General features: G+C 45.4%; 2 protein-coding genes and 1 long non-coding RNA gene across 3 annotated transcripts; 2 read left to right on the forward strand and 1 right to left on the reverse strand.

Moving 5' to 3' along the window:
- Positions 1–10,153: 10,153 nt before the first annotated feature.
- IPO9 (importin 9) lies at positions 10,154–72,838 on the forward strand. Its single transcript, XM_066609343.1, has 24 exons — positions 10,154–10,379; positions 10,498–10,559; positions 12,647–12,733; positions 12,840–13,041; positions 13,727–13,815; positions 18,255–18,341; positions 21,048–21,167; positions 33,163–33,263; positions 33,430–33,488; positions 33,763–33,911; positions 33,983–34,081; positions 34,159–34,265; positions 36,908–37,047; positions 38,864–39,023; positions 39,116–39,342; positions 39,444–39,592; positions 45,681–45,809; positions 47,354–47,629; positions 47,746–47,912; positions 56,332–56,465; positions 59,801–59,926; positions 64,481–64,570; positions 71,040–71,116; positions 71,603–72,838. The coding sequence occupies exons 1-24, from the start codon at positions 10,232–10,234 to the stop codon at positions 71,711–71,713; spliced, it is 3,096 nt and encodes a 1,031-aa protein (XP_066465440.1). The 5' UTR covers positions 10,154–10,231; the 3' UTR covers positions 71,714–72,838.
- Positions 72,839–90,717: 17,879 nt separating this feature from the next.
- LOC136633591 (uncharacterized) lies at positions 90,718–111,305 on the reverse strand. The gene is made up of 3 exons (XR_010793278.1): positions 111,216–111,305; positions 96,672–96,726; positions 90,718–90,890 (listed from the first exon to the last, which is right to left on the reverse strand). It is a non-coding gene; the product is annotated as an uncharacterized lncRNA (long non-coding RNA).
- On the forward strand, positions 110,559–142,299 carry SHISA4 (shisa family member 4). The gene is made up of 5 exons (XM_066609348.1): positions 110,559–110,792; positions 121,327–121,498; positions 128,115–128,248; positions 136,682–136,972; positions 141,807–142,299. Exons 1-5 carry the CDS (start codon positions 110,735–110,737, stop codon positions 141,839–141,841), a joined length of 690 nt encoding a protein of 229 aa, XP_066465445.1. The 5' UTR covers positions 110,559–110,734; the 3' UTR covers positions 141,842–142,299.
- Positions 142,300–144,179: the final 1,880 nt, after the last annotated feature.

Raw genomic sequence — 144,179 nt, forward strand, 5'->3', positions numbered from 1 at the left:
ATTGGTTTCAAGTTTGACAAAATTGCTTTCAGACGGATTACCAACGAAACTAGAGGTTTGATTGTAGTCCTGTTATTCCAGTTCATATAATACACTTTTTGGAATAGATCTCCCGATAGGTACTCCATCTGTGCCTTATGTTCGTAAAGTGGAATATCTACCACAAACTGTGTCTGATCATTCCCCATTCTGTCGTTAATTATGAATTGTAGGATATTTAGTTTGGATAGAGTTTGAAGGTTAAATCTTTATTGGTTGAACCTGATTGATGGTAATACTAGAATGTAGGAGGTGCTTTTGAAATTTATTCATATTAATATTAGCTATTTCTCAATGTCTGTAGTGTGAGATGCTATGAAGGCATTTATACGTGGTCATTAGATACAGAAGATTAGTCTGCAATAAGTTTAGCTCTTGGGATATCATTAGGGCCCTTCAGTGACAAGCTTCAGATGCAGAGCAAGCGTATATATATATATTCTCCTACTGGAAAGAGGCAGTCTCAACTTGCAGATCATCTGGGAAGTGTTGCAAAAAATAAGCGTCTTTTTATGAAGAGGAAGTTCTTTGAGGAAGGGAAAAAAAGGGGGTTGTTCTGGTCTTCAATTATTAAGGCACAGGAATCATCATCTCATGTTGCAGCATTGCGAAGGACTAATAATTCTTTGGCTGAAAAGGAGGATGACATCTTGGAAACATTTTTTCTTTATTTTAAAAACCTATATACTTCTAAGTTAAGTGTGGATTGTGAAAATCTTTATGAATATTTGGCTTGGGTGCAATCGCCAACTTTGATGATCAGAGAGTGATGCTAGAATCAAGAGACACTGAATGAGTTAAGGGAAGAAGTAGCAATGCCTCTTAATGAAAAGACGCCTGGGTTGGATCGTCTTCCAAATTAATTTTTGAACTGTTACCAGGATATGCCTCTGCCACATGTATTGACAGTGTTTAATGAATAATTGCATGAAGGCATACGTCCACCATCAATGGGAGATGGATTTGTCTTCTTGTAATTCCTATTATCCAATGTCTCTGTTAATCACTGATGTTAAAATCTTGACAAAGGTAAAATAGATTACTTTTAGTAATGACTGATTTAATACATGAAGATCCATCCAGCTTCATGCCAAATAAATCAACTGCTATTAATTTAAGGAGGCTACTGTTACGTTTGTGTCGGCTGATAAGCACCAGGCCCACACGAACGTGCCTAAGATGGACAGGAAAAACTAGGAACTAGCACAGATATACACCTTTCCCTATCTACTACTAGGTTTGGTGACACAGACCTACCTAAGCGGGGACATCGCCCCTATAAAGGGCGGCTCAGCGCTCTTCGGTTCAGGGCCCTTGCTGCTCCTAGGAACCATGCACCCAGAATAGGACACATAAACATGCCACCACGACAGAGACAACTGGATAAAGTAAGCTGACACAGAGCCGGAATCATACCATACAGCAGCCAAAATGCAAACACTAGTAGCAGGTGATAAGCTATAAATGCCAGGTATTGGTTGATATTTTGATCAAAATATGGAAGCTAGCGGGCCACGTCGACGCTCCTGGCTATACCGCTAGTCCCTACACTAACCAGGAGTCCAGCAACACCAACCTTTCTTGCAGCCACCACACATGGAACCTGTTCACACCACAAACAGAGACAGAATGAGCACTGAACAGGACTGTCCACGCCTGATGTCTGGCCACCTGCACAGACACTGGACGAGACACTGTTCACACATCTAACACATATACAGGCATGCAAGACTGCAAACCCTAGTGAGAAGGGATACAGACACCTCTTGGAGAGGGGATTGTGAATATATATCCAGCAGACCAGTGGGGATTGTGAATATATATGCAGCAGACCAGTGGGGATTGGCTGGCAGGAGGAACTCCACACCCAGCCAGCTCAATTAGTCCTCACCTGTGAAGGTATGCTTCTGGAACCCTGTAGTACAACAGATCCCAGCAGCACAACATGACAATTACACTTGAATCTTCAGGCAAATCGTAGAGTTTGTGGGAGCAGGGCAGTTTTTTCACTCATCACTGACATTGAATTATATGTGAGCTATTCTGCATAGTTTGGATTTTGGTGAGATATTTGGGTTAAACTGCTCACTTACAGGTGCAAAAATGATGGTAAATGGTCATATTTCGGCATGGATGGTGTTAGAGAGGGGATCAAGGCAGGGCTGTCTCCTGTCCCCTCTTCTCTTTGCCTTGGCAATCAAGCCCCTGGCCGGTTTGATAAGGTAATAATTACCCCTTATAGTTGAATTGCAGTATGGAGAAATTGAGGTGCTTATCTGATTTTATGTAGATAATCTGCTGTTGTATAAGGGGGATGTGAGTAGACTATAAGAAGTCCTATTGTGTCCATTTTTATGTATTTGGTAAGATGTCAGCTCTCCCTTTTAATTGGGTGAAATCTGTAATTCTACCTTTAGATCCCTTGCCAGTGAACTATTTACTGGAGCATATGCAATTACAAATAGTGAAGAAATTCAAATATTTGGGAGTTGTGGTATCTTCTAAGCCTCAAGACTATATTTCTGCCAATCTGTTTCCACTGGTACAAATGTTTGAGGATAAGGTCAAGGTCTGGAATCCTTTCCCATTGTCAATAATTGTCAAAGGAATTTAATTAAAATGGTTTTGATGCCACAATTCCTTTACAGACTCAAAACTCTCCACTTTGACTTTTATCAGGATATTTTTTAAACTCCACACAATCTTTAGGAATTTATTATGGAACGACAAATCTGCTAGAATTAAATTGGAAACCCTTCAAAGGGATAAACAGCCTAAAAGCTTGGCAATTCGAAATGTTTGGATATAAGTTTTGACATCTCCATTGCAGCAGTTAAAGGGATGGCGAGAAAGAAATGGGATGGGGTTGAATGGTAGATTTATTTTTAAAATGACAGGTTATAGCCACCCCTATAATGGTGTGTGAGAGAGGGAAGAAAGGAGGAAAAGAGGGACTATATCCGACAATTTTTTTAAATAATTAAATTATGAAATTTAAGCATCTATTGCAACTAGATGGATTTACTGTATATACCCCTCTCTGGAGGAACCTAAATTGTTTTTTTTAACTTGGAGGGAATTTCACCAAGGGAGAAGAGAGGGATAATCTTTTGGAACAAGTACATTCTGGGGGTCTTTTTTATAGTTTTGAACAATTAAGAGAACTTTATGAGGTCCCCATAGTTACTTTTTCCAGTTGCTCCAGTTACGACATGCATTTGCTGCTCAGGCCCGGTCAGTATCTGTGCTTACTGTTTAATACTCTTTGGTGAATTTGTTTGGGTGTTTTAGAGCTACGAAGAGTGTAATATCTTATTTATATAAATAGATGCTTTCTTACTTTTTACAGCAATTCCCAATAAAGGTAAAAGAAAAATGGGCTATAATTTTGTGTATGATTCCAATGATATCTCTATCTGAAAGTCAACAGGTATCGTAATTGTACTTAGTCTATAGAGTTTATCTTACTCATTAAAGTTGTTTAACATGGGTATTAGATTTAACTCAAACTGTCCGAAATGTTATATGGATAGCGTAGATTTAATGCATATGGTCTGGGATATTGGTTTTAATGCCAGAACTTGTATATTGGGTTTTGTTAGGGAAATTCAATTGTTCCGTCAATATGCTGTGAGGCTCCAAATCAGAGGTGGTTATGGCGGCCGCCGTGAGAAAGCAATGGACATAGACATCATGACCATGTCTTAAAGCAATCTACCTTTATTACAAAACATCTTTCTTTATATAGTATTTTAAAGGAGAGTGGTCTATTGTCAATAAATGTCCATTTCAGCCAGTCATGTGTTTTTACATAGATAGCAGTTAAACATTAAAGGGGTTGTCCCGCGAAACAAAGTGGGGGTATACACTTCTGTATGGCCATATTAATGTACTTTGTAATGTACATTGTGCATTAATTATGAGCCATACAGAAGTTATCAGAAGTTATTCACTTACCTGTTCCGTTGCTAGCGTCCTCGTCTCCATGGTGCCGTCTAATTTTCAGCCTCTAATCGCCGGATTAGACGCGCTTGCGCAGTCCGGTCTTCTTCTTTTCTGAATGGGGCCGCTCGTGCCGGAGAGCGGCTCCTTGTAGCTCCGCCCCGTCACGTGCCGATTCCAGCCAATCAGGAGGCTGGAATCGGCAATGGACCGCACAGAAGCCCTGCGGTCCACCGAGGGTGAAGATCCCGGCGGCCATCTTCACCAGGTAAGTAAGAAGTCACCAGAGCGCGGGGATTCAGGTAAGCACTGCCCGGTTTTCTTTTTTAACCCCTGCATCGGGTTTGTCTCGCGCCGAACGGGGGGGCTATTGAAAAAAAAAAAACCCGTTTCGGCACGGGACAACCCCTTTAAGACATTGTCTTTACTGGACACTACTGCACACTGACCTTTGATCAGTGTAACAGAAGATAAGGAAGAATGTAATATATATATACTTTTGCTAAGTACTATTCTATATTTCTAATTCCTGTAACAATGCAATCTTGCCGTGCAACCAACATATGAATGTACTAGCGTATATCAAAGATGTTCATAGGAGACAGAATTAAATATATGTGTATATGTTTTAGACCCATAACCTCCAGAAGCATATATCAAAGATGTTCATAGGAGACAGGATGAATTATATATATATAAGTTTTATGCTCATAGCCTTCACAGTATTGTTGCTGTGCATACTCTTTTAGGAATTCAGAGAGCATTGTATCGGGCGCAGAAGCTGATTACTGCCCGTTGGATGCAGCCTGCCCCCCAACAGTATGGGATTTTATTGCAAAGACTTCGGATCATTATTGCGGCCCCGGCAGTAATAGCGGCCCCCATTATTGCGGTCCGGCTGTTATAGCGGCTCCCATTATTGCGGCCCCGGCTGTAACAGCGGCTCCCATTATTGCGGCTCCCGCTGTAATAGTGGCCCCCATTATTGCGGCCCCGGTTGTAATAGTGGCCCCCATTATTTTGGCCCAGGCTGTAATAGCAGTCCCCATTATTGCGGCCCCAGCAGTAATAGAGGACTCCATTACTGTGGCACCGTCTGTAATAGCAGCCCTCATTATTGCGGCCCCGGCTGTAATAGCGACCCCCATTATTGTGGCCCCGGCTGTAATAGCGTCTCTCATTATTGCGGCCCTGGCTGTAACAGCGGCCTCCATAATTGCAGCCCCGGCAGTAATAGTGGCCCCCATTATTGCGGCCCCGGCAGTATTAGCGGCCCCCATTATTGCGGCCCCGGCTGTAATAGCAGCCCCCATTATTGCGGCCCCGGCTGTAATAGCGGCCCTGGCTGTAATAGCGACCCCATTATTGCGGCCCTGGCTGTAATGGCAGCCCCCATTATTGCGGCCCTGGCTGTAATAGTGGCCCCCATTATTGCGGCCCCGGCAGTAATAGAGGCCTCCATTATTGTGGCACCGGCTGTAATAGTGGCCCCCATTATTGCGGCCCTGGCTGTATTAGCGATCTCCATTATTGCAGCCCCGGCTGTAATAGCGGCCCCCATTATTGCAGCCCCGGCAGTAATAGCGGCCCCCATTATTGCGGCCCCGGCTGTAATAGCAGCCCCCATTATTGCGGCCCCGGCTGTAATAGCGGCCCTGGCTGTAATAGCGGCCCCATTATTGCGGCCCCGGCTGTAATAGGGGCCCCCATTATTGCGGTCCCGGCTGTAATAGCGGCCCCCATTATTGCGGCCCCGGCTGTAATAGCAGCCCCCATTATTGCAGCCCCGGCTGTCATAGGGGCCTCCATCATTGCAGCCCCGGCTGTAATAGTGGCCCCCATTATTGTGGCCCCGGCAGTAATAGCGGCCCCCCATTATTGTGGCACCGGCTGTAATAGCGGCCCCCATTATTGTGGCCCCGGCAGTAATAGCGGCCCCCATTATTGTGGCACCGGCTGTAATAGCGGCCCCCATTATTGCGGCCCCGGCTGTAATAGCGGCCTCCCTTGTTGCGGCCCCGGCTGTAATAGCGGCCCCAGCTGTGATATTAACCACCACCCCCCCCCCTCTCTGCAGGAATAAAATTAACCCCCTCTCACCCAGTAATAACATTAACCCCCCCCAACCCATATACTTACCGACTCCTTGTAGTCCCGTACTCACTGCGTCCCGGCCGCTGGCTCTTTCAGGCAGGCAAGCGTCTCGGCCACCAGGTCTATCAGGGAGCCAGGTGTCCTGCCCGCCACATCTACGGTCACGCGTCCCTGGCTCTGTGATACCGCCGGCTCTCTGGATTAAACACGCCCCCAGTCAATCAAAAGCTGGGGACGTTAACATTTGACAAAACTGCTGTATTATGCCGCCACCCTAACTTCCGGCGATGACATAATACAACAGTACCCAGCCGTAGAGCCGCGGCACCCCGGTTTGGAATCGCTGCTCCACACAGTAGCATTGTCAAGCAGGTAGATGTGGTACTACCTTGCCACACACCAATTTGACTTTGGGATATCAAACGACACATCACTTGGGGAACAGCAATTTTCACCCATGACTCCACCTAGTAGGAATTGGTCTTTGCTGCAGGGTCCCCAAACCATTTACTCACAGAGATAGTCTCGGCTGTGTGGCTGCTGATACTGTACAGGACTGAGGCACGATACCTGATGGAGTGAACTGAGACTTGTTCATATAACTCGCATTGGTCACGGATGGCAGCACAACTTCAGTATTGATATCTAGACAAAGGACAGGCAGAAGGCAAATAATAAAGTTCAATTGTGTAGCCAAGGTCAGAAGCACAAAGGTTAGGATAGTCAGGAAGCAGACAAGAGTCAAAGACCAGACAGGGTTCATACAAGTTTTTTAAAAAAAATTTCCATGACAAAATCTTGATTTTCAATAAAACTAGCAGGACTTGAAATAGACACAATCATAAAAAAGCTTTAGGCCTGTCTGACATGGGCAAAAAAAATTGTGCGATTTTTCTCACGCTGCGACAGTTCTAGAAATCACATATATTGAAGCCCATGCTTTCCAATGGATTCTTTCAAATTAGTGATGTTTTGTAGGCTGCTACATTGCGAGAATTCAAAATCGTGGCATGCTCTATACAGCCACGATTTGCTATGTTTTGTAACCCATGCGTCCCTATGGACCCTTCCTTTGTGTTGCATTGCACAAAAACGCGGTTTCTGTACGGTGCAAGGCAACTTTTACAGTAGTAAATCCTACTGTAAAAGCCCTAAAATAAGTACTGGCTGCATAAAAAAAAACAATACATCACTAGGCACTGTTGGGTCCGCCGCGTGTCTCCTCAGCAGCTCCAGCAGACTTGCTTGTAGATTTCAGTCAGTACTTCCGGAGGTTCAAAATCTCAATGTTTAGAAAAAAAGACTTATCCCACCTTAGACGGCTTCTAGCTCCTGGTTCCATGCAGCAGGTGCGTCTCCAAGTGCTTGTACAGCCTTGCAGTCACTTTGGCTTTCTTTCACAAGTAAGTTCCATAGAAGGGGAGGCACTGGTGTGAGAAACTTGCTGCTTTATTGTTTAAAAATTGTGCATATTCACATATTCTGTGAATATGCACAATTTTTAAACAATAAAGCAGCAAGTTCAAAATCTCAGTTTGCAGAAATAGCTGGTGGCAACCTACAATCTTATCCCCGGGGGGGGGAGCATACGTGGCCCCCGAACATCAGTCGGTGGATTTAAATACCGCTATCAGAATTGTTGGCGGCATTTAAAGGGTTAACAGCTCTGACGTGCGGTGGGGCTTTTTGAAGCTGTTGCGGGCAGGTGCTGGCTGTAAGAAACAGCCCCCATTGTATGGAGCGGGATCACCCCGCGATCCCCCTTCATACATACCCAGACGCTGCAGGATGTAGCTGTACGCCCTGCAGCGTTAAGTGGTTAATAAGCCAGAGTTGGAGTCTTGCTACCAACTTCACCAAAATGGGCCTCTGACTCCATGACTCCAACTTCACCGCCCTGATAAGTACTATAAACTGCCCCACAAGTATCAAGCCCTTATACAGCTGTGAGAGGGTGAGACAGCCTCCAATATGTGTACATTGTTCTTGTTACTGTATATAGTCCTCTGCGGTGTGTTTTATTATTTGTCCACAAGAGGTCGCTGTTCTACAGAAAAGATTATGGTCAAGCTGTGAGGTGACAGGAACATGGTAGCCTGTGATTGAAGAATCCGTTGCCTTGCTACACTGTGCGCACGGGAGGAAAGAAAATAAAAAGCGTGCATACACTGTGAGGTGACAGTTGGTCCAGGGAGATAACACAGTGGGGCTACGGAAGAGGAAAGGAGGTCGTGTCCTGAGGCAGCAGAGCAGAGCGGATTCATATTTTGACCAGATGCCCGCTGGAGGGGAGAAGACTTGCTGCCGGGGATGTTGCTGTACAACCAGAGGTAGACTGGCTATTGTGTGGACAATACTGGATGTCGCTGAGGAAGTGAGTAACGGCTCTCTGTGGTACTGCACACTTTTCTGGAGGGGCCCCTCATCCGTCTGGACTCTTTGGCTGATCATACAGCAGACCGGGCGAGTAAGAAAACTATGTGCACGCAAGACACCATATTTTGACGCCAAGTTACTTGGAACTGCGTTTGGCCTGTAGTTAGACTACATAGGTTTATGGACCGTGTCAAGCCAAATTCAGCAGGATCTACGTAGTGGCTGGCATGCCACATCCAGCTGTTCTGTTAGAAGCTTCTGGGAACATTCACCTGGCTATGTAGTTGCTGTTCTTTTGATCTTTATAAATTTTCCTTATTGTATTGGGTTTGGGGGGATAGAGTCAGTGTGGTTAAGTTTGTCAGCTGTTGTGCTGCACCGCCGGTACTCAGATCACTCTCCCTTTCCTTTGTTCCAGAGTAGCGGTATTAATAGGTAACAAGGAGCCGGTTTATTGGGGCCTGCCCGTTAGGTAAAAGCATAGTCTATTCTAGTAGCGCCCTTTGGGGAGTACAGCGCTGTACAGCACAAGGGCCTCAGCCATATGGCTGAGTGTATGTGAGCTTTGTTGGGTTACCCATTGTTTGTGGTCACGTGGGCCACAGTGCTTTAGTAAAATTCGGTTTGCATCTGAACTGGTGTCAGAGACGTTTTCCTTGTCCGTGACTTCGCTGTATCCTGGGGAGCCCACCCCGGTACACGGCTTACACAGCTATCCCATTGGATTACGAGAAACGGTCACTCATTGTGGTCTCAGATAAACAAACTACATATTTAGTATATATGGTAATTCCCCCCCAAAAAGAAAAGTGAATCAAGAGATTATGATGTTTAATAATAAACAGGCCTGTGCGTGGCTGCGTCAATCGCAAAATAAAAAAAGTTATTATATCTGTTAGGCCAAATGCACACAAACTGGTCGGATTGCGCATTCAGGATCCCGCAGCGGAATCCGACCCTGTGCCCGGATGGACGGAGAGCCATCGGACATGTGCAGTACAGATTGTTTTTTCAAATTTTTTCCCCCAAACAAACGCTAGGCAATGACGTGAAATCTGCAGCCTTTCTGCAATGTCAATTGCGGGTCGGACAGCTTCCATGGAAGCCATCCGTGTAAAAATAGAACATGCTGCGATTTAATTTCCACGGGTGGAAATCATGATCACTATCTGCTCATAATAGACATGCAAATGTTCTATTTGTTTGAATATGTACGGAATACTGCGGATCGTCTGTGCGGGTGACGATCGTGAATTCTGCAATTCAAACCCAGTTGTGTGAGACCGGCCTTAGAATGCTGCAATTAAAAAACTAAATTCCTGGAGACCTAAAAATGTAATGAAAATATCTGTGCAGTTTGCACTATGCTTTGGATTTATGTTCCAAGGTTCTGTGCGGATCGCTGGGAGCGATGTCCAGCCGCTGCCCAGAAGGAAAGCAGTCACTTCCTTTAGTCAGCCTGAGCCCCAGCCTAGTGGACTGTGCATTATGTATAATGGGCTGATGAGGCCGGGGGGCATACTTGGTACCGGCATCCATCACACATGTATGGCATTCCCCATGGAACGCCGCAGCGTTCCTAGTAGAGCCCAACTCTGCATCCAGGTCCCGGCAGGCGCGTCACCCACAACCCTACCCTTGACCCTGCGTGGCCCCGCCTCCTGTCCCCGGCGTGGCCCCGCCCTCTCCCTGCGTGCTCGGCTTGGCGGGCGGTGTTTGGCGCGCTGCACTGTAAGGCATTGAAGTTTTCCCGGCTGGTGCTTGGCATAGCATCCCTATAATGGCGCAGGGCATGCCGGCCGGTTTCCCTACTGTGCAGGCAGGGCTGCGAGAGGCCTTGTTGGAAACCCTGAGTGGCATCCTGTCCCCGGGGCACGAGGTGCGAGCGGCGGCGGAGGAGCAGCTGAAAGTGCTGGAAGTGACAGAGGGTGAGAACAGCGAGGGCGAGCGGGCTGGGGGTCTGCCCACTGCATGAGGATGCAGCTCCTGCCACCCGGTAACAGGCGGCTTGTAGATGACTGGTTTTCTTGTTTTGTCTTGGAGCAGAATTTGGGGTGCATTTGGCTGAACTGACTGTGGATCCCCAAGGTGCTCTTGCCATAAGACAGGTGAGTGAGTGCAGCAGGGGACTTCCGTCCTGGATACCCCATTCTAGTGTGAAAGTAAAGCATTCGCCCATCACATGCCCATTTCAGAAGTGCCCCCTTCTCCTGCACAGTCGTAGTGTTCTTTCAAGTAGTTTAGTACTCTGCTAGGGGGAACTGACCGCTTCCATTATGGAGCAGTGATGGCTGACACACCCCTAACTGCCCATGTGGTGCCCTGCTGGGTGCATGGTTCCAGCTCCTGCCCGCCAGGCACCACTGTATTCTGTGTTTTCTTTCCAGAGAAGACCTGGGCAGCGCAAACAAGTTCTTGTTCGGTTTCCCTGGCAACGAGCAGTAAACAACTTGAAAGAGCACTGTATCTTTTCAGGAGAAGCGGCTTTTTTGGAACGGGTGCGTAAGGGGTGTTTGGCTTTCGTATTTGCAGCACGCTGGTATGGGGTTCCAATAGGACTATGAATAGCCCTTTTATGCCGCTTGATTGTACGTGGGTGATGACTCCTTTTCTCAGCAGAGTATTAGAGCCTTGGTTCTGAGATGTGCGCAGTGGAGATCAATTACGTCTCATTCACACGGCTGCATGCGTAAACCGCTACGTAGATCTCACAGCGGTTTCCTGGCCTGTGAGCTGGCAATGAGACGGCTATCGCTGCCTATGGCAGTGATGGTGCACTGCGCGGAACTGCGTATCCCGCACTGTCGTGCGCAGTGCCACTTTTGTTTTTTGTTTTTTTACATTCTCAGCTCTGTCTCATAGCAGCGCTGCATATGCAATGTCACCCATACGCAATATATTGCGAATGGACAGTGGTGCATATGCCACCCATAGAAAAGAATAGGGCTGTTCATGCGTGACATGCAGAGAAATAGAGCACGCTGCCATCTTTATTATGAGCATGCAGGGTTTACACGCTAATGTGAATGGATCCTTGAAAATCCATGTACTTTCATTGACTCCATTCCCCACATATCACATGGCCGTGCATCGTGCGTGTAATATAGGCTTCCTTCAAACATGCACTATGCATTTCCATTGTTCAGCTACCATGGCGGAGGATCACACTGACCCACAAGGGATGTGAACAGTGCCTGATTGGAACCATTAACTAGAACGGAGTACGTTGGGCTTCCACCGCGCTACTTAGAAAAGGGCATGGCTTGTGCGTAATTTTTATTAATCTCTGTTGATAGAAATTGCCAGTTGTTAACCTTTTGTTTACATCACATCTGAGGCTTTCGTCCTAGATGTGTGTTCAGATGTTTACTGCAGATCTGACAAGGAATCCGCAGCAAATACACACCAGCTAAGTGTCCCATTCATTTTAAGAAGGGCCATGAGTCCTTCTGCAACGAATCTACAGGCAGCCTAAAGGAAGCCTAAGGCCTCATGTCCACGGTATGGGTGGATTCCAAGTGCGGAACCCAACCGTGCCTGCAGCCATGGCCATTTTCTTACCTGTTTTGGATGCGATGCACGTCTTTTCCGTAACAGATCTTCCTTCTTCTGCACGGCAGGCGTGGTGCATTTAAAAAAAAATAAATTTTTTTTTTTATATCTTCTGCTTTCCCGCGGATCCGTGTTACGTCCGCAGTGTCAGCAATGGGTGTGCCATGGATCAGACGGCTTCCATTGAACTCAGTAGAAGCCGTCCGTGCAGGAATTTGCAGAAATTAAAGCATGCTGCGATTATTTAAATATAAATTATTATTTTTTTTACTTTACTACACATGCGATCTGCAAATCGGGGAAAGAAAACATCTACAGGTATCTAATTACCTGGGGAGACCCAATATTGTCTATGGGCTGATTGAAATTGCGGATCGCGCGTGTCGGTGATGCACATGGATTTCGCAATTCAATTTTTCCCGTGGACATGAGGCCTAAAGCTTTTTTTCTAGAGAAAGGGACACTTTTGCAACAAATGTGATTGGTGAGTGCTTTGGTTTCGTATTTGTATCACATTGGAATGTAATCCCGGAGATGGGAATACCCCTTTAAATCACATACTGTAGGTGCTATTAGCAATCGATGTAGTGACTTATGGAATTCTCAGTACTAGTATTGATCATAGTTACTGTTCACTCCTCAGCTGGCATCAGTGGTTTTGAAGCAGTATGTTGAAAATCATTGGTGTTCCCAATCGGAGAAGTTCAGGTTGCCGGAGACTACCGAAAGGGTAAGTTTTTTTTTCTTACAGACTTTCCTCTAATAGAAAGGAATTTATATAAGTTTGTGTGGAGTTTGACACAGTTATGCTAATGCATTTTTTTTTTTTAAACTAGGCTAAAGCAGCGATCCGCCAACTGCTTCCTCGAGGACTTAGAGAGTCTATAAGTAAAGTGCGCTCCAGTGTAGCATATGCTGTGTCTGCTATTGCACATTGGGATTGGCCTGAAGCTTGGCCACAGCTCTTTAACCTGCTGATGGAGATGCTAGTAAGCGGGGAGGTCAATGCTGTCCATGGTGCCATGAGAGTTTTGACAGGTATATACAGCTGAGCTGCTTTAATGACGCTTGAGTTCTGTGGTCGCCATTAAAAAATAGGAACTTCTTTTCTTACAAGAACCTTTCAAAGCGAGCTGCTATTTAAAAAAAAACATAATTAGTGTCATGAAAGGCCACGTGCATTCCTTTGCCTGCAAGCAATTGAAAAGGTCATTTAGGTAGAACGTTGAAAGTGTCCTTTGTGTGTGAACCCTAATTCATGAGAATTACTGACCAAGTTGAAATCAATGAGAGCCGTGCCTGCAGTTATAAGCGCTAGCCACTACACAGAGGTCGGCACGAAGACTTCCACTCAGACCTCTGTGTATTTGCAGTGCTGCGGCATGCGCCCACTTAGCTGATCAGTCAGGGTCCCGAGCGACGGACCCCAGATGATCAACTGTTGATGACCTTGCCTTAAGGGTAGGTCATCAGTAGTATTCTTCCTGTAAAACCCCTTTATTGTTGATCTTGTAGGGAATGGGAATCTGAACATTGTGAATCTAAAGGATAACATTTGTTCTTTTTGGACCCTCTGCAATGTACTGACAACAGTGTATTTACTTAGTGAAAGCTTTTTACAAATTACTTTGCTTGATATTTTGAATGTGTTGTAAAAATAATTGTTGATAAGCCAATGCATGCAGTAGTAATGCTACCTTTATATTTCTTTATTTTTTTGTAGAGTTCACTCGTGAAGTTACTGATACACAAATGCCTTTGGTAGCACCTGTCATTCTCCCAGAGATGTACAAGATCTTTACCATGAGTGAGGTGTGTTACGTATATTTACTAGATTTTGGTTATTGTTGCTTTATAAACCCGTGTTTGCAGTTTTTAGAAATATCCCACATGTAGCCTTAGTTTGCACCATGATTCACATAGGTCTCAGACATGAAGGATATTGTGGATTTTGGGCCCTCCCTTTTAGTAGGACATTTTTTTTCAGACACCATTTCAGGTTTGCAGAGGTCATGATGTACCAAAACATAAGAAACACCCCCAAAAGACTCCATTTTGGAAACCTCAAACTACATTCTGGGGTTTACTAATTATTTTGACCTGGCAAAATTAGAATTGGGCTTTGAAAACGAAACATTACGATTTTGCCCCCCACAAATTTCATTTACACAAGGGGCAATAGGAGGAGAACAACCTACAACTTCTTACCCAGTTTCTCTCGAGTGTGGTAATTATGTTAAGTATCTATATAGTGAATGCATATTCCGCAGCACTAGACTGTCATCACTCACATTGGGCCCTGTCCCCATTGGGGTCAGCAGTCTACATTTGCCTATTAGTATGATTTTGAACTGTTAAAAAGTCTGAATTACCCAGAGGCAACTCATGCAAACACAGGGAGAACATACAAACTTCATGCAGATATTGGTTTTATTTGGATTTGAAACTAGCACCGGTGCGCTGCAAGATAAGTGTATAGGAGAGATGGCCACAGCGGAATGCAGGCGGAGAAGCTGCTTCAAAACCTGCGCTGAATGGTATTTCTGCCGCGGAAATCTCGCTGTATTTCCGTGCAGTCCCGCTGCTGTCATTTCGCACGATTTACACCCTGTGTGGCCGCAGCCTAATGGTATGTACTTGTGTGGTGGATCTGCTGTGGATTTCACCCCCTTATTTGAAGATGTGGAATCTGCACTGAAAATCGGCATAAGTTGATAAGCCGGGGATTTAAAATGTGCTTTGTACTGCCGATTTAGTGCAGAATTTTTCTCCTCAATGTGTACAAGATTTTATTAAACTCTCATCCACATTATTTGTACAGTAAACAGTGGATTTTCTGTGTAAAAAAAAAAAAAAAAAAAATCTGCAACATTTCCACCCCTTATGAACATGGCCTAATACTGACATTCCCAGACTTAGCATATTGGCTGATATGAGCCCATCAGTTTAGCATACATAGCTCAGAAGAGCTGACACTTTAAAATGATGCTTAAAATCATGCAGTAGAGATAATTAGTTCATTAGGCAGACACAATGAAAACTAAACCCAGTATTTTAAAAGGCCACTCTGGCAAAACCCCCTTTTTTTTTTTTTTTTTTAATCTTTGCGCCCCTCACATGATTGCATGTCACACTGTGAACCTCTGTGTTGTGCAGATACTTCCATGCAATGCAGCCCTGTGCTTTTCAGGCACCATTCTCAGTCTACACTTACACGACATGTGCGATATCGGGCCGAGAAATTAGGCCCAATAAAGTGCTTACCAAGGTGCAATTATCACAGCAATACAAAGTGTTTTTGATTAAAAATCATATTGCTTCTGTGAAACTGTGGTTCTCACACACGTGGGGATCGCAAAGTGTTTCCCATTGACTTCAATGGAAATATCACATTGCGCCCATATGCACATCGCACAGCATTCAAGTGCCATGCGATGTCTAAAATTCCATTGAGAACAGGCGAGGTGTTTCAAGGAAATGCCCAAAGTTAGAACGTACTGCAATTTATTTTTTCCATTCAAAAGAATGGAATTCATATTTGTGCGAGTTTTGTGTGCATTGCACAAAACTCTCGAGTATCACCCATGTAAATAAGCCCTTAGGCCACGGTCACACAGGGCGGATTCCCGACAGAAATGTCGCGGTTTGGCCGCAGCAAAAACCGCGACATTTCCGCCGGGAGAACTGCCGTGGAAAAAGCCGCCGCGGCCTGGCCGCTCTCTCCTCCGCTGCGGCTGGCGCTCCAATAGAGGAGAGTGCGGCCGCAGCGGGAAAAAAAAAATTTAGACATGCTGCGTTCGGCAAATCCGCGCTGCAGCAGCGGTTTCTGCCGGCTTAACCGCTGTGGATTTGCCGTCCCGTGTGGACGAGATTGCTGAGAAATCTCATCCACATGGCTGGCTAATACCGGGATTAGCGGCCGCATGTGGATTTGCCGCGTTGAAATTCCGCACGGAATTACCGCAGCAAATCCGCCCCGTGTGAATCCAGCCTTAGAGTGAGATTTTTTTTTTACCTTCGTCTTCAAATCTATCCCATGATGCATCAGTACAACATTAGTTCAAGACTATACCATACTACTTGCTGGGGGGATAGTGAAGTTATCATTACCTTCTGTATTCACCTAAATAAGCTACAGACGATAAGTATACAGTAAGAAGGATGAGCTGTGATCTCCTGTATTATAACTGTGGGACAGGAGCTGTAGAATCATTAGTAACTGTGATAGGGAGTGTCCGCCTCTAAACAGTTTCTATGGTAGGGTCCATATAACAGCATCTTTCAGACTGAAATTGACTAGTTTCATACAGTATAAACCCAAGGAAATCTGAGCTGGTCAGAATTGAGATCACATGACCATTTGAGGAGAGCGAGGCAAAGCGTTTCAGAAAGAACGAACTAAGGTATTACTAGCTCACTTGTATTGGGGAGAATGGCTAAATCATAAATGGAGACTATCTCCTTTGTGGCTCTTTAATTTACCTTTACATTAGTTCACCATGCTTTGCATTGAATATCAGCATGCTCCAAGTACAGGATTTACATTGCAGGTATTTCTACAGCAGTAATCTAAAATTGGGTTTAAAAAAAAATACATTTAAAAAAACCCCATTCAGATATGTGGAACAAATTTCTGCTGCTAAAATTTCAGAACTCTGCAGTTTCTTCTGTTCTACTTGTCCTGCTTACTGCCATGTTGATGCACAGATTTCTGTGTGATTTTTCAGCAAACTGGGTAGCACCGGACATGTAGATCATATTGTGAGCAATGCATGATCCGTTTCAGTTGTGGAAGGATTCACTGCAAGCTAAAATAAAGAACTGTAGGGCTCTAGCTTTAGGCCCCCTGCACACGGGCAGGTATTCAGCGGCGGGATTTCCCTCAGAATTTCCGCCCCTGCCCGCCTGCAAAGGATTGCATTAGATAACGCAATCCTATGCAGACGGCCGTGATTTGTCTGCGTGAAAACACGCGGAAAACAAAACGCAGCATGTTCTATTCTTGTGCGGGTCTCACAGAGGCCTGCACAGAAATGTCAGTAGAGACCTCCTGGCTCCTCTCTGCGCATGCGCCAGCAGCCGGTACATAGCAGAGCATGAAGACGCCAGGAGCGGATAAGCCGCAGGCCTCTGCAGGGGCACGGGACCGCATCCCGCTGCAGCGGAAACCGACATTTGGCCATCTGCAGGCGGCCATAGTAGTTTGTCATGCAAAATAATATATTACCGAATTTATCCAAAACATGTTAAGTTGGCATGTCAGCTCTCCTGACGTGTCTGCTCTAGTAAATAGTTACATGCCTCATTAAACAAGGCTGCATTTCAGTTCTGCCTGAAAACGTTTATGAATAAACTGACAAGTGGGTGTTTAACACTGTATTTGTGAAGGTGATATGCCCATAAGTGCATCTGACAATATGGGACTGATGAGAACAGTCTTGACAAGCGGAATGGCACCCCACCTGTTTGTCAGGGTTTTTTTTTTGCAGGAAGAATAACAAAGATGGCAATGTTCTTTAAGTAAAGAGACTGCGGATTCATTGTTTTATAGTGAATGCTACTTACTATTCACTGAAGCAGAAATGTCAGGAGAGCTGAAGTCCTCTAAGGGTGTGTTCACACATCAATGATTTCCTGCAGATATTGTTGTGGATATTGGGGCTCATCTGCAATAGCTTTCATCCCTTCAATTTGAATTCAATTGCAAAGGTGAAATCTGCAGATCTACACCAAAATCTGTAGCAAATCAGTGACCTGTGAACGCGAGCCAATTTCTTTCTGTCTTGTAATTAGAGCACAGCCAAAGGCCAGCTTTATATGACTAGGTTGGATTCCACATGCAGGATCCCGCAGAAGGCCGGTGACCTCGCGTATCTGTGGCTTCTGCATTGCATATGACCGCGGTGGTTTGCCATCAGTCATGCACATTACATATATATTTTTTCCAATACTTTTATTTGCTAAGCGATGCTGCGGGTCAGACTGCCCCATTGACTTCAATCCGTGCGGAGTCTGCAGCTAAAGAGCATGCCGCGATTTCTCCTCTGCTCACGAAATACACAATTCGTATCCGCAATTGCGAGTGGAAAACTGGAAGTACGTGCCTTTCAATGCCTTTGTGCAGACGCCAATTGCGGATTCTGTTATAGGAATCCGGTCGTGTGAACCGGCCTTAGCTTCATGTTTTGATAATTGAAGTGCACCTTTTCAAGACTGGTGATTTATTCTCTGCATCTCTTCCATATTTACAGGTGTATGGAATCCGTACCCGGTCTCGAGCTGTAGAGATTTTTACTACATGTGCGCACATGATTTGTACTATGGAGGAGATGGAAAAGGTTGTATGTCTCCCATTCTTATGATATACTTTTGTACATTATCAATTTTATGATAGTGGACCTCTAAATGAGAAGGTAAAGCAGAGTCGTACAGCCAAGATGTGTCTTGAATCCATTTTTTTTCCTCAGCTCCAGTTTTGAATGATTGAATTGTTTCGTTTTTGTTTTTTTGACAATGGCAAATTCTTAGCTATAAGTTGGGAGACCTATTCCTCTTAATGCAGCATGAATTGGTGACAAAGACCCTTTATGAAAATAAAATAAGTGACATGCTGTAGCTCAAGCTTTAGTCCTTGATATTCCTGACTTGTGGTTCGCCTCACACTCCCACCACTGATCCACAGCTTTCTGATGTAGAAGAGGACAGCTGGAAATTATGAACACTGGAGTGTACAGCTCATGGACATCAAAGACCACGGAGCGTGCGCACCGCATTGCACGTATAACATCCTTGGCTTGCGCTGCAGGACCGAAACAGTGATTTTAGAAAAATTACTAAAAGAAAAGTGATCTAATGCCCTTAGAGCAGCATGAACCCGGTGAAACATTTCCCTTAATGTAGTTTGTACACGTTTGGCGTTCCTTCAGGTATCGTGTTAAGGAGTATCTCCGAACATGTCTGTCTTAGCAAGTGCTTGCACTCCCCATGAAAGAACGATGCCTTTTCCATAGAACTGTGTTTCTCTTACTCCTCCCTCCTGTAAATATATTTACAACTGTTACCATTCGCCTTGTTAAATGGGTTTCTCGACAGTTTGGTAGTGTCACTGCTTAACCCCCTAATAGTCATGTAAAATTGAAAGAACGTTCCCAAATATGTCACTTTTTTTATTGTAGATTTTAAATATGTCTCATGTAAATGTATTTGAGCAGAGCTCCGACATATCCTGAAGGCTATACAGTTAGATGTGGCCATATGTCAGATATGGAAATCGAATGCCTTTTTTGATTTGCATGTAACCCCCCCCCCCCCCATATACTTTGCGCTAAAGATAGCGCTATTTCGTTGGGCAGGATACTACAAATTCCACAATGTATAGTGCCTCCTTCTTGCATGGCGTGTGTGTCGCCAAAACAGCTGATTGCAGGAGAAATTTGTTACAAGACTCCCAGGCACTGCTAGTAATTTTCATAGCAGCCAGTAATTTTTCAAGATTTTGCGTCCTGCCAAACATAGCTGGTGCAGATATGCTGACTTAGTATGGCGCAAGAGATACTAAAAAGCGCATGTGGAATGAGTGTTCATGAGAGGCAAAATGAACTGGCACTGTGATGGTTGCAACTTCAGCGCCTGTCCAACCACTAGGACAGCAGCTCTAACGGGTCTGATCCATGGGAGACCGAATGGTTGACATGAGGAGTGGCATGAAAGGAAGGTATAGATTCACAGATGAAAACAAGCACATTTTATAGACAATGTAAATTAGTCTTTATATGTGACAAGGAAAATTACAATTTTTGAGCACCAGAATACCGTTTTAAGTCTCCTTTTTTTAACCCCTTAGTGACATAACCAATTTTCACTTTAACTCTTTAAGGACCAATTGCGGTAAATATACAGAGCTTGGTTCTGGGCTTTAATCCCTGCCGGTGGCAGATGTTTGGCGCAGGATTAAAGCCTCGGCTCCTGCAATCAAGCAGAGGACCCAGAGGAGAAGTGAGAATCTGTTTTTAACCACTTCTACCTTCTCCTTTCCTGGGTACATAGCGCTCAATGAGCGTGCCAATAAAAACTACAGCTCATCATGCAAATAACCAGCCCTTACACAAAGCCCTTTCCTTAAAACTGAAAAATAAAGTTATGGGTCTTTTGAATGCGGTGATTTAGAAAAGCTAAATGCCTAACATCAAGCAGTGGATTGTGAAGTTCTTGTAAGTGAGACCTCTAGTGCATTAAACTTTAAAACCTTTTTGCATTAAACTTTAAAACCTTTAAAAAAACAAGTACATTTAGAAGCTTGATGATACACAGGCTGTTGGATCACTATACATTGTGTGAAAAGTTAATGTCCATTTAAGGCTTAAACAGGATTGATCATTAAGAGGTTAACATTGTTTTAGTGGTAATAGGGGTTGTTTGTCTATTTACATTGCGCTTAGGTAGTGTAAATGTATAATTTCTCTCCTGTAGTATGTGTGGACTGATCATCTATGGCAAAAAAAAAATTAAGGGCACCGTTACAGGATGCAATAATGTTTTATAACTATGTAGTAGTGGTACGGTGTAAGGGCTACTTTACACTGGCGAGGGTGATATTGGTCCATGAATCATGGCCCCATATTGCCCTCACCATCCATGTGAAAGCCTCGGGGTGCGAGGTGTGTTCACATGAAAACGGCTACAGCAGAGGATCGCTACTTCTCCCATTCTTTTTAATGGGGTTGGCGCTGCTGCCGCCGCCCTTATTGAAAATAGTGGGTGATATTGCAGAAAGATAGAACATGCTGCGATGTTTTTTGTTTTTTTTTTCTTACATTTTTTTTTGCCCTGCAAAGAATCGCAATATGGTGTCGTGCAGGAAAACATTGCTAATGTGAATGAACCCATTCAAAAGAATGGATTTCATATTTGTGTGAGATTTGTGCATCTCGCAACGCACAAATCTCTCACGATTTTCTTGCAAGTATGACGGCACCCGAATAGTGACCTTAATGATGAGTGAATTTATTCCTAGTTAGTAATGTCATTTCTGTTCAACTTCACAGGGTGTGGCACATGCACTCATCTTCCCAGTAATACAGCAATTCACGGAGGCATTTGTTCAGGCCCTCCAAATGCCTGATGGTCCAACTTCTGACAGTGGCTTAAAGATGGAGGTGCTAAAGGTATAGTTTTGTATCGCACTCTTAATTTTAGATCAAAGCAATCGGACATTAAAGGCTATGCACACCTTTTTTATTTTATTTTAAATGCATGCAGTTGCAATCTCTTAACCCCTTAAAGGGGTTGTCCCGCGAAAGCAAGTGGGGTTAAGCACTGCTGTATCGACATATTAATGCACTTTGTAATATACATCGTGCATTAAATATTGGCCATACAGAAGTTATACACTTACCCCCTCCTGGTGCTGGCGTCCCCGTCTCCATGGCGATGAGCAAACTGCTTCTCTGGTCGCACAAACAGTCGGGCTTGCGCAGACAGGAATCCCCTTCTGTAAGGTCCTTTCTCATGAGCTGCGTCCTGGCTCCTCCCCCTTCTCGGCCTCATCGCGTAGCTCTGCCCCCGTCACATGGTGCCCATCAGCCAATGAGGTGGCTGGAATTGGCAATGGAGCTCAGACAGCTGAAGAACATCCACAGTGCACCATGGGAGAAGACCCGCAGTGCACCATAGGAGAAAACCGTGGTGCACCTTGGGAAAGGACCGGCGGCCATCTTGAAAGAAGAATTTTTATAAGTTCATAAAACGAGCTAATGGTGAGTAGAAACGCTCTTTAAAAACGCTTTCCACGGGTAGTGTAGTATGTTTGCTTTAGAAGGGGGACTGGGAAGAGAAAAAATTTACATTTCTGCCACGGGACAACCCCTTTAAGGACCAGGCTGTTTTGTACTGAAACGACCGGACACTTTTTAGGGATTTTACCCATGTGGTGGTTTTTCCCGTGACATATAGGGCTATTTTTTAAATATCTTTTTCACTGACTTTTTTTTTCCTTTTTTTTTGTTTTGTTGGGAGTAAAAGGCTAAAAAAAAATTATCTTTTTAAAGTAATTTATGCTAAAATAAAATATTGGAATGAGTTCCAGATATATAATATGTATGCTTTTGAATTACAGGGCGCACATGGCGATGGTTTTGGTTAGTGTCGGCTTTGGGTCATTTTCCTTTTTTATGCATATATTTTTAAATCTGTAATTCTTTTTTTACTTTTTGTAACAATTTTTTTTTTTTACCAACTATGTTCCCCATGACATCATATATGATCTCTGTGGGGTCATTCACATATTTTTTTTTTTTAATGTTTTTTTTTTAATTACACACTTTTTATCTGTAACTGGGACATCCATACGTGACCCAGTGACAGGGAAAACATCCCCATGTAGTGACGATAGTCACTGGCAATGCTGATCAGGGTCTACTAAGACCCTGCAGCTCTGCTGTAACAGTGAGAACTCCACGGTCATGTGATCACCAGGTAGCGTAGTGAAAGAAACATTTCCACTTTCACTTCAAAGTACATAGCAATAAACGCTATGTACCTGGGAAAGGAGAAGGCAGAAGCGATTAAAAACTGCTTCTCACTTCTCCTCCGAGGTCTCAGCTGTGACTAACAGCTGAGAACCCAACCTGCTCATGCTTGATTGCAGGAGCAGAGGCTTTAATCCCCCATTGTATTTTTGCTGTCAGCTGGGATAAAAGGACAGGCGCATCTGCTGCAAATTTACAGCACTGTCTTCAAGGGGTTAAGCTGTTTTTTTGTTTTTTTTTAAAAACTCAATAAATTGTAAACTTTGTTTTGTTTATAAATACTCTTCATCATTTCCTCACCATATTTTTAAAAAAGCTGGACACAATTTGTGGGGGAACAGCATTCTGCAGCTTGCTCTATACTGTTGGATATAGATGCTGTAGGAGCTAATCATGATGCAGGCTACTGAAAAAATATTTTCACTCAAACTATGTGGAAAAAACCCTGCAAAGGTGTCCAGAGCCTTCAAGGGTACACACATAGTGACAAAAACTACATGTACAAAATTAATGTGCAATTACTACATTCACATAAGAATGTAGCGATGTCCAGTCAGTGCACACATGCTGTCTTTGCATTTCAGATTCAAATTCCTGACTGTTGGATGTTATTGGAATTTTACGTTGCTGTCTAACTGCCTATTATACTTTTGTGATATTTAATTAAAAATATTTTTTAGTGAAAAAAGTATTCCTTTAAACAATTTCACCAAGTTATCCCCTCGCATACGAATTACAGAACGACGGCCCTGTGGTTTTGTCCACTGTAGTAGGAGTTGTGATCCGGATGGGGGAAGGGTGGGGGGTTCATGTCAGATGACCTTCCAACGATTCTTTGTGATTCCGGAACTCCTGTCGTATTTCTCAAATTATCTTGCATGGAGGGGAGGGGTAAGGGGGGCAAGGGAGAGGGGGAATGGTAAGGAAGGGAAAAATAGGGGGGGGGGGGGCACAAACTTTGGATCTAATTGGTTGACCCTTTTTAAAAGTACAAATAATAACGATCTAAGTTGACACCCCATATATTACTAGTTTGTTTTCTTGCTTCTCTCTTCTCTTGCATATTCTCAGGTCAGCCCGAGTTATTATTTTCAGTCATGTGTCTCTAGCCAGCACGCGGGTCCTCCCCACAACCCTACAGGTCACATCATATCCCCTGGATCGGGTGGTCCCCGGATATGGATCTTTCACATACCATATGGACTTGTAAATGATTCCTCTATGGCCCTCTTCACTCTGTTTGGTAGGAGGTCTATAAAGCTTTCCCATACCTCAAAGAACCTCTCCACTTGTGACTTCCTCTGGAGGGAGGCCTCCACCCAGTCCATTCGCATAAGGAAGAAGAGTTTCTCCAGAAACAGTCTGAAAGGAGGGAGGGGGCTGCGTCGATCCACGTCTGTAAGATTGTTTTGACCCCGGCCATAGCCACCAAATGTAGGAGCTTTCAACTTCCTTAGTTTGCCCAGGTCTATATATCCAAAAACTGCCCATACTGGATCAAATGAAGCTCCCAAAGTTAGGTTTGTGTTAGTAAAGAGATGCACCCTGGCCCAGAACCTTTGGACCACAGCGCAATCCCACAGACAGTGGCAGAGGCCCGCCCCCACCTCCCAGCAGCGGTCATCGGGATATATTCCAATTTTGTGGCCTTGCTGGGGGGTTATATATGCTCTGTGGTAGAGTTGTAAGTTCATCTCGACATATTTGCTCAAGGGGAGGGAACGCAGGCTATATTTTAGAGCTTTTAGTAGTTGTGGTACTGGCAGCTAAGGAATATCTATGATCCATTTGGTGAGTGCTGTTTTGGAAGCTTCGTAATCTATTTGTATGTTTTAAGAAGTGGTAGACTTTAGTCGTATGTCTGTGTGTGTTGGTAGGATTCTTTTAATTGTGACTGGCTTGACTCCTCGTCAATACTTTGTCCACATAGCTCCTTGCCTGTAGGTACGGGAAAAAAGTAATGGGGTCCTGCGGATATTTGGCTTGTAGTTCTCCTATCAATAGCACCTCATGCGTGTTTTTATGTAGTATGCATCCAATGTTAGTTATTCCCCCCCCGCCCCTTCCGGAGCCGCTCTCTGTGCGTCAGTAAGTGTTGATAGCGGCAGTGATTTTTGCCAGTCCTCAATTCTAGTCATGTCTGTTGGGGGCAATCGATAAAGGTCTTCAAAGTAGTCAACTAGGATATTTTCTGTTTCCTCTTGACCGGAGAACAAACACTAAAACCTTGAGACAAGTATCTATGTGGCCTCTTTTAGATTGCATGCTTGCCAGTTGTGCCAGAAGAGTACCCGGCCTATTGGCTTGTCGGTAAAACTTATTTTGATCCATTTTTGTGAGCCAGAGAGCCTGGCTTTGGACATGAGACTCAAGAATTTGTTTTGTTTGATGGTATATATTTTTGTTCTGTTGGGATGGGGATTGTGCAAAGTTTCTTTGTACCAGTGTTAAGTTATGTTGTAATTTGGAGAACTGCTGTCTTGTTTGTTTTTCGTTTATATGAGGTATACCGTATATACCGGCGTATAAGACGACTTTTGAACCCCGAAAAATCTGCTCTGAAGTCGGGGGTCGTCTTATACGCCGATAATACAAAAAAAAAAGTGTAAAAAAAAAAAAATCATTACTCACCTCCCCCGGCGTTCTGTCGCGCTCCGGCAGGATGTTGCTCGCTCCTCGTCCCCGGCGCAGCATTGCTTTCTGAATGCGGGGCTTGAAATCCCCGCCTCCAGAAAGCTAATACACACGCCGTCAGCCAGTTACAGCCATTCAATGACAGCATTGAATGGCTGTGATTGGCTGAAGGCGCACGTGTGTTAGCAATCACACCCATTCAATGATGTCATTGAATAGTGTGATTGGCTGAAGCCACGTGTGTTTTAGCCAATCACAGCCATTCAATGATGTCATTGAATGGCTGTAACTGGCTGACGGCGTGTGTATTAGCTTTCTGGAGGCGGGGATTTCAAGCCCCGCATTCAGAAAGCAATGCTGCGCCGGGGACGAGGAGCGAGCGTCATCCTGCCGGAGCGCGTCAGAACGCCGGGGGAGGTGAGTAATGATTTTTTTTTTTTCTCCACTGTATTACCGGCGTATAAGGTGAAAGTTGGGGGGTCGTCTTATACGCCCCGTCGCCTTATACGCCGGTATATACGGTAGTTCATTATATGGCCTCGCATTACAGGTTTTGATGTCGCCCAAAAGAGGGCGGTGTCTTCTATGTGTGCTATATTGTCATCAAGGAAGTTCGCCCAATGCACTTTGAGGTAATTTCCAAATTCCTCAGACCAGTTTGTGCCTGGCTAGCTTTGATTGGATTTTTATACCCTTGATCTTCCAGAGTTTAGATAATTCACTCTCTCTTGTTTTCTGGTGATGTGGGGAGCGTTTCGTTAAAATGCAGGCACACGGGGTTTCCCCACCTCTGAATAGACTATATTTCTATTATTTAGAAAATTGGTAGTCGAGCATCTCTTCCTCCTCTAGTTTTGCCTTGTCACTTAAGGTTTGACCACTATGTGGCAGCAGAGTTCCGTTTTTAGGTAAGGAGCTGGTAACTAGTGTCTGATAGATTTAAAGTTTGATGTGAAGATCTGGTAGGAATGTTGCAATGCTCTGCAGATTCAGCACAGCAGGTATGTGACCTCTCTTAACTTTCTGTACCTTGTATATTTCCCCAGACTGCAGCTGCTGATGTAAAGTTTAGGTGGGGCTTCCTCTGGGAGTCTGGTGGTGCTGTGACAGGGATCACCCAGGGTTTTAGTGCGATTTGTTTTGCAGCTGCTCCAGCAATACTGTAAGAGGTGGCTGAGGGGGAGGGGTGATTCCTCCTGCTGGGTGTAATGGCTGCTGCAGGCCATGTGGTCCTCTCAGCACAAACTGGATCTGCCTGAGGTTATAGTGGGGAGAGGACTTCACTGTCCTGGATGGGGGTGAGGAGGTCAGATTCCCCTGACTGGTCTGTGCTCAGCTACTGGAAGCAACTTTTGTGTTATTTAAATGCAGAGTTAGGCCGGTGTCACACAGGCTTAACCCTTTCCAATCCACTGTCTGACCTCTGAAGACATTATGATTTAAGGCTGTACAGCTCCGATGCTGGAAGACATCTCTGTCAGGCCTCATGTCCACGGGGAAAAGAAGAATTAAAATCCGCAGCGGATTTTAACTCTTCTCCTGCACGCGGATCCGCACCCCATAGGGATGCATTGACCACCCGCGGGTAGATAAATACCCGCGGATGGTCAATAAAAGTGAATTAAAAAAAATATGGAGCATGAAAAAAAATGGACATGCTTCATTTAGGTGCAGGTCTCCCGCGGGGACGGCTCCCGCAGGCTTCTATTGAAGCCTATGGAAGCTGTCCGGATCCGCGGGAGACCTAAAATAAGAATAAACTTATCCGCAGCGGGCTGTGCAGATCTTCGTTCTTCGGGCCGGCGCATGCGTGCGGCACGCTGTCGGCGTGCCGAGCACATCCGCCGGCCGAAGAAAGAAGATCCGGCCGCAAAGAGGAGAAGATCTGCACGGTCCGCTGCTGGTAAGTTTATTCTTATTTTCAGCCCTCATGTCCGCGGGGCAGGAGGGACCCGCTATGGATTCTCCATGGAGAATCCGTAGCGGGTCTGATTTTCCCCGTGGACATGAGGCCTCAGGGTTCTTTTACTGTATATTGCCAGCCTCTCTGCTGTCGGAGTCTATCCAACGTGTCACTTCATGCAGTACTGGCTTTAGCCAGTATATAGCCCTGTTGTATAACTGCAGAAAAAGAGTAAGCCCCCTAGGAAAACCAGCATACAAATTGGATTGGAAAGGGTTAAGGGCATCAGCACAATGGGCATTGTGTTTTACTGTACTCTTTGCGTGCACATATAGTGCACATTTGCGTGCGCAAAAAAAAAACGTGACCATGCTCCCATTCACTAAAACGGTCAATTGGTGTAATTGGCTTAATATATGCTTTTTCCCTGCACAAATACAGAGGAAAATAAAGCATGCTGTGTGTTTTTTTTTTTCGTGCAAACTAAATGCATGTGCAAAATATGCTTATGTTAAATCTGTGATCTATTAGTATAAGTTTTTTTCAATTCCTTCCCTTCTGTAAGTGCTTTTTAAAAAATGTTCTTGCCCAGATATAGGACTTTCTCCCTATTAAATACGTTAGTCGCGAGGGGCGTGGCCAGCGACCGACATGGAGAGTCGCATGTAAGGAGAGCTCCCCAGGGGGGACATCAAAATCCGCACAAAACCCTGCTCTTACCAGAACCTGAACACCCAAAAGAACACCAACGGGTCCCTAAACCCTAATGGACAAGCTGGACCGTAATTGAAGAAGATTATAACCTCCTGAAATACATAATTGGGCCGCAGACTGAGACGGGAGAGAAACGGCGCCAACGCCCTGCCACCTTCCCGCGCTCAGTTTCCCGCCTAACCTGCCGACCCACCTTGCTGACTGCCTGGAGCTTTGCCGACCTGCTACCTCTCCTTAACCACCCAGTGAAAAGACCCTGCTGGCGCCCGTAGCTGACCCCATCACCCTACTTACATCGGGGCTCCCCCCTTGCTGTCTCCGGGGGTCCGCGTCTGACCGGGACCCAGGCGGAGGCGATTCCCCCTCACCGAAGCCGCTGACCTCGTCCCTGGGAGGAGGGACGCTCCACTTCCTTCACCTCCGGAGCTGGACTGCCGTTGCGAGAGTGGGACGAGAGCGGCGATTCACCTGCTGACTCCGGCCGTCCTGCTGCCGCTTACCCGTAACTTCCTGCCGCCCGCTCCGCGCTGAGGGGTGCGCGGTCCCAGCTGAGCCCGCGGCGGGCCTGGGCGCTTCTTCTGCTCTGCCTGGAGGCCGCTGCCGAGCGCCCATCTCCCCTGCAGTGAGACGCGGAGCGCCTCTGTGTCGGCGCCGCTGCCGCGAAGACCCAGCGGTGGGCACGGCTCGCCGGTCCTGCCGCTCTACAGCCTCCGCTGTCATTCAGCTGCCGAGCGCCCATCTCCCCTGCAGTGAGACGCGGAGCGCCTCTGTGTCGGCGCCGCTGCCGCGAAGACCCGGCGGTGGGCACGGCTCGCCGGTGCTGCCGCTCTGCAGCCCCCGCTGTCATCCAGCTGCGGCACCCGGCGTTCCACGACGCGCGGACTGCAGAGCTGTGTGCCGACTCGACCTCGGCGCTGCAACCGGAGGACCTCTCTCCCTGCCTCCGACGCGGCTGACTCGACCACCTCCCGGCGGTTCACCTCCGGAGCGCCTTGCCACCACCGAGCCGCGACACCCGAGACCCCTCAAGACTCCGCATCTGAAAGAGCCTCCTTCTCGGACCCGGCCCTGCGGAGCCGGCAACAAATTGTAAGTCACCCGTGGGGGACTGGGGGACAATCTCCGGGACTGTTAGCGCGGACCTCCCGCGACCACGCATCCTGGCCAAACGGTCCGCTACAAGGGCATTCTACACCCTGAGATAGCCAGGGGACTGACTACCCCAACATATAAGAGGGCAAGGACTGAGCTAGACTGACCTGATAAACAAAGGGCCTTACAGTGAACACCGTCATATCTCCAAACCCATACTACATCGACGGGGACTGGCTGTTGTGTCTGGCAGCCGACAGGCCGCCACGCTTTACTTGGGTGGTCCCTCTCCCCCTTTACAGCGGCCAGTCCAAGACCAAAAGATAATCCGGTGCCACCACAGTCCGAATTGCCGAACAATCGCCTCCCAACGGCCATCGTAACAAACACCAATATACGGACCTTTGATCCTTATCTGACAAGGAAAATATTGACACTGCCTACTTCACGACGCTAACCTTCATAACCCGCTACATTAACCCAACGAAATCTATCATGAGTACACGTGCAAAGAGCGGCACTGCCGCCGAAAAATTAAAAGAATTCTCCCGCATTGAAACCTCTGATCACACCCCGCGCGCAACGCGACCTGCCCAGATGAGAGAGTCTGAACACGAAATGGGGCAAACCCCAGAACCCACCATGCGTCAACTTTTAGACGCAATCAATACTTGCAAATCCTCTCTCACCAACAAAATAGAGGAGATAAAATCTGACGTCTCCTTGCTAAGGCAAGACTTGCAGAACATGCGTGGCAGAATGCAGGAAATGGAAGACCGCGTTTCCAATGCAGAGGACTCCCTACGCCCACTCACCACGGCGGTCAAGAAAGCGACAAGAGCAATAGAATTTTGTCAGTCCAAAACAGACGACTTAGAAAATCGCTCGCGCCGCAACAATTTACGCATAATAGGCTTACCCGAAAAATCAGAGGGCTCCCACCCGGAAGTATTCGCTGAGACTTGGTTAAAATCACTATTGGGAGACGACACCTTCTCTACCCATTTCACAGTAGAAAGAGCCCATCGAGTCCCTGCAAAACCGCCACAACCAGGAGCCCCCCCGCGCCCCTTCCTGGCAAGTATCCTAAATTGCAGGGACCGAGACGCCGCATTACGACAAGCCAGGCTAAAGGGTCCACTAAAGTACAATAACACAGCGATTTCTATATTTCCCGACTTCTCTGCTGAGCTACAAAAACAAAGAGCCACCTTCATAGAAGTGAAACGAAAATTCAAAGAAAAATCTTTACTCAATGGCATATCCAGCTCGCCTACGAATAGTAACCCAAGGAAAGGCGCTCTTTCTTCATTCTCCTACAGAAGCCCTGGAGTGGCTAGACATGCACCCCGAAACACCAAAGGACGACTGATCCTACTACAGCTATAGCAGAACTTTAAGCGTGGCTATGACTCATTCCTCAACACCCCTCGACTCATAGGCGGTGTGCAGGGTGACCGTGGCACCTTCAAGTTATTAACGGGACCCGGCGGTTAATCCCAAACTTCTAAGAGTTCATCAAGAGACTCCCCCCCCCCCCCCCCCCCCCCCCCCCCCCAACAGTACAACATCTGCTACTTCTAGCTAGATCGTAGCTAAAATGTTTTTTTTTGTTTCTTTCTTTCTCTTCCCTTTCCCTTTTCCTATTGTTTTCTGTTCTGTTGCTCTTTGGCATCTACGCCATAATTTAAGCGGGATGCCAGAGACTAATAGTTTAAATTGCTGTAATTTGTTCTCCATTAATGTTCTTTACAGGTATGCGCTGTTACTATCTCTCCCCCCATACCCATCAACCCCCTTCCCTCTCCCCCACTCCATGGACATAAGTACAATAGCTAAATCCCATACCCACATAGGCAGTAATGTCCCTAAAATGTCTTAGCTGGAATGTCCGGGGACTCGGTACAACCCTCAAGCGAAGGATAGTATTTTCATATATTAAACAAATAAACCCACATATTATTAGTTTGCAAGAGACCCACCTTATTAGGGACAAGGCAGACGCCCTTTCAAAGCCATGGATTCAGTGGACTGCCCACTCCTTCCATACCTCCTCCTCTAGAGGTGTCTCCGTGCTTATCCACAAGTCGCTGCGCTGGAACCCTATTACTACCCGCAGAGACCCCGAAGGAAGATTTATATTCATCTTCGGAGAAATAGACGCCAAACCCTATGTCATTCTATCCATCTACAACCCACCCCACAATAATCTCCATCTTCTGCAGTCTGCTATAACGTTTGCACACCAATACCCACTGGCAGGAGTGATCTGCTTAGGCGACTTTAACATGGTAATGGACCCCACTAAAGACAAATTTCATGTACCCCTCAGCGCCACTTCCACCTTAAACTCCCCTTTGAGACAGCTAATCGAAAGTGTGGGATGGGTCGATCTTTGGCGACTCCATCACCCCGAAACGCGGGAATATACCTGTCACTCACCGGGTTATAACGCACTGACAAGAATTGACTACATATTTAGCTCCATAGAACTGGCAGTATATCTCTCAAACATAGCACACTGCCCGAGAGGCATATCCGACCACAGCCCAATACTGCTAACCTTCAAATTTCCCCAACACAACATAAGGCCCACTTGGAAGCTTCACCCATTCTAGCTCAAGCTTATTGGGTCAGACGATCAAATGCCCTTCCACATCTCCCTATTCTTAGATGCTCATAATGACAACACCCACCCCGCTCTGAAGTGGGACACACTTAAGGCCTATATCAGAGGGTTCCTCAAGTCCGCCATCTCGCATATTAAGAAATCGACATCCCAGGCGGACAAAGAGATTGAAAATCAAACCCTAGAAGCCGAGAAAATGTACATATCTGCCCCCACAGACGCTAATAAAATAGCTTGGCTCAGTCTATCCCGCCTTCACAGACACCAAATACATGCCAAGCAGCACTACTTCGAATTGGGAAGCCAATCCAGCCAGTTACTCGCCAGTCTTATCAAACGCGAAAACTACGCTAATACGATCCTCAAGATTAAGAATCAATGCGGAATAGAGATGAATGATGCCCCATCCATCACAAACTGCTTCAAAGAATTCTACACCAATTTATATAACTCCTCCTCTCAAAACACGGTGGCGGACAATCTGGATTATTGTTTTAAAAGTTTAAAAGTTTATTGTTATAAATGATTAACCAAGAAATTTAAGAAATACAGTAGCATAAAAAATGTGTCAACTAACTACAACTATGACTATACCCATATTACTATGTGCCAAGCAAACTTCTTTTCTTTTATTCTGCATTTTATGACTTGATTATTAATAAAAAAACGAATTTAAAAAAAAATACGTTAGTCGCCGCCCACTGTTCAAGCTTTTCTAGATCTTTTTGAATCCCTCTCTTCCCTAGTGTTAGCTATCCCTCCTAGCTTTGTGTCATCGCAAATTTGTTCAGTTCCTATCAATTCCCAATTGAACAACACTGGGCCTAGGACAAAGCCTTGTGGTACCCCACGTGACAAATTCTTCCAATTGGGTGTGCAGCCATTTATGATTACTCCTTGAGTATGATCACTCTGCCAGTTGTGAATCCACCTGACAGTTGCCTTGTCAATCCCATATTTGGTCACTTTTTTTCAATACTTTGTCAAATGCTTCACTAAAGTCAAGATATACTATATCTACTGAATTTCCCTAATCAACCCAGTCAGTGATTCTGTCATAGCAGGAAATCAGATTTGTCTGGCATGACTTGTTTGTTACAAACCCATGCTGGCTCTGGTTAATTACTCCATTGTCATCCAAGTACTTGCATACATGCTGTTTAATAATTTGTTCAAAGATCTTTCCCAGTATAGAAGTCAGGCTCACTGGCTTGTAGTTTCCTGGATCCACCTTCTTTCCTTTTTCTAAAGATAGGGACAACGTTTGCCCCTTTTCCAATCTTCGGGACTTCTGTTCTCTATGAATTTTCAGAGATTATGGCGAGTGGCTCAGCAGTTACCTCTTTTGCTTTCTTTAGTACCCTAGGATGTAATTCATCTGAATTTGGAGACTTGAATTAATTTAAGTTAGCTAAGTGTTCCATCACCATCTTTCTGCTTATAGGTAGCATGTATGCTTTTATTCCCCAATAGCACAGGGAAGATTAGTTGATGATTCATTTACTTTCTGAGAAAAAACGGATAACAAATAAAAATGTAAAAGTTCAGCCTTCTCAATATCCTTTTTAACCAACAATTTTTGTTTTAACCTTTTTTTTTTTTCTTTTCTTGTTGTAATATTTAGCATTACATTTACACTGCTTTTTTCTTGTTGTCTCCAGGCCATAACTGCACTTGTTAAGAACTTTCCTAAGCACATGGTTTCTTCCATGCAGCAGATTCTACCTATAGTATGGAATACATTGACTGAGAGTGCAGCTTTATATCCTCTTAATTATGAAAACGTGACCTGCACATTACACACTGGCATATGAAACTCACTTATGATTGCTGCTTTAGGTTAATCTTTGGCTGGAGTTATGCGTAGATCTATAGATGTAAAGTAAATTTAACAGAGAAAATATTAATTTCCTTAATTCAAACTGCACCTATGTTCGAACTGAAGTAAATGATACAGAAGAAATAGAGGATCCTGTGGATTCGGATGGTATGCTTACTTACAGATTTATTTTAAAGCTTATAGAACAATATCTCCCACTCTGCAATAAATGATAGGTCTATTGCTTTACATATGTTAAATTTTAATATCTGCAATTAGTGTATTTTTATATGCCTTTTATAAATGTCCTTTGCTACATTTAATACACCCTTCCTAAAAAAAAAAACTTCTTTTCTTCCCACTTTTAGTTTGGCAAATACATTTTTGGGGGGCTTTTGATGTTTTGCATTGTAATGCTTTAACTGGTTTTCCATTTCAACAGGTGAAGTATTAGGTTTTGAGAATTTGGTATTTAGTATATTTGAATTTGTGCACACACTGCTGGAGAACAAGTTCAAAGGAACCGTGAAGAAAGCCCTTCCTGAACTGATTTATTATATTATCCTCTATGTGCAAATCACTGAAGAGCAGGTAAGAGGCATGCGACACGTGACAGAAAACTCTGTAGTCACTTCATCTACTCATTATATTTTTATGTTTAGATAAAAGTGTGGACTGCAAATCCTCAGCAGTTTGTTGAGGATGAAGACGATGACACATTTTCTTACACTGTCCGCATTGCAGCTCAGGATCTTCTGCTGGTGAGTAAGTATACAAGTAAGTGTGCAATTCTTTGCTCTTTCACGGTTTGGATATTTTGTTTATTATTGGTTTCTAGGCAGTTTCTAGTGAATTCCAGAATGAAAGTGCAGTTGCACTAGCTGCTGCGGCTACTCGTCACTTCCAGGAGGCTGAACAAATAAAGAGTCAAGGTGGAGAGCAATGGTAAGCTGCTTAATTTGTTTCTTGTTCTGCACTCCCTACAGCATTTTGTAATGGCAATGCGCAAGAATCAGTCTACTGTAAGGGTGCTTTCACATCTGCGCTGGGAATTCCACTTTCCTGCTCTGTTCGGGGACCAGGAAAGCGGAACACCTGCAATTGAACAGTTCTGTCTGTGGATGGAACTAAACACTGCCTGGCAGACACCACTGACTATAAGGGGGTCCACCTGCTTTCTGCCCAGCTGCCTGTTTTTTCTTTTCGGTATTTGCAGCCGGATCTGCCACTGAACCTCCGGCCGGAGGTTCTGACATAGATGTGAAAAGGGCCTATGGCCTCCCTCGCATAGGCATTTTTATCAGTGTTTAGCGCTGCGTTTTCAGCGGTGCATTAAAATGCTGTGGTATAACAAGCTTTGATTGGGGAGGGCGCCTGGTGCTGATGCCCTCATCAATAGCTGAATGCTTCTGCCCGTTTGTTTTAGCTGAGTGCTGTGCTTGTTCAGCTGTTATCTGCAAGCAGTGAACAGACTATGTGTCAGACTCAAGGCCCATGGGCTGAATCCAGCCCGCTACGTGATTTCATATGACTCAGCAAGATCCTGGACGCAAAAGCACTGTCTCCCCCCTTTCCCTGGAGGACATAACCAGCGCAGCACAGAGGGGAGCAGTAGTGGTACAGGGAGCTGGGTGTCCTCTTGGAGTCTGTGCTCTTCCACACCTCCGCACCACTTTAGCAACTCTCCATGGTGGCGCAGCTCTGCAGTGTATTTTATTTTATATTTTTTTGCACTTGTGTTAACTGCGTTTCACATGCGGAAAAGAAAAAAGCAAGAATGTCCCATAGATTTCTCTTACCTTCATGCATCAATGTGTACTGAATACACATGTATTATGCATATTTACACAATCCCACTGACTTTAATGGGCAATTTCGGTCCATAATATAGACTAAAATAGGACATGCTGCGATTTTTCTTTTTTTCATGTGTGTAAAAAAAAGAAAGCAAAACAAAAAAAAAACGCATGTCTGAATACCCCAATGCAAATCAAAGAGGATTAAGCTTTCCGTATTATGCTCATCAGAAAGATACGTAATGCGGAGTGCAAATACTGTGAAAGAGTCCCTATAAACTTCCATTTCAAGGTTACCATAATGCTGATGTGGCCCTTAGTGAAATTGAGTTTGACAGACTTGCTATGGAGCTCTTACACCACTCCAAGCAAAGCCTGAAACAGTCGGGTGGGCAGAATGCTGAGATGAGCGTTTCTGTCTGTTCTTATTAGAGATTGGCCACACGAAATGGAGCATGCTGCGGGTGGTTGTCTGCTCGTGCGATCCGCGTGCCAGAGAAAAATTACATCCGCCGGTATTTAATTAACTGCAGTTGTCCAGTGATTCCCAATGGGCGCGGATCACCCATGCGGGAGACCCGCGCAGTTTTATTCTATTTTGCCCGTGGACACTGGGCCTTAGGGTGTCCCAATAAAGCAACCAAGAATTTTTTTCTTCTACTTGCTGCAAAATATCTTATTTAGCATTTTTTGAGGGACAAAGCACCTGCCCATTCTAAGTTCTGTTCTTTGTTTTCTTTTTTTTTTTCATTGTAATTCAAGTACTTTTCCTTGGTGTTCTGACATCTGTTTACTTTCTTTTTGTGGCTTCTCCTACTGCTGGGCTGCAAACTGATTAGCTCAGTGCCTGTAGGCAGGTAGTTTCTGTAGGCAAGTATAGCCTGTATATGAGGACTCAACCTGTTTTTGTCATGGCAGGCTCCTATACCCATGGTTCGTGTCCCCCAATGAAGGCCCGTTTAGACAACGATTATTGCTCAAAATTTGCTCAAAAGCCTTGTTTTGAGCGATAATCGTTGTGTGTAACTGCACTGGCATCGTGCAGTTTTCGTTAAGCAGTCGCTGATCGTTGTCTTTCAGCATGCTGAAAGACAACGATGAGTCTTATCAGGAATTCACAGCGGGATACAGCTGATACTATTGTTTCAGCTGTATCCCGCTCCCTGAACACAGGCAGGGTATGAAGAACACAGCGGTCCAGCTGTGTTCTTCATACTCCGCATGGAGCGCTCAGCTGTATACCAGTTGAGCGCTTCGTGAACAGCCATGGTATGAAGAACAGAGCGGTCCAGCTGTGTTCTGCATACCCCGCTTGAAGTGCTCGGCTGTATAACAGCCGGGCGCTCCAAGCAGATAACAGCTGGATGCAGAAGACAAGCGGCCCCGCTTGTCTTCTGCATCCCCCGCTCAGAGTGCAAAGTAATTAACGTTTGAGCGATCAGCTTTTGCTTAAAGGCACACAACGATTATTGCTCAAATGACCTCTTTTGAGCGATAATCTTTGTCTAAATAGGCCTTAAGAGAGAGGTTTTACTTTAGGTACAACAAAAAACTTGTTTATTTAGTAATACAACAAGACAAGAAAGTTCAGAGTTCGACTTTTTTTTTTCTTTCAGAATTACATTCCACCTTTCTACACTCCGTATTGCAAATAAGTTAAAATACAACTGTGCATGCAGAGTTTTTTTTTTTGTTTTTTTTTAAGCCTTATTATATTTGACTTGCAAATGAACATTGTGCATGCCTAAATTTCGATCACATTTGAAGTAAGCATTTATAATACATGTTTAGGTGGAAGATACATGAAGCTTGCATGCTGGCTTTGGGTTCTGTGAAGTCTATTCTTACGGAGGGTGTTCAGAGTGGAAGAGTCCAATTTGATATGCCGGGTTTTTTGACTGGAGTTATTCTTTCAGATCTCAATCTTTCAGGTATGCTTATGGACTGTAAAAAATATATATTTCACGCTCCCAAGAAGCAGCCAAGAATAAGGGCTATTGTTCATCAATGTTGTGTTTTCATTTAGCTAACTTAGGATAATGGAAGGCTTGAGAAAGTGTCATGGAAACGGCTCTGTTTTTTGTGCAGTTTCCAGTGTTTTTGCACCTGCTATTTTTTTATATGAAATAAAGCACCACTATATATTTTAACACAAAGGGGTGCCGCATTTTCCTCTTTCCTTTTTAGATATTTGGGTAATGCAATTTGCTGATGCTGGCAGAGATGGAAATAAAGCAACTGTCCAGTCTCTTAAATGAAATCTGTCGGCTAATTTGTGCCATACAAAATGCAATATAGTGTCAGATGGGACTGGATGAGAAATAAAACAGCACCTGTATTTTATTCAGTGCAGGCTCCCATCAAGAGCGATAATCCTAGCAAAGCCTCCTGCGCTGTATGCTAACTAGCGGCAGACCGTCTAATGGGTGGTTACACCTCAAGTGGTTCAGGCTGTTTACCTTCCTCTTTGGCTCCCTCTCTCTGTCTTCTGCAAAGAATGCCCTCTTATTTGCTGATTGGCATCTTCAGCGAACATCTTGTGTTCCATGTAGGATGTGCCAGCACTGCACTGATGGATTGGGTGCATGAGCTGTGACTTCCACGTAACCAGAAACAATTTCACTCGCATGCTGCGTCATTGCAGCACAGGCACACCATATGTGGCACGCATGACGTCTTCAGCGACCAGAGCTGGAGATGTTGGTGAGCAAACGGGGGTCGTTTCTTTGTAGAAGTGGGAGGAAGAGAGCCAAAGATATAGGTAGCCCACTGGATGGTCCGCAGCTAATTGGCATACAGCGTGGGTAGCTTTTCTAGGACTATATTTCTTGGTGGGAGCCTGGACTGAATAAAATAAAGGTACTATTTAATTTCTTATCCAGTCACACTTCTGCATTTAGATTACCTGACAGACTTCCTTTAATTGGATGCTTATTTTTACACTCAGAGTATAATAAACATGAGTGGGTGATAATTGTTACACTTCTTACAGCTGTATTTCATTCTTCAGATAGAATTACTAGCTGTAGTCTGATGTCACAGCAACATCTGTCACCAGGACTGCTGCCCGGGTCCTGTATATTAAAGGATAGCGCAGCAGAATATAGCAATTTAGGCCTGTCATTCTTTCCAAGTGATTTTTGATTGAACAGAAAATCGTACTCCGTGCAATCCCAATTATTTCCCTTGTTGGGAATAACTAGCCTAAATGGGTTTTCTGAGCATTAACCCTTTCCAATCCACTATCTGATGTCTGAAGACATTATGATTTAAGACTGTACAGCTCCAATGTTGGAAGACGTTTGTCGGGGTTCTCTTACTATATATTGCTGTTGGAGCCTATCCAACGTTTCAACTCATGCAGTACTGGCTTTAGCCAGCAGATAACGCCGTTGTGTAACGGCAGATAAAGAGTAAGCCCCCTAGGAAAAGCGGGATACAAATTGGATTGGAAAGGGTTAACAAAAATAAATCCTGGCTCTGTGCCTGCTTCTTAGACTGGTGGGATAGGGACTGAGGGTGACAGCTAATGGTGCATACTGCATCCCTCCCGCCCATTCACTGCCCAGATTTTTTTACACTTGGAAAACCCTCTTTAATAGGGATCAATTACAATTTTCTTGAGCCCATAGTAAATAATTGGCATTGCATCAGGACTGTAATATTCTTTAGCTATACAGTCTTAACGTCTTGTTCAAAGCCTCCACCTCACAGCATTTAATTTTTATTTAAATTTCTCTCAAACAGTTTCCCCCTTTCTGCTTGGACGTTCTCTCTGGGCAGCCAGTCGATTCACAGCTGCTATGTCTCCTGAGTTAATACAGCAGTTTCTTCAGGCAACAGTGAGCGGACTTCATGATAATCAGCCACCATCTGTGCGCATTTCTGCTGTCAGAGCTATCTGGGGGTGTGTTTGATCGATCTTGTGCGATTTTCCAATATTTATTGACTGACTTTATTAATATGATTTTTCATGTATTTATTTTTTGTTAAAATCAGGTATTGCGATCAGCTGAAGATCTCAGAGAGCACCCATGTTCTTCAGCCTTTTTTGCCCAGTGTGGTTGATGGACTTATACACCTTGCAGCCCAGTTCACTTCAGAAGTGTTGAATTTAGTAATGGAAACTTTGTGCATTGTCTGCAGTGTGGATCCAGTCTTTACAGCAAATGCTGAATCTAAGATCTGTCCCTTCACCATTGCCATCTTCCTCAAATACAGCAATGGTAAGTTTTCTGCATTGTAGCAAAAATTGTCTATAGTTGTGAATTATATTACACACACACTTGAGATTTTAAAAAAAATATATTTATATATTGTTTCTTAGATCCTGTTGTTGCATCTTTGGCGCAAGACATTTTTAAGGAATTGGCTCAAATAGAGGGATGCCAGAATGCCATGCAGATGCGACTCATTCCAACTCTTGTTAGCATAATGCAGGCTCCTTCTGAAAAAATTCCAAGTGGTCTCTGTGCGGTAAGTATTTCTCTTTAGTGTTTGATCTAGGGGGGGGGGGGGGGGGAAGCAGGCTTTTAATTGTGGTCTCTTCACCTTGTGAGTCCTCAGGATCTATATATAAACTGTCTGGGAACAGGTGTAGTTATGCGCAACACAACAAGAATCTCACTATTCTCTTTTGCCCAAGCAAGTAAGCTGGTGACGTCAACACCAGGTTGTTTGCAGTTGTGAATCTCCAGAATCGTGTAGTTCTCATTCACTTTTTTGTTAAGTGTTTCACATTCCTATGTGATTGTTCCCAGCAAGAGAAACGACGTAATCTTGTAGATATGATACCTTTTAATGGCTAACAAAAATACATGATGTAATGGCGAGCTTCTGAACCAACGCAGGGTTCTTCGTCAGGCTTAAATGGAACAGATCTGAAGAGGCATGGATATTTATACACTTACAACATACATACTTATGACAAGGCACAGATATGGATGTGATTGGTTTGCACTTAAAAGGAATTCTGCAACAGCAAACTAAATATGGTCAGACAACTTTTATTTTACAGTCTATGGAGTTGTGTAAAGGTCGTATTGATACGACTGAGAATAACATGCACGTTTTGTGCGATTGCAAGATGCAGAGAACTCGTGCATTGTAGTAATCCATTATTCTCAATGGTTTAATGTATGTATGTTAGTGATATTTCTCTTGCACTGATATTATGAGATGCAGCATACCCTATTTTCATGCAAGACGAGTGTCTCTGTGAAAATAGAACTTGCAGTGTGCAGTCTCCCGTGTGCTGTGCGACGTGAGTTGCATCCTAGACTCTCTTAGACCTTATGTCCACTTGCACGCACTGATACCACTGCTGAATCCCGCAGTGGTATCTGTGCGTGCCCACGGCCATGGAGAGGAAAAGAATGATTCTTACCTTTCCGAGTCCAGTTCGGATCTCCTCGGAGCTGGACAGATCTTCTTTCTTCGGCACGGCTGATGCGTCCGGGGGGCGTTGGGCAACGCGCCTGGCGCATGCACAGTGTTCACTTTTTTTGGTTTTTGAATCACCTGCTTTCCTGCGGATCCGCGGCACCTCCACAGTGACAGCCGCGGCGGGGACTGCTTCCATTAACTTCAATGGAAGCCGTCGCTGCGGAACACACAGGAAAATGGAGCATGCTGCGATTTTCTTCCGTGCATGCAACCCGCACGCCGGGAAAGAATTACATTTGCATGCTTTTATTTGCTGTGAGAATGCTAATGCATCCCTATGGACGGCAAGACGTGCACATCTCCCATGCAGGAGAAGCGCAGATTTTATAATTAAAATCTGCGTGTGGACATTGGGCCTAAGGTTGGGTTTACACAGGGCGGATTTGCTGCAAAAATTTCGTGCAGAATTCCGCTATGGCAAATCCGCCTGCGGCAGCTCATCCCAGGGTCAGCCAGCCATGTGGTTGAGATTTGTCAAAAATCTCGTCCACACGGAACAGCCAATCCATAGCGGCGAAGCCGGCGCTGCGTTACAGATTCCCCGCGTGCAGCATGTCTATTCATTTTTTTTCCTGTTGCGGCCGCGCTCCTCTCTATGGAAGTGCTGGCCGCAACGGAAAAGCATGAAGCCAAACCACTCCAAAACCCGGCGGAAATATTTTGGTTTTTTGCTGCTGCAAAACCGCAAGGTTTCCGGCGGGATTCCTCCCTGTGTGAACCCAGCCCAAGCCTTACAGTCTGTTTTTTTTTTTTGTTTTTTTTTCTTTTGTGGGATGAGCTTTCGCTTTAATAGGTGTAATTTTGGGGTATAGATGACTTTTATTGTGTGGTTTAGAAGTTGACACATGCAGAAAACGACTTACATTGTTCAAATACTCTTAATCATGCTGTATAATTTACATGTTAACCCTATTCTAAACATAAGTCCATTTTATGGCAATACCAAATTTATATATAGGGCTTATTTAAAAATTTTACTGCTTTTGCGTACTAAAATCATTTATCTACCATATTCAGAGAGACGTAGCTTTATTTTTCTGTCTACGGAGTTGTATACATGCGTTTTGCCAGATAAATTAAAGGGGTTGTCTCGCGAAAGCAAGTGGGGTTCAGCACTTCTGTATGGCCATATTAATGCACTTTGTAATATACATCGTGCATTAAATATGAGCCATACAGAAGCCAAAACGCCGGTGCTGCCGAGCCAAGCCGAAGACCCATCTGCGCAAGCGCGTCTAAAAAAGCAAGAAGACCCCGAAATTAGACGGAGCCATGGAGACGGGGACGCTAGCAACAGAGCAGGTAAGTGAATAACTTCTGTATGGCTCATATTTAATGTACGATGTATATTACAAAGTGCATTAATATGGCCATACAGAAGTACTTAACCCCACTTGCTTTCGCGAGACAACCCCTTTAAGTGTTTCATTGGTACTATATATGACTTTTTAAACTTTTATTCTGCTACAGTAGGATGTATTTCATGACATGCACTGTGCGTGATGTCTAACAATCATTTTATAGTATTGATCCTTATGAATGTAACAGTGTCTCTCATGATTTTACCCATTTATAAATCATATTTTATTGGATTAACGCAGATCAATCAAATGCATTGGATTACACAATTTCGTTCACATTAGCGGGCTGGAATTATGTAATCCACCTGCAGAAAACAGAACGCAGCAGGTTCTATTTTACCGCTTATATCTGAGGTATAGAGCCCATTTTGCTCTATGGCCGCAGATATACTTGCAGCCTATATGCAACTACATTGTGTATGGGCTGCTGGTACTCGCATCATCACTAGGAGATTGAGCAGGAAATTTAAACAAAGGTGTACTGTGTGAGAATGCAGTTATGTGCAGTACATTATGCGTCCGTACGCAGTGCCGAGCTCACAGTTGGGATCTGCCTCCGCAAGTAGATTCCACATACATCCGTGTAAGCCCCGTATTATTCAGATCGCTACCTGTAATTTACAGAAAGTCCCAGGGAACACTCACTTTCCAGGAGCGTGTTCTGTGTGAGACCGCACCTTAGCAAGCTTGCGAAGCCTCACGGAGCGCCACTATCTACACCCCATCATGACCACTAGGGTCAAGAAATACCCCCCAAAAAAAGTGGTTTGCAGCAAGCATGGGAGGAGGATGGATACCCGGTTTTATTTCCCTATGTGCCCATCCCAACCAGGCCTCTGTAATTACCCGTTTTCCGACCTACCACACAGTTTACATTGTTACTTCTATGGAGTCAATTTTTTTTTTCCGCACAAGTGAGCAATGCACAAAAGCCTGGAATTTATTCAGTTGTGCCCTAAAAGCCAAAGGCTCTTTATTACAGGCCAACCATGTATCCTAAAAGTAGATTGGGGCTACAATGGGTATGCTTCTGACGACAGGACAAACTGGGGGATCCATATTGGGGTGCAAGTCTTCATTCATATGCTGTACAAAAAAAACCCTGTTTTTAAAATGACACAATTGCCATGAAAATTTTAAATTTTTTTTTTTCTTATGCTTTGCTTAGATTTATTCACAAACTATGGGGTCAAAACATGCAGTACACCCCTAGATGAATTCATTAAGGGTTCTAGTTTTCAAAATAAGGGTTCCCTATTGTTTTGGCAGTTCAAGGGGCTCTACAAGCGTGCTGTGCGGCCTAAATCGCCTTCAAGCTAAATTTCTGTTCTGAAAGTCACCTGTGGCTGCTCTTTTCCGTTTCGGCCCGTTGTGCCACGATAGGTATGTTTCTGAGCAAAGCACAAACGGGTATCAATTTTAGGGTGCAAATCCTCATTTTTATGTGCACTATAGGGGGAAAAAACTCTTTAAAATGACATTTACTGCAAAAATATTAATAGTTTTTTTCTCTCCTCTCAATTGCATTCACTCCTGAAAAGAAACTGTGTGGTCAAAATACTCCTGACCCCCCCTCAGTGAATACATTTAAGATTTGTATTTTTTTTAAATGGGGTCATTTGCGGAGGTAGCTATCATTCTGATACCTATGAGTTTTTGCAATCTTGGCTTGGTGTAGGAAAACAAAGTGTTCCTCAAAATGTTAGGCTGCCTGCACATGAACGGGTCAGATTCCGGCTGCGAGATCTCGCAGCAGAATCCAACCCTGTTACCCCCTGCTTACTACCTATCCGGTGTGTTCGTTTGCAGGCGGCTTCTGTACTGCAGCTCTGCCGGCCGTCTGTACTGCGCATGTGCGCCGGCAAATGTGCTGCGCTGTCGATAGGCGATGAAGCGGAATTCCCGGCCCATGTGCACTGCTCACTGCAGAAGGAGAATAGATAGCATTCCTGACCCACATCACAGGCCTCTTGTTGACCAAGTCGGAAGCCTACTGCACACTGATAAGGGGCAAACACCGCAAAACAGCTGTCTGTGTATGGGTTCTGGCTTGACTTTCAATAGCCAGTTGTTGTATAAAGAGTCTAACATTGACTTTTAGGAATGCTGCTTTCCAATAGGTGGTGCTGCAGAGGTATTATTCCATCTCCTTCATTTACATAATACCCAGAGGAGCATGAATGGCCTTATAAGTCTCCTCACTCACCTTCTAGGTGCTCTCCCTAAGGAGAAGAGCTAGCGTTCATATCCACCTACAAGGATACTTAAACTCACGAAATCCAGTTACAATTGAGAAAAGTTACAAAGTGGGAAGCAGATATTGGACCTATAGATGACTCCCAGTAGGACAAAATCGTGCACATGACTCCTAAGTGTTGTCCTTAAGTGAGTCACATTGTCACAAATATATACTTATTACATAGTTCATCATACTCCAGCCTTTCTACATGACATGGAGGGTAAGGAACAGTCCTTTAGTTATGTTGCAAAACCCAAGTAGCAGGGCTAGTACACCTGATGCAGTGCTGTCCAACGTTAAACAGATACTGGAGTGTGGTGCATTCTGATTAATACTGTGTACAGGATAAATCTGGATTTTTCTCCATTAGTATGCAGGTTCCTGGCATATGAATCCGGCAGTGACTCCACATACTTGCCTTTTCTGTACTGCTGATGACGTTCGCCGTCTGTTATGCGCAGTACAGACAACAATGACTGATAGGTACGTGCGGATACCGGTTGCTGTCAGGGCCCGATTCCTTTGCGGGCTCCCGCATGCAGAATCCAACCTGTTCGTGTACAGCCAGCCTAATTTTTTGTTGTTGTTTATTCTTTAACTTTGAAACAGCTGGCCATGGGGGGAAAATCCTATATTCATTCAATTTGGACCCCCACAGCTCCAGCTCCGTATCTCCCAAACTGACACCTACAACCAATCACAAGACTGTGGTGGACCGCTTATGCCTGTGATTGACTTCAGCAGTCCATGACGTTCTGTATACAAACTGTATAACTAGGTATTGAAAAAAATATCTATCTGTGTAGCTATAGATGGAATATATAGAATTGGAAAAAACCCTATAATGCAGAGGTGTGAAAGGGGTTCTGACATGAATGTTTTTATGCTTTACCAGCCATTGTTCCCTGCTCTGCCTAATGGACACAGGGAACCCACGATTTAATGGCTGTTAAAGCATAAAAACATGATATTTACCTTGTCTCCTGTTGTTGACATCGGGGGGGGGGGGGGGGGGGTCATCTCCCGGCAGGCGCTGTTCTTCTGCTTCTTCCTCCACGAGCCGCTCTGCTCCGGGAACGCACGCATGCGCAGCGGAGAGGTGCCCTCTGACAGGAGTCAGGACAGGCCGCGTCTCCACTGCGCACGCGCAGAATCTCGGAGTTCAGCCACGATGGACGGGCCGCCCACAGCAAGCACTGCTTGTGACGTGCTTGCTGTGGGCGGCCCGTCCGTTCACCTCGGAAGTGGCTGACGGAGCAGAGCAGGAAGCGGTCATTTTGACCGCTCCTGCTCTGCTTCTACAAGCCACAGAAGATGCCGGCTGGAAGGGACATGCCTGGCGATCGGTCCTAGCCAGGCAAGGTGAGTAAAAATTTTTTATTTTTTTTGTGTCAGAACCCCTTTAATATCTTATTACATGCTACCGTATGTTCAACTGTGTTTACTGAAATCTGCATGCAATCTACAATTTTTACTTTTATATAAACATAACGTATATCTTTTGTAACAATTATTGCAGACCTCAATCGATATTTTGACCACCGTTGTGAGGAACACAAAGCCACCTCTGTCAGAACTACTTATTTGTCAAGCCTTCCCTGCAGTTGCTCAGTGTACCCTGCATACAGATGATAATACAACCATGCAGGTATTGTCTAGTGTTTTATGTAGCATTTTAAAAAAATTGTTCTTGTTTATGAAATAGTTCTATAAGTATTTATAGCCCAGTATAGAGAATACTATAAAATATGAATTTTCTCTAAAACATTGCACAAACTTTTTCAAGCAGAAACCCCCCCCCAGCAATCTACCTTTACAGAATAACTAATCAACAGTTGAAGTAGTAAGAGTGAGGAATAATGTAGAAATGTGTGTATAAATATATATTCTCACAAACTTATTTTACTGTAAAACTTGTCATGCAGGTACAGCTCAGGCAGATATACAAGTGATTAGATGAACAGTCTGAGGCCCTAAAAGTAGCTCCATACTTGGCCTATAAAATGGATCCCAAAGGCTACTTGTGTGTGGTGGACCTCTTCTTCCACATGCGTAGAGCTTGTTGACTGCTAGATATACCTCTACGATGTAATCAAAGAGATTTCACCCAGGTAACAGAGTTTCAGAGGGGGCGTATTGGAATGTGAGAACGATTTGCCCACCACCTGGGCCGTTCTGACCAGACTGTTAGATGGTCTTGAGACCAGTGGATGTGTGAAGGCACACACACAAGGCGACCGGGCTTAGCATACCCTCGACAGACCAGGAGCAGAGAGGATCATCTAATTGGCCGATGAGCACAAGCAGCTCCAACGGTTTTGTTGTCTGCCATCTAGAGACAAGTGGAACAATCATTACAGGCCCCTGTGTCTATCAGAACCATTTCCAGGTGCTTGACTGAAGGATATTTGGTCTCCTAGCACACAGGTACTGTCTTTGACAGTCCCCCACGCTGCCTCCATGTGCAATAGTGTCATGAACAACAAAACTGGACTACAGAGTGAAACCGGATTGTCTTCAGCAACAATTCTAGATTTAGTTTTGGCACGGACGACAGCCATAATCATGTCTAGAGACCTAAAGGGGGAGCATCTCAATCCTGCCATTGCTGTGGAGCAGCACACTGCCCCCCCCTGCTGATATGATGGTCTGGGGGGGGGGGGGGGGGGGGGAAGCATTACATACAACAGTTGGTCACCCCTAGTAGTGGTACAAGGGGCAATGACAGCTCAGCGATGTGTTCTGCCCCTCTTGCGGCCATATGTGTTGTCTCTCGTGGCAGCTTCCAAGAGGGATTTTCCACTAGGATAATGCTTGGCCGCACGCAACACAAGGGGGACGCAGGAATGTGTCTACAACGTTGTCACACTTCCGTGGCCTGCCCCGTCACCAGATTTATCATTATTAGAATATGTATAGGACCATCTGCAACGCCAACATTGACAAACCAAGAGTATGCATAATTTAGAGAAATTTGGATCCGATATGCTGCAGGATGTCATATGAAACCTGTAGGCCTGGAATCACTTATATCAACGTTACAATCTTCCATAGAAAACGTTATTCAATTGCTTGATTTTGTTTTTTTTCTTTCTTTCTTTCTTTCTTTCTCGGACTGTGTGTATGTATGTGTATATTATGTATATAATCGACAGCTAACCATTGTGTATTTGTATTTTTTTCTGTGCCTAGAATGGCGGGGAGTGTCTTCGCGCCTATGTTTCAGTTGCACTGGAGCAAATTGCTCAGTGGCAGGATGATCAAGGACACAGCGGTCTTTGGTATGTCATGCAAGTAGTTAGCCAACTTCTGGACCCGCGAACATCTGAATTCACTGCAGCATTTGTGGGACGTCTTGTATCCACTCTTATTTCCAAGGCTGGTCGTGAGTTGGGTGAAAATTTAGACCAGATTTTGAGAGCAATTCTCAGCAAGATGCAGCAGGCAGAGACGCTCAGTGTCATGCAGGTAGACCTTAAGATCATTCTAAATGTTTCCTTACACATTTAATTGTGCCTTTTTAATTAAATGGTTTCGGATAAAAGCTTAAAAAAAAATCCTTCCCCTTCTCTTGCTTCCTTTAGTCCTTGATCATGGTATTTGCACACCTTGCAAACTCGCAGTTGGAGCCGTTGCTTGAATTCCTTTGCAGCCTCCCTGGCCCTACTGGCAAGCCAGCCCTAGAGTTTGTTATGTCAGAGTGGATGAGCCGACAGCATTTGTTCTATGGGCAGTATGAAGGCAAAGTCAGGTGAGTATTAGTGGATGAGGTGGTGGGGATTCTTTTTTTTTTTTTTTTTTTTTAAACTCGTCTTATTGAACAAGAAATATACCATACAGTATATAATGAAGTACCTTTGCATATATCATGAATTCTTCGCATTAAGGGAGAGTTACCACAGATACAATATCCGTATCAAATATATTAATACAGCAGGCTGGTACATTAAATTTCCATAACATTGGAATTTTAGTAGTTGATACCCGTTTTATTGGGCAGACCCAGGTACAGTCCTACTAAACATGCCTTGAAGCAAATCCTGTGTGATGTTTGCATCTGAGCCCCACCCCCACACACACCTCTTATTCAATTTCTTTGTTGTTTGGCAAGGTGGAATTAACAATGTTCCGCCACCTTGAGAACGTCGTGGGCCGCCTTTCCATCCATCTCAAAGCTATTGTCTTGCGAGCCAGAAACCAATACTTTAATGAGGAATATCCTGTCATGAAATTGCCAGTGCTCCTCGTCCAAGATTCCCAATAAGCATATGCTCGGATGTAGTGGGACCGGCACTTCCATTAGCTGGCTTAGAAATTCTGTGATCTCCCCCCAATACGCATAGATCTCTGGGCAGCTCCATATTAGATGACTACATTTTGCGCCCGGTGTCTGGCACCAATGACATTGATTGGTAGGCACCCTGTTCATTTTGTAAAGTCTAGTCGGTGTTAAATAGCAGTGGTGCAGTATATACAATTGTGTTAACTTGTTATTTGCAGCTGTTGATACCATGGTATGAGAGGACATTGCCACATGCCACACATCCTCGGTGAGGGAGGGGATGAGTTCCTTCCATCTATCTATTACCACCATTGGCGTACAGGAAATTTTAGAATGCAGTAGATGGGCATATAAGACCGATATCAGACCCCTAGGGCCCTGAGTACACAATATGCCTATCAAGGGATACTGAGAAAACGGTTCTGGAAATTGTGCCATAAGGGCATGCCAGAGCTGTAGGTATCTATAAAAACTAGTGCTTGGGACCTGGTAGAGTTGCTGTAAGTGTTAAAAGGAGGCTAGTACCTCACCAATATATAGATGTTCCAGTGGGATGATTCCGAGGTTTACCCAGTACTGTTTATCTGGTAAAGTCACAAGGTGTGGGAGCGCTCTATTATCCCAGAGAGGGGTTTCCAAGGGTGTCCCTACATACTTGGTTAGTGATTTACACGTCTGCCCCACACTAACCGCTAGTTTGTGAATGGGCAGCATTTGTTTGGAGAGTAGCTCTGGTTTTTTCAGAATGATCCAGAGGGACATTTCAGACAGGAAAGTCATAAGGTGATGCTCAGAGTTTGGGAGGGGAGAATCCGACAACCAGTGGTGAATATACCTAACTTGCCCGGCCAAGTAGTACAGCTTAAAATCTGGTAACGCCATTCCTGCTCTGTCTTTTGGCCGCTGTAGTGTTTCCATGCGAAGCTTGGCTCTAGCTTTCCCCCAGACGAAAAACACTATCACTGAATTGGTCTTATTGAAAAAGTTCTGTGGTATGATTGTGTCTGCGTGCTCTAAGCAGTATAAATACTTGGGGAGTACAATCATTTTAATAAGGCTTATTCTACCGGCCACAGATAACTGCAAGGCACTCCAGGTTTTGAGTTTATGTTGTAGTGATGTCAATAGGGAAGCAATATTCAGATTAAAGCGAAGAGCATGATTCTTAGTTATATAAATTCTGAGGTATTTAAATTGGGAAGTAACCTGTCAATTATGGAATACCTCCCCCATCTACCAACCCTCGAGCCTCAGAGGCATAAAAGCTGACTTCTGCCAATTAATGCGCAAGCCTGAAAACCTCCCAAATCAATCGATCAGGAAAATAGCCGATGGCAAGATATTCCGAAGTTCTGACATGTATAAGTCATCGGCATACAAGCCTATTCTATCCTCTCTAGAACCAATCTTTACACCCTTGTATAATACATGTTGCCAAATCATTATGGTGGTGATTTCTTTAATACTATGAATGGCCAAAATGCCTAAAAAGACACATTTTTTGTTTTTGTTTTTTTGACTGCCTTGCAAGAGCCATAACTTTTATTTCTGACAACATAAGTGAATGAGGTCTTATATTTTAAATGGTACAATTCAATGTGCCATACAATGTGTTGAAAAATTTAGGGAAATTAAATGTGGGGGGAAAGGTTAATTTTGGCTTGTCTTTACAGCATTTACAATGTGGTGAAAAGTAGTTCACTTGACTGTGCAATTTGATAGCAATGATGCCATATTTATATATCCTTTTTTGCTTAGAGTTGCCATATTTTGGGACCTATAACTTTATTTTTGCACTGATGAGAGATGGGGTTGTGAGTGGGCTAGTTGTTTTTTTTGGGACTGTAGGACAAGCTTCTGTTTTTCTTTTAAAGAAACTGGACAGCCTTTGCGTGTGTGGTGTTTATACAGCATTCACTGCATGGGATAAGCAAAATGTTAATAGTTTGAACTTGTGTAGAGTGGGCAATACCCACAAATTTTTTTTAATTTGGTGTTTTTTTTTTAAAATGCACCTAATTGAGTGCAATACATTGCAATTCTAGCCTGCACTAGGTACTAAGGTACCACGGCAACCCTTTAACACTCCATGATCCATGTGGGGGGGATGGTGGCATCGGCAGGGTTTCTCGGCCCCGCCACTCACCGTTGCCTCAGGCATTATTGACAACAACCTCTAAGTGATAAATAAATCTTATTTGTATAGCGCCAAGTTATTCCGCAGCGCTTTCAAGTAAGTTATTTACTGCCAAGCGGAGGATTGAACCTTGCGGGGATTGAACTCGCAACCTTCGGGTCGTGAGCGAGAGTTTAGGACTACATGTAACAGCTGCTGTGACCCAGCTGGAAACCCTCGCTGACGAGCAGTTGTACAGGCAGCCTGAAGAAGCCAATCATGAGAATGCTGGCGTAGAGCAGAATAGCATTCTAGATTTGCAATAAATTTCACATTTGTAATGTAAATGATGAGTTTTGCAGGGGAAAGTGTGTACCATAACCCATCCAATATTTTGCAAGAACTGGCCAAAATAGATGCCAAAGAAGCCAGGGCAATATCTGAAAACCTAGTTTGTTTGTTTTTTTTTTCAAGCCTCCGCCAACAAAGTCATTTTCCCAGGACGTCTCCACGACAGCACCACCTGGGATCGCCTCCTCCTGATAGGACAGGAACACACTGAGAGGTTAAAATCCCCCCCCCCCCCCCCTCCTCCCCTCCTCAATGTTTTCCTGTCCTGGAGGCAGGATCACCGAGAGGGGCTGGTGGAGACGCCAGCCCGAAGAACGTACCGGCAGATCGGAGGGCAGTGGTCCAGCCTGTCCTCCCTTCTTGCAGAGCGGCTCCCGGGACGCCACATGGGGTGGTTCCCCTGGGCCAGGTTCCTCCCGCGGCGGCCCATGGGGGGTTCAATGCGGGGCTCCAGCTCTCCTCTGCGCCGGCTTAGGAACGTGCACGGCGCTTCCAGCTTCCCCTTAACGAGCAGTGGGGGAGCGGGGCGCCGCATCATGTGACGAGCGCGATGACGTCACCGCGCAGGGCACGGCCGGCGCTCGGAGGGGGCGGGGCTAAAAATTAAAGGCGCCAAAATTAAAAAAAAAAAAAGGGGGAGGATTTAAAAAGGAACCTGAGAGAAGATGGCGCTGAGCGAAGAAGCCATTCAGTGAGTATTGGCTTACTGCCCCAGGAGTGTCTGCAGCACCAGTGACAAAGCAATGAGTGCTCCAGCACCAGAGGTCGCGGAATGTTCAACCGCGGCGGCAACCGTAAGTAGCCAGTGGGGCAAAAGGCATGCATATTCGTATGTGTTACTAATGAATGTTGCATCCTTACACGCAAATTTTGTTTCTGCCAGGGGGGATAAGAGATGCCCCTCCCAGAGCCAAAGCTAAAAAGTGCGCAGAATGCAACGCAAGACTACCGGCTTCGCATGTGAGACCATTATGCAAAACATGCATAGCCAAGCTGGTCAAGGAGGAATCGGGGGGGATTCCTCGAGGACGTCAGGAAGCTCGTCTGAGAGTAAGTGCGGTCAGCACTGACTACTCCTAAAACTCCACCCAAAGGGGCATCGGGGGCAAAATGCCGAAGGAAGGCGCATAGCCCAGAGGAGCACTCAGACTCTGAGGAGAGTTCGGGATCGGAACCAGAAGATTTGGTGCTCGAGGAGTCCTCAGAGGAAGAGGAATACCAAAAATACCTCTTCCATAGAGAAGACCTAACGGAACTGATCAAATCCGTTAGAGCCACACTAAAAATGGAAGAACCCAGGGAACCCTGTTCAATGCAGGACGAGGTCTTTGGGGGGGTTAGGAGAGAGGAGGAAGCATACATTCCCGGTCCACAGCAACATAGCCAAATTAATACTCAAGGAGTGGAAGAAACCCGACACGGGATCCTTCTGTTCTAAGGGGGTTAAGAGGCGCTACCCGTTTGAGGAGGGGGTATGTGCGAATTGGGAGGAAGTACCCAAGGTGGACGTCCCAGTGGCTAAGGTGGCTAGGAGGACAACATTGCCCTTTAAAGACGCCACACAGTTTAGAGACCCAATGGATCGGAAGGCGGAGGGCCTATTAAGAAGATCCTGGGAGGCAGCAGCCAGTACGCTCAGGCCAGGGGTGGCAGCCACGTGTGTCGCCAGAACCCTGGGAGTGTGGCTAGAGCAACTGGAGCTGCATATCTCGAGCAAAACACCGAGGGAACAAATTATAGATTTCCTCCCTATGCTAAAAATGGCCACCAACTTCCTGGCTCCTGGATGTTAGGTCACCCGAACTCATGGTCGGGTGACCTAACATCAAAGAATAAACTGTGCTCACTCCCCTTTCACGGCCAATTCCTCTTTGGTCTGGATCTGGATAAAATCCTAGAAAAAGCGTCAGACAAAAGGGATTCCCGGAAGAAAAACAGCGTAAAGGGAGGACCTTCTTCCGGGCCCCAGCACAACAGCCGGAACCATATAGAGGCAAAGGCAAGACTGGCCACTGGAGTTACCCCAAGGGAGGCAGAGGGAGGAACTTCCTCTTCAACCCACACCAGGGGGAGCCAGCCAAGCAGAAGCCCTGACGCCAGTGGGGGGGCGAGGCAGCAGAGCTTTGCGGATCGGTGGACCTCGATTTGCAGGAGCTCGTGGATCCCGGAGATCCTGCAGCAGGGATACCGAATCGAACTGGTATCCCTCCCCAGGAGAAGATACATTACCACGCGAGGTCCAGTACAACAACTGCACCCACTCCAGCAGGCGGTACAGGACCTACAACGTCTAAGAGCAGTGTCCCTCGTGCCACAGGAAGAGGAGACCTGGGGGCGTTACTCCAGTCTCTTCCTAATAAAAAAAACCCGGTGAAGGTTCACGCATGATAATAAATCTAAAACCCCTGAACGTCTTCGTCAAGTATCGAAAGTTCAGGATGGAATCCATCACATCAGCAGTAAGGTTGATCCCCAAGGGTGCCTACATGGCATCGATCGACCTGAAAGACGCCTATTTTCATGTACCTATCCACAGGGACTCAAGGAAGTACCTAAGGTTCGCGCTGGAGATGGGCAAGAAGACAAGATATCTCCAATTCAGATGCCTGCCCTTTGGAATCTCCTCAGCACCCCGCATCTTCACAAAAATCATGGCGGAGGTTGCAGCATACCTAAGGCAGAGGTCGATTCTGATAGTCCCCTACCTGGACGACATACTAATTATAGCAGAGTCCAGAGAACGCCTAGCAGAAAACTTGGCAACAGTGCTCAACCTATTACAGTTCCTAGGTTGGATAATAAATTGGGAGAAGTCCAGCCTAAACCCCAGCACGGAGAAGGTGTTTTTAAGCATAACACCCGACTCAGAGGCCCAATGCTCCTTCCTCCCCGAGTCAAAGGTGCAGAAAATCCGACACATGGTGGAATCCTTCAGGCGGAGACGGTCATGCACAATCCGGGAGGCTATGTCCCTCCTGGGAAGTCTAACGTCATGCATCCCGGGGGTAGCATGGGCACAGGCACATACCAGACCTCTGCAAGCAGCAGTCCTCTCAGCATGGGACGGCAGGCAATCCTCGCTAGAAAGCAAAATGCAAATCAGGAACTCGGTAAAAATATCCTTGCGATGGTGGACGTCCCTGAGAAACCTAGGAAAAGGAGTCCACTGGATACTGAACCCGGCGGTGCAGGTCACGACAGACGCAAGCTCCTGGGGGTGGGGGGCGCACGTTGGAGACCAGCTCCTACGGGGCTCATGGCCACTGGAGACGAAGCTCCAATCCTCGAACTACAGGGAGCTACAAGCGATCTGGAAGGCCCTACAGCACCTGGGGGACACGGTAAAAAACCAACACATACGAGTACTATCGGACAATACCACGGCAGTGGCCCATATCCGACACCAGGGGGGGCACGAGGTCGCCAGCTTTACAAAGTATCACACAAAGAATATTTCGCTGGGCGGAGGGCCGCATCATCTCACTGTCGGCAGTACACTTGAAGGGATCTCTGAATCAAAGAGCAGACTTCCTCAGCCGGGGGCGTTTAGATCCAGGGGAATGGTCTTTATCCCAGGAGGCATTCCGGATCGTGACGGACAAATGGGGTCTCCCACAACTGGACCTATTCGCGTCAAAACAAAACGCAAGGTGAAGAACTTCTCCCTCAGGCGGGAGGACCGACCGACAGCGGTGGACGCCCTGAGCCAGGACTGGGGAGGAGAACTGGTGTACGCATTCCCCCCGATCCCACTAATCCCAAGGGTACTGCAGCACTTCAGGTCACAACCGTGCACCCTGATCCTGGTGGCTCCTTTTTGGCCAAGAAGGAGCTGGTTCAGCCTCCTAAGGAACCTGAGCATCCAGGAGCCAGTCACCCTTCCGGCTCAAGAGCATCTCCTAACGCAGGGACCCCTGAACTACCCCGACATAAGCAGACTCCATTTAACAGCTTGGTTACTGAAGAATCCATACTAAGGGGCAGGGGATTCTCGGACAGGGTAGTCAGAACACTAATGGCAAGCAGGAAAGATACTACCAACCGCATATACCAGAAAATCTGGAAGAGGTTTACCTCTTGGAAACAGGAGAGGCTCCTTGAGCAACAGGGCGGACGTTCCTTTGATCCTGGACTTTCTACAGGACGGCCTGGATATGGGCCTCTCCCCAAGCACCCTAAGAGTCCAAACGGCAGCCCTTAGCGCCCTATTTGACACTAAGTTAGCCGGGGACAGATGGATCAGTAGATTCCTAACAGCGGCAGGCTACGACCCAGGTCCACCAACATATGCCCAGACTGGAATCTTAATTTAGTCTTGAGGGCCATGACAGGGGAACCCTTCGAACCAATTGAGGGGCTCTCAATAAAAATGCTCACAGTGAAAACTATCTTCCTAGTGGCAATTTCCTCAGCCAGACGGGTCAGCGAGCTACAAGCCCTATCCATACGCCACCTGCTCCTCAAGATTACAGACACCAAATTAGTCTTTAAAGCAGACCCGACCTTCTTAACTAAAGTAGTATCCCTATTCCATAGGGCCCAGAACATCGTAATCCCCTCGTTCTATAATCACCCAAAAGACGAGAGCGAGCGAGCCCTAAATTGCTTAGACGTCAGAAGAGCGGTCCTGACGTACATCGAGGCTACAAGCCCATGGGGGCAGGACGACAACCTGTTTGTCCAATTCTCAGGCCCTAACAAGGGAAAGAAAGCAGCTAAAAGCTCTCTAGCCAGGTGGATCCGCCTGGCCATTAGTGAGTCATATAAGGCTTTGGGGAAGGAGGCCCCCTCGGCTCTTAAAGCCCATTCCACGAGGGCAATAGCGACCTCATGGGCCGAGCATGGCTCGGCATCAGTAGAGCAGATAGGCAAAGCAGCAGTATGGAAAAAGCCCCATACTTTCGTCAAACATTACAGGGTAAAGGTGCAGCTTGATGAGGACATGTCCTTCGGTCGTAAGGTCCTCTCAGCGGCAATCCCACCCTAGAATAAATTTAGTTGATACGTCTCAGGTGGTGCTGTCGTTGAGACGTCCTGGGAAAAGTAGGATTATACCTACCCGATAATCGGGTTTCCAGGAGTCTCCACGACAGCACCCGTACATTCCCTCCCTAAAAATGTGTATATATGTATATAAAAAAAAAAAAGAGAGAAAAAGTACCAGATAGGTAAAAAGTTTGTTAGTTCCTACCCCGGCAGTTTCGTTATAATACACTGAGGAGGGGAGGACGTGGGGGGGGGGGGGGGGGGGGCGGATTTTAACCTCTCGGTGTGTTCCTGTCCTATCAGGAGGAGGCGATCTCAGGTGGTGCTGTCGTGGAGACTCCTGGAAACCCGATTATCGGGTAGGTATAATCCTACTTTTTTTTAGGTGCTTTCTTTTGTCATACTGAGTAACTATGTGCTCCCCTTGCCCCTCAGCTCAGTGGCTCTTTGCAAGATTCTTCAGTATGGAATTACCATGGATGACAAAAGGCTTCAAGATATCAAAGTGAAAGGAGATGAAATATTTGACATGCAAGAAGGTATCCGCACAAGATCCAAGACCTCCAGAAGTAAGTTCATATTCTATCTTTAAATTTCCCCTTGCAATGACCCTTTTCATTTGCCATATTGATTCTTGTAGACTCTCTGTTCAAAGCCCATCTACACAGTACGGACACTGGGATTAGCCCCATTGAATGGTGCTTAATCTGCAACATGATTCAAAACACATCACTACATGTACTTCAGTGAGAATTAATAAAGGCAAAATGAGCAGTATATAAATATAAATGCAAAAGGAAAAAATAGGTTTGTGCTGTCAGCCAGTTGATAGAAAAGATAAAAATTGAGAATCCACAGTTGATACCCTTTAACCTCTTCCTGGTCTATGCTGCTATGATCGTCAAGATAAAAGATGACTCTGGCCATTAACCTGTTAGATGCTGCAATGAATGCAGATCGCTGTTAAGTAATCGGCTCTTTGCGATTGGGTTGCTGTGGTTGCCTATGTAAAAGAATAGAGATACTTGGCCATACAGAAGTATTTCATTTGATTAGTGGCCTTTTTATATTTACATGGTTTGCTCGTTTCAACGATAAATCAGAGTTTGCTCGTGCCGCCTGTTTATACAGGCAAATTGTAAGCTTACTAAATTCACTTCACGTTTGCTGTATAAGGGCTTCTACCTACTACCGTGTTTTTTTAACTCTTGAAAAAAAAGTAGCAATCTCACAATGTTACTTTCTAATGTTAAAATCGCATCAAAATTGCAGAAGCACAAACGTACGGTTTTAACATTAGGAAGTCCCATTGAAAATAATGCAGCGATATCACAGCGGTAAAAAAAAACGCTAGTGGCTAGAAGCCCTAAGTGAATGAATGAAAACAAATAAACAATCGGTATTAAAACCGAATGAGCCAACAATGGTTTTCATGCTTGCATGAAATGTACAATAAGAGGACAAATAATTATTTATCGTTCGAACATTGACTGTTTACACTTAACAATTTATCGTTCACATTCAAAAGATCTAGCAATATTTTGAATAGTCGTTCGGTCTAAACGCACCTCAATGTGAGCAAGTCCCTTACAGGGACATAGAATAAAAGTTAAATGCAGTAATTCAGTCACTTGCACTTTTTCTCTTCAGCTATTGCTGTTTGTTTTACGATCGTTCTAATATGACTTTGTTTACCAGAAACTGTGCTTTCTAGTGGCTTGCATTTTCTGGAAGCTTTAGTTTCTAAGACTTTCTACACTTTGTGAGAAATTTTGATTTGTTTCTGAACCAAGAAGTTCTTCTCTACCTGAAAAGTATAGTCCATCGGTCCCTTTCTGACAATATACCTATTGTCAGAAAGAATTTTCATGTTTAGCATCCACATGCGATAGGTAATGGTCTCATCACATGACATGCAGCTGTCTTAGTGGCGTCAAGGGCATGCGCAGAGGAAAGCGTAGCGTGCAGTAGCTATGTTGGAGAAGGGAAAGTTCAGAAAATAAGCTGCAACTTAATATTGCTGATAAATATGGGCACACAAGGTCTGTGGCTATTCTCGCCATGCTTATCAATAAATATAGAGAGAAATGGTATAAGGAACTTCCTCATGTATTTTTACTATATATTAAAAATTGCAAAAATTAGGAAACAAACAATTACGATACAGGAAGAAAAACAACAAATTCTGAAAATAAGAGCAAGAGAGCTCTGCAGGCAAGCGCCACCCACAACTCAGTGACACTGCCTCGCTCCCTGCCACGCCAGAGAGGAGTGATCCTGCATAGAAAGTTGCATGTACATATTGGATGTCCACAGACATACACAGAGAGTAAGGTTATTTTAACACTGGATGACGATCACTCCTGTGCTTTCATAAAGGAGTGATGATCGCTCACAGAATGGAGGTGAGCGTGCCGGAGATGTCTTACGGCTGCCTGCCTCCATTTAGAGTAAACAGGCAGCCATTCATACATGAACAACTGCCTGTTTATATTGGCTGTCAGTCGCTTTTTTTTTTTGTTTGTTTAGTTTAGCTGAAAACTTGCTTACTTAACTAGTTTGGGTCTTGTGTTTACACAGGATGACTGCGCCGGGGAGGCATAGTGAAGCTCTGCATGTGATTATGCTGCAATGGAAGTGTGTGTTTTTAGCATTTTGTTTTTTCTTTTGCAAAATCGTATTTGGTAGGCGTTGCCCCTAGGTTAAAAAGGTTGTGAAACACTGGTTTAAATAAATAGAACTGATGGAAAACTACATTATAAGCTAAAATGACAAGTATTCAAAGGGTCCATCTATGCTAGTAATCTTAGGCCCAGTTTTTTCCTGATTTTTTTTAAAATTTATGTTGCTGGTACTCTCGACAATGAGTTGAATTAATTCAGTCTAAAAAAAAGTGGAACAGACATGCAGTATAAGGGCATAGTATTAATAAATGTCAGTGTATTATAAACCTTTCACATGACTATACTAATGACCACTTGACCGTGAGTATGTTTGTATGTGGGTGCTTCACATGCTCCGCCCCTGGTGATCGGGGATCACATAACCAGGGGCTGATCACTGTATCCAGGAGTCTGCTGAGCTGGTGATGTCTGGAAATCAGCATGGATGTACCACAGCTGTGTGTGATTGTAGTAGAGCTGTGTGTGTGATGTGTGGGTATAATAATGGATGTACCATGTAGCAGACCTGTGTGGCTCATTGTGCCACCAGAAACACTGGTACTATAATTTCCTAATAATTACTAGTAAAAATATACAAATTGCCCATAACCTACTTTCCTTTTGAAAAAGCACCGCACAACACGTGTGGGGGAAGTAGGTTATGAGCGGATGGTATATTATTTTTCTGTGCTATGAGGGAGATCTGTGAGATATGCATGAGTTACCGTATTTTCCGTCATATAAGACTACCTTTTAACCCTGAAAAATCTGCTTTGCAGTTGGGAGTCGTCTTATACGCCGGGTATGCAGTGTCTTCCCCCCCCCCCCCCCCCCCTTCCCAAAAAAATGCTCGCCTCCCGCGACGCTGCTGCAGGCTGTCGCTCCCTCGTGCACGCCTTCAGAGCATTGCTTTCTGCAAGCGGGGCTTGAATGCCCCGCCTCCAGAAGGCTAATGCTCTGATTAGCTAACTTAGTCTGGCATTAGCCAATCACAGCCATTCATGACGTCCTTGTTTTAAAAGTGTTGCACAGTGCATGTATTGGTGGATATATTTGGAAATTTACACTGAGTGGATGGTTCCTCTAGTATACTGCCCTTAAATAGAGCAGCGTATTATGGCTACAGATTCGTTTAAATGATTATCTAATTGCCCATTATGACCAGCATAAGATATCAGTTAGTAAAAATTGCATTATGACATTTTTATTTTTTTAGACTTGTTTTACTGTTTTTCTTTAAGATCCTCAACGTTTTACAACCATACCTTTACTGGTTAAGATTTACAAACTAATAATTAATGAATTGTCAAGTGTAATTGAAGCTAATGCAACCAGAAATGCGGAAGAGGAATGGGCCCAAAGTAATGGTAAGTGGAAGCATTTTGCCAATCATATTCAAAGATCAGCCAAAATTGTACTAATGTCAATTTGAGCTGTAGATGGCTCAAACAACCATAGTCTTAAAAGCGTAACTGTGTGGTAGGACAGAGGATCTATGCAGAATGAAATTATTTTCACTTAGATTGGTGCTTTCTTGAAAAACTGGGAGCTACAATATAATTTCACTAAAATGATATGGTCCTTTCCTTTGTAATCCTATTTATTGATGGGAGATAGAACTGTAGCCTGAAAGGTTCAATTCTAGAATGTTGGGGCTTGCAGTCTATTGCATACATACTCTGAAACTACACAAACCATTATAAGCTGATGCTGACTGGTTTGACATTCAATGTATAGAGCTGTTCCTTCAATACAGGGCACATTCACATGTATGGGCTGCTATGCCTGGGAACATATTGAAGGTTAGCTAGACGGCCCCTTTGATTTGAGGACTTGGACATTGATCGCTTGTCTTTCAGATAGGCCATTTATACTTATTACTGGAAAACCCCTGGAGATAGGCCACCTTGATTTGATGTGAAAAATCTTATAGGAGTTGGCATGATTTTCTCTAAATAGAGAACTTCTTTAACTACTTCCAACGTATGCTACTCTGACCTTTTAAAATAACGTAAAGTAACAAAAACCATGTTGTGCCTCAATTGGACTAATGAAAGCCTATGGTTCCAATTTTTGCAATTGTTTTAATCTCAAAAAGAACAGGCTGTGTGCACACTAAAATGCAGTGTGAACCCAGCCTTAATCGCCAATATACCTTTTTAACATTGGTCACTCAGTGGCAATTTATGCCATAGCAGTATGTTTAATAGCACTGTTAGACCCTGCACAGTTGTCCTTCTCCGTCCTAAAGCAGTATATATGCATTACTAGCTGATATACCCAGCTTCGCCCGAGTTAATTTGATACAGGTGTTAACCTGTTCGCACGAAAAATTTTCATGAAGTCATGGTTACTTCAGAGGAACTGAAGAATAAAATATATATACACAGTGTTACATTCTTCTCTGGCTGCATGTACTGATGTCCCTCTGCATAATGTGCCACCCCTCCCACTCTCCTCACTTTTTACCCTTAAAAGTAATGCCCCTTTCCCTCACCACAATCCCTAATCTACTGGCAGAACTATCCAGGTTTGGGTCTATCTCTGGATTGACAATAAATAACGCAAAATCTAAAGCCTTTGGCCTCCTTCCCACGAACGGATTTACGCCGCGTAAATTCGCGGCAAAAATCCGCTGCGTTGCCCCCTGCTATTAGGTTCTATTGAACCTAATAGCACAATGCTCACGATGCGTAATTCCACGGCAGAATTTCGCACCGTGAAATCTCCCGTCCTCACCCGCGGCATGCTCTATTTGCCGCGGGTGTACGCGCTGACGGCTTCCATTGCAGTTAATGGAAGCCGTCCGTTCACGCTATCTCCCGCTGTAACACAGCGGAAGATAGCGTGAAAAAACGCTTCCCCGCCTACCGCCGCGCGTCATGTGACGCGGTGGGCGTGTCACATGATGCGACGGCGGTGGGCGGGGAAGCGTCTTCACGCTATCTTCCGCTGGTAAGTATGGGGTCGCTGGGGGGCGCCGTGACGGGCTTCACTGCGGAATATTCTGCAGCGGAGCCCGTCACGCTCGTGTGAAGCCGGCCTTAATCTCGCCCTACCCCCAAATCTGGTCCCTCAGATTCAATCTAATTTTCCCTTTCAATGGCTTTCAGGGTGACTAGACTACCTGGGCATAAGATTAAAGGGGTTGTCCCGCGCCGAAACGGGGTTTGTTTTTTTTTCAATAGCCCCCCCGTTCGGTGCGAGACAAACCCGATGCAGGGATTAAAAAAAAAAACGGGTAGTACTTACCCGAATCCCCGCGCTCCGGTGACTTCTTACTTACCTTGTGAAGATGGCCGCCGGGATCTTCACCCTCGGTGGACCGCAGGTCTTCTGTGCGGTCCATTGCCGATTCCAGCCTCCTGATTGGCTGGAATCGGCACACGTGACGGGGCGGAGCTACGAGGAGCCGCTCTCTGGCACGAGCGGCCCCATTCAGAAGGGAGAAGACCGGACTGCGCAAGCGCGTCTAATCGGGCGATTAGACGCTGAAGATTAGACGGCACCATGGAGACGGGGACACTAGCAACGGAACAGGTAAGTGAATAACTTCTGTATGGCTCATAATTAATGCACAATGTACATTACAAACTGCATTAATATGGCCATACAGAAGTGTATAACCCCACTTTGTTTCGCGGGACAACCCCTTTAACTAATTCTTATACATCTCCATACACCCAAAATTATATTCCTCTCCTCCGTAAGCTCAGGCTGCTCCTAGAAAGTTGGAGCCGCTACCATATCTCGTGGATAGGAAGAGTAAATTCATTGAAGATGACATTCCTTCCTGAACTCTTCCAGTTCATGTACCAGGGCACATTTTAAAAACATTCCAACAAATGTCCCTTTGCTTTACTTGGGAGGACTCTATTCCTAGAGTTGCGTGCTCTATCTTATATAGGCACAGACTGAAAGGAGGATTGGGTGTACCAAACATATCAAAAATAGCAGCACAGATAGCCCAGTTAGCTCTTCTCCACACAACTAGTAATGCCCCACTCTAGCTGTCCTTAGAGGCAACTGAAGTCTACCCACTTACTTAGAGATTCAATTCTATGGACCCCACAAATTCACAGACCCAATATCACCAACCGTATTACAAAACACTCCCTTAAGGTCTGGGCATTCATTAAATACTTTTGAATCCTATTGCCTTGGGTACCCACAGGCTAAGGGCCTTATCTCACAGATATACTCTGGACTTGTCCATTCATCATATTGTGCACAATTAACATATGTATCATGCTAGGAAAAAGATATGGGTAGTGCCCTCTCAGATGGACACTGGTCCTAGATCTGGAAATCCACCAATAGAAGTGCCCATAACATACTAATGCTGGAAACCTCATTTAAAGTGTTATTACGTTGGTACTTGGTTCCCACCCGTATAGCTCATGCAGTGCCAGGCTACTCTCCAAACTGCTTTTGTGGTTGTTCATCCCCAGGTGACACAATCCACATTTGGTGGTCCTGCCCCAGAATTAAGAGACTTCGGATCAGAGTCTACTCATTAATATACACAGTAACCTACTAAAATATACATAAGGATTCCTGGGATGCTTTACTGAATAAGCGTATTGAGAACATCCCCTCAGCCTCCAGGAAACTGATATCCTTTTTTTTCCTAGCTTCAAAACAAATCCTGGCCCAATCGTGGAGACGGGCTTCACTAGATTTTTCGGCAGTGAAACGTAGAATGGTTTGGTATTTAATTAATAAAAAATTAACATCAATAGTTGAAGATGGGCATGAAGGGTTCCTAAAAATTTGGACTCCATGGATAAACTACACCCTCCCTTCCTAAAATAGTGGCCCCCAAACGCTATATAAATTACTATTTACGAACACAATCACATAGCCCTGTACTCCTTCTTCGGACACTGACCCCACGAGATAGGAAGCCCTCACTCAGCCCTATCAGCAGAAATAAAGATATGATTCTTAGAAAACGGCGACTATTCATTTTTTTTTTCCCTGTCAAGGCAAAACCCTATATTTGGCTATTGCCAAAATCGTACTGACCAGAATAAAGTCTAATACCCTGCTTTACTTCACCATGCATGCTGTCAGCACCGCAAATACACAGTCGGAACTGAAGCGGCGGAAGTCTCTGCGTCGACCTCTGTGTAGTGGCCGGCGCTTGCAACTGCAGGCACGGCTCGCGTTGATTGCAATGAGAGCCCTGCCTGCAGTTACAAGGGCTGGACACTACACTGAGGTCAACGCAGAGGCTTCAGCCGTTGCAGTTCCGACTTCAATGTATTTGCACTGCTGACAGCATGCATAGTGAAGTGAAGCAGGGCATTAGACGTTATTCTGTTGGTCAGTATGATTTTTGACCCCGGCCGATCAACTTTTGATGACCTATCCTGATGATAGGTCATCAGTAGCATTCTCACTGGAAGACACCTTTAAGTTGCATATTACTGAGCATCTTTCTGGCTCTCAAACGCTTGTTATCAGATGTCACGGGACACTCTGGAAATACACAACTTGATCTATGCTCCCTGAGAGTTACTGGGATAAGGAAAGGTTACACATCCTATTAGGAGAGGAGAAGGGTTTAAAAAAAACTTTTCTCCCGAGAAGCATACTGGATGCAGCTACAAGCAAGACTCCTTGGTAGTCTAAATCTTTGTTTGGATTTATTGTTTATTGAATTTTATTTACTGGGTTGTATTGCTGGGTGATTGTCACACAATACGTCATATCCTGTTGCCTGCACTGTTTTACTTGACTTTATTTTTAATTCCCTATTACTAAGGCTTCCTATCCAGAATGCATAGGTGCTATTACTATGTAGCACTTCTATCTCTTTTTATGGATGTTTAATAAAGTTTTTTCACTTTTTTAATTGCGCTAAAACTTTTTAAATGTATTTTGTATATAATATATTTGTACTTTTTTTGTTTCAGATGATGCCAATGATATGTGGGAAGATGAGGATGAAGATGAAGGTTTGGCTGGACAGCTTCTATCAGACATCATTTCTAGCAATAAATTTGGTAAAAAAAAAAATTCTTTCTGATTGTGTATTTAAAAAGATATTACTGTTAATGGTATATTACACCACATGCCATAAATGTGATCAGCTTAGTTTGTAAACCCTTGTACCAAACTTTATATTTTAGAACTACAGATTTTAAATTCCGGGTTGCTATTATAACAAAACCGTGGCCGTTATTTATTCTATTTCTTTTGTTCTTATACTTTTGAAAAATCATACCTTTTTATTTATCAATCAATGTAGATGTCTAAGGGTTTTTTTTGTTTTTTGCTGGGCGAGCTGTATTTTTAAATGGTACTATTTAATGTACCATGTAATGTAGTAAAGAACTTACAATTTTAAGCTGAGTAAAATAGGTTGATTATACCTACCCGATCGGGTTTTCGGGAGTTTCCACGACAGCACCACCTGAGATGGCCGCCTCCTGGTTGGACAGAAACACGCTGAAAGGTTAAAAGCTCCCCCCTCTCCCACCTTCCTCAGTGGTTTCTAATGAATTGCTGGGGTAGGAGCTTAACGTATGAATCTTTACCTAACTGGTATTTTGTTTCTTCTTAGTTAAAAATTACATTTCATAAATTATCGGGTAGGTATAATCAACCTTTTCCCAGTCGTCTCCAGCACCACTTGGGACGTACCAACTAAAATTCTTAGGGTGGGATCGCTGCTAAGAGGACCTTACGGCCAAAGGCCATGTCCTCATCCAGCTGCACTTTTACCCTGTAATGTTTGACGAAAGTGTGCAGCTTCTTCCAAACTGCAGCCTTGCGACAGTAGGTCCACCTGGGTGGGCAGGGAAGATGACTGGGTCCTGGATGCTTAAATTCCTTAGAAGCCCGAACCAGCTCCTCCTCGGCCAAAAGGGGAGCCACTAGGATCAGTGTGCATCTCTGGGATCTGAAATATTGTGGCACCCTTGGGATTAGCAGTATTGGAGGAAAGGTGTAAACGAGATTCCTGCCCCAGTTCTGATTTAGTTTTGATCTACAGCTGTTGGCTGGTCCCATGGTCTGAGGGAGAAAAAGTTCTTCACTTTGGCGTTTTCTTTTGTTGCTAACAGATCTAACTGTGGGGATCCCCACCTGTCTGTCAGGAACTTGAAAGCCTCCTGAGAGAGGGACCACTCTCCTGGGTCTATACTTCTTCTGCTGAGGAAGTCCGCCCTCTGATTCAGTGATCCATTCAAATGTGTTGCAGAGACTGACAGGACCCGGCCCTCTGCCCAGCAGAAGATCCTTTGTGAGATGTCCTGTAGGGCTGAAGACCTTGTTCCCCCTTGGTGCCGAATGTGGGCTACCGCCGTGGTGTTGTCTGACAGAATCTTTAGGTGGTGATTGGGTACTGAGTCCCCTAGCTTTCTTTCTTCATGCTGGTGTCTCCACCAGCACCTCTCAGTGATCCTACCTCCTGGCAGGACAGGAAGAACACTGAGGAAGGTGGGAGAGGGGGGGAGCTTTTAACCTCTTGGTGTGTTCCTGTCCAACCAGGAGGAGGCTGTCTCAGGTGGTGCGGACGTGGAGTCGACTGGGGAAAGCAAATTCCACCATCTTAGTGGAGGGGGGGGGGGGGGCTTTTTTAAGGTGTAGATAGTGCAACAAAAATACCTTTTTTTTTTTTTTTTGCTGTAGTGCTTTAAAAAATTTTTTTTTTTGTTCCTTTTTAAAAAAAAAAAAGTTTATTCAGCCAAAATAGACAAATATACAGAAACGGCAGGCAGACATAAAGAATGCACACCTTGCTGATACATCACAGTACATGAGAACTGAAAAAAAAAGACAAAAGTGAAAACACTGAGTGTCTCGCATATTCATGTGCATTTCTCATAAAACAGTACTTGGCTGTTAATTTTCACATTTATTTATCAGCTACCCATAATGGAACAAACCCAAACCAGGGAGGGCTCCTAGCCTCTGAGCCTGAAAACACCCCCTTAAACAACAACCCTGCGCGACTCTTAAAGAAAAAAGAATTAGCCTAAACAGTAGATCTGTTCAAACGGGTATCCCTCACCATATCCATTCCCAATATCTAGACAGGCATCTCTGCTGCCATTGCAGGACAGTTCACCCAGCCCCCTCAAAATTGTCAAACTTCTCAGGACATCCCCTGGCCATATAAGTCAGTTTATACATTGGAACAGGGGCGTAACTATAGAGGATGCAGGGGATGCAGTTGCACCCGGGCCCAGGGGCCTTAGGGGGCCCATAAGGCGCCTCTCCTCCATATGAGGAGCCAAGTACTATGAATAAAGCATTATAGTTGGGGGGCCCCATTACAGGTTTTGCATTGGGGCCCGGGAGCTTCAAGTTACGCCTTTGCATTGGAAGCACAGAGTTCACCACCTGGATCCATGCGTTCCTGGTCGGCCTACCAGGGTGCTTCCAATTCAACAATTTTAAGATATCTTTAATGGTACGGCATTACATCATACTGCAGGAGCGATCAAAGCATCGCTAGTTGGTTGTCTGGGGACTAAAAAAAGAAAGTAAAAAGATCAATTAAGTTCTGCTAATTATTAAAAAAAAAGTAACGTTTAGAGATGAGCGAGCATACTCGCTAGGAACAATTACTCGATCGAACATTGTCCTTAGCGAGTATCTCCCCGCTCGGAAGAAAAAGGTTCGGCTGCCGGCGCGGGTGACAGGTGAGTTGCGGCCATGAGCGGGGGGGGGGGGGGGGGGAGAGATCTCCCCTCCGTTCCTCCCCACTCTCCCCGCCGGCAGCCGAATCTTTGCTCCCGAGCAGGCAGGTACTCGCTAAGGGCAATGCTCAATCGAGTAATTGCCCTTAGCGAGTATGCTCGCTCATCTCTAGTAACGTTTAACACACACACACCCCCCCCCCTCCTTTTGCCATATTTATAATAAAAGAATCTAAAAAAAGCAAAGATACATATTTGGTATCGCTGCGTCCGTAAAAGTCCGATCTATCAAAAGTAATATACGCTTTTTTTGGTCACCCTGTCTCCAAGAAAAAAAGCAATTAAAAGGTTGTATATATTCCAAAATGGTACTAACGCAAACTACAGGACGTCCTGCAAAAGAATGAGCCCGTGCACAACTATGCAGATGGAAAAATAAAAATGCTGTTGCACGCAGAAGATGGCGGCTGAAAATATTTAAAACAAAACTTTGAAAATAAAAGTAGTACAGTAAAAAAAAAAACTATAAATTTGGTATCGTAGTCATCGTACTGACTCGTAAATAATGTTATCAGGTCATTTTTGTTGCAGTGTGTACGTCGTAGAAACAAGATACTTGAGGTTTTTTCCCCCATTTTATTTCACTTCAAAGTTTTTCAGTACATTGTATGGTACATTGAATAGTACCAATAAAAATAACTCCTACCGTAAAAACAAGCCCTCAGACGTCTACGTCGATGGATAAAGAGTTATAATTGTTTAAAAGGGGGAAGGAAAAAACGAAAATGGAAGGGGGGGGGGGGGGGGCGCATGTCCTTAAGGGGTTAATGTACTATCTTTAAAAAAAGAGTTCTTGCCACACGTTTTGATGAAACTGTGAGGAGCCCATCTGGCAGCTACAAGGTGACTCCATTAGAGGGGACCCCAACATTCCTTCTTTTTCCTGGTTTGGGATTGGTTGTATTCCTTCTTTCCCTTTTGTCATTTTAACAGCATCCGGTCGGGCTTTTTTTATTCTTGCCTATACAGATGAAATTAAGACTGTTGGTTATTGAATATAACAGCTAATATAATAGTCGGCACTTATGAAAGATGCAAAAAGGTTCTTTCCTCCTATCTGAATGGATATTGCCTTTACAAAGTCAACTCTAATTATGTTGGAGACCTTATCAGCTTACTCTTTTTTTTTTTTTTTCCCCGCCCTTATGAATCGTAACTGCATAGGTCTGACAAGTCCTCGTACTAACAATGTATTGGAGATAACAGGTTGTTTGCCCTTCAGAGTCCAGACTGCAATACTGTTCTATTTTTTTATTTATTATTTTTTTATCTTTGTTAAAAAATTAGGAAAAGAAATTGTGTGAGTATATTCAAGTGCCATAAGGCCCCCAATGTTCAGGGGCGGATTGGATTATGCATGCGGGAGCCTGCAGCGGAATCCGACCCTGCCCGAGTCACTGCGTAACCTGTCCGGGTCCTCTATTTCCCAGTCTGCAGACGCATGCAAACACATCGGCTGGCGCACATGCGCAGTACATTTTTTTAAACTCCTGCTTTACCGCGGAATCCGTGGCCCATGCGCCATTCAATTGGGGGTGAGGATTGGAAAGCCTCCATTGACTTCAATGGAAGCCATTCATGCGGGGTCTGCACTGAAATGGAGCATGCTGCGAATTGTTTTTGGGACCAAAAGGTTTGCAAATCAAGTCTGCATGCTTGATTTTATTTGCGGACGCCCATTTTTCCCCATGGGTGGCTTGTTTTGCGGATTCCGCAAATCAAACCCTCCCGTTGACATTGGAAACCCTCCCGTGGACGTTGGACCTCATAAAAACAAGTTTTAAGAATGCTGTGAACTGAGAACTTTAATTATTTACATAGTATGTTTAGCAGTATTGCAGTTAATTTTCCTGCACTCTTTATAGACCTTTCATGGCGCTCTTTGTGTGGTGCTACACCATGTGTATATGCAGTTTGCATTCAGCCACTTTAAAGTAATATGCACCTATGTTTGTTTCATCTGGATGTGCTGCCTGATTCGCTTTGCAGTGAATACAGTACAGTGGTCTCCAGTTAGCATAGGTGATGCCTTCCCAGGCCCCCATAAAGACTGCTTCCATCAAAAACTCATCTTTGCATACTCTTCCCATCCTGTTGCTACCACCTTCCCTCTTCCCCCTACACACTAATAGTGCCTACCTTTTTGCACCATACAGTCGTCATGTACCTTTGTGCCCCATGTTACACTATAATGGGGGGGCTCCTCCATAGCCCCACGCTAGAATAGGGGCCCTGAACGTATTGTACAAACATCCCTCCCACATCACTCTGGCCATTCAGTATCTTCACTTATACTGCTGGTACGAGAGTTACACAACTCCAGACTAAATAAAGTAGCAAAACTAATTGAGCGGCAGCGTTGTTTTATAGTAGTATGGCTAGTGATAAAACATGAAAGAAGTGTCTTATTCTAATATCAATTTCTGATTGATTGCTTTTCTTTGACTTTAACCCCTTCCCGCTCCAGGACGTACCGTTACGTCCCGGGAGCCTGGTACTTCCCGCAAAAGGACGTACCGGTACGTCCTGGAGATAGCACGGGATCACATAAGATCCCGCGCTATCCCGCAGCGGGAGCCGGCTGTCAGTCACAGCCGGCGTCCCGCTCCAACAGCGGGGGGACATCGGAGATGCGCCCGCCGCTGTTAACCCCTTCCCTGCCGCGATCTAAGTAGATCGCGGCAGGGAAAGAGTTCACAGAGGGATCGCGATCCCTGTGTGTCTCCGGCCGGCTCTCGCGATGTCATCGCGAGAGCCCGGCCTGTCACCATGGCAACAGGACGCCAGACACTGGCGTACTGTATTGCCTGTGCCTATAATCGCTGTACAAGCGATAAGGCATGGCAGAGCAGTAGCTCTGCCATGCCTTATGACAGCGATCATAGGCACAGTGATGTAAGTCCCTCAGAGGGACTCAAATAGTATAAAAAAAAAGAAAAGTGTAAAAAAAAAATGTAAAAAAACCCCTTTTATGCTTTTTCTAATAGCATAAAAAAAGGGAAAAAAAACTAAAACCCCACATATTGGATATTGACGCGTCCGTAACAACCGTGTACAGAAAGTTGAACACGCTTTTTATTTTGTACGACAAAAAGCGTTAAAAAAAATGCTAAAAAACAGAGGCAAAATGCTAATTTTTAGCATTTTGCCTCACAAAAAATGCAATAAAAGTGATCAAAAAAGCCGTACATTTCCCAAAATGGTACCAATAAAAACTACAGCTCGTCTCGCAAAAAATAAGCCCTTAAAGAGCTCCGTACATAGAAAAATAAGTTACATGACTTTGAATGCAGCTATAGAGAAAAAAAAATTCCAAAAAAAGGGGGTTTTATTGCAAAAAAGTGTAAAAACCTAAAAAAAATAACAATTTTGGTATCGTTGTAACCATACCGACCCGCAGAAAAAATTTTGTGTCATTTATGCTGCATGATTAACGCTGTAAAAAAAAAAAAAAAATCTATGGCCGAATTGATGCGTTTTCTCTCCCTGTTATCATTAAAAAAAAAATACGATATTGTCTATATACCCAAAAGTGGCACCGATAAAAACTACAGATCGCCACGCAAAAAACAAGCCCTTATACGGCCGCGTCCACGGAAAAATAAAAAAGTTATGGCTTTTGAAAAATGGAGATGGAAAAATACCAAAAAATCGCTTGGTCCTCAACGCCAAAATAGGCCGTGTCATTAAGGGGTTAATATGTTACAATAGCCTTTGTAAGATTGTGCTGAATTCATGTAATGTTTTATTTACAATTACCCAACAGATGAAGATTATTATGAGGATGATGAAGAGGATGATCCTGATGTATTGAAGGACCCCCTATACCAGATTGACCTGCAAGTAAGCCTTAAACGGAAACTAACTTTTCAAGCTACTTGTACCTACTTGACAGCCAGTGTGATAACTAGCAAGACTAATTTACCTAAAATACGTTTTTGTGCTGAAAAATGCCTTTAAGTGCTGGCAACTAGGGGGTCTCCCTTCCTTTTATCTTGCTGTCCGATGTCAGATCTCAATTAATTTACAAAAACCTCTGAGGAGGGAGTGGGTGGTGGGTGGGCGAGGGAGGGGGAATGAGTCCTTGTGATCTCACACCAGTCCCAAGAGGACTGAGAATCAGATAAACAACATGTAGAGGGGTAAATGGGGAAAATACAGGATACAAGTTATATAATGGACAGAAATAGGGTTATTGCTCATGTACACACGGCAGCTTATTCTGAAATGTCCTCTGACGTGTTTGGTATGCTTTCAGTGGTTAAATAAAGAAATGATCGTCTCCAATTTTTTATTTGGCTAATATATCCTTGTCTCTGTTCTTTCTAGACATACCTGACCGAATTTTTGCAGCAGTTTGCCCAGCAACCTTGTTTCTCTGCTTTCTCTAATCACTTGAATGACAATGAACGTCGAATTCTGCAGTCTATTGGTATATGAGTGTTCAGCATTCATCAGATGAGAAATGATAGTCAAGCAATTATTGGCAGGAACCTCTTGTTGGTTGTGTAAGCTGAGAAACTGAACCCTCAATTTCGAGGAGCCGTTGTGGAACCTTGTAGAAGTGGTCTTTTTTTTCATTTTGACCCCCTTCGGACAGATTCCCACTCTATTTACTATTAACTTGAAACCGTTAATAGGATTATTTTGACAGATTGGATAGTAAGGAGGATGGCAATGAGTAGCTGTATTCTCAACTCTCATATGGACTTGACAATATATTCCTAACTGATGTCACTGGTAACCAGCAACACAGTTCACAACATTTAGCACTTTGGTTCTAGTATGTCTACTCACTTGGCTTTTGTGGTTAATACATTTTTTTTCTACAATAGGTATATTTGAAAAGTACATGGTGCCTTGTACCATAATGCATAGTATTCATAATGTAAAAAGAGTAAAAGGACATTACGCTGCTGAGTGGCAAGTCAACTTATGTGCTTTGTCACTTGCTTTCGGGCTGGAACGGATATCGATGGGGAAGGAGCTAACGGCAGTAGCTAGTTGACCTCGCAGTTTATTGCTGCTATAGAATAATGTACTGTCTGAAAGAGCATTAAGAAAATCTCATTATGGCATAAACATGCCTTTCATGTTTAAACCCAGCTGAGGATTTAGCTGGATCAAATGGTTCTCTTTGGCAAACAACTTTTTAAAAGGAATATTTGGATAAAGGGATCAGTACTTCTGAAGGTTTTTAAACCAATCTGAGACGTGAAATATCAGTTGTGCTAAATAGACTCAATTTCTGGACCTGTTTAATAGTAAATGAGAACATTTGAAGGAGTTGTCCAAGTTAAGGAATTCTCTGTCACTAGGCCCCTTATGCGTTAAAATAACTAATTAGTGATTACACTTCTTTCTGCTCGTTTCCCGCCAACGGCTGCTATCTCTGCTTACAGGCTGCTATGACGTCCCGTTTAGCATGCTGTAGCCATGAATGCTAGTGCTTATTCCTGATTGTTGAGCGCTATCACTGGCTGCTGCAGCTTGTTTGTAGACAGGCTCAGGCCGTGAAGTGATGTCACAGGGAGACTAGAGATAGCGGGGGGGGGGGGGGGGGTGGATAAGGGAGAGGCGAGTGACTACTGATTTGTTTTAATACCTGGGGGACCTGGTGACAGGCGTTTCCATAACTTAAGCAACGCCTTTAAAGAAATGAACTTTATGAAGGAGTTGCTCTTTAATCATGTGCCTCTATTATTTCATGAAGAAAACCGTGAATTTGAAGACCTTTGATGTGTTTTCTCCTAAGTCCATTAAGAAATAAAATGTATACATAATATATATCATTTAAGGTGAGACATATCTTGGTACTATTTACTGTATCATTGAAACTGAAATTGGAAACTGTGTTAGATAGGCCGTTGAATAGAACAACGTGATAAACTGCGTGTATCCTTTCATCCTCTCCATTTCACTGTAGGTTTGATTAAATAAGGCTGTTCAAACACTCTAGCACATCCTTTGCACGATGGATGCCATCAGTGTCCAACCCATTGATGAATTATGTGGTCACTTGGATTCTGTCGCGGTTTGCCTCATTTCAATGGGAAAAATAGTGCTACATTCAGTGCTGTTCCTTCTGCCAAGACTGCTGACTGAGATTGGAGTCTCTTGAAAGAGTTTGAACTGACATTTGGTTTTCTCTTATTTTTTAAAGGATAGCTTTCACCAGGGGAAAGGATTTTACAGCAGCCTTACCACTGAATGAGTTCTCAATTGCACCACTTAAAGTGAACCTTCAGGGCTGGACAAACAAAGATGACTACCTGATGCACAATGTATATTAGTATGCATTGGCAATCTAAGACACTAAATGCTGCTCTGACAGGCTAGCACTGGTTAACCAAAGCAGGTGATATGCCTTAGACCAGGGGTCCCCAACTCCAGTCCTCAGGGACCACCAACAGGTCATGTTTTCAGGATATCCTATATAAGAACCTCTGTGGCAATGTCTGAGGCACTGACAATAATTACATCACCTGTGCAATACTGAGGAAATCCTGAAAACATGACCTGTTGGTGGTCCCTGAGGACTGGAGTTGGGGAACGCTGCCTTAGACTAATGCATACTAATGCACAGTGTGTATCAGGTAATCAGAGTTGCTGGTGTGGCCAGGCCCAAAGGGGAAGCTTTAAGGTCTCTCTGACCACACTTCCGCTCTGTATAGCCCTGATATGAAAAACATTCCAAAACGAGATCCCGTAAAGGGCAAAAAGAAATGTGACACCTCCAACAATTTCTGTTTGGTCTTTCTGCTAAATATTGCATTAAATTACATTGATTCTAAGTTGCTATTCTATTGCTTTAAGAGCTATCCTAGACATTGAGGTTAAATTTCCCACAGTTCTGGCTTAATTTGTGCTACGAAAACTGGGGTACATACCTTGCACCACATTCTGTTGGACACTTTTGTGTGCTAGGTCTATAATTGTGCTTGACTTTATGGAAAGGGGCGTGACTTCCTGTGCTACACTATGCGGCAAGAATTTGGCACAAAATTCTATTGGAAATAAACCAAGGGGTGGTTAGTGTTAATGTTCAACAAAATCGTATGAAGATGTGCCATATATATGCAACATAAATAAGTGATCAATTGGCACATTTTCAGACTGCTTAGTCTAATGGCCCTTTTACACGGAACGATTACACTGCAACAAATTTTTTAAAAACTTTCGTAACAAAGTAATATGTTTCTGTAAAATTAAAACATGCTGATTATACTGGTAAAACTGAAAATTAGCTAGCACATCATTTTTAGTTATTTAACCCCTTAGTGAACAAGCTTTTTTTCTGTTTTAAAAAAAAAATAGTAACTCCTTTATCCATTGACATAGCTGTATGAGGCCTTGTTTTTTGCGGAACGAGTTATATTTTTCAATGTACCATATAATGTACTGTAAAATTTTTAAACAGTTCTAAGTGGAGTAAAAGAAAAAAAAACTAAATTCCGCCATCATTCGGTGCGTCTCGTTTTTTTTCTAGCCCACAAACTGCAACAAAAATGTAATAACTTTATTCTGTGGGTCAGTACGATTTACTACAATTCCAAACTTATGTAGTGTTTTGTTTTTTTGCTGTACTACTTTTACTGTTTTTTTCAAAGATATTTAATTTTTTTTAAAGTTATTTTGTGCCGCCATATTGTGCACGCAATAACTTTTTATTTTTCCGTCCACAAAGTTGTATAAGGGTTCATTTCTTGCGTGACATCCTGCAGTTTGCGTTAGTACCATTTTGGATTGCATATGACTTTTCGATCACTTTTTGTTGCACTTTTTCCTGGAGACAGAATGACAAAAATGACATTTCTGGTGTTCTTAAATTTTTTTTTTTTTCGGACGACGTTCACCTTGCAGTTTAAATAATGTATTACTTTGATAGATCGGACTTTTACAGACGCAGCAATGCCAAACATGTATTTTTGTTTTATGATTTTGATTCTTTTATTTAGTCTAACCAATGACCTGTAAAACATTAATTACAACTTACTGGTGGATGATCCACAGTGTTTACGCCACGTGAAAACATACCCTATATGTTACATAAACCTACCCATACATTGTTCAGTCAGCAGGTGGTGTGTAACAGTGACTGCAAAACAGTTGCGCAATCACTTTTGTTTTTATTAAGCAAGGTTAATGGCGAGCCAACTGGATTTATTTTATAGGCATATTTCCAAAAAATACAACGGCAAGTGGATTACATTATTCCCCATAACTGGAAAACCTTATGTGGCAGAAAAAAACCAAATATATTTGAATTTAGCACGTTAAAGTTACTACAAGCCATCTATCTGCTTATCTGTTTCAAAAATTGTGTTGCACAGTGTAATCGTTCAAAAAAAAATTGTTCAAACGAGCAAAAGTGAGTGATAATCATTCAGTCTAAATGCAGCCAATAAAAAACTTTTGTCCATTTTTTTGGCTCCTTCACTTACTGTTCAGTTTAATAGCGATCGTTCAGTGGTTCTAATTGACTTATAAAGTGAATGCAAATGAGTCAAAGATTTCTCATTTGAACGAGGCAACAATGTATCTGCCTATATAAATGGGCCGCGTGAGCAAACAATGTCAGAGGCCCCCCCCTATGCAGACAGATGTGATTTGTCCGCATGAAAATACACGCGAAAAACAAATCGCGGCATGCTCTATTTCTGTGCGGGTCTCGCAGAGGCCCGCACAGAAATGTCACTCCTGGCACCCCGGCTTTGCTCTCCGCATGCCCTGGCAGCTGACCCATCACAGAGCTGGAGCCGCGGGAGGTGGTGAGACCCGCACTGGTCCCTGCAGGGGGCGCGCAGAGGATCCGACCCGGCCGTGTGCAGGCGGCCCGAGTAACCTGCTTGTCTAAATGGATCCTAAGTTTACACTATAAGTGCTGGACGAAGATTAGTAAATCTGCTCCATTGTTTCCTTTTTATAAAATGTTTTTGTTTTTTTTCCTCTCTTCCTTCTGATGTAAACTTTTTAAACTACCGTATATACTCGAGTGTAAGCCGAGTTTTTCAGCACATTTTTTTTAATGCTGATAACGCCCCCCTCGGCTTATACTCAAGTGAGATAAAAAAAAAAACAGAAGAAAAAACCCGCAATACTCTCCTCCCAGCCGGTGTCTGTCTCCGTCGCGGAGGTCTTCCCACAGTGTGGCAAGCTGCTAGAAAATTCTCCCGACTGTCATCTCCCTTACTTGCACAGCACTGACGGCGGGGGAATTCAAAGCCGAGCAGAGAGATGTCCTCCCAGCCGGCATCTGCGTCCCCATAAGTGCGGCAAGCTGCTTGAGACTTCTCCCTGCTGTAATCTCTCTGCTCAGCTTTGAATTCCCCCGCCGTCAGCGCTGTATAAGTAGGGGAGATGACGCGGGGGAGGGGGGGGGGGACCATTGCGCTGAGGACATAGACGCCAGCTGGGAGGTGAGTATTGCGTTTTTCTTTTACCTAGTATATACTCGAGTCTAGCTAGGCTTATACTCAAGTCAATAAGTTTTACTAGTATTTTGTGGTAAAACTTATTGACTCAGCTTATACTCGGGTCGGCTAATACTCAAGTATATATGTTAATTAACTTCAAGCTGAAATTTCATAATGTTCCTGAGTTTCATATTGCCATCATGTGACAATCCTGTTTTCATCTTCTGCGTGTCCTGCTCTCGTGTTCTGTTCATTGGTCACATGACTTTCTATTGCATAAGATAACCATGATGAACATATTTTTTTTATTTGTCGCGTTCATGGGCAGACACGGCGTTCTCAGTGGTGCATACGTGAAGAATATTGGCTATGCATGCTCTCTTTAACTACCGATTCCAACCAGCCCATCTCCCTGCCTGATGTCATTAGTCCAATCAGGTTGCTGGGAGAATGTCATCAGGGTCGTGTGACTGTCGCAAAAAGTTTTTACTGATTGCATAGAGTATAGAAGTGAAATTCTTCTGGAGCCACTTGGGGGGAGGAGGGGTCATAACTTACCAGCTAATCTATATATAATATCTGTACCTACATTCTGTATAAAAATTCTTATACGTATCTCTGTACACACCGTGTATTGTGTATATACACACACTATATACTGTATATACAGACTGTGTTGCTTCTAAATGTTTATAGACTTGTATCCATCTACTGTATATATTCACTGTATAATTTTTTTCTTCTATCCATTTTTAATAACTACATATGTACTGTGTAGAGAAACCTACATTGTATATACTATATATTTAGACACCATTTATATATACATGTTACATCTAAATAGTTAATGTCTGTGTACACATTTTTATCATTTATTTTGTTTAAGTAATATATTACACACCATGTAATATACTGAAACACTTAAAAACTTAAGGGGGTGAAATGGGAAAAATGCAGTTGCGACATTTTGGTGGTTTTTATGGTGTACATAGCATAGATGTGGCAAAATAACCTGGGTCAATACCATTGCGAAGGTAAAAGTCTTTTTTAATTCCTTAAACTTTTTCATAACTTTATTTTCTCCTTTAACCCCTTCAGTGGCACACCCAAAAATTGCAAAACATAAAAAAGCAGTATAAACTTGGTATCGCCGGCATTGTGCTGACTCAGAATAATGTTATCACATTATTTATTCTGCACGCTGAACGCCGTAAAAATGAAATCCAAAAGACAAATGGCAGAATTTCTTTTTTTTTTTCCCCCAATCTCCCTACAAATTTTCTTACAAAAGTTATGCAATACATTATATATACCCAAAAATGATGCCATCAAAAAAATACAACTTGTCCCGCAAAAAACAAGCCCTCATATGGCCGTGTCAATGGAAAAATGAAAAAGTTATGGCTCTTGGAACGCAACTGCAAAATGAGTTGAAATTAAATGATTAGACCATTTAAAAAACCTGCCCTGGTGGGTCTGAGAGGGTGGTAAGAAACCCACCACTGAAGGGGTCAATGGGACGTTATAAAGCTTTTGTTTTTTGCAGGATGACCTTTAGTTTTTATTGGTATCAGTTTGAGGTTTGTACAGCTTTTTATTTTTTTTCTTTGGAGACTGGGTGGCCAAAAAAGCACAATTCCAGTGTGCATTTTTTTTTAACAACCGCTCTCATCATGCAGGATAAATAGTTCTTTATTTTAACAAATCATGCTTTTATAGGCAGGGGTGGTACTAAATGTTTGGGGGTTTTTTTCTGTTAAAAATGGGGAAAGAATCTTTTTAAACTTGGAATATTTTTTTATTCTTGTGTAATAAACTATTTTTTTTCTGCTAGTAATTATAGGAAACTTGAACTTGTGGTGATTTCATATTTCAGTATATTGTACTTTTACTGGAAACCTCTATGCCAGACCTTGAGGCCTTCACAAAGTCTCAGGCTGCCATGGCATCCGGACAGCTTCTCTCAATCTCAGCATGGGATGATCGTTCAGGAGACAGTGCAAACCACCTCTATCAGGCCATTTAAATGCTATGGTCAGTGCTGACCAAAGCATCTAAAGGATTTAACAGTTGTCAATAGAGTGCTCTGATCATGGGCATGTGTTAGCTGACACCCACTGCACATAGTGGGCTCAGCTCCGGAGCCTGCGCCATAAAAACCCTGCCCATTTCCATACGTCGCCAAGGAGTAGATAAATATATATGATAGATTTTAAATCCCCGCCAGCTGCAAGAACTGCATTGGAGAGCCAGGGACAGCGCATAGGACGTGGCTGAGCCCCAGCAGCTGAAGGAAGGTGAGTACATTTTTTTTTTCTTTTCAATTTTTTTTATTTTTAACACCACGTTTCCATGTTTTTCAGGGAAGGGCTTATATTTAAAGCCCTTCCCTGAAAAACAATTACAGGATGCCGGGAGCTGTCATCTGTGACAGCTGCGGTAGGGAATTCTTTATTCCCCGCAGGGATGAAGAATTCCTTTGCTGCATCTGTCACAGATGTGGCAGGTGCAGCAGGGAATACTTTTTCCTCGTAGGGATGAAGGAAACATCTGCCGCATGCGGCAGTGCGGACAGGTACTTTAAAAAAAAAATTGTTAGTTTTTTTTTTTTTTTTTTAAACACTAAAATTCTTGTTTTTAAGGGAAGAACTTATATTTTAAACTCTTCCCTGAAAAACAATTACGGGGTCTCGGTAGCAGCCGTGGCTCCATTGAAGACAATGCGTGCATTCCCTATGGTTCACACATGTCCTATCTTTGCAGACACACGCCGGTAAAGCACGGATATGTGCATACACCATAGGGAATGCATTGGTTTTAAACACGCTTATGTGGAGCCACCCTAAGGCTGGGTTCACACGGGGCGGATTTGCTGTGGAAATTCCGTGCGGAATTTCGCAGTGGCAAATCTGCATGCGGCCGCTAATCCCGGGATTAGCCAGCCATGTGGACGAAATTTCTGAAATCTCGTCCACACGGGACGGCAAATCCGCTGCGGTAAGCCGACAGAAGCCGCTGCTTCGGTGCTGATTTGCCGGCCGCAGCATGTTCATTTTATTTATTTTTTTTTCCGCTGTGGCCACGCTCTCCTCTTCTGGCAGCAGAAGAGCGAGCGGCCGGGACGCTTCAAAGCCGCCGCGGTTCTCCTGGCGGAAATCTCAGTTTTTCGGTGCGGCCAAACCGTGAGATTTTCGCCGAGAATCCGCCCTGTGAGAACCTAGCCTAAGAGTTTAAACATAGTTAAAGGGAACCTGTCAGCAGGAGGAGCTGAGAAAATTAATATGTACCGTATATACCGGCGTATAAGACGACTTTTGAACCCCGAAAAATCTGCTCTGCAGTCGGGGGTCGTCTTATGCGCCGGTAATACAAAAAAAAAAAGTGTAAAAAAAAAAAAAATTATTACTCACCCCCCACGGCGTTCTGTCGCGCTCCGGCAGGCTGTCGCTCGCTCCTCGTCCCCGGCGCAGCATAGCTTTCTGAATGCGGGGCTTGAAATCCCCGCTTCCAGAAAGCTAATACACACGCCGGCAGCCATGACATCATTGAATGGCTGTGATTGGCTAAAGCACACGTGGCTTCAGCCAATCACACTATTCAATGACATCATTGAATGGCTGTGATTGGCTGAAGGCGCACGTGTTAGCAATCACACCCATTCAATGATGTCATTGAATAGTGTGATTGGCTGAAGCCACGTGTGCTTTAGCCAATCACAGCCATTCAATGATGTCATGGCTGCCGGCGTGTGTATTAGCTTTCTGGAAGCGGGGATTTCAAGCCCCGCATTCAGAAAGCTATGCTGCGCCGGGGACGAGAAGCGAGCGACATCCTGCCGGAGCGAGCGACATCCTGCCGGAGCGCGACAGAACGCCGTGGGAGGTGAGTAATGAATTTTTTTTTTTTTCTCCACTGTATACCGGCGTATAAGGTGACAGTTGGGGGGTCGTCTTATACGCCCCGTCGCCTTATACGCCGGTATATACGGTAGTTTTATAGGGAAAGCTGCAGTATAACTTGTATATTGTGCATTTAAATCCCAGCTAATTCTGAATTCAGGGAGGTCCAGTGGACAGTCCTATCAGTAAGTGATAGCTGTCTATCACTGAATACAGAAATATCAGCTACTGGTACAATCATCCACTGTACTGCTAAGCTCCGAATGAGCAGAGCTTTAAATGAATGAGATACAAGTTATACTGAATCTTTTCCTACAAAACTATGTCAATCTATTAAGCTCTTCCTGCTCTATAATATGCTGCCTGCAGTATGAACAGCATCTTCCAGCTGACCGTTACCATTATCCTTATGAAAAATACTTGTGTGGATAACTCAGTTGGCTATAATGGGTCTGTGTGCTATCTGTACAATACACGGATGGGAAATATGCCCTGCAATTTTCATACTGATTACTAGGTCTAAAGCTGGTCTCACACTTCCGGATTTGGACGATCCGCGGTAATCCGCATCCATTAACAAGAATAGAGCATTGGCATGTCCGCTCACATGAGTGGACAGCGAGTCCGATTTTGCAGCATGCTTTATTCTTGTGTGAATTCCGCACAGATGGTTTCCATTGAAGTCAATTGACATCGCAGATAGGTCGTGGGTAACCACGTCATTGCCTAAGGACATCGCAGGAAAACAAAAATTGAAAAAAAAATATCTGTATTGTGCATGTCTGAGGATAAGCCGCCAGATTTAAACATGTCCGTGTGGATGCCAGAAAGACCGACCTAGTACTAACCACACATAGTGAGACCGCAAACCATTCGTAAAGGTGAGCTATTTAAACAAACCAAGCTCCACCAACACTATAAATAACCAAAAAAAAAGTGCATAGTGCCAAATTATTGAAATTAAGGCTGTCTGCACACTGGCGGATTTGCATTGCATAGTCCAGGGCGGGTGTCCGCCCCCTGGTTCCGCAGCAAATACCGTCCATAGCATGATATGGAAAAGTGACTTTCTGCACATGAGTGGAAACCAAATGCGATTTATGTCACTGAGGGAAAAAAATCGCAGCAGGCTCCATTTTTCTCTGGATTCCGTGTGGACGTCTTTCAGTGAAGTCAATGGAAGCTGTCTGACCCTCAGCCCTTCCGCAATTAACGCTGCAGAAAGGTCGTGGATTCTGCATTATCGCCTAGCGACTGTGTGGAAAAATCTGTACGGCGCATGTTCGACGGCGAGCCATCCAGACCATCCGCAGTGCAGAAAAAGATTACTGACAGGTGCGCAGGGTCGTCGGCCACGGTCAGGGGCGAATGCATGCAGAATCAGGGTCTGCCGTGTGCAGGTGGTCTTTGAAGCAAAGTTTTATTGAATTCGCTAGGGTTTTCCAACCATTTCATGCTTAGTGCCATTTCATTTTGCAAAAAAATTGTTCCCCTTAAGGACCAGACACTGTTTACTGCCTTATTTTTTTTTCCTTCAGCTACCAAAATTATTTGTTGCGCTTTTTTTTTTCTCCTCATGACATATAGGGTATATTTTTTTATATAGTTTTTTTTACTGACTTTTTCCATTTTTATAGGTTTATCGGGGGTAAAAAGCTAAAAAAAACTTTATAAATGTTATAGTTTATTTTTAAAATCAGTGATTACGCTAAAATTATGTGTATCTGTTCATTTTGCTTCGGAAGCTTTGATATAGTCTCAGGTTAGAGGGCGCAAATGGCGACTTTTGGTTGGTGTCGGCTGTGGATAATTTTCTTTATGTATATATTTTTATTTTCTGTAATTTATTAATTATTTTGGTTAGAATTTTTTTTTACCATCTATACCCCCTATGACATCATATAAGACCTTTGGTGGTGGTGGGGGGTCATTTACATTGTCTTTAATTATTTTTTTTTTTTATTTCATACTTTTCCCCTGTTACTGGGGCTGTTATGAATGCCCCAGCTACAGTGAAAAACATTCCCCCAGCAGTGACATCAGTCACTAACAAAGTTGATCAGGGTCTGTAAGGACCCTGCAGCTCTGCTGTAAGAGGGCACCCAGTGGTCACGTGATCGCTGAGTCGCATAGTGGAAGTAATACTTTAACTCTTTAGTGCATAGTGTTCATTGAGCACTATGTAGCTTGGAAAGGTGAAGGCAGAAGTGGTTAAACGTTTCTACCTTTTCCTCCTGGCCTTTGGCTGTGTCTTACTGCCAAAAGCCCGACCTGCGCCATATTTTTGGTATTGGTTGGGATTAAAGCCCAGGACCAAGTGCTGTATATTTACTGCCCTTGGTCCTTAGAATTGCAAGCAAAACCAAAAATATCTGTCACCCTGCCTGTGTGTCATGCAGTGGAGTCTGTGGTGGTTTCTCATGTCTTACCATAGTGTTGTGGCAGCATGTTTTGTAATCCCTGGAATATACAATAGAATCATAAAAATGCTACAGAAAGAACAATAAACAGCATATATGGAATAAAAATGTAACTGCACAAAACTAACACCGTTTAACAATGCTTTTCCCATATAAGGAGTAAGGGCTCCTGCACACTGGCGAGAGTGATATGGGGATGTGATTCACAGCCCGATAACGCTCTTACAATCCTTCTGAAAAGCCCTGGATGGAAGGCGTTTTTCGCAGGGAAATTACCTCCTATCCGAGCAGGCTGAAGGAATCTCCTGCTGTGACTGTCACAGCCATGGCAGGAGATAGTGATCTTGTCCCACTGATTTCAATGGGGCCAGCGACAGCCCCATTGAAATCAGTGGGACAAGTTCGCTGAAGGAATCCCCTGCTGCAGGTCTCACAAAATATTGCTGGCAGCAGTGCCATCCCCATTGAAATCAATACGCCCAAAATAATCCCTAATTGTAGAGAAAAAGAAATAATAAACCACCTTAGAAGCACTGTCATCTCCGTTGCATCTTCTAACAGGTCTCCGGCACTCTTCTTCAGCTTCTTTTCTGGCCGGGGATTGAAAAATACCCGCCTCCTAAAAGCGCTGCCTCTGATTGGCTGAGCGCTGCCGGCCCCATTAAGAACAATGGGAGAACATCCGGACCAATGCAGCAGGGGATTCATTCAGCAATCGTGTTCTATTGATTTCAATGGGGCTGACGCTGCTGTTCCGCCGGCCCCAGTGGAAACAATGGGCGAGATCGCAAAAAGATAGGAAATGCTGAGATTTTGTTTTCACGCTGCATCACAAGCATTAAAACATCGCATATGTGAATGGAGCCATTGGCTTCATAATTTTGTGATTTCTCACAGCGCTGGCAAATTGTGCGATTTAACGCCAGTGTGAAGACACCCTAAGAGAAGTCGGGGTTGGCAATCGTTGCATTGAAATGGTAATTTAGTTCTGTGTGCTTGCACTGGTTTATGTGTTTTTGTTTTTTTTTGAGCTTTTCAATAATTACATTGTTGACAGTGGGAAAGGACAAAATTTTTTTTATATATCTTATCTGGTTGCTTTGCCTGCAGTCATCTCGTGGTTGTTTACCCACGTGATGACTATATGCAGTAGAAGGCCCTTTTAACTCCTCAAGGGCATGGCTTAGTTTGGTATTTGAGTAAACTTTTTTTTCTTGTGATTTTCATCTACACTTTTTCTTAAGTCATTTTCTAATTTTTCTATCAACATAGCCATATTAGAGCTTGTTTATAATGTGTAACTTTTTTTGCGAGCATAGAATGAAAAAACATCAATTCTGTGGCTATCTTTTGAGCGATTCTTGTTCTGTCTAAATGCAGGAGCATCATGCAGTTCTCGTGCACGGGTCGTTGATCACTCAATTCTAGCATGCTAGAATTGAGCGATCAGCTGTTATCAGCGGAGCAGGCTGTTATCAGCAATGATTAGATTCTGTGCCTGTGTCCTGTGAATTCACAGCGGGGACACTGGCAGTCAGTGCTGAGATGAATACAGCTATTTGCTTATGCAAAACAGCTGTATTCTATTAGTGGCCATGGCTGTGTACTGCTCTGGCTGCATAGCTCTATAGTAGCTAATTAGCTACTAATAGTGTGCAAAGATGACCGCTCAAAACTATCGCTTCAGCGATTTATCTTTAGGTGTAAATGAAGCTTTATATTTGAAGCATTGGCAGATTTGGAGGCCACTGGCGGAAAGCCAAATGACCTCAATAATGGGGCCCCCACCCTGTGTTAACTCCATACATGTCACAATAAACATTGAGCACAGCATGTTGGGAGTTACCCACAGGGATCTGTGTGATCGCCCTTGTAGCGAAACACTGGCTGTCACTGATGTCCAGCTCCTGCTATGGATTGCTTAGACTCGTATGCGGAGCCCATGCCATCATAGGCCATAAATGTATGTCCTTTCATACTAGCCCTCTCCCGGCTATGAAATAAAAATACGTATGTCATGGGGCAGAAGGGGTTAATATATAACCCCCTAATCTGTATATTTTTTAGGATGCTGTCCATTGTTCTTTCTGCAGCTCTTTGTTTTTTATGTTTATAATTTTGTTGAGTATTTAATAAAGCTATATTTCTATTTTTGAATTTGGTGGTGTGCGTTTTTTTCTTTTTTGGTTATTTAATCCTAATAATAGTCTGACACTTCCTGTTCTGTAGAGAGAACATTTCAGCAGTTCTCATTGTTACGGTCAGCATTTCCATAAACGTTTAACATAAAGCATATATAATACAGGATCCACCATTCACAATAGGTGATCACGGCTAACCTCCATCACCTTCCTGCACAGGTCATAGAGCAGTCTTCCATAGAAGTCAACGGAGTCCCCTTCTATCCATTGAGTAAATAGTCCATGAGTTTCATTGTAAAGCATCTCTAAATGCTGTTAAAATGGCATTCTGTCCTTATATCAACTGATGACTGCGAATCTACCACTTGGAATCCCAGTCGGTCAGCTGATTGTCCAGGCTGCTGTCAGTGAAGCGTGGTGGGATGTAGTCCTCAGCAGATAGTGGAGGAATTGGGAACGCTGGTTTCACTCCCATTGAAATGAATGAAAACACAATGCTTTGTTTGCACTTTCTGTTCCTCATTATGGACATGGAAACAGAAAATTGACGCAGCGAAAAACCGCAAGATTACCGCCAGGAAAGCGCAGCTTCAAAACCTGCGGCACTTAGCCACGGGTTTTGGAGCAGCTTGGCTGCATACTTTTTGTTGCCGCAACGGGAAAAAAAATAGACCTGCTGCGGCTGGGGGATCCGTGCCACAGCACCGACTTTGCTGCGACAGATTGGCCGTCCCATGTGGATGAGATTTTTGGCAAATCTTGTCCACATGGCTGGCTAACCCAGAGATTAGCGGCCGCAGACAGGCTTGCCCCAGCAAAATTCTGCACGGAATTTCCATGGCAAATCCGCCCTGTGTGAACCCAGCCTATGGGTAGAGTGACCAGTTTAAAGTGGCACTAACGTTTCAGACAACTTACACGTATCTACTAGCTTGGGTTAATTTAATCATTTCTGTAATGTACTGCATTAAAAATTTTACTTTACCACTGTTCATCATGCTTAAAGTGGCTGCCACTAGGGAGTCTCATCTACTCTGCAATCTCTGGCTAGGTACAGAGCTTCCTTAGTATAAGGCCTCCTTCACATGGGTTACAAAACGCATGCATGCAAAGCCTGTGGTTTCCAATGGGTTCTTTCAGGCTGTAAGACATTTCTCATGTGAAAGAACCCATTGAAAACCATGGGCTTCACATGCATGCATTTTGTAGCCAGTGGGAAAGAGCCCCTTCCCTCTGTTGCTAAAGAAACATTTCAGTGTCCTTTAGGCCTATCTTTGCAGACATCTGCCCCTTTGTGCCTCTAATTCATTTTGGTACCCCCCCACACTTGGTATGCATGCCTCCAACTCGGTATCTGTGCCCTCACTGAATATTGATGCCCCCATGTTCGCCATGCAGTAACATATGAAATAGGCATATACTCAACTTCCCTGGCTCCCTACATCTCGTGTACTGCTGTATGGTCCTCACTCGGGTGGTTTGTTTACCGGCTGTAGTCCAGCCTGTTTGCTGCAGCAGCCTGTGACATGCCATAATCAATCGATTCTCATTAGTTACAACAACCTTTTACATCCAGTAAACAGACTGGGGCCGCCTGTAAACGAAACATCAGAGGAAAGACCCGGAGTAGCTGTGCTGCACACAGTGAGAAGTGGGGAAGGATGATTATATGACTTTTTTGTTACTGCACGGGGAACAAGGTTTTTTTTTTTTGCGCATAAACAACTCTTAACAAGCCCTTGAATACCATTTCTCAACAACAGTGCCCCCCATTCAGTGTAGTTGCCCCCTTAGTAATAGTGCCAACTACTGTATATGCCCCCTTAATAATAGTGCCACGTATTGCCCCCAAAGCAAAACTGTCTCTTTTTAAAATTATATAACTCACTTAAGCCCCCTTCTCTCATCGAACAGTGCTCAGCCTCCTCAGCACAGCAGCCTATTAGACACTGGAAAGAGATCCCTGCACAGGCTGATGTGATTCAATACCATAGTCACACCATGGGGCAGGAGACCCAACCTGGCTACTGCTGAAGAGGCTGAGCGCTGTTCAGCGTGGGACTGAAGTGAGTAATTGATTTTTAAAGAGGCACTGTGAAAGAGAATGGCATAGCAGGAAACTGACATCCACCTACTCTGCCAGAGTATTCAATTTAGTTGCCATTCTGAGGATGCCGATGCAATTAACAGTGGCAGTTCTCGGGTGATCTAGGGCTGCAAGCTTGAAGATTCGGGCTTATATTCTGAATGCTCAGTACAAGCGATGCCTCTGCGAAAAAGAACAATCCACCTGAAAATAAGGCTACAAGCTATGCAGAGATAATGCATGCCTCTTAAATCTGTTTACTTGCTCATATTTTCATAAAATCAGAAACAAAAAGACCAAAAATCACCCTTACTGATTACTCTGAACTGTGTTCACTCAAATAGAAAAGGACACTACAGTTTTGAACAAGCATAGTTCTGGGTAGTGTGACTGAAGGCTAGACTAGATTTCCTTGTCTTGTTTTAAAGGGGTTTTCCCAGAATCAAACTATCCCCATTAACAGGAGAGTGAATAACTTGCTAATGGGTGGAGCGCCAAGCCCCTACCAATTCCAAGAATGAGGGTCTGGATCTTCATTAATGCAGTGGTGGCCGCTCCCAGGGCTGTAGCTAAGGCAGGGGCAGGTGATACTTGTGCCCTGGGTGCTGGATTAGCTGGCATAGTGGAGGTGAGCAGGATGCATCTGTACTGTGCTCCATCCCACTTCAGTGTGTCCTTCAGCTGCCTAAAACTTAAGGGCGCCTGCACATGGACAGATTTGAATTGCAGAATCCGCGATCGGTACCCCAGTGGACGATCCACTGTTAAAGTCGCCCACAGGAAAGCATGAGCTTCTGCACCTCCGCACACACATGCCGATTTGAATTGCGGTGTCCGCGAGCAGAAAAAAAAACTGTAGCATGTTCTGTTTCAACATTAATCTCTATGGAAGCAGTCGAATCGCAGTGGCCATTTTAGCAAACATCGGCAAATTTGTGGCTCATATGGACAGGAGTGGACCCCTGTCACCATTAACGAAATAAACAATCTAAGTATTGTCTTCCCCTTTTATATTTTTATAATTGCTTTGTGTGATATTTGTGCATGCTGGGTGTGTTTGCAGAGCATTGAAATACTTATATCTTGTTATTTTTGCTTCTTTCCTCTGTTGCAGTAGATGACATCATTAGGAGTTGACTGAGTGTGAGGGATGAATTTTGCGAAGAATACACTGCTACGCCCTGAAGTGGAGCTTCAGGGAAATGGTAGCTGCAGTATGTCTACTATAAGCAGCTAATGTACCTGGTCCCAACAATAGGAAAGCATCAGTGAGTACAATGAAAAAAGTTTGGTATTGTGTTAGACAGTAAAGCAAAATGTGATTGTGCTCAGCAAGAGAAACCAAGTAAACTTGTAGATATACCTTTTAATTGCTAACAAAAATACGTGATGTTATACCTCCATTTGGTAAAATAAAAAGGTTTTTGGTACTGTGAGTACAATGTAACATAAATGCCAACCTGCAGATGTACTAACCTTGCACTACATGTGGTCAGTGTAAAATTGGAATGCATTTACTTCGACCCTTTTTGATTTGATGTCCACAGGCATATGAGTAAAAACAGGTGCTGGTGTCTCCCGTGCCATTTCTGACACACTAATGACTTGCGCTCTGCCAGCAGAGAGCGAGCGGAGACCGCGTATAGGCTGGGTATGCACTACGCAGTGATATGTGGTGAAAAACGCCCATGGTCATTAACCCCAAAAAGGGGCACTGTCGTGCAAATCGTGCGAGACCTGTAAGTTGGGAGACACATATATCTTGCACAGATATGAAACCCATTCTTTTAAATGGGTTCATTTACATTAGCAATATTTTCCTGCATGGCATCACGTTGTGTTGCTGTGCAGGAACAGAGGCACAGAATGTCCTTTCTTTCTGTGATATTACCCATTGTTTTCAATGAGTCGGCGGCAGCAGTGCTGGACCCATTGAAAACAATGGAAGGCCATCACGATCCCCTGCTGTGACTGTGATAGCCGAGCAGGGGGATTTCTTCATCCCCGCAGTGATGTGAGGCTTTTTCCATGTGAACATGCCTCGCATCCAGGGGTTTCCACATGTGCCCAATGGTGCCAGCGGCAGCAGTGCTGGCCTCATTGAAAACAGCGTTAGAAGTCTGCGATCCTATGTCACAGCTGTGACCGTTGCGACGGGTAATTCCTTGATCCCCGCAGTGATACGAGGCTGTTTCTTCATGGAAACACCGCGCAACCAGCGGTTTCACATGGATTGCAAGGAAGATATCGGGTTGTAATTGTGGATGATTCTTCAAGTGCCAGGCAGGAGCCTTCTTCACAAATGGCTCTACTTCCGGGGCAGGCCTACAACAGCAAACAGACTGCAGACAGAATGCAGCGGTAGGTTCTGACGCTATTACAACAGCAGACCTCGTCGCAGGACTCTGCGGACACTTTTCCCATGCTTATACGAAGGCTGCCGGAGAATCTGCAATTAATCACCCAGAATTACATTCTTTATTTAATAGAGATGTCCAACTCACCGTACAAACTGCACTGCTTCATTGATCAGTTTAGATACCGGCAGACAGTCAATTCGCCAGCACCCAGCCACCCTCATCCCAATATGCCCAGTATGGGAGTCATGGCTGTTTCCTTTTTGGGCAGGCGTTCCAAGATACCCCAATTGCTGGCTACACTATTGTAGTGCAACAGTTCCCTGGACCTGTTATACCAGGCCATACAAAGCATGACACTGAACAAGCCCAAACATGCATGCAGTTTGGCTCACCTAGCAGCGATACTGGGCCCCGGTATCAGAATTTGTAGTTTTTCTAAATGTATTTTTTTACTAAAACGTTTGTAATGTTTATACATATATTCATTTTTATTGAATTGCGTGTTTGGTTTAATTTTTCAGGTTATATCTCAGCATTACCCTATATAAAAAGTACTGCTGAGATATGGCATTGCGTGCCAAATGCAACAGCTACATGACCCGGGTATAATGGAGTCGTCTCCACTGTAGCCATTTCTCTTTCAAAACCTCCCTCACCTCACTTACCTAAAGTAACCACTGACACGATTTTATTTTTGGATAATTTGGCCACAGCAGCCATATTTATTAACAAACAACATTAACCTAAAACAACATTTTATAACCCTCTGGAAAAACTGGGGAGAAATCCTTGGAGCCCTGTACCACTCTGTCACCTCACCACCTGGGAAATAGTTGTAACTGCCGCTCGTCGCATAACCAACTCAGGCGGTCCTATTTCCCAACACACGCCTCCCACCGCAAACCAACCGACTCGGGTGGCTCACCAACTCGGCTCTAGTCGCCGACCTCCCGACACCGAGGCAGACTAGCCAAACCCTGGCTAACCACGCCCACCAACTTTGCAGGGCACCGACCTGGCAAAGAAAAGAGGCGATAGACCCACCAATTAAACAATCAAAGGGGAAGGTAGTTATCCAGCTCCTGCCTTCCCCCCCCCCCCCCCCACCATACTTTTCTGCTGACTCCAAGGACCCCTCCCTTCACTGCTGCCATGACAATGCTTCCTAACCCCTTTTGGCCATCCTCCTTCCCCCGTAATCCTAGGCCGGTCGGGTGGGACTCTTCTTCCTTCTTCCATGGCTCTGGTCTTCCTTCTCCTGGCTGTTCAGCTACTGGTCTGGCTCCTCCTCTCTCCTTAAAAACAAAAAAGTAAATTTTAATTTTGATATTTTTTCTGAAAACGTCAGCCTGAAGTCATAGCATTGGATATATGGATGCATATAGATTCTATAGACATACATATACCCAATCAAACTTTCATAGTGACCTTTTGGCATTCTAAAAAAAAAATTATAACCCTTGCATCCACCAACACTAGAAAGAAGACCATGCACAATTTTTTCCCCCCCCAGAAAATAGGTATGCTTGAGAAAGAAGGTTGTAACCTCTGAAACGCCTTGCTAAGGACCTTTTTTGCCATATATGCTATGCATCTATTACGATCATCTGTTTGAAATTAAAAACTGGAACAAGATTGATAGCAGTCGGTACCATATATTTACTGCAGACCAGAATTGGGGGAATCATGCCAAGTTCTTCCTCTTTTATATGCCTTTATCACCTCTCACAGTATAAAGGAAGAAGCGCTTCAAAGGAAAAAACATTCTAGGGAAAAAGGATCTAAACAACAACAAAAAAAAAAAACACATGGCAACCAGCTTGATCTTACCTCAGGGTGACCAGCAGACCACATGCAACAGAAGGCTGTGAACTTTTCAGGATGAGTGCGCAAGACTGTAAAGGCTGGTGAAGTGACCCTTATTGGTTCGCTGCGACACCAGAGGGTGAACCTAGAAACTCCTCTTCTTTCTTCTGGGCTCTCCCTCCAGCGTCGGTTGTGACTCGTCAAAAAAAAGTGGTGTAAACAGAGCTGTGTCCCTTTCAAAAGGCACGTTTTCTAAGAGCAAATCGACTAGCTTTCACCACAACACAGGCACTAGTGAATGGTGTCTGGGTGTTTGCCTTCACTAAAAAAGGGGTCTTCCAAAGGCTTGGGCAACTTTTGGATTGTGCTCGCAATTTTGTTTCACGCAGACGATCCGCTGTGCATCCGTGCGGAGAAACTCTCGGATCCACAATCATCCACAAGCATTTTAATTAATTTCCACAATGAAACGCAGGTTTTCCACAGTAGAAATCCACTTGTGAAATCCGGCGCTGCCATGTGCAGGCGAACTAAAGGCAGCGGCTGTATGATCTTGTCAAAATGGGGAGGAGCAGGAGCGAGTGCAAACAACATTGGCTCAGGCCAATAGCCCATTTATTAGTATTGGGCCACTCAAACCAGATTTTTTTTTTAATGTGCATATTATGCAAAAAAAATTGCAGCATGCACTATTTTGCCTTGTTTACGTGCACATACAGGCCAAGATAGTACATGCTGATATTTTATGCAATTGCTGCGTTCCGGTGCGCCGTCGTGAGAGTCTGGCCTAGCTGCGTGAGTATGTGTGATAAATATATAGATATATACAGTGGTACCTCAGGTTACAAGTGCCTCAGCTTGTGAGTTTTTTGAATTATGAGTAGGCTCTTTCCCGAATTTTTGCTGATTTACGAGCAAAAATTCAGGGAACAAGCCTGCTTGCAAGTCAAAAGACACGCAAGCTGAGGCTCAGGTGGGGATCTATACTTACCTGTCGCTGGTGTTTCATCCTCACGATGGTCTGCGTCACTGCTGCTGGCTGTCGCTCCCTCCTCCACACCAACACAGAGCATTGCTTTCTGGATGCGGGGCTTGAATGCCCCGCCTCTAGCAAGGTAATGCTCCGATTGGTTAACTCAGTGCCGCGTCAGCCAATGAAAGACAGCGCTGGGTTAACCAATCATAGCCATTCAATGACATCATTGAGTGCAGCATCTCATGGGCTAAACAGCCAGGTTCTAGAGTTAACAAACAATCTAGTAAGGCACAGAGGAGTGATTTATATAAACAATAATTCATAAATCTATGATCTCACATATACTTAGACCCTTTCTAAAGCTAAAATCAGACCTCCTGGAGCTAAACTATGTAGATCCAGAATATTAGGCTACATTCACAGAAGCTAGTGCTATGACAGGCCGGAAAACTCTGCCCTATGTTGTGCTTGCAAATGTGTGTTTTCTACACGAATTCGATGCGTTTTTCAATCAAAAATACCTCGCGTTACCCCTGTGAAATTGCGAACCTCAGGCGCGTGTTTCACGTGCACTAGAGGATCACAAGCATTGATTTCAATGGGAAACATCACCTCACACTCACCTGCGCATCACTTGACATGGAAGTGCCATGTAATGTCATTAACCCTTTGCAATCCAATTTTGGATTCAGGGTTTCCTAGGGGGCTTTCCCTTTCTGCCATTATACAATGGCACCATCTGCTGTCTAGAGCCAGTACTGCAGTATGTGACATGCTAAAGAGGCCCCCGACAACAGAGTGGCCAGTAATCTACAGTAAGAATACCCTGCCAGACGTCTTTCGACATCGGAGCTGTACAGCCTTCAATCAGAATGTGTTTAGATGTCAGACAGTGAATTGGAAAGGGTTAAAGGTCCCATTGAAAGGGATGGGTGAGGGAACGCCAAAAGATAGGATATGCAGCTATTTTTTAACCGTGTAGCATCGCTGTGAGGGCAACAAAAAATAACTCATGTGAATGTCCATTCAAAAGACCAAAGTTGAAATTCGCGCGTATGGCAATGCACAAAACTCATGCAAAATTCTTGCTCATGTGCATGTAGCCTTAGAGAGATGTCTGAATCTTGACATGGATTTATAATCTGAAGCAGGTAGGTGGTCCGATATGGTTCAGTGGTGACGGACTGAGGCAAAGGCCGCCTGCAGTCGGCCGGGTCGGATCCTACTGCGAGAATTCTTGCAGCGGGACCCGATTGGAGCCCCTGCAGGGACCAGTGCGGAGTTTACCTCTCCTGCTGCTCTGGCTCTTTGATGCGCTGTCTGCCAGCCAGCCGGCGATGAGCAGAGCGGAACCGGTAGCCCGGGAGTGACAGAACATGCCAGGATTTGTTTGTGGTGTGAGATTTCACGCGGACAAATAGCGGCCGTCTGCATAGGATTGCGTATTGTAATGTAATTCTATGCAGGCAGGCACGGGCGGAAATTCTGCAGGAAATCCCGCCGCCAAATTTCCGCCCAAAATTCTAAGTGGAGTAAAATGAAAAAAAACAACGACATTTCCCCATCTTTTAGTGCATCTTGTTTCTACGGCGCACAAACAGCAACAAAAGCGACATGATAAATTTATTCTATGGGTCGGTACGATTACTACGATACCAAAGTTGTATAGTTTTTGTTTTTTTTTACTATGCTACTCTTTTTTTTTTTTTTTTCAAAGACATTTAATTTTTTTCAATTATTTTCTGCGGTCATTTTGTGCACGCAATAACTATTATTTTTTCGTCGACGTAGTTGAGCAACGGCTCATTTTTTGCGGGATGTTCTGTAGTTTCTGATAGTGTGGTGGAAGCCCAGTATATATCTATATGGATCGGTGGGCCTTGGCAGTAGACAGTTGTCAATTTAACATTCTGTATACATATTTGCTTTCTGTCTTGCTACAAATATAATGTTCTTACAGTTATGCAATAGGTACTTCCGATCATATGAAAATATCTGTTTTATAACTCTGCTGACATGGGGAAGCCAACATGAAACTTCTGTTCTCAAAACGCTGACAAGATAATATATAGTATAAACACGTCACGTTTTCCATCTGTTTTGCAACTTTGGAAGACAGTTAACTCAGACATGGACAACCGCAGTCTGAAACAGCTACCGCAGAAATTACCCAAGCAATTTTACTGGAAACGTATGCAAATAACATGGGAGGTCTATGCTATTACTAACTCATGATGTAACCCAATTATATCGAAGGAACCACACGTGGGCCTAAGACAACCCAGTCATTTCATCCACCACCTGATGGCCAATCACAGATGACCGGAGGATGGAAGAATTGCAAGATGCTTATCCAATAATTAAACAATACGTTGTATCTATGTAATCCTTTGACCTGCCCAGATGGGCGGATATGTTAAACTGTTTTAAAACAGGCTACGCGCCCAACAATAAAGTAGAATTGAGGAAGCTATACATGCTGAACCTCGTGTCAGTGTGAAAACTTCTTATGCGCATTATCAATTCAGAATTAATATGGAGGGGTGTAAACATTCCAAATTGAGTAAGCCGTGGTTCCACAAAGGAAGGTTCCACGACACGTGGTGGCCCGTACGGGGAGTGATCGATAGGTTCCATAGAATTCGGACAGAAGACACGGACATATGCGACCTTGGACTTGGTGGGCCCAAAATATCATCAGAACACGGTAAGATAAATTAATTATCTATACCTGTGTGGCTAAGTTCAGGCTCGCCTATGTGCCGTGTCAAGGTCGAATTCTTTGGATCCGCACGACGGCAGGTACTTCTTTAAGTCTCGATCACTCGATAAGAACCTGTCATAAGATATAAAGGAATGTTTACATGCCTGTCGTTTTGAGAGTACTGGTCGGTTGGCAAGGTCAGTGAATTGCTTTAAGGGGGAGGAAGTCCCCGTACAGGGGCCCCTTACTCGGGTCAGGTTTGGTGTCTAAAACCTTAGAGTAAGGGGACCTGTCGGGGTAGTTTGACTAGGTGGTCCTGCTCAGGTCAGGTTTGGTGTCTAAAACCTTAGAGTCAGGAAACGGTCAAACGTCTGGACAGGTATCGCTACTTCGGTAAAGTCTGGTAAAAGGCTTCCGAAGAAAGGGAACTGACAGACAGTATCCCGAGGGGCAGTTTAGACTAAACCAGCCGTACTGGTGCTCCGTCTATTTGTCTGTCTAATTGTGTGGGTATACCACCCATGTCTTGCCCAAATTGCAAAAAAGGATTGTTATTGACAACAAGTACCCTCGGATGGGAGATCTGTAGTCAGAATAATCCCTACCCCGCCCACCGCTGTGGTTACGGTCCACTGTTTGAGGATGATGGTCTGCAAATATTTGTTTATCGTTTAAACGTGCACGAGTAGATCCCTCCGTCTGAGGGTAGATTAATAAACTGTGTAGTGATAGAAATGCTAGAGACTCTAGGGCGGGACATACTATGTCTGGCATCTGAGGAGACTTCTATAATCATGAATTTGGCAGCCATGATTGAAATTGAAAGGCAACAAACATTGTACCAAGGTCAATTCTTACACCCTCCAGAAAAGTGTGGAAGGGGTGGAAAGTCAAGTTATCATTGATTAATCAAGCAATCTTTCTGTGTGCTCAAAACGTCCTACCTGTCAGTTTTATAAAGTTAGTGTGCTTGTCTGTTGTGTAGAGCTAATCCTGCTGAGTTGTTATATAGGAATAGTTTGTTTGTCTGTCATATAGAAGTAGTATCAGTCCTGCTCAACTGTAAGAAGGGATTGTTGGCAATGAGAACGCATTGGCTGGGTTATAGCCAAGATTAATGCACCGTACACAGCGGCGCGCTGTGGGTTTGGACTTTATAGGTTAGAAAGTATAACTGAATGTGTTTAGAGGAAAGAAAAAAAAAGGGCTGCTAACTTCATTTAAAAAGAGGAAGTGCCATAACTCTTGATAGAAGTGAAGCAATTCCTGTGCTGTAATAAATAAATAAACTATACGTCCGTCATACAAATGTAAAAAGTTATATGCCACTCACATCCTGAGGGGGCTCTTAAGAATACATCTATGTTTGCCAAGTCCCCAATTCGATTGTAACCACATACAATGTTAGGTGGTCACCGCTGTGACAGTAAGGTTACAACATAAGATTTATGCATTAGACGTTAGAATTTCCCTGAGTGTCAGAAAGAGGAAGAGAAAGGTGGGCTGAAATGGCTTCTGTATTAATACAAGCCAAAGACACCAGCGTTCAATATAACAGTTTAGTAAATAGAGAGAATTGCAGTACATTACCAATCAGATGGAGATGCCCAGCATCTAAGACTGCATCTGCCCGGTCGCCGGAAGTCTGGGACAAAAAAAAAAAAAAAACTGTTGTAAAAGTAAAAATTAGCCACATTCTCCCTTGTAATCCTGTCGCTGGGCCGTCACGGGAGGGAGAGATTCTGAAAAGAGGAAGTTACTAGCCCTGGCAACGTCCCAGCACCAGTAAAGTATAAAATAAATAAACTACAGGGAGTAAGAGAAACTGCAGAGAAGCCAAGGAATAGGAAACAAGCAGGTAACGATAAGGCCAGGTATCCACAGGAGGAACGGGGCAGATTGACCCGTAATTTGTAAAATGTAAATTGTGTGATGCATAAGTCTTTATCTTTATTGGGTTGTGATGTGTATCCAAGGACTGCCAACCTTGAATGAGAGAATAAGGAAGTAAGGGATTAGCCTGATTCAGAGGGGTGGAGCTAGATGATGCAAGAACACGTCTCTTATCCAAGGAGGGGGTAAGAATCATAGATAGCCAGAAGAAAAACGTTTTGTTTTTTCCTCCTGTCTCAAACTCAGCTTTCCACGGTTCCTGACACCCACAAGACAGGCATAGGGAAATTGAATATACCCACCATGATAATATATACGAGACCCAGATACACACCCCTGGGTCATCTGCTTGTGCGGTGGCAGCAGTACAGGCAATGGTTGACAAATCTTCTAAGTTGGTATTGGACTACCCCCTAGTGGTCCACACCCCAAATGACACCCAGAACATACTCATGCAAGTGCAACCCAAGCACTTATCTCTGGCCTATTAGATCCGGCTACAATGTGCTCTTTCCATGCCTCCCCCAATATTTCTTCCCAATGTTGTAATACCTTGAATCCGGCTACTCTTCTTTTAACCAGGTATTCCGGTTCAAACGCGGGAGGGGAGGCATAGGTGATCTGAGTATGACAGATCAGCTATTTTTTTAAGTTTTTTAAGATTCTGTGCAACAAAAATTCTGACAAAAACTGTTATTAGAATACACTGTTAATGATGCATATTTTGAGTTTTCTTTTGTAGATGGTACCAGGGTGAGGATTGATGACTCCGAACCAGATATGCAGAGGTCACATAACAAGATGTCCTAAACGCAGAAGCTCTGCCTCCGCATGTCTCAGGGCAAGAAGCGGAACCGGAGGCCCTCACTGAGGCGTGTGGAGTGGTAGAAGGTAAGTCGGCAACTCTTTACACTGACTCCTGGAATGCATTTGGCATAGCTCATGATTATGGCCCAATATGGAAGGCCAGACAGCTTGTTATCTCAGTAGGACAGCCAATTAAGAATGGTGCAGTGGTGCAGAATCCCATGGAAACCCTACTACTACTACCTGGCAATGGAGAATTCACACCGATTTCTACAACGGAGAAGCGAGAGATGACACCCTCGCCGACAACACAGCAAAAGCAGCGGCCCTCAAGCCGTGGAAGAAAGAAGAATAGATACTGACAGCATGAGTCAGTGATAAAAACTTTGGACTTTGATAAAAACTTTGGACTTTGATAAAGACTTTGGACTTTGATATGTCAAGGACTTTACAGTTACAAGTCAACGAGGAAGGAAAGCAGATGGGCTAAAAGACGGGAGCGACAGAACAGGACGGCGTATGGCGAACAATGAACAGAACTTGCCTACAGAGGTCCCTGTCCCCCATGATGGCCCAACTGGTACACAGAATCAAAAGCAGCGATGACGGCGACACTGAACAAGAATGGGTGACACCTGGGTTCTCTGTGGCTGCTGCATCATTTGTCCAGTTGGCATGATCTTTGCCATATGCGAGTCCGGACAGAAGTAAGGTGGCCATATAACACTTGCCTCGACCACTCTACCCATTTCAGAGATTGCCAATTTGACCACATTCAGCTCACACCTGTTGGGGAGTATGAATATGTGCTTGTTGTTGCTCAAGTCTTTTTCAGGTTGGAGGCCCACCCTGATACTAAGGTGAATGAGCAGGTAACCACACAGAAGCTCATGAATGAGGTAATCTGCAGATACAGGGTAGCGGAAGTGAATGAGGTAAACGAAGGTACACACTTCACAGGTAAAATAATGTGACATCATGTCTAGAAAGTAATTGGACAGGGGAGTGTGCCTTAGTAAAGCCCTTATGCTCCCCCACATCCTGTCAGACAGCATTGAAGATAATGAGGTTACCCCCCATAGTTACTCTATCTTGATCCAACACTGCTGTGTTCTGTAGTTATCCTGTCATGTTGGTCTACCCTTGTTTTCCACATAGGTACGGCGGTTCCTTCCAGTCTTGTCACTAGGTAGTGTAGGGTCAGTGTAGGCGGCCTGGACGTGTTCACCATCAGGACTATCTCCAGGAGGGACATTGGTGTGGGTGAAGATCAGGGAGTCCCAATCCGTGCGTACCTGTGCACACTACTAGTATTGTAACAGCACATTAGAGTGAGAAGAGAGGCTCCTGGTGATAGTTTGGACCTACACGTGTGCGTTGACGTCATAAGACAGCCAAGGGGGGTACCTGACGAGTTTTTTTAAAAAAAAATTTCCTGATTATTATGGTAAATAAAATGTTGACTGGATTAATTATGTTTATTACAATTAAAAGTAATTTATAAGTTATACTAGGGACGCCTTATAGCGACTAGTCGACCAATAGGACCTACCTCGACTATGACTTTTCAAAATACAATGGCACTAGGTACGATTTTAGCCAAAAAAGGGAGTGTCTGTAAGATGATAGGGGAGACTTGTACCTACATTCCAGACAAAACGTGACCCGCAGGTAAAGACGCAGTTGCCATTAAGAAGCTGACCGCACTAACTAAAAAGAGCTAACCTTAGTCTGTTTTCCTCAGTAAGGTACCTAACAGGAGAAGGAAAAAATATATATAGAATAAGTTTTGAAACATTGTGTATTTAGAACACTGTGATAGGTTTTCGCTAAGATTTTGCTTTATTTTATCTGCAGTGCACTCTGCTTATGTCCACGCAACATGCTGGTGTTACAACGCCCCTGGTCCTGTTACCTTGCTGCCTCTGGAAAAGGGAAGTGGGAATAATCACCTGGTAGCTCTTTCCTTCCAGACTGATAGATATGATAATGCACTTACTAATAAGACAAAGATTCAGTCATGTTGATCAGTAATTAGATGGTCCTGACTTTGCACTCTTGTTGATGAATCGAGGTAACATGAAGAAGGCGGGGTTCTATACAAGTTATGCAGTGTTTACCCGAAATAGTAAAAGTCGCACCTCTCCTAACCTGATTATATTTGTCACCTTTATAGTCATCCTAATTTCTGTTTGTCGTTGCATACAGTGTATTCCGACCCTGATGACTACCTGGTCCACCTGTCCCACTACGATGTCCAACAAAAAGCCCACTATCAGCGCGAACGTCGTCATCATGGATCCAGAATGTGATGATGTCGAACCATCCTATACCCCCATGACAGCAATAGCTCCAGTGTACAACACAATGCGAGTCTAGGGTCAGCAGTGGGGGTGGGGCGGAGCAGGGCGAGTTTAGTGAAACAGATAGTTTCAAGGGGGGTCTGTGGTGGAAGCCCAGTATATATCTATATGGATCGGTGGGCCTTGGCAGTAGACAGTTGTCAATTTAACATTCTGTATACATATTTGCTTTCTGTCTTGCTACAAATATAATGTTCTTACAGTTATGCAATAGGTACTTCCGCTCATATGAAAATATCTGTTTTATAACTCTGCTGACATGGGGAAGCCAACATGAAACTTCTGTTCTCAAAACGCTGACAAGATAATATATAGTATAAACACGTCATGTTTTCCATCTGTTTTGCAACTTTGGAAGACAGTTAACTCAGACATGGACAACCGCAGTCTGAAACAGCTACCGCAGAAATTACCCAAGCAATTTTACTGGAAACGTATGCAAATAACATGGGAGGTCTATGCTATTACTAACTCATGATGTAACCCAATTATATCGAAGGAACCACACGTGGGCCTAAGACAACCCAGTCATTTCATCCACCACCTGATGGCCAATCACAGATGACCGGAGGATGGAAGAATTGCAAGATGCTTATCCAATAATTAAACAATACGTTGTATCTATGTAATCCTTTGACCTGCCCAGATGGGCGGATATGTTTAAACTGTTTTAAAACAGGCTACGCGCCCAACAATAAAGTAGAATTGAGGAAGCTATACATGCTGAACCTCGTGTCAGTGTGAAAACTTCTTATGCGCATTATCAATTCAGAATTAATATGGAGGGGTGTAAACATTCCAAATTGAGTAAGCCGTGGTTCCACAAAGGAAGGTTCCACGACAATAGTACCAATTTGGAATACATACGACTTTTTGATCGCTTTTTATTGCGTTTTTTCTGGGAGACAGGGTAACTAAAAAAGTGCATTTCTGGCGCTCTTTATTTTATGTATGTTAAATCGTACTTAATACCAAAGCTACGAGAATTTTTTAATATGATCCACAGACAGTGTGATCAACAGGCGGCAACGCGTTTCGGTGTTACAACAACACCTTGTTGTTGTAACACCGAAACGCGTTGCCGCCTGTTGATCACACTGTTGGTGGATCATATTAAAAATTTCTCGTAGCTTTGGTATTAAAGGGGTTGTCTCGCGCCGAAACGTTTTTTTTTTTCCATAGGCCCCCCGTTCGGCGCGGGACAACCCCAATGGATGTGTTAAAAAAAAACAAAAAACATATTACTTACCCGAATCCCCGCTCTGCGACGTCTTCCTTCTTCCTTCACCAAGATGGCCACTGGGATCTTCACCCACGATGCACCGCGGGTCCTTTCCCATGGTGCACCGTGGGCTCTGTGCGGTCCATTGCCGATTCCAGCCTTCTGATTGGCTGGAATCTGCACACGTGATGGGGCGGAGCTATGATGACCAGCTCTCCGGCACGAGCGGCCCCATTCACCAGGAAGAAGACCGCACAGCGCAAGCGCATCTAAAAACGCCAGAAGACAGCGAAATTAGACGGATCCATGGCGACGGGGACGCTAGCAATGGAGCAGGTAAGTGAATAACTTCTGTATGGCTCATATTTAATGCACGATGTACATTACAAAGTGCATTAATATGGCCATACAGAAGTGTATAACCCCACTTGCTGCCGCGAGACAACCCCTTTAAGTACGATTTAACATACAGACATACCCCTCCTTCTTTGGGTGTGATGACAGCATACCATTGAAATGTGCTTTCCGATGGAAGTATTAGCTCCTCTACTGGTAATGTCTCTCTGTTCACTGCTAAACTACACTTCTAGTCAAAGTACTAACGACCACTTGTCCGTGTGCAAGTGTGTTACATGCTCCACCCCTGATCACATGACAATGATGTCATCACAGGTCCCAAAGCATGAAACATGCAGAGTCAGGCGGATATTAGCCTCTTACTCTCAAGCTCAGTACTAGGGAGCAATTCCAGTAACCTGATTGGTTCTGATTCACAATTCCAGTAACCTGATTGGTTCTGATTCACAATTTCAGCAACCTGATTGGTTCTGATTCACAATTCCAGTAACCTGATTGGTTCTGATTCACAATTTCAGCAACCTGATTGGTTCTGATTCACAATTCCAGTAACCTGATTGGTTCTGATTCACAATTTCAGCAACCTGATTGGTTCTGATTCACAATTCCAGTAACCTGATTGGTTCTGATTCACAATTTCAGCAACCTGATTGGTTCTGATTCACAATTCCAGTAACCTGATTGGTTCTGATTCACAATTCCAGCAACCTGATTGGTTATGATTCACAATTCCAGCAACCTGATTGGTTATGATTCACAATTCCAGCAACCTGATTGTTTTTTGGGTTCCCTGATTCAACCTGATTGTTTTTTAGGGCCGAGCTTGAGAGTAAGAGGCTAATAGGCAAGTCCAGATGTCACCATCATATGATCAGTCACCTAGGCTCTGACCTCCGCCACTGATCACATGACGGTGACATCATCACAGGTCCTTCATTTTATGGGTGTATTCAGAGAGTGTAGGAGCAGAGCTGAGCCTGTGTGAGACGGAGGAGCATGTGATCAGCGGTGGTCAATGTCTGCAGGACTGCTGTGCTGGTTGTGAGCCTTGTTGTATGGGATGAAGAATTTATGTAGGAGAGCTGTGGGGGAGTAGCAGTAGCGGCATGCTTAGCAGTAGCTGCGTGTGCGTAGCAGAGCTGCGTGATGCGCACGCGTAGCCCATTGCGCCACCAGAAACACTGGCACTATAATCTCCTTAGAATTACTACCGTAGCAGACGTTTGTTGACGATATGATAAGGAGTCACACGAATGCTGCAGCCTTTTCACTGGCTTAGGTCTAGTGCCTACGGCCGTGACAGGCCCCGCAAGCAGAATTCCGCAGTGGAGTCCATCACGGCGCCACCCCCCCCCCCCCCCCCCCCCCGCAGACCCCATACTCGCCTCCGATGTCCCACATCCCGTGGCGGCGCGCATGCGCAGTACAGCGGAAGATAGCGTGACGGACGGCTTCCATTGACTGCAATGGAAGCGGTCCGCACATACGCCTGCGGCAAACGGAACATGCCGTGGGTGATTACGGGTGAATTCACGCGAATTCACGTGGCGGAATTCCGCACTGTGAGCATTGCGCTATCAATAGAACCTAATAGGTGCGGGGCAAATGCTGTGGATTTCTGCCGCGTAAATCCGCCCGTGAGATTTAGGCCTTAAGGTAGTTGTTTAATCAACTAATAAACTAGTTGATTAACTGCACAATTCACATGTGCCTTTTGTTGGGGACAGCATCACCCACTGGGGGTGGGGGTGGTATCTATTATGTAATTTCAAACATGTAGGTTGACAAAGTTTGTCAGCAACACCAAGCCCAGGCATATAGGTTCATGAAGTATGGGCTTTATGTACGATAACGGAAATTGTGCTGCCAAAACTAAACGTCTGCCTTTTTTTTGTTTGCCATCATTCTGCGTGAAAAGTCTAGAGGTAAAAGAACTTAACCATTTATGAAAACACAAAGGCTGAACACTGACATTTTTTAATAGAAAAATATAAATTTCGAAAAGATTTTAAAACATTTCAAAAAGAAATATGTACAAAATCTCAAATAGGGCTCTTACGTGTGTATTACGCCATAGAACATGCCACATTCATTTTTACGCATATAACATGCACATTAAATATATGCAGGTGTGAGTGGCATGATGAAAAGCAATGTGCTTTCTTTGCTACCTATTACATCCGCATACAGTTTGAGCCCAGTATTTTCATTATAGCTTATTACAAATGATAATTCTTTATTCTTGTTTTTGTTCTCAATTTTACTTTTTTCAATTAGTTTTTGTTAATCTGAGTGACATGCCGCCATTGCTTTTTTTTGTGATTCACGCTGTGAAGACAGCAATGTGGATTTGCCATTCAAATGAACTGTATGTGTATTGTAAGCGAAACGCCACACCCTGGTTCACAGAATGGTTCTGGCATCTCAGTTGCAGCACAGCAGAATCCCTCAACAACGTAGCTTATAATGCACAGCGGTAGATAGAAGAGCTGCGGACCTGCGTGGCTGCAGCATGCACCGGCTGGGGAGGCAACAGATCTGCGTGGCTGCAGCATGCACCGGCTGGGGAGGCAACAGATCTGCACGGCTGCAGCATACACAGGCTGGAGAGGCGACAGATCTGCACGGCTGCAGCGGTGACAGATCTGCACGGCTGCAGCATGCACAGGCTGGGGAGGTGAGAGATCTGCACGGCTGCAGCATGCACAGGCTGGGGAGGTGAGAGATCTGCACGGCTGCAGCATGCACAGGCTGGGGAGGTGAGAGATCTGCACGGCTGCAGCATGCACAGGCTGGGGAGGTGAGAGATCTGCACGGCTGCAGCATGCACAGGCTGGGGAGGTGAGAGATCTGCACGGCTGCAGCATGCACAGGCTAGGGAGGCAACATATCTGTATGGCTGCAACATGCACGGGCTGGGCAGCTGACAGATCTGCACAGCTGCAGCATGCACAGGCTGTGGAGGTGACAGATCTGCACAGCTGCAGCATGCACAGGCTGGGGAGGCGACAGATCTGCAGGGCTGCAGCATGCACAGGCTGGGGAGGCGACAGATCTGCACGGCTGCAGCATGCACAGGCTGGGGAGGCGACAGATCTGCACGGCTGCAGCATGCACAGGCTGGGGAGGCGACAGATCTGCACGGCTGCAGCATGCACAGGCTGGGGAGGCGACAGATCTGCACGGCTGCTGCATGCACAGGCTGGGGGAGGGTAACAGATCTGCACAGCTGCAGCATGCACAGGCTGGGGGAGGGTAACAGATCTGCACGGCTGCAGCATGCACAGGCTGGGGAGGTAACAGGTCTGCACGGCTGCAGCATGCACAGGCTGGGGAGGTAACAGATCTGCACGGCTGCAGCATGCACAGGCTGGGTAGGTAACAGATCTGCACGGCTGCAGCATGCACAGGCTGGGGAGGTAACAGATCTGCACGGCTGCAGTATGCACAGGCTGGAGAGGTGACAAATCTCCACGGCTGCAGCATGCACAGGCTGGGGGGGGGGGGGACAGATTTGCACGGCTGCTGCATGCACAGGCTGGGGGGGGGGACAGATTTGCACGGCTGCTGCATGCACAGGCTGGGGGAGGGTAACAGATCTGCACAGCTGCAGCATGCACAGGCTGGGGGAGGGTAACAGATCTGCACGGCTGCAGCATGCACAGGCTGGGGAGGTAACAGATCTGCATGGCTCCAGCATGCACAGGCTGGGAGGTGACAGATCTGCATGGCTCCAGCATGCACAGGCTGGGGAGGTGAGAGATCTGCACGGCTGCAGCATGCACAGGCTGGGGAGGTGAGAGATCTGCACGGCTGCAGCATGCACAGGCTGGGGAGGTGAGAGATCTGCACGGCTGCAGCATGCACAGGCTGGGGAGGTGAGAGATCTGCACGGCTGCAGCATGCACAGGCTGGGGAGGTGAGAGATCTGCACGGCTGCAGCATGCACATGCTGGGGAGGTGAGAGATCTGCACGGCTGCAGCATGCACAGGCTGGGGAGGTGAGAGATCTGCACGGCTGCAGCATGCACAGGCTGGGGAGGTGAGAGATCTGCACGGCTGCAGCATGCACAGGCTGGGGAGGTGAGAGATCTGCACGGCTGCAGCATGCACAGGCTAGGGAGGCAACATATCTGTATGGCTGCAACATGCACGGGCTGGGCAGCTGACAGATCTGCACAGCTGCAGCATGCACAGGCTGTGGAGGTGACAGATCTGCACAGCTGCAGCATGCACAGGCTGGGGAGGCGACAGATCTGCAGGGCTGCAGCATGCACAGGCTGGGGAGGCGACAGATCTGCACGGCTGCAGCATGCACAGGCTGGGGAGGCGACAGATCTGCACGGCTGCAGCATGCACAGGCTGGGGAGGCGACAGATCTGCACGGCTGCTGCATGCACAGGCTGGGGGAGGGTAACAGATCTGCACAGCTGCAGCATGCACAGGCTGGGGGAGGGTAACAGATCTGCACGGCTGCAGCATGCACAGGCTGGGGAGGTAACAGGTCTGCACGGCTGCAGCATGCACAGGCTGGGGAGGTAACAGATCTGCACGGCTGCAGCATGCACAGGCTGGGGAGGTGAGAGATCTGCACGGCTGCAGCATGCACAGGCTGGGGAGGTGAGAGATCTGCACGGCTGCAGCATGCACAGGCTGGGGAGGTGAGAGATCTGCACGGCTGCAGCATGCACAGGCTGGGGAGGTGAGAGATCTGCACGGCTGCAGCATGCACAGGCTGGGGAGGTGAGAGATCTGCACGGCTGCAGCATGCACAGGCTGGGGAGGTGAGAGATCTGCACGGCTGCAGCATGCACAGGCTGGGGAGGTGAGAGATCTGCACGGCTGCAGCATGCACAGGCTAGGGAGGCAACAGATCTGCACGGCTGCAACATGCACGGGCTGGGCAGCTGACAGATCTGCACAGCTGCAGCATGCACAGGCTGTGGAGGTGACAGATCTGCACAGCTGCAGCATGCACAGGCTGGGGAGGCGACAGATCTGCAGGGCTGCAGCATGCACAGGCTGGGGAGGCGACAGATCTGCAGCATGCACAGGCTGGGGAGGCGACAGATCTGCAGGGCTGCAGCATGCACAGGCTGGGGAGGCGACAGATCTGCACGGCTGCTGCATGCACAGGCTGGGGGAGGGTAACAGATCTGCACGGCTGCAGCATGCACAGGCTGGGGGAGGGTAACAGATCTGCACGGCTGCAGCATGCACAGGCTGGGGGAGGGTAACAGATCTGCACGGCTGCAGCATGCACAGGCTGGGGAGGTAACAGATCTGCACGGCTGCAGCATGCACAGGCTGGGGAGGTAACAGATCTGCACGGATGCAGCATGCACAGGCTGGGGAGGTAACAGATCTGCACGGCTGCAGCATGCACAGGCTGGGGAGGTAACAGATCTGCACGGCTGCAGCATGCACAGGCTGGGGAGGTAACAGATCTGCACGGCTGCAGCATGCACAGGCTGGGGAGGTAACAGATCTGCACGGCTGCAGTATGCACAGGCTGGAGAGGTGACAAATCTCCACGGCTGCAGCATGCACAGGCTGGGGGGGGGGGACAGATCTGCACGGCTGCTGCATGCACAGGCTGGGGGAGGGTAACAGATCTGCACAGCTGCAGCATGCACAGGCTGGGGGAGGGTAACAGATCTGCACAGCTGCAGCATGCACAGGCTGGGGGAGGGTAACAGATCTGCACAGCTGCAGCATGCACAGGCTGGGGGAGGGTAACAGATCTGCACAGCTCCAGCATGCACAGGCTGGGGGAGGGTAACAGATCTGCACGGCTCTAGCATGCACAGGCTGGGGAGGTGACAGATCTGCACGGCTGCAGCATGCACAGGCTGGGGAGGTGACAGATCTGCACGGCTGCAGCATGCACAGGCTGGGGAGGCGACAGATCTGCAGCATGCACAGGCTGGGGAGGTGACAGATCTGCACGGCTGCAGCATGCACAGGCTGGGGAGGTGACAGATCTGCACGGCTGCAGCATGCACAGGCTGGGGAGGTGACAGATCTGCACGGCTGCAGCATGCACAGGCTGGGGAGGTGACAGATCTGCACGGCTGCAGCATGCACAGGCTGGGGAGGTGACAGATCTGCACGGCTGCAGCATGCACAGGCTGGAGAGGTGACAGACCTGCACAGCTGCAGCATGCACAGGCTGGGAGGCTACAGATCTGCACAGCTGCAGCATGCACAGGCTGGGGGGGGGGTAACAGATCTGCACGGCTGCAGCATGCACAGGCTGGGGGGGGGTAACAGATCTGCACGGCTGCAGCATGCACAGGCTGGGGAGGTAACAGGTCTGCACGGCTGCAGCATGCACAGGCTGGGGAGGTAACAGGTCTGCACGGCTGCAGCATGCACAGGCTGGGGAGGTAACAGGTCTGCACGGCTGCAGCATGCACAGGCTGGGTAGGTAACAGATCTGCACGGCTGCTGCATGCACAGGCTGGGGGAGGGTAACAGATCTGCACAGCTGCAGCATGCACAGGCTGGGGGGGGTAACAGATCTGCACGGCTGCAGCATGCACAGGCTGGGGGGGGTAACAGATCTGCACAGCTGCAGCATGCACAGGCTGGGGGGGGGGGGTAACAGATCTGCACGGCTACAGCATGCACAGACTGGGGAGGTGACAGATCTGCATGGCTGCAGCATGCACAGGCTGGGGAGGTGAGAGATCTGCACGGCTGCAGCATGCACAGGCTGGGGAGGTGAGAGATCTGCACGGCTGCAGCATGCACAGGCTGGGGAGGTGAGAGATCTGCACGGCTGCAGCATGCACAGGCTGGGGAGGTGAGAGATCTGCACGGCTGCAGCATGCACAGGCTGGGGAGGTGAGAGATCTGCACGGCTGCAGCATGCACAGGCTAGGGAGGCAACAGATCTGCACGGCTGCAACATGCACGGGCTGGGCAGCTGACAGATCTGCACAGCTGCAGCATGCACAGGCTGTGGAGGTGACAGATCTGCACAGCTGCAGCATGCACAGGCTGGGGAGGCGACAGATCTGCAGGGCTGCAGCATGCACAGGCTGGGGAGGCGACAGATCTGCAGCATGCACAGGCTGGGGAGGCGACAGATCTGCAGGGCTGCAGCATGCACAGGCTGGGGAGGCGACAGATCTGCACGGCTGCTGCATGCACAGGCTGGGGGAGGGTAACAGATCTGCACGGCTGCAGCATGCACAGGCTGGGGGAGGGTAACAGATCTGCACGGCTGCAGCATGCACAGGCTGGGGGAGGGTAACAGATCTGCACGGCTGCAGCATGCACAGGCTGGGGAGGTAACAGATCTGCACGGCTGCAGCATGCACAGGCTGGGGAGGTAACAGATCTGCACGGATGCAGCATGCACAGGCTGGGGAGGTAACAGATCTGCACGGCTGCAGCATGCACAGGCTGGGGAGGTAACAGATCTGCACGGCTGCAGCATGCACAGGCTGGGGAGGTAACAGATCTGCACGGCTGCAGCATGCACAGGCTGGGGAGGTAACAGATCTGCACGGCTGCAGTATGCACAGGCTGGAGAGGTGACAAATCTCCACGGCTGCAGCATGCACAGGCTGGGGGGGGGGGGACAGATCTGCACGGCTGCTGCATGCACAGGCTGGGGGAGGGTAACAGATCTGCACAGCTGCAGCATGCACAGGCTGGGGGAGGGTAACAGATCTGCACAGCTGCAGCATGCACAGGCTGGGGGAGGGTAACAGATCTGCACAGCTGCAGCATGCACAGGCTGGGGGAGGGTAACAGATCTGCACAGCTCCAGCATGCACAGGCTGGGGGAGGGTAACAGATCTGCACGGCTCTAGCATGCACAGGCTGGGGAGGTGACAGATCTGCACGGCTGCAGCATGCACAGGCTGGGGAGGTGACAGATCTGCACGGCTGCAGCATGCACAGGCTGGGGAGGCGACAGATCTGCAGCATGCACAGGCTGGGGAGGTGACAGATCTGCACGGCTGCAGCATGCACAGGCTGGGGAGGTGACAGATCTGCACGGCTGCAGCATGCACAGGCTGGGGAGGTGACAGATCTGCACGGCTGCAGCATGCACAGGCTGGGGAGGTGACAGATCTGCACGGCTGCAGCATGCACAGGCTGGGGAGGTGACAGATCTGCACGGCTGCAGCATGCACAGGCTGGAGAGGTGACAGACCTGCACAGCTGCAGCATGCACAGGCTGGGAGGCTACAGATCTGCACAGCTGCAGCATGCACAGGCTGGGGGGGGGGTAACAGATCTGCACGGCTGCAGCATGCACAGGCTGGGGGGGGGTAACAGATCTGCACGGCTGCAGCATGCACAGGCTGGGGAGGTAACAGGTCTGCACGGCTGCAGCATGCACAGGCTGGGGAGGTAACAGGTCTGCACGGCTGCAGCATGCACAGGCTGGGGAGGTAACAGGTCTGCACGGCTGCAGCATGCACAGGCTGGGTAGGTAACAGATCTGCACGGCTGCTGCATGCACAGGCTGGGGGAGGGTAACAGATCTGCACAGCTGCAGCATGCACAGGCTGGGGGGGGGTAACAGATCTGCACGGCTGCAGCATGCACAGGCTGGGGGGGGTAACAGATCTGCACAGCTGCAGCATGCACAGGCTGGGGGGGGGGGTAACAGATCTGCACGGCTACAGCATGCACAGACTGGGGAGGTGACAGATCTGCATGGCTGCAGCATGCACAGGCTGGGGAGGTGACAGATCGGCACGGACTGCTTTATTCATTGCCAAGGAATAAGTGAGATCTGCAGTAGAAGCCATGTTGTTAGCACACAGCCTGGGTGTGCAGAGTTGGCTTATACCTCAAGCAGACTGTCGTACAGTTGTTTCCCCGCCGCTGGTCACACAGCAGCTCTCTCCCTGACAACATCCTTCAGTGATGTCACCAACATCTTCATCCTCCCGCACTGAATAGGAAGCCATTGTCATGTGACGTCATCACAGCAGAACCGTCTCAGGAGAGGCTGCAGATCCCCCTCCTGCAGGAGACTGAAGATGGCGGCACCGCTGCTGGGAGCCGCCTGGATTGTACTTTCTGCCTTGTCACCCTTTGGTGAGCCCCTATATAGCTGTAATGTAGCTGAGGGTTAATGGAGGGAAAGCAGCTTTTCTATCTGTGTGGACGTCAGAGAGAAGAGTAGAATCTAGTAAACATCCTGCTGGTGACAACATTCTAACCCCACCCTAACATGGCTGGGACGTCCCCGTGAAGAGCGGCTCCTGGGCTTCACACCGTCCTCAGACCAAGTGTAGGAGAAGGAATTAGTCACTTTTTAGTAGTTTACCTTGTGGGCTAGAACATAGGTGTGTAAGGACCCGCACCACGTGCCGTCCTCCACCGCCAGGAGGCGACACTTTTTAACCCCTTGATCCTAGAAAAGTGTTTTGTCTCAATAAGACGTGGTCATAGAAGAGGGGATGGGGATTCTGGATCTCTTTGAGAGGCCTGCCCCCTGCCGTGCGCACCCTAACTTACTGCATGTTGCGTCTGTATCCATACAGCTCTGTATGCGGCGGCTGATGGGAGCTTTAGAAAGCCTGCTGGAAGTTATAGGTGGTGGTAACCCCTTCACTGCTCGCACACAGGGTTATTCAATGAAACATTCCACTGAGCCCTGTAACTGGTATAGCACATATATAGGGGGAGGGGAGCACATTACACACTGAGCCCTGTAACTGGTATAGCACAAATATAGGGGGGGGGGGAGAGCTCATTACACACTGAGCCCTGTAACTGGTATAGCACATATAGTGGGAGGGTGGGGGGCACATTACACACTGAGCCCTGTAACTGGTATAGCACAAATATAGGGGGGGAGCTCATTACACACTGAGCCCTGTAACTGGTATAGCACATATATAGTGGGAAGGTGAGCTCATTACACACTGAGCCCTGTAACTGGTATAGCACATATATAGTGGGAGGGTGAGCACATTACACACTGAGCCCTGTAACTGGTATAGCACATATATAGTGGGAGGGGGTGAGCACATTACACACGGAGCCCAGTAACTGGTATAGCACATATATAGTGGGGTGGGGGGCACATTACACACTGAGCCTTGTAACTGGTATAGCACATGTATAGTGGGGTGGGGAAACACATTACACACTGAGCCCTGTAACTGGTATAGCACAAATATAGGGTGTGTGTGAGCACATTACACACTGAGCTCTGTAACTGGTATAGCACATATATAATAATAATAATAATCTTTATTTGTATAGCGCCAACATATTCCGCAGCGCTTACATAGACAGGGAGGAATACAGAAAGACAAAATACAAACATTACAGAACCACGGTTACAATCGTAATCAGCTGATGGAAACAATAGGGGTGAGGGTCCTGCTCCAACGATCTTACATACTACAAGTAATGGGGTGATACAGAAGGTAAAATGGCTGGAGGTGTGCACAGTATCGCGTGCTGGAGAGTGAGGGATGCTATATACAGACAACAGTCTGTATAGTGTGTGTGTGTGTGTGTGTGGGGGGGGGCACATTACACACTGAGCCCTGTAACTGGTATAGCACATATATAGTGTGTGTCTGTGTGTGTGGGGGGGAGCACATTACACACTGAGCCCTGTAACTGGCATAGCAGTCTTCCACACAGGGAAATGCAGTCAACATTTATAACATAAATTACAAGAGAGGATTTTAAAAAACGGTGATACATGAGGAGCATGCAGGAGTTCAGGTTCTCCCTCAGGGCTCCTGCACACTGGCGAGAGCGATATCGGGATGTGACCGAAGCCCAGATATCCCTCTCACAATCCTTCTGAAGCCCTGGATGTGAGGCGTTTCCACAGGGAAACAGCCACCCATCCCAGCAGGGCTGAAGGAATCTCCTGCCATGGCTGTCACAGCCTCAGCAGGAGATAGTGTTCTTCTCCCATTGTTTCCAATGGGGCCGGCTGCAGTAGCACCCGTCCCATTGAAATCAATGGGAGATGCTCGCGATCCTCTGCCTTTGCTGTGACAGCAGTGGCAGAGGACTCCCGGTTGCGAGGATTTGAAATATAACCCCTCCCCATTAAATGACAGCGGAGCGCTGCCTCTGATTGGCACAGCGTTCAGCCAATCAGAGGTAGTGCTTTCCAGAGGCGGGGACCTGCTAGAAGACACGCCAGAGATGACTGCGCTACTAAGGTGATGTATTAATATATATTTTTCTTCAGTTCATGGATTAATTTTCGGGGGCAAAGGTCGGGGGACTTAAATTTCAAATCCTCGCCACGGGGAGTCCCCTGCCACTGCTGTCACAGCAGTGGCAGAAGATCGCGAGCATCTCCTATTGATTACAATGGGGCTGGCGCTGCTGCCGCTTGCCCCATTGGAAACAATAGGGCGAGATCGCGAAAAGAATGAAGATGCCGCGATTTTGTTTCGACGCTGCACCACAAGCGTTGAAACATCGCAGATGTGGATGGAGCCATATTTTTGCGATTTCTCACAGCGCTGGGAAATCGTGCAATTTAATCGCCAGTGTGAAGGCACCCTAAGGAGAGCACCTAGAAACTGTAAGGAGACTTATAAGGCCATGCATGATCTTCTGGGAAATATGCAAATAGAGGATTGGAACAATACCTCTACACTGCCATCTATTGGAAGGCAGCATTCATGCATTCCTTCTAATAGCACTGTAGAGCCATTGTTCCACCTTCCCATTTACATCTGGAGCAAGTGGTGAATTTCTAGGAAAATAAACATTAAAGTGATCTTCCAATTAGTATATTTGAAGAAAAAAACAACAACAAAAAAACACGCCACTGATGTGCTGCTCTGGTCATTTTGTTTATTTTATATGCAACATGTGGTTGTTTGCCCATGTGAACGCAGCCGTCAATAAATAGGCAAGGACTTATGGTGGGTGTGGGGGACTCCAAACTTAAAAAAAATATATATATATGTTGGACAACCCCCTTAAGGGAGTTGTTATGAGCATCTTAATTCAATACAAAATCTAGTTGACAGAGGAACCCTCCTATGTAGCCCAGTGCTACTCTATCACCAGAATAATATGTTTACCACAGTAAATAATTCCCAATATAAGGCTATGCTTACACGGGCGAGAGCCATATATATCTGAGAAAACCGGACCTATATTGCACTTGTAAGGTCGAGTGCCCACGGATGGATTATCGCTGTGGAATTCACGGCCAGATGCCCGCTGCGAATTCCGCAGCAATGTCAATCCCTAGACATGCTATGATAAAAGATTCTCCCCTGCCCACAAGCAGAAATCAGCTGTAATTTTCCGCTTGCGGGGAGGAGAATCGCAGCATGTTCTAACCTGTACGGAAAATCGCACGGACGGCTCCCATTGCAGTCAATGGAAGCTGTCTGTCCTGCGATATTTCCGCAGCGGGAAATCACGTCACAGCCCAGCGCCGTCAAGTCATGCACTGCACTGATAATGCACGCCGGCTCGTCTGCTAAGACACTCAAGGCGGATCCAGAGAGGTGAGTATAGGGTCTTTGGGGGGTGCCGGGTCTCATTCCACTGCATGATTTTGCAGGTGGAATCCAACCTGGCTGTGGGCATGAGGTCCAAGGCTGCAATTTTCAGGATTTTTCAGTGGAGTCCTGTTTTAAAAAAGTGCAATTTGTGTCACTGACATATGCATTTTTTGCACATATGAAAACACTGCATGTTGTTCCAATAGCTGAAATGAGGGCAAAAAATAAATCGCACCGACGTGCAAATTGTATAGCATGTAAGTGTGATGTGATTTTTTTTTTTTTTTTTTTCAAGCTCTCATGGGAAAAAACGGGCAATTCTCGCAGCAGAATTATCCAGCAATAGAGTGCAATTTTTCGATTTCGCACTATGAATGCAAATAAAAATGACTTGTAAATTAACCCATTGAAAATAATGGGTTCTTTTCACGAGCGGGTTCTGTGCATCTCTTAATTGAATATAGCCTGAATATAGCCTGTGTGAATGCAGCTTAAGGCCCCCCTCACATGGGCATATTTGCGAACACAAAATTTGTATGTGCAATACGCAGTGAACAAAACTATTCATTTCAATGGGTTTGTTCATATACTCGTATTTTCCTGCACATTTTGGTCGTGCACAAAAAAACACAGCATGCTCTAATTTCCTGCGCAATAAAAGTCCTGTAGAAGTCAATGGGAATGCACAAATGTACGCACAATACGCTAGGAGATGTGTGAAACACTGTGTACTTGCGCAGGAAAAAGAACTCATCTGGAATGCAGACTAATTAGCGATTGCAATCAGTGTGTCTTTGTTTGAACTGCGCAAAAAAATGCCCTACGGGAGCAAAAAGGACAGTAAAATACGCCAATGCACACGCAAAAACAATTGTTTAGTGTGTGTGTGTGCGTGAAGTGTTTGCATGTAAACTGTGTACAGCAGAGCGGAGTGTGTGTAAGGCCGGGCTCACACAAGTGTATTTGAATTGCGTATTACACGTGCAATGTACGCGCATATAATGCACGGTAAATTGTGGCAAATCAAATACATTGTTTTTTGCTGTTCCATTCAACCTTGTGTATAATACACCCGTTAAAAAGATTGCAGCATGCTCTAGTTCTTTACATACCATGCAGCGTGAGTCCTATACATTTGTATAGACAGCGTATGCAATGTTATCCATACTCAATGCATTGCATATGGGCTGCATTTTCATACGCATCCCCTCTCTTTCAGATCGGGGAATTAACCCCTTAGTGGCCACCTATATGTGCTTTCATGTCCTGGGTGTCTGGGCTTTAATCTACAGGGCCGTAAAAACAGGCCGGCCTTGTAAACTAAAGCCCCGTAGTCTGTGTATGTGACAGCTCCCTGCTATCAGCTGTTGGAGGTAGTCGATAGACTGGAGCTGTCACTGGGGGCCGCGGTTTGCGCATAAAAGTAAAAAAAAAATTTAAATAAAGTTAGTTTGATCTCCCCTCACGGATCAGATACGATGTCCCACTGCGATATGGTCCTGAAAGGACCTGCCGGCGCCTTCTGCACATGCGCGACAGAGGCGAAATGTCGGGCGCATGCACAGAAGACCGGAGAGCCCGGGAAATTTAAAATCCCCCTACTTCCGGCTAGTAAGAGTAGCACTCTATCCATATTGGATACTAAGATTATCTAAGGCTAGCATTTGTGTAATAAATAACTAGATGAGATACGGTTAGGCATGGAGGCTCTAACACCCTGTTGGGCAGCCTCTAGCCTGGAAACATGATGAGATACGGTTAGGCATGGAGGCTCTAACACCCTGTTGGGCAGCCTCTAGCCTCGATATATGATGAGATACAGTCGGCCATGGAGGGATACATATGTATGCTATTCTGCGGTACATTTTCTTACAGATATTGCTACTGGGACTCTAGATGCTGCACACGCACTAGGCTGCTGAAGCTGGCGCCCTAGCTGGTCCCATAAATGCTTGATCAGCGATAAATTTAACGAGTGGGCAGCCCAATTGCTTACAAATTCCTGTTGGAAGCCCGGCCATGAGAGGCAACACATGTGCTGCTAGATTTCTTGCTCATATTGTTGAGCTGTTAGTCCCTCGATCACTACTATGGGTGATTGTCATATTGTATGGCTCCAAAGATCATCACAGAAGCAACATAGTGCTCCACAGCAAAGACAGTACTGAAACGCTCACTACGAAGCCTCCATACTCGTACACAATAGTCATTGGTTTAACTAGTTATTTATTACACAAATGCTAGCCTTAGATAATTTTAGTATCCAATATGGATAGAGTGCTAAATAAGCCCAGTGATCACTGTAATATACCACAATCATTATGCAACACTCAATGATATTCTGACCATCTTAGGCCAAAGCTTGTGGCTCACCTGAACTCACCATGCAATTTTTGATCACATAAGTTTCTTGAGCACAAAAAGTTGTCTCATTCCAAAAATAATTTACCTTCTCATGATTTCTAAACTAATTATACATCCATGCAAATCTTACACTTACTTTATTATTTGACTTCCGCGAGTGCATAGGACCTTCACAGGCATTGATATTTTCCCATCTAGAAGGTCTGGGAACAAAATGAAAAACATCGAATCTTGTAGAGCAAAAAATTCTCTTCCAAATAGAACAAAAATGAAAAAAAATAAAAATGGAGTACATTCCGATTTTCGCCTTTGAAAAAGGGAAAAATTTGCAAAAAAGTGTTTTTTGCCATTTTTGACTGATTGTATCTTAAGAGCTATGCATCCTTTTGGGTCCATAATGTGAATAATGAGAACCATTTCTATGGAGTACACATTGATAAATTCAGAGCTGAGTTGGATTGCATTGATTATGAGTTATTACTGCTTAAAATATGAGTTTTATTTTGCGCGATAGAATTTTTCAGCCACTTTGACATGCAATGGTGGCAGAATGATGATAAGAGTGGCAGTCTGAGGAGCTTAGCTGGATTCAGCACCAAAAGTTCTCCTAGTGTGTGAAGTTTCATTGCTCTAGAGTCATTGGAACTGGCTTGGCAATGGATTGAAATCGCCCCTTTTTTCAGGTTGCGCGCTGTAATCACATGACAACCCCCTAGATTAAGACCTGTAGCTCGTGAACCAAAGCACTTTGAAGCCTAATATTCTGGCTATCTTAGTTTAGGGTCAGGGTCTATCTTTGTGCAAAGTTTCATTGAAATCTGAGATGGTCGACCGGGAGCGTTGGTTGAACTGACACGGAATGACCCAGGGGGCCGCAGTATGCGGTCCCTGGTCATGTGATCACTGGTGAAATTATTTACCAAAGGCCTCCGGATTTGTCCCCGACGGAATTATAACCTGTTCCACTCACTGATCACCCTCACTGCCAGAAAGTTTTTTTCTAATATCTAATTTGTGTCTCCTCCCTTTCAGTTTCATCCCATTGCTTCTAGTCTTCCCTTGTGCAGATGAAATAGGGCTGATCCCTCCGCATTGTGCCAGCCCTTCAGATATTTGTAGACAGCTATTAAGTCTCCTCTCAGCCTTCTTTTTTGCAAGCTAAGCAGTCCCAGATTCTTTATCCGTTCCTCATAGGACATGATTTGCAGACCGCTCACCATCTTGGTAACTCTTCCCTGAACTTGCTCCAGTTTGTCTATAACTTGCGATGGAAAAAATCCCCGTGCTCCTGAACGCAGAAGGGCAGAAGGATCAGCCGGAGACCCGTTGGTCTGTAGGGTTGATTTATTAATGCAACGCGGTTTGGCAACTTCAGGTTGCCTTTCTCAAGCATATAGTATATCAAATACATAAAACACACATATATTAAAATCCACTTACATTTCCATTGCTCGTGGTGGACGCCAGTGCAGGAGCAGTCACGGCGTCATCAGGTGGGAAGTGCTTCCTACTTAGTTGACTGAATACGTCAGTCTCTTTTCTCGATGGAACGCAACATGCGACGTTGAGCGATCACCTTGCGCTCTGAGCGGGGGGTTGCAGAAGACAAGCGGGGCCACTTGTCTTCTGCATCCAGCTGTTCTCTGCTTGGAGCGCCTGGCTGTTATACAGCAGAGCGCTCAGAGCAGGGGATGAAGAACACAGCTGGACAGCTGTGTTCTTCATACCCCGCCTGTCTTCAGAGAGCGGGATACAGCTGAAACAATAGTATCAGCTGTATTCCGCTGTGAATTACTGATGGCTGATCTTTCAGTATGCTGAAAGATCAGCGATTCATTAATTAAAACTGCACAATGTCAGTGCAGTTAGACACAACGATTATCCCTAAAAGGTGGCTTTAAGCGATTTTTGAGCAAAAATCGTTGTGTCTAAATCAGCCTTTACTCTCTTGAGAGGGCAACTTTGCCCCTCCCTAAAATATCTTGCAGTTTTCACGAATATACAATGGAGCCTTCAGCCAGATTCATCGCAAAGGGTTTATTGGAGGTACAAGCAGTTCCAAAATAGGCCCTGCAACGCAATCTTGGGTACACTCATTCCCCTTTCTCAAGCAGAAGTATATTTTGTCAGAAGGGCACTTCCCAGCCATGCAGTCTGGGTTCTGAAGGAGGATAATCCAGTATATCCCCAACAGCGAGGATTATCTGACAGTCGTCCCAATGAATACCATTCCTGTGCTTTCAATTGGGAGCGATAATTGTTTAATGAATTGAGGCGGAGCGTGCTGGAGATCTCTTCCAGCTGCCCGCAAACTAAACTGCTACAGCAGTTGCCAAAGTGATACCGTTGGGATTTATTCCCCTCGGCACTTCGTAGTGACTGGTGTCCGATCCCATGATATGATGCAGAAAGAGACACAGTTTAAGAAAACTAAACTTTTATTTTATAACAAATAACTGAAAAAGAACAATAGTATGATGAAATAAAGCAACTTTTGTGGAACCATTACCTGATACTAACTATGGCTAGCTAAGATTTAGGAATAATACTATTGCCACACTGTGATTTTCATACTTTGTATGGAATAATCAAAATGTTGGCAACACCCAGTATTATTAATGCAATTCAAACTTTACCACAGGGTAACAGAACAATAATTCACAGCTTAGTTCACACAATCCATTACTAAAAAAAACAAAACCATTCACTGACTGCGAACTGCGGAACTTACTTTTCACAACTTCTAACAAGAATTTGTCCATAGTTGTCCTGGCTCAACTCCAGGTAATGTTCTACTAATAGTCCAAGCCTTACCAGTTTAGCCCTTGTTAGATCCCTACTGTCCAAGTAAATAGTGTTAGAATCCTCACTATGTGTGTAGCAGGCTCTTTGTCTAACTAACAAGTCCTTGGTCTTTAATGAGGCCGGCCTCACTTATGTGTATCGTCCGGCTAATCAAGAATTGGGAGTGTTCTTTGCCCATGGTTTCCAACACTCAGAGAGGTTGTCCAGAGGCCCTCCTCTCAAGAGGCAAGAATTCTTCATCAGAGACTTAAAGGGGTTGTCCCGCGCCGAAACGGTTTGTTTTTTTTTTCAACCCCCCCCCCCCCCCCCCGTTCGGCGCGAGACAACCCCGATGCAGGGGTTAAAAAAGAACACCGCACAGCGCTTACCTGAATCCCCGCGCTTCGGTGACTTCTTACTTACCTGCTGAAGATGGCTGCCGGGATCTTCTCCCTCGGTGGACCGCAGGGCTTCTGTGCGGTCCATTGCCGATTCCAGCCTCCTGATTGGCTGGAATCGGCACGTGACGGGGCGGAGCTACCAGGAGCCGGTCTCAGGCACGAGCGGCCCCATTCAGAAAACAAGAAGACCGGACTGCGCAAGCGCGTCTAATCCGGCGATTAGACGCTGAAAATTAGACGGCTCCATGGAAACGAGGACGCTAGCAACGGAGCAGGTAAGTGAATAACTTCTGATAACTTCTGTATGGCTCATAATTAATGCACAATGTACATTACAAAGTGCATTAATATGGCCATACAGAAGTGTATAGACCCACTTGCTTTCATGGGACAACCCCTTTAAATGAGTCTTGCGATTTTTGGTGGCTTCCTACATCTAAATTCCTCTGCCATGTGCTTCATCTTGTCACACTGCCAGCCTTCTATTCTCTGTTTCCTCTGCACTGTCTGACAGGGGCTGGAGCTCAGCGCACCCGGGAGCTGCTAAATTCTGACACTAATCACTGGCTCAGCAGCTCCAGTTCTATAATATGCTGCCTGCAGATAGGACAGTATGCTTAACACATATACGCCCTGGGCAAGAAGGGATTCCTGTGAATGGGCAAACAGTTACATCCTATGGATGAGATGAGCTCAGAAGCTGAGCATGCAGCATCCGCAGCGGAAATCGGTGAGAACTCAGTCCCACATTGTTAATCCCTTGGCCTGTGTTCACTTTGTAAAGTGATAATACATTGTAGTGCAGAAGTACTGCAGTGTATTATCAGAGTGATCATAGTATTACAGGTTCAAGCCCCCCAAAGGGACATTTAAAAAAAAAAAAATTGTAAAAATAAACACGTCAAAAAAGTAAACAAAAAATTTTGTACACTTTCCCCTATTGTTTAAGAAATGTTTTCAAAAAGTTTAAACCACGTTTTGTATTGCTACAACCATAACGACCTGTACAATAAATTGAGCACCAACACCACAAACTTAAAAAAAAAACAAAACAAGGATGCCTTGTTATGAAAAAAAGACTTATGTCCCACAAAATAGTATCATTAAAAAGCATGGTTTGTCACCCAAAAAAACAAGCCCTTACAGAGCTATAGTGAAGGAAAAATTAAAAACCTAAAAAACATATATAGAATTTTAGTATTGACGTAATTGTACCAAGCCAAAGAAAAAAAAATTATAACATAATTTATGTTGCATGAAGAATACTGTTAAAAAAATGGCAGAATTTTTCTCACAAACAATTAATATGCATTACATAATGTGTACCCCAGAAACGGTACCAATACAAATTACAGCTCACCATGCAAAAAAAAACAAGCCATTATATGGCCATCTAGATGGACAAAATAAAAATGACATAGCTTTTGAAAAGTACAAATGTACCTCTCCCCCCCAAAAAAAATCATTGCGTCCTTAGGTCCAAAATGAGCTGCGTCACTAAGAGGTTAACTTGATCACAAGAAACTTATACTAAAACTAACACACAGCCTCTGTTTTCTGTTTTTTTTCTAGTTTCAGGGGATGAAGATTGCATTGGATACCATGACCATGGAGGGTTTTGGCGTCCCAAGTTTGATTGTCCATTCTATTCCTTTTGCTGCGGGAACTGCGAGCACAGATATTGCTGTATTGACCCTAGTAAATTGATCACGGAGAGGATGCAAAAGAGCTGTCTTTTTATGAGGTGCTTTTTCTAGTTATTATTTACTAATATGTAATATTATTACAACAAGCTTATAATACTTTTATATAAGGCCTCCTGCAGACGGCCGGGTCGGATCCCGCTGTGAGAATTCGATGCGAGCTGTGCCCCTGCAGTGACCACCGCGGCTCACCTCCTACCGGCGTCTCCTGCGCTACCGCTCATTCAGCACATGCGCAGTGCGGAGTCGGCACGTCAGAGGTGATGTTTCTGTGAGGGGCTCTGCGAGGCTCACACAGAAATAGGACATGCCGCAATTTGTTTACCGCCCATGTTTTTACGCGGTCAAATCATGGCTGTCTGCATAGGATTGCATTATCTAATACAATCCTATGGCAGCGGGCATGGGCGGAAATTCTGCGAGAAATCCCGCTTCGGAATTTCTGCCTGTGTGCAGGAGGCCTAAGCAAGTAAAATGCCTGGTGGGGAGTTCAAGTGTCACATTGGGAATCTGTTGTTGTTAACTTTCAGTATGAAACCCCAAGTGCTGTCCCTGGCAGCGGCCCGGTCATCGTAAGGTTAGAAATTCAAAACAAACCAATAGTAGAAAGGGCAAAAATCTTAGCTGTTTAACCAGTTTTTTCTGTGTGATTTTCCATCCCCAAGAAGACTTGTTTTTATGAGTTGAGTTGTATGTTTAATGGCACCTTTGTGGTCTACATATAACCTTATCATCTATCTTTATTGACTCCCTTTTGGTAGGGGTGGAATGAAAAACAATAACTCCACATTTTAATTTTTTTAAGGCATTCACCATTCCGTATAAGATGACATGCTAACTTTATTTTCCCCCAGTCGTCTCCACGACAGCACCAATGAGATTGCCTCCTCCTGGTAGGACAGGAACATACTGAGAGGTTAAAAGCTCCCCCCCTTCCCCACTTTCCTCAGTGTCTTCCTGTCCTGCCAGGAGGCAGGATCTATGAGAGGAGCTGGTGGAGAAACCAGCGAAAGTATACAGGCGGATCGGAAGGCAGCGGCTCACCCTGTCATCCCTTCGCAGCCAGACGACTCCCGGGACGCCACATCAGGGTGGTAACCCCCGGGCCAGGTTCCTCCCGCGGCGGCCCATGGGGGGTTCAAAGCGGGAGCCTCGGTCCCCCTCGTCCTCCGGCAGAAATTACAGCGCGGCGCTCCAGGAAGCCCTTTGACGGCAGGGGGCGGGGCGCCGCATCTCGCGTCCAGCGCGATGACGTCATCGCGTCTGCATTAGGAGCGGAGGGGGCGGGGCTTAGCGCAGGAGCGCGAAAATTCAAATAGGAACCTGAGAGAAGCCAGAACACCAGCTCTACAGGTCGCAGGGTGTCTGCAGCACTGGTATAAAGATGAGTGCTCCAGCCCCAGAGACAGCTGAAACCTCAGCCTCAGCGGCCGTAAGTAGCCAGTGCGGCAAAAATACAATGCAAATATCCAGATGTTGTATATGGAAAAATTGCATGTTTACCCGCAAAAATGCTTTGTTTATCAGGGGGATAAAAAAAACATCCCCCCCAGAACAAAACTGCGAAAGTGCGTGGAATGCGGGACGAGACTGCCAGCCACGTATCAGAGGCCTCTATGCAAGGCATGCGTGGCTAGGCTAGTCAGAGAGGAATCGGGGGGATTCCTGGATGACGTTAGGAAGCTGGTGAAGGAGGAGGTGCGATCAGCTCTAACGTCACTGCCGGCACCGCCAGCGAAACGCCAAAGAAAGGCGTATGTTCCCGAGGAGCCTTCTGATTCCGAGAATTCCATCGGATCAGAGCAAGAGGAACAGGCGGCCGAAGAGTCCTCAGAGGAGGAGGACTACAGGAAATATTTGTTCCATCAAGACGAGTTGACGGAACTAATTAAATCAGTCAGGGCTACGTTAAAAATAGAACAGCCCAGAGAGCCGCGGACCCGACAGGATGAGATATTCAGTGGACTTGGGGAGAGGCGTAAACATACCTTCCCGGTCCACAAAAACATCTCTAAAATAATTCAGAGAGAGTGTAGTAAACCAGACGCAGGTTCCTTCTCCGCTCGAGGCGTAAAAAGGAGATACCCCCTGGAGGAGGAAGCTTGCGCAAGCTGGGACGAAATACCTAAGGTAGACGTCCCGGTGGCCAAGGTAGCCAAGAGGACGACTCTTCCCTTTGAGGATGCCGCACAGCTAAAAGACCCCATGGATCGCAAGGCAGAGGGACTCCTAAAGAAATCATGGGAGGCAGCGGCAAACATCCTTAGGCCAGGGATCGCAGCCACTTGCGTGGCGCGGACCCTGGGGGTATGGTTAGAGCAGCTGGAACTACACCTGACCAACAAAACACCGAGGGATCAGATCCTTAACTCCCTTCCCATCTTGCGCATGGCCACTAACTTCCTAGCGGACGCCGCGGCCGAGACCGTCAAACTCTCAGCAAAAGCCACAGCCCGCTCTAACTCAGCCAGAAGGGTGTTATGGCTGAGATCATGGTCAGGCGACCTGGCCTCGAAAAACAAATTGTGTGCCCTCCCATTCTACGGCCAATTTCTATTCGGACCGGACCTAGATAAAATTCTAGAAAAGGCGGCCGACAGGAAAAAAGGGTTCCCTGAGGAAAAACCACAGAGAGTGAAGACCTTTCCCCGGGCCCCAATGCAGCAGCCCGAGGCCTACCGAGGCAAGGGCAAGACAGGCCGCTGGAGTTACCCCAAGGGGGGCAGAGGAAGGAATATCCTCTTCAACCCCCACCAGGGGGAGCCGAAGCAAAGACCCTGACGCCATCCCCGTAGGGGCAAGGCTGGGGAGCTTTGTGGATCAATGGGCCGCAATCTGCAGGGGCCCATGGATCCCAAAGATCCTACAGTACGGATACCAGATAGAGCTGGTGTCCATCCCCAGAAGGAAATTTATTACCACGCGAGCCCCAAAAAAACAGCTACATTTACTAGGGCAAAGCGTGCGCGACTTGCAACGGTTAAACGCAATATCTCCCGTACCGCGAAACGAGGAAACCCAGGGCTATTACTCCAGGCTCTTTTTAGTAAAAAAACCCGGCGGGAAACACCGGACGATAATAAACCTGAAAGACCTGAACACCTGCGTCCGATACAGGAGATTCAAAATGGAAACCATCTCCTCGACAATAAAGTTGATCCCCAGAGGAGCCTACATGGCGTCCATCGATCTAAAGGACGCTTATTTTCACATCCCGATCCACAAAGATTCACAGAAATACCTGCGGTTCGCAGTGGACATGGGCAGAAGAATAGAGCACCACCAGTTCAGATGCCTGCCCTTCGGGATATCCTCAGCTCCCAGAATCTTTACCAAGATTATGGCGGAGGTAGCCGCCCACTTGAGAGAAAAATCGATCCTAGTAGTACCGTACCTGGACGATATTCTATTAATAGCAGAGTCCAAAAAACTCCTAACCAAACACCTGGAGACAGTGCTACAACTTCTCCAATCACTGGGATGGATTATAAACTGGGAAAAATCCAGCCTAGATCCCGGCAAGCAGAAGACGTTTCTGGGAATAACTCTCGACTCAGAATCGCAATGCTCCTACCTTCCCGAGGAGAGAATACAAAAAATCCGCAGAATAGTCAAAACCTTCCTACGAAGACGATTCTGCACAATTCGGGAGGCAATGTCTCTCCTGGGGAGCTTGACATCATGCATCCCAGGAGTAGCATGGGCCCAGGCCCACACCAGAGCCCTGCAGGCCGTAGTCCTATCCTCGTGGGACAAAAGGCAGTCCTCGTTAGGGGCAAGGATGTACATCCCAAACAGGGCAAAAACATCCCTGCGTTGGTGGACATCCCCAGAGAACCTGCGGAGAGGGGTTCACTGGCTACAAAACCCAGCCATCCACATCACAACAGACGCAAGCGCCTGTGGATGGGGAGCGCATGTGGGGAACCAATTCTTTCAGGGTCCCTGGCCTCAGAGGATAAAAGAACAGTCCTCAAATTTCAGAGAACTACAGGCAGTTTGGCAGGTTCTACAGCAGTTGGGCAACTCGCTACAGAACCAACACATAAAAATACTGTCAGACAATGTCACCGCGGTCGCTCACATACGACACCAAGGGGGCACAAGATCTCCCCCACTGCAAAGCATCGCACAGAAAATCTTTCACTGGGCGGAGGGCCGGATCCTCTCGATCACGGCAACCCACTTAAAGGGGACACTAAACGAAAAAGCAGACTTCCTCAGCAGGAAGCAGATAGACCCAGGAGAGTGGTCCCTCTCCCCAGAGGCATTCAGAATCTTAACCAACCGGTGGGGGACCCCACAGTTGGACCTCTTCGCAACCAGGGAGAACACAAAAGTAGGCAACTTTTTCTCCCTCCGGCCAGGAGATCGTCCGATAGCGGTAGACGCCCTAGGCCAGGACTGGGGACAAGGACTGGCCTACGCCTTTCCTCCCATACCACTAATCCCCAGGGTTTTACAACACTTCAGAACCCAGGGATGCACGCTAATCCTAGTGACCCCCTTCTGGCCGAAAAGAAGCTGGTTCGGTCTTTTGACAACACTGAGCGTCCAGGACCCAGTCACCTTCCCTACCTGGACGGATCTTCTATCGCAGGGGCCACTGAACCACCCCAGCCTAGACAAACTCCATTTAACGGCATGGCTCTTGAGGAATCCTCGCTAAGAAAGAAAGGATTCTCAGAGAAAGTAGTAGAAACCCTAATGTCCAGTAGGAAAAAGACGACCCACCTGATCTACCAGAAGGTCTGGAGAAAGTTTTCCTCATGGAGACAGGGAAGGGATCGCGGGGATTCTATCCCCGACACTCCGCTAATCTTAGAATTCCTGCAGGAGGGCTTAGAGATGGGCCTCTCCCCGAGCACCCTAAAAGTCCAGGTTTCAGCCCTTAGCGCTATCTGCGACACAAAATTCGCAGACGATAGATGGGTCCACAGGTTCCTAACAGCAGCAGCTAGATTACGCCCTAGGCCCATAAACCTGTTCCCAGACTGGAACCTTAATTGGGTTCTAGGGGCCATGACAGCGGTACCATTCGAACCGATCGAGGCGCTACCTATAAGAATGCTGACAATCAAGACCATCTTCCTAGTAGCCATTACATCCGCAAGACGGGTTAGCGAACTACAGGCCCTGTCCATCCGCCACCCGCTTATGAAAATTGCAGACACCAAACTAATATTTAAAACAGACCCGGCCTTTATGCCGAAAGTGGTGTCAGATTTTCATAGGTCCCAGGATATAATAATCCCCTCATTCTTCAGCAACCCAAAAAACGAGGAGGAAAGAACCCTAAGCTGCCTGGACGTTAGGAGAGCAGTCCTAACCTACATAGATACAACGAGCCACTGGAGGCGGGACGCCAACCTGTTCGTCCAGTTCAGTGGCCCAAATAAGGGTAGCAAAGCAGCGAAAAGGTCCATAGCCAGGTGGATCCGCCTGGCCATCATAGAATCCTATAAGGCCCTCGGGAAGGAGATCCCGTTAGCTCTTAAAGCCCATTCCACAAGGGCAGTAGCGTCCTCATGGGCCGAACACAGTTCAGCCTCGGTCGAGCAAATTTGCAAGGCCGCAGTCTGGAAAAAACCCCACACGTTCACTAAACACTATAGGGTAAAAGTGCAGCAGGACGAGGACATGGCCTTCGGCCGCAAAGTCCTCTCGGCAGCGATCCCACCCTAATAAACTTTAGTTGGTACGTCTCATTGGTGCTGTCGTGGAGACGACTGGGGGAAAAAGTGGATTATACCCACCTGATAATCAGGTTTCCAGTAGTCTCCACGACAGCACCCGTACCTTTCCCGCCCTATAAAAGTAAAATAATAAATTTAAAAATAAAAAAACCCCGGTTAGGGGAAGAAATTTAAGTTTAGCTCCTGCCCCGGCAATTCGTTAGAATCCACTGAGGAAAGTGGGGAAGGGGGGGAGCTTTTAACCTCTCAGTATGTTCCTGTCCTACCAGGAGGAGGCAATCTCATTGGTGCTGTCGTGGAGACTACTGGAAACCTGATTATCAGGTGGGTATAATCCACTTTTTATGTCTGGTACAATAAGAACAGTACCAAATTTATATATTTTAATGTTTTGCTACTTCTTCACAATAAATACAATCTTTAACCCCTTAGTGACTGCCACCTTTTTATGGTGGTCACTAATGGGCCTTAAACCTGCCAATATGCCTTTTTACAGCTCAGCCAATTTTGCTCCGCACAAGGCTTCTGCTGTAACAGTCAGGATTGGAGAAACCTATGATCCTGGCCATTATAAGGGGTATTCCCATCTTGGCTACCCATGACCATGATAGGTTTACTCCTGTGTATGAAGTGGTCAGGATAGTTGAGAGTTCCAAAAACAAACGAGCGGAGCAGGCTGTTTGTGTAGCTGTTAAATAAAATGGCTGCCGTAGCCAAAAATGATCCAGCAAAATTTTGGCTTCAGTCTGTTCATTGAAGGTAACATGGGAAGGTGGTAAGCCTGAGGGGAGTCTAGCATACTCCAGGGTCAAGTAGCAGTATGATGGATGACATCTTACTAAATCTCATCCAGGCACTGCAAAAGCACACGCAGCTTGTCAATTTATACATTTCATATACCGTACGTATATATGTCCTGCGTTCTGATATTCCAGACTAATCAGATTTTCTTATGCTTTAGCCCAAAGACGATTGCTGGAATTAGCTTTGCTGTCGTCCTCTTCTTTGTGGTGATTGCTACACTCATTTGTTGCTTCATGTGTTCTTGCTGCTATTTGTACCAGCGACGTCATCAGCGTGGATCGCCATATGTTGGTGAGTCTCCCTTCAAATGGATACTACAGTCAAAAAATGTTTTAACTTATTTAACCCCTGAACTACTAGCCATTTTTCAGGTTTTCCTTGCTCTTTTCTTCATCCTCAGCTTTCATGAATCGCTTTTTTTTTTTACATATCCATATGAGAGCTTGACAGAAAAAATATATAAATATATATTAATTTTTGCTCAAACGGTTGGATTTTCTAATGGTACTATCTAGTGTACGTCATAATGTATTGAAAGACTTTTAAGTGCCAGCAAATGGAAAAAAAAGAAAAGTTGCACCATTCTTCTTTGGGTTTTGTTTTATGGTGTTCATGGTGTGGTAAAAATGACATGCTACCTTTATTCTATGGTTTGGTACAATTATCACAATACTATGTTTTTTCCATGTTTTATTAATTGTAAATATAGCAAAACCTTAATGCTGGATTCCCACAGGACGGCTTCATCGCGGAAATCTCGTGATTTTGCCACAGCGAAAAACCGTGAGATTTCAGCGGGATAAGCAAAACCCTAACCGTGGGTATTGGAGCAGCTTCGCTGCATGTTTTTTGCGTTGCGGACAGCAAATCCGCCTTGTGTGAACCCAGCCTTAAAAACTATGTTTTAGTTGTCATAATCAGAGCCACACAACATTTATTTTTCAGTCAGTGGACTTGTTTGAAGGATTGCCTTTTGGGCGGTAAGCTATAGTTTTTATTGCAATCCTTTTTTGCTACCTTGAATGCTTTTTATGACACTAAGCCCTGGACTCACACAAATGTACGGTAAAACACTGTGTAAAAATCGCAGCGTTTTACTTGCGTATGGATCTGCATATCCATGCATACTGCCCCCTTTTACTCGCATATTCCTGCGCATGTACAGCATATTTTACGTGCAGTATATTGTTTTTTTCTTTTTTTTTCCATTTCCTACTCAAACGCACCCATAGAAAACAATAGGGGTCTTACAAGTGTATTCTTTTTTATGTGTGTAACATACTTTATCTACAGTGTGAGGGTGCATTCAGACGACCGTATATTGGCTGGGTTTTCACGCCCAGCCGATATACGGCATCTCTCTCTGCAGGGGGAGGAGGCTGGAAGAGTCGGGAGCAGTGCTCTGAGCTCCCGCCCTCTCTCTGCCTCCTCTCCACCCCCCCTGCACTATTTTGAATGAGGAGAGCCGTGACGGGGGCGGAGCTAATTCACGGAACTTGTCCCCGCCCCTGTTCTGCCTCCTCTCATTGCAAATAGCGGAGAGGGGGCGGAAGCTCAGAGCACTGCTCCCGGCTCTTCCAGCCTCCTCCCCCTGCAGAGAGAGACGCCGTATATTGGCTGGGCGTGAAAACCCAGCCAATATACGGTCGTCTGAATGCAGCCTGAGTGGAACAATGAAAATCAATGTACTTTCATTGACACCATTTTCCGCCTATTATGTAGGCATATAAATAATGTGATATTTAAGTCTGGCTTTTATGGACATGGCGATACCGGTTATTGTACTGTGCAGACGTTTTAGAGAGGCGTGGAAAAAAATGCTGCAAAGTAAAGAAGGCTTTAAAAAATAGAGGTTTTAGTAGTTTTTCGGTCAACAAAATGCAAAATGAATGAACAAAAGAGAAATCTAAATCAAAGCAATATTTGGTGTAACCATCTTTTGCATTCCAAACAGCATCAAATTTCTAGGTACACTTGCACACAGTTTTTAAAGGAACTTGGCAGAGAGGTTGTTCTATTTATCTCGTAGAACTAACCACAAACCTTTTGTGGATGTAGGTTTACTTCTGTCCTCCTGTGTCTTCATGTATTCCCAGATAGCCTTGATCTCAACATCATAGAGTCTTTGTCATCATTCCAGGACCCCCTGTTATTCTTTACGCTGGCTTTATGTTTGGGGTCGTTATCCTGCGGCAGAATAAATTTAGATTTAGTCTTCTGATTATGAAAAAATTCTTACTTTGCAGCATTTTTTCCACAGTACTGTACATCACACATTAAGCTGGCTAAGGCGTCTTTGAGCAGCAGACTTATTATAGGCTGCTAGCATAAAATACAGCAGCCCTATTGATTTGCCGATCAGTCCAAATACTACATATGTGCTAATGCTCAACCACTCATCCCCAACTGTCGAATTTCAGCTGCTCCTACCTTTCTCTTTTGTGATCCAGGCACAGTAAGCAGCTCGGAACATGAAAAATAAAGGCCCATTTAGACACAACGATTATCGCTCAAAAGCGATAATCGTTGTGTGTAAATGTGCCCATTAGAGATGAGCGAGCATACTCGTTAAGGGACAATACTTGAGCGAGTATCGTCCCTTTCGAGTACCTGCCTGCTGGTCAGAAAAGATTCGGATGCCGGCGGGGCTGAACGGGGAAGGGGGGGGGGGATCTCTCTCTCCCCACCCTCTCCCCACCACTCCACCCTGCTACCCACCACTCACCCCCGCCGGCACCAAAATCTTTTCTGACGAGCAGACAGGTACTCAAAAAGGATGATACTCACTCGAGTATTGTCCCTTAACGAGTTTGTTCGCTCATCTCTAGTGCCCATCTGTCACTTTTCTGTTGAACGATGAATTTCAGTTCGGCATGAAATCCATCCTTTGGCAGATGAGCTGATAAGAAGGACCGCACGCTGTGTTCTGCCCGGGGAGAGCTGATTAGATTGTCTCAGCTGTCAGCTCTGAGAGCAGGACAAAGGGAACTTATTCAGAGAACAGCGGGTGGCCTGTTCCCTGAATACAGTTCCCAGTGGCTCACACTCTACTTATTGGTACTAATAGGCATTAGTACCAAATAGTAGTTTATGCAAAATGATCGCTCAAAAGGCATCTTTTGAGCGATCATCTTTGTGTGTAAATGCACCTTTAGGATTGTACATTTAATGCAGGTGCAATAAGCTAAATTTGCTGTCCTTTGTCCAAGCAAAATCCACGTCTTAATGTACCTATCGGTCTACAGTTGCCCGAATAATTACCCAAACAAGCGATTACGGGCGACTGTCAGATGTGTACTCACGGGCCCTGACAGGACTGAACAAGAAAACTCTCAGTAGTCGTTAGTTGCTTTATTTCAGAAACCGAACTATTGAGTGGCTTCTCACTAAGGCCTTAGTCACACGGGCGTTTTTTCACGCGATTTGCGGATCGCATGACGGATGCGCATCCGCAAATCGTGTGACCGGTGCGCGCAAGTCGCCCGCAAATCGCTCGAAAATCTGCTCCTAGCCGCGTTTCATTAGAAACGGGCCGGAGCTGTCCAGCGCATTGCATTCAATGGAGACGGCAATAGAGCCGGCTCCATTTAAAGCAATGCGCTGCGGGCGAGCCCGGGATGAATTGTCGGGAAGGGCTTAAATATATAAGCCCTTCCCTGCAATTCATCCTAAAATGTGTAAAAATAAAAAATATATATAGACTCACCTTCTCCCGGCAGCCGGAGCTCCGCGCGGCCGTCCTGCAGTGGGTGTGAAGGGGGTGTGAGTCAGACCTGCCCCCTGATTGGCTCAGCGCTGAGCCAATCAGAGGCATGTCTCACTCACACCCATTCATGAATTCATGAATGGATGTGAGTCAGACCTGCCCCTGATTTGGCTCAGCGCTGAGAGGCAGCAGTCACTCACCCATTCATGAATTCATGAATGGGTGTGTGAGTGAAACCTGCCTCTGATTGGTCAGGGCTGTGACCAATCAGAGGCAGATCATTCAGCAGGTGGGGATTTTAAAGCCCCGCCGGCTGAATAGTGCCGAGAAGCAGTTCAGGAGAACTGACAGCGGCAGAACTCCGGCTGCAGCGGAAAGGTGAGTATACAATTTTTTTTTATTTTAACACATTTTAGGATGAATTGCAGGGAAGGGCTTATATATTTAAGCCCTTCCCGACAATTCATCCCGCGCACGCCGTCAGCCCATTGCTTTCAATGGAGCGGCTGTATTGCCGGCTCTATTGAATTCAATGGGCAAACATCGTTCTTCTCTGTCACAGCTGTTACAGCTGTGGCAGAGAAGAATGATTTGTCTTCTATATGTTCTCAATGGGGTTGGCGCTGCTACCGCCGGCCCCATTGAGCGCATATAGAGAAGAGAACAGGAATCGCAGATCGCAGATAGGGGCGATCTGCGATTTCTGTTCTATAATTTATCGGACGAGCGCATAAAAAGCGCTCATGTGTCCAATACCATTGCAAAGCAATGGTTTTATAAAATCGCCGGACGCATGCGCATGCGCAAATCGCGGCTAAAAACGCCCGTCTGACTAAGCCCTAAGTGTTAACTACATTTGCACAAGTCTACATTCACTGAAGATCTGTGCTTACTTTTCCAAGATATTTGAAAAAACCTACCTGCTGAGGTCCTTCAAAAACTGTGTGCAAGTGTACCTAGAAGAATTGATGCTGTTTTGAAGGCAAATGGTAGTCACACCAAGTATTGAATTTATATAAAAAGTGTATGCTACCTTGGACTTTTGTTTTTACATAATTTTTATTATATTTCATGTGAAATTGTTATAGATTAGAAAAACACTTTAAAATACCATAATGATAAGCAGAAAAAAGACAACTAAGGCCACTCTCATACATCCATTTTTTTTATCAGCGATTACCACGGCGTTAATGCTGCGCTAATCGCGGTATAACACTCCCATTGATTTCAATGGGGCTTCACAGACGTACTCGGCACTTTCCAGCACCGCAATTTTCGATCACTCTCTGCTCAAATTTTTTTCCCCACATTTAATGCACCTCATCACCCATCACAATCATGGGGTGCACTAAAAGTGAAATTGCGGCGTTTTGCCTAGCGCATCTGTGAGAGCGGCCTAAGGGTGGTTTCACATCTGCGCCGGTGATTCCACTTTCCTGCTCTGTTCAGAAGAAGAAAACGGGAATTCCCATGGCCGAACAGTTCCGTCTCTTAACAGCGCTGAGCTGACCCATTTGACTACAATGGGGTCCGCCACTTTTGGACGGTAGAAAAAGCACTGTATGAAATACTTTTTCTTCCAGTATTTTCAGCCGCATTATTATTATTTTAACCCATGAACGCCACAGGACATAAATGCACGTCCTTGCTGTGGTGTACTTAACCCCTTTCTGCTCCAGGACGTACATTTACGTCCTGGAGTGTCGGGGTATGTATGAAGAGAGGTCTCGGGGCGACCTCACTCCATACAGCGCGGGCGTCAGTTGTTTACTACAGCTGACACCCGCGGGCAATAGCTGCAATTTGGCCGATCACGGCTATTAACCCTTTAAATGCCGCTGTCAATTCTGACAGCGGCATTTAAATCTCCCAAACGATGTTTGGGGGTCCTGTACAGCCCTCCCCGCGGTGAGATTGGGGGAGCCGTGCAGGTGTCATGGCAGCCGGGGGCCTTCTGAAAGGCCCCAGGGCTGCCTTAGGAGACTGCCTATCAAGCCATCCCCGTGAGGTAGCTTGATAGGCTGCTTGTCAGAATGCAGCATGTCTTAATGCTATAGCATTACGTCATACTGCAGGAGTGATCAAAAAAATCGCATATTGTAGTCCCCCAGGGGGACTTAAAAGTAAAGTCAAAAAAAGATCAATAAAGTTTTTTTAATTGTAAAAAAAAACCAAACTAATAAAAGTTTAAATCACCCCCTTTCGCCATATCTGTAATTAAAAAATCTAAATTAATAAAAATACATATTTGGTATCGCCGCGTCCGTAAAAGTCCTGTCTATCAAAGTAGCACATTATTTACCCTGTACGGTGAACGTCGTCCGAAAAAAAAAAAAAAAGAATGCCAGAAATGCACTTTTTCAGCCACCCTGTCTCCCAGAAAAAACGCAATAAAATGCGACCAAAAAGTCGTATGTATTCCGAATTAGTACTAACGGAAAATACAGGACATCCTGCAAAAAATGAGCCCTCGCTGAACTATGTCGACCAAAAATGTAAAAAGTTATTGCGTGCAGAAGATGACCGCAGAAAATAATTGAAAAAAATTGAATGTCTTTGAAAAAAAAAAAAAGAGTAGTATAGTAAAAAAAAAACTATACAAGTTTGGTATCATAGCAATCATACTGACCCATAGAATAAGGTTATCTTGTCGTTTTTGTTGCAGTTTGTGCGCCGTAGAAACAAGATGCACTGAAAGATGGCGGAATGTACTTTTTTTTTTTTTTCATTTTACTCTACTTAGAATTTTTTAAACGTTTTTCAGTACATTATATGGTACTTTAAATAGCACCATTGAAAACTACAACTCGTCCCGCAAAAAACAAGCCCTCATACAGCTACGTCAATGGATAAATAAAGGAGTTATGATTTTTTTAAACGGGGGAGGAAAAAACGAAAATGGAAAAAAAAGGGCCGCGTCATTAAGGGGTTAATGCAAGTGGACGTACACTTATGCCCTTGGGATAGCGCAAAATCAAAAGAGATCTCGCACTATCCGGCAGCTGTTTACTCCTTCCCTGCTGTGATCTATGTAGATCGCAGCACGTAAAGGGCTCACAGAGGGAGTTTGCTCCCTCTGTATCGTCATCGGACTCTCGATGGGTTGTCATGGCAACAGGATGCCAGATACAGTCCTGCAGAGTCCTGGATTGCCAGTGCCTATGATCGCTAATACAAGAAATAAAGCATTTGGGACAGAAGTCCTGCGATGTCTTATCTTATCTGCCAAAAATTGTTGCGTCCTTAAGCCCAAAATAGGCCATGGCCTTAAGGGGTTAAAGTGATAACTTGTTTATCATTCAGCAGTAGTTTCAATCATTCTTTACCCCTTAGTGACAGCCATTACACCTTTTTACTGACTTCACTAATGGGCTTTAAACCTGCACATACAGCTAAGCTCCTGTTCTAACTGCTAGTAGCAGATCCTCAGATCCTGGCAGTTTAACCCCAAATATGCCACAATCGATAGCAACTGCAGCATGTCAGCAGATGACAGTAGAGGGGGCTTCTTCTGTCACTCATCGGTACTCCATGGTGTGATTGCAAGATACCAATGGGTTCCCATGGCAGCAAGAAACCTGACAAAGGCCTCCATGTCTGCCATGTAAGTCAACCTAGCTACTTTTTGTCAGCCTTTACAGATAAAAGGCTAAAAGATGAGAAAAGCAGTGCTAAGCTGTATCTTATAGCAATACACTGGGCATTCTGCACTAAGTCAGAAGAGTTGCTTAATTGCAGCTTATCATTGTAGGGTTTCACCTATTATATATACTGTATTTTTGCTCCTTTGATTCTATCTTCAGCAGTACTTTATACATGGAGGGACATACAGAAGAACTAGGAGGGCAAAGCTTTGTGAGGAGAGAAAGTATCTGAGGCCACTTTCTCTCAGCCATGAAACCCGTAGGACATTTGAGCATTGTGAGACACAAAAAACTTGTGCAAATATGAACTTCATTCTTTTGAATGGAGGCATATACAGATAAGGTGCAGGAAAAAAATCACGTATGTCCTATCTCTTCGCAATCTGCAGAATGCAGCGCCCATTGATTTCAATGGGAGCTTTAATGCATCGCATGGCTTCTTGCATGACGTGCGATGTGCAGACGAGTGCAATGCGAGGTTTGACATTGAAATCAATGGGAAACACTTCGGATCCTCTATCACACGTGACGATTGGAATGTCACAGATGCGATGCAATAAAAGGTGTTTGCCTGAAAATTGCCTCACATCTGAGGGTAAATTGCACGTTCATGAATGTGACATGGGGCCGAGTTTCACTGCCCGATATCACACTAGCCCGTGTGTAGAAAACCTCAGGCATTTGCAAGACGATGTAATCCTGTAGTGCAGAGGAGGGTATCTGCAAGAGACTGACATCTTGTGTGCATATGAAAAAAGGCTCTTGAGTGGAGGTCCAACAAGGGAAATTTAGGTACCAATGCTTAAACACCCCTTGTTTAAAAGGGTTAATAAAAGTGATTATAATGATTATATAATGTATTTGTAAACCAAAGAGGTTTTCAGTTTGGCCTTATTCACTCGATGTATGCGTAAAACACTGGTCTGTGTGATACTGGCTCGCACACGCGGTCATACGCAGTGTGACTATGTCTTTTTTTAAATTCCCTGCTCTGTTTCATATCGGGGGGTTGCGTATGAATTGCCACTCATACTCAATGTATTGTGTTGCATATGTTGCCTATACAAAAGTATAGCGTGAAATAGAGCATGCTGTGATAATTAGCTTTTTATACGCTAATGTAAATGAATCAATGAAAGTCCATTTGCTTTCATTGGCTCCATTAACCGCGTGGCTGTGTATCGTGGGTATAATACGCACGGAAATCACGGTCATGTGGATGAGCCCATTATCATATACAGTGCGTAATAGCAATCGTATTTTAATTTAAAGCAACATTTCTATGGTGAACGTGTGTAGTAAAATGAACAGCTGAAAAACTGTATTAAACTGTACATTTTACACTATTTCAACATTTATTTTTTTGTCTTTTAGTGCAAGAAACCCAAATGTCAGGAATTTCTCAACAATCTCCATATCCTACACAGCCTCAGTATCCTACACAGCCTCAGTATCCTACACAGCCTCAATATCCTGCACAGCCTCCATATCCTATGCAACCTCCATATCCTATGCAGACTACTTATCCAATACAACCACTTTACCCAGTGGACCCGAAGTTTGTTCCACCACCACCAGGATATGAATCTGTGCCTGCGTATCCAAGTGCTCCATCATCTCAGTACCCTGTATACCCTCCAGGACCTCCTATGTACAATCCAAATTGTAAGACACACTCAAACATGTGCAGTATGTGCATATTTAAAATTTTGTTTAGTCATTTTTTGTATATGTGCATATACATCCTCCCTAAACTTCAAATATCTTGAGATGTGTGGTGCATGATGAAAAAGGTATATACCATCTATCTGCTTAGGCACCCATGTTAAGAGCATACAAATTTTCCCCTTTACAGCTCTTTCACACGGGTGTGTTTTTCATCAGTATTTTGTGAGCCAAAACCAGGAGCGGAACGTACAGAGAGAAAGTATAATGGAAAGATTTACATTTCTTCCGTATTTTGGACCCAATCCTGGTTTTTGGCTCACAAAATACTGAATCTTTGCGGGACAAGTTGTATTTTCCAATGGTGCTATTTAAAGGGGTTTTCCGGCTGCCCAAAGTGACATTTTTTTCCCATTAATGCCCTGTAGAGTAAAAGCATCCCACAATACAGCATTACACATAAAAAACATAATTCTGCTAACCTTTTTATTCCTTATCTTCTCCTTGTAAAGCTGACCTGCAGAACATTTCAAAGATGGCGCCGCTTGGGTAGTTCCCATAATGCACTGCTCTCTCTCCTCCTCAGTGTGTGTGCTCCCAAAGACGCAGGTCACATAACCGAAAGACAGGCGTCACACTGTGATGGGGAGAGCGATATCGGGCTGCGAGTGATTGCCCCATATCGCTCTCTCTTCATCCATGCAAGTCCCCTGCGCGGAATCCCTTTACTGCTTTCAATGGAATCGGCACCTGCACGGCCCCATTCAAAGCAATGGGAGAGCAATGCAATCTCCTGCTACAGGTGTGCTCCACAGTGCCTCACATGGTGCACCTACATAGTGCCCCCACAGTGCCCACACATAACATAGTACACCCACAGTGCCCCTACATATTGCCCACACATGGTGCACCCACAGTGCACCGACATAGTGCACATACAGTGCACCTACATAGTGCCCCCATAGTGTGCACCCACAGTGCCCACATATAGTGCCGACACACAGTACCCACACTTAACATAGTGCCCGCACACAGTACCCCCACATTCTGCACCTACATGGTGCACTCACAGTGCCCACAGACAGTGCCCCACATGATGCACCTACATAGTGCCCCCACATGGTGCCCCCACATGGTGCACCCACAGTGCCACACATGGTGCACCTACATAGTGCCCAAACATGGTGCACCCATAGTGCCCCCACATAGTCCCCACACATAACGTAGTGCCCCCATATTGTGCACCCACAGTGCACCTACATAGTGCCCCCATATAGTGCACCCACAGTGCCCACACATAACATAGTGCCCGCACATGATGCCCCTACAGTGCCCCACGTTGGGGAACCTACATAGTGCCCCCACATGGCGCACCTACATAGTGCCCCCACATGGTGCACCTACATAGTGCCCCCACATGGTGCACCCACACAAAGTGCCCACACATAACATAGTGCCCCCACATGGTGCACCCACAGTGCCCTACATGGTGCACATACATAGTGCACTTACAGTGTCTCTCCACAGTGCCCACACATAGTGCCCCCCCATGGTGCACCTACATAATGCCACCACATGGTGCACCCACAGTGCCCACGCATAACATAGTGCCCGCGCTCAGTACCCCCACATGGTGCACCTACATAGTGCCCCCACATGGTGCACGCACACAGTACCCACACATAACATAGTGCCTGTGCATAGTGCCCCACATAGTGCACCTTCATAGCGGCTCCACATGGTGCACATACATAGTGTCCCTACAGGGCCCCTACACCGTGCCCACACATAACATAGTGCCCCCACATGGTGCACCTACATAGTGCCCCTATATGGTGCACCCACAGTGCCCACACAGTGCCCCCACATAACATAGTCCCCCCACATGGTGCACCTGCATTGTGCACCCATAGTGCCCCACATGGTACACCTACATACTGCCCCCACGTGGTGCACCCACAGTGCCCACACATAACATAATGCCCGCACACAGTGCCCCCACATGGTGCACCTACATAGTGCCCCCACAGGCAGGATTACACTGAGAGGAGACACCTATATGCAGAGAACACGGGAGCCGCCATTCACAATATTCACAGCTCACCTCCTCCCCTCGCTGCACAGGCAGGATTACACTGAGAGGAGACACCTATATATAGATAACACAGGATCCACCATTCACTATAGTCACAGCTCACCTCCTCCCCTCCCTGCAAAGGCAGGATTACACTGAGGTGACACCTATATGCAGAGAACACAGGAGCCACCATTCACTATAATCACAGCGCACCTCCTCCCCTCCCTGCACAGGCAGGATTACACTGAGAGGAGACACCTATATGCAGAGAACACAGACTAGTTGTCTGCACACCCCTCCCCCCCCATCCCCCGGCGGTGGGTTGTCAGCACCCCCTCTCTCCCCCACCACAGCGACTAGTTGTCAACCCCCGGCGGCAACAAGAAGGCCCCCCACCCACAGCGACAAGTTTATGTGACAGCAACCCACAATGACAACTCCTGAGGGCTGGAGTTGGGGAACTCTGATATAGTGTAATGTAAAAAAGTCTAAGCGGAGTGAAATGGAAAAAAACCCTGAATTCTGTTATCTTTGGGGTTTGTTTCTACAGCGTACACACTGCAGCAGAAGTGACATGATAACTTTATTCTATGTGTCAGTACAATTACGATGATACAAAAGGTATATAGTTGTTTTTTTGCTGTACTACTTTTAAAAAAATGAAATATCTTTGGAAAAAACATTTCTGCCACGCTATTCTGACATCCATAATGTTTTAACTTTTTAAAATTCTTTCATCAACATAGTTTTGTGAGGGCTCATTTTTTGAGGGGCGTCCTGTAGTTTCTATTGGTACCATTTTGGAGTACACACGACTTTTTGATCACTTTTTATTACATTTTTTCCTAGAGATGGGAGGCCAAAAAAACCAGATGAGAATGCTAATGTTGACAACGTTCACTGTGCAGCATGACTACTGTGTTACTTTGATTGGTAGATCAGACTTTAACCTCTTCCCGCCACAGGATGTAAATGTACGTCCTGGCAGAGGGATACTTAATGCAACAGGATGTACATTTATATCCTGGGGATAGCGCGAGATCATAAGAGATCCTGAGCTATCCGGCAGTGGGAGCCAGCTGTCACCGATAGACGGTCTCTCGCTGCAACAGTGGGGGTGCATCGGAGCAGCGACCCCTACTGTTAACCCCTTCACTGCCGCAATCTGTGTAGATCGCAGCATGTAAAATTTTCCTTCTGTGACATCATTGGACTCTCGCAATGAAATCGCAGAGAGCCCGGCACGCTGCCATTGCAACAGGACGTCAGCTACAGGCATCCTGCTTTGCCATAGCCTAGGATCGCTATTAGAAGCGATAAGGCATTGCAGAACAGAAGTCCTGCAATGCTTTATCATAGGTGCTATGGTGCAAGTCCCCCACAGGGACATAAAAAGTGTAAAAAGAAGATAAAAGTTATGTAATAAAAATGTTTTTAAAAAACACCTTTTTTGTGCTTTTTTTATTTGGTATCGCCATATCTGTAACGGCGCGTACAATAAATTGAACACGCTTTTTATCCTGCACTGAAAAAAGTGTTTTAAAAAAACCCTAAAAAGCTGAGGCAAAATACTTATTTTTTTCATTTTGCCTCGCAAAAAATGCCATAAGGCCTTTTTTTGCACGAGCATATATCGGCCGGCGTTTTCACGGCCGGCTGATATACGCTTCCATCTACGCAGTTCCCACCTTCCCTCCCCCTCACCGGCTCTCTGCCTCTCTCCTCCCAGTTTACAGTGGGCGGGGGTGGAGCTAAGCTCCCTTGTCCATACCCAGCAATAGGAATGAGCGGGACAGAGCGGAGCCCCCGCCCCCTCCCATTGCCAACGCCGGAGTGGAGGAGAGAGACGCTTAGGGGGAAGGAAGGGGGGGGGGGACTGCTTATATGAAAGCGTATATCGGCCGGCCGTGAAAACACCGGCCGATATACACTCGTGTAAATAAGCCCGAAAAGTGATCAACAAAGCTGCATATACCTAAAAATGGTACCAATAAAAACTACAGCTCGTCTCTCAAAAAAGAATGCCTCACAGAGCTCCATGGAAAAAAAAAAAAGGTATAGAACTTTGAATGCAGAGATATAGGAAAAAATAATTTCCAAAAAAAGGGTTTTTATTGTGGAATAGTGGAAAAACCTAAAAAAAATATAAGAGTTTTGGCATCGTAATTGTACCGACTTGCAGAAAAAACGTATTGTGTCATTTATGCTGCATGATAAGTGCATAAGGTACACTATGTGGAAAAAAGTATTTGGACACTGTATGTTTTTCAGAAAAAGTGCTTTATTAGTTTATTTAGTAAGGTGTCGGCCCTCCTTTTGCTTTTATTACAGCGGCAACACGTCGAGGCATACTTTCCACAGGTTCTCTGTAAGTCTGGGCAGGAATAGCATGCCATTCCTCGTGCAAGGCTGTGAGAAGAGATTGTGCGGAAGATGGACGTGGGGGGCGATGTACCCATCGCTCCAGTTCGTCCCACAAGTGCTCGATCGGATGAATGAATAGCTATTACATAATGAGCAGCTTTTTATTTCACCCTTGCCCTTCCCAGCATACCCTTCGGCAAACTCAGTATTTGCAGATTTTCTGCCGTGTCCAAATACGTTTGTCCATATAGAGTGTTTGTGCATTGATTTTGCATGCACAAAGGTTTTCATAGCCTTTAACAAAATTGAAACCAGGGTAATGTTGAACAGATATACATGCCTGTGCTTAAAGACTTGAAAGTATTTTGACTTGACTTCTCCTTTTTTCTTTAGTTGCTCCTCCAAGCACAATGCATCCTGGAGTATGACAAAATGAAAGGGGGAAAATAAATGGCACTGATTTGTTTCACCATTCGATCTGTTGTTTCCAGACCATCTCGAAGAGAGATCCTGCATTTATTGTGTCTGTCTTTTCTTCATCACAGAATTTCTGTATAACCACTGTACTACAATGTAATGGCAATATATATCCCTCAATGTTCCTGACTCTCCATATTTATGCCACTGTGTTGCATGAGTATGTATATGCTGTGTCCGTTCAACAGCACAACCTTGTCCACGATTTCGATAACATAATTTACTAAAAGCAATGATGCAATTTAATATATTACAGTGCCCTAGTGTGATCAATTAAAGCAAATGGAGATAGTGATTTATTGATCCGCACTATATCTTATATTCACAAATATTTAATGTGTGGATGGTTTGTGGCGATATCATCAGTACCAGCAGTTACTGTCAGAATAAACAAAATGTGTTTAGGTTGTTTAGTAGTATTGTTTTGTCTATCTCTTCTAACAATAATCTTTAAAGGTAACTAAGCTCTTAATTTTTCTTTTCCATAAATCAATAGTACAAGTGAATATAAGAAACTTTGCAATATACACTATGCTACCAAAAGTAATTGGACACCTAAACAAGAATGAAAAGTACACTATTTGTCACAATAAATCAGGCACCTAGAAGGAGTTGTTCTTTTGCTGCAAAACTCGGCATGCACTTACATCTCAGGCAGATATGGAAATAATCAGAGTTGTGGTGTGATTAGATGAACAGTCTTGCCACCTGAGGCCCTAAAAATGGTTCTCCTCTATCTTATAAGAAGGCTCTCAGAGGCTCCGTGGGGGTAGTAAACCTTTTTCTTCTTGTGTGGAGCTTCTGGACCAATAGAAATGCCTCTATGACACAATCAAATACATTTTGTCCAATTAACAGGATTTGAGAGGAGGCGCATCATTGGAATGCGAAAAGCTTGCTGACCAGACTGTTAGGACGTGTTGGGATGAGTGCATGAGGATCGTTTGATCGTCCAAAAAATATTTAAGTAGCTCCAACTGTCTCGTTGTCTGCCATTAAGAGACATGTGGCACTAAAAAACTGGACTGCTACAGAGAGAAAACGGGGTGCCTTCAGCGATTAATTTAGGTTTAGTTTGGGCACTGACGACATCCATGTTCGTGGCTGGAGACCTTGGCGTGAATGCCTTAATTCTGCCTTTGCTGTGGAGCGGCACACTGCGCCCCCCATCCCCTTACTACTGATGAGATGGTCTGTGGGGCCATCGCATACTACAATCAGCCACCCATAGTAGTGTTACAAGGGACAATGACAGCTCAGCAATATATTCAGGACATCCTACAACCACATGTGTTGGCAGGGCTTCCAAAAGGCATTTTCCAGCAGGATAATCCGCAGCGGCACACAGAGTGTCCATGGCCTGCCCATTCACTAGATTTATTGCCAATAGAACATGTATGGGACACCAACTTCGACAGTTTGAGTTTGCATGATCTAGAAGCGCAGTTACAGCAAATGTAGACCAATATACTGCAGAACCTGAATCCCTTCATGCCCACCCATATCACATCTTGTATCCAATATAGAGGCGGTACAACAGGGCACTGGAGCCTCCATGCCCACCCATATCACATCTTGTATCCAAGCTAGAGGCGGCCCAACAGGGTACTACAGCTTCCCTTCAAGCGTTCAGTTTTGCGCAATAAATTATCCTTTTGCTCTGACATTGTAATGACACTTATATCAAAGTTAACATGCATATCAAGTCTCATTATAATTTTGACAACTCCTTCTAAGTGCTTTTTTTTACAATGAGTGTAGTATTTGTTTACATGTGTTAACTCTTAGTGTAGCCACCTATAGCCCTAATGACATCAGATACTCTCCATAGCATACTTTCTACTAACATCTGATATGTTCCAGATCAGCCCAAAGATGTTTATTAGCAAAAGAATATTTGGTCTGTGATATAGCGCGTTGTCTTGTTGGAAGTATTGCTGATAGAGATGAGCGAGCATACTTGCTAAGGGCAATTGCTCGATCGAGCATTGCCCTTAGCGAGTACCTGCCCGCTCGGGAGCAAAGATTCGGCTGCCGGCGGGGGAGAGCGGGGAGGAACGGAGGGGAGATCTCTCTCTCCCTCTCCCCCCCCCCCCCCCCCCGCACCCCCCTGCTCATGGCCGCAACTCAACGCTCACCCGTGCCGGCAGCCGAACCTTTTCTTCCGAGCGGGGAGATACTCGCTAAGGACAATGCTCGATCGAGCAATTGTCCTTAGCGAGTATGCTCGCTCATCTCTAATTGCTGACCATTTCTATAGTATCGCTACATTGTCGGCAGCACATTATT

Source organism: Eleutherodactylus coqui, chromosome 1 (assembly GCF_035609145.1).
Source record: "Eleutherodactylus coqui strain aEleCoq1 chromosome 1, aEleCoq1.hap1, whole genome shotgun sequence".
In the NCBI taxonomy this organism is placed as follows: Eukaryota; Metazoa; Chordata; class Amphibia; order Anura; family Eleutherodactylidae; genus Eleutherodactylus; species Eleutherodactylus coqui.

Coding starts and splice junctions, on each gene's coding strand:
- SHISA4 (XM_066609348.1), top strand. CDS start 110,735: ATGGCGGCACCGCTGCTGGGAGCCGCCTGGATTGTACTTTCTGCCTTG. Junction 110,793..121,326: donor TTCTGCCTTGTCACCCTTTG/GTGAGCCCCTAT, acceptor TTTTTTTTCTAG/TTTCAGGGGATGAAGATTGC. Junction 128,249..136,681: donor GCGTGGATCGCCATATGTTG/GTGAGTCTCCCT, acceptor TTTGTCTTTTAG/TGCAAGAAACCCAAATGTCA.
- IPO9 (XM_066609343.1), top strand. CDS start 10,232: ATGGCGCAGGGCATGCCGGCCGGTTTCCCTACTGTGCAGGCAGGGCTG. Junction 18,342..21,047: donor CTATGGAGGAGATGGAAAAG/GTTGTATGTCTC, acceptor TCAACTTCACAG/GGTGTGGCACATGCACTCAT. Junction 45,810..47,353: donor ATGATAATACAACCATGCAG/GTATTGTCTAGT, acceptor TTCTGTGCCTAG/AATGGCGGGGAGTGTCTTCG.